At 40.4% G+C, this 144,179-nt stretch overlaps 3 protein-coding genes across 7 annotated transcripts in view; 1 reads left to right on the top strand and 2 right to left on the bottom strand.

The window, feature by feature from the left end:
* The first annotated feature begins 1,234 nt into the window (after positions 1-1,234).
* Positions 1,235-110,872, top strand: MAP3K3 (mitogen-activated protein kinase kinase kinase 3). Of its 3 annotated transcripts, none has more exons than XM_027872881.1 (17): positions 1,235-1,519; positions 25,732-25,853; positions 27,592-27,684; positions 36,996-37,036; positions 40,659-40,758; positions 44,625-44,738; positions 56,068-56,188; positions 71,030-71,163; positions 88,180-88,253; positions 95,332-95,399; positions 95,956-96,048; positions 96,826-97,017; positions 98,423-98,571; positions 100,214-100,345; positions 106,391-106,520; positions 106,708-106,885; positions 107,863-110,872. In XM_027872881.1, the coding sequence occupies exons 2-17, from the start codon at positions 25,758-25,760 to the stop codon at positions 108,089-108,091; spliced, it is 1,944 nt and encodes a 647-aa protein (XP_027728682.1). In that variant the 5' UTR covers positions 1,235-1,519; positions 25,732-25,757; the 3' UTR covers positions 108,092-110,872. The 3 variants fall into 3 exon arrangements, with proteins under 3 accessions (XP_027728682.1, XP_027728683.1, XP_027728681.1); XM_027872882.1 differs by lacking the exon at positions 1,235-1,519 and adding an exon at positions 2,034-2,110; XM_027872880.1 differs by lacking the exon at positions 1,235-1,519 and adding an exon at positions 2,034-2,110 and having other exon boundaries at positions 88,180-88,241.
* A 2,955-nt stretch (positions 110,873-113,827) lies between these two features.
* Positions 113,828-117,048, bottom strand: LIMD2 (LIM domain containing 2). Its single transcript, XM_027873417.1, has 5 exons — positions 116,965-117,048; positions 115,505-115,600; positions 115,186-115,230; positions 114,908-115,047; positions 113,828-114,756 (listed from the first exon to the last, which is right to left on the bottom strand). Exons 2-5 carry the CDS (start codon positions 115,544-115,546, stop codon positions 114,597-114,599), a joined length of 387 nt encoding a protein of 128 aa, XP_027729218.1. The 5' UTR covers positions 115,547-115,600; positions 116,965-117,048; the 3' UTR covers positions 113,828-114,596.
* Positions 117,049-134,010: 16,962 nt separating this feature from the next.
* STRADA (STE20 related adaptor alpha) overlaps positions 134,011-144,179 on the bottom strand; it is a 38,221-nt gene continuing 28,052 nt past the window's right edge. For all 3 annotated transcript variants that reach the window (XM_027873415.1, XM_027873414.1, XM_027873416.1), the window contains 9 exons: positions 142,032-142,134; positions 141,497-141,618; positions 139,198-139,306; positions 138,948-139,071; positions 137,511-137,682; positions 136,787-136,891; positions 135,982-136,223; positions 135,487-135,529; positions 134,011-135,008 (listed from right to left, as the gene is read on the bottom strand). In XM_027873415.1, coding sequence (XP_027729216.1) covers positions 134,856-135,008; positions 135,487-135,529; positions 135,982-136,223; positions 136,787-136,891; positions 137,511-137,682; positions 138,948-139,071; positions 139,198-139,306; positions 141,497-141,618; positions 142,032-142,083 — 1,122 coding nt within the window. In that variant the 5' untranslated portion in view covers positions 142,084-142,134 and the 3' untranslated portion in view covers positions 134,011-134,855. The remainder of the gene's footprint in view (positions 135,009-135,486; positions 135,530-135,981; positions 136,224-136,786; positions 136,892-137,510; positions 137,683-138,947; positions 139,072-139,197; positions 139,307-141,496; positions 141,619-142,031; positions 142,135-144,179) is intronic.

The raw sequence follows: 144,179 nt of genomic DNA on the forward strand, positions 1-144,179 counted from the left end.
AGGAAAGGGCCAGATCTCATCCAACATCCGGAAGTAAAACAATTGATAAACACTCCCCCAAAAAAGAAGTTTTTAATGATTTTTTTTAACATCACCATAATTTTCCCCAGTATTTCTCCTCCTCAGAGGTTGGTCATTGAAAGGGTGTGTGTGTATGTTTTAAGTAGCGAAGAGAAACAAAATGTGTGTATGTGAAGGAGGAAATAACAGAAGCTGTTACTGTTTTGAAGGAAGAAGCAACAGGTGAGAAGCTGGAGGATAAGAGTTCAAAACTCTGAAAGGAACGCGGAATAGTGATATATTGGGAGTCAGGACCTACAATCAAATCCCAGCTGTGCTATTACTTTTGTGACCTTGGGCAAGGTATTTTGCTTTATTTATTTATTTTTTCTATATGAAGAAACCGAGGGAATTGAGTCAAAGGGGCTATCAGATCTCTTGCTGCTGGAACTTGAAACTAACACATAAAATAGATAGGGCCGCTGCAGGTTCTTCAGCTGGGAGTGCAACATTGAAAATTGTATTCGTTAAGTGGAGCTCGGAAAGAAGGGATATGAGAAGATGCTCCCCAGCCCGCTAGGGGTTGCAGGCTCACAGTTTGTCGTACAATGCCAGATTATTTATTAATTTTTTTTGATGCAGTTATTAGTTATGTTGATTTTCCCTCTTTTCGACTTAAAAATACTATTTGTTACATGGAATGATTCTCTGGAAGGGGAAGGAAGAGAAATACTGGGGAAAACTATGGTGATGTAAAAAAAAAAACATTAAAAACTTTTTTTTTTAAATAGGGAACGGTGCTCACCGGCGATTATTCTGCCTCCAGATGTTGGGACAGGAAGAGGCAGCAGACGGACCATGTCAGATAAAGCCCTCGGATTGCCAAGGGTCTCTGGCACGAGAGGGGTGTGATGGGGCAGGGCAGGGAGTAGGTGACTGGGCGTCGGGAGAATGAGTATACGCTCCAGAAAGCCGAGCGAAGCCCTGGCAGGTCCGAGTTTGGAGGCCACGAGGCCAGAGTGGCCGGCCGAGATGCAGCATTGGCCGGGCGAGCGAGCCGGTCCACTTGCAGAGGTGGCACCCAAAGTGCGAGCAACTGGGGTAGCGGGACCCGCCCCCGTCCGTTACGCAGCCCGAGTGAGCTTCGGAGCAGGGGAAGGGGGAGGAGGGGCAGGGAGCCGCCCTCGGAAAACACTGGAACCTCCGAAGAAAGCGTTGGAAGACCCGGGAAACTGGAGTAAAAAGGCGGCCCCTGGCAACTACTTTTCTCCAAGATACGCCGAGACTGAACCCAGCGCCGAAAAGAGTCAGGAGCAGTGGCACCAACCAAAGCCAGTCAGACCTCTTCTGAGTGACAGGCTGCGGGAATGTGGGCGGAGCCTCAGAGACCGGGTCAGTGATTGGAACAGGCAACCATTCCCTGGATAGGTAGAGAGATGGGGCGGACGTCAGGCCCTTCTCTGAGATTGGCTCCTCGCGGAGGAATACTGGCGCTGTGCCGAAGATTGGCGGGCGGGAGGTGAGTTTATCCAGGAGTTTCCTCTTCTGCGATTGGCAAATGGGAGTAGGCGGGACGTAGTGTAGGGCTGCGGATTAGCTCGCTGTGGAGAATATGGGCACTGGATAGGGAAGGGAAGAGAAGAGAAGGGAGGGGGAGGATTTGCGCTCCTCGGTTGGTTATTGGAGGGATGGGGGTGGATGCGATGGCCAAGCGGAAGCCTGGGGTTGGCTGACCAGCCTGTGATTGACGGACAGCGGGGCGAGCTGCGCGACCTGAGGTTTGTTTTTTCGGAGCGTTCCTGAGGTGGAGAACTGCAACCGGACGGACGGACGGAGGAGAGACCCGGGGACTGACTGGCTGACGGAACGGGCCGGGCTGGACTGAGTCCGGTCTGGAATGTAGCGGGCCGACCCGCCCATGCCCCAGCGCCCGGCCGGAGCCGGAGCCGGAGCCGGAGCCGGGGGATGTGGCGGGGGCCTTGAGCGCCGCCCGCACCCCCTGCCCGGAACCAGGCCCGCAGCCCTCGGCATGCAGCCGCGGCTGTGGAGGTGACACCCCGGAGTCGAGGAGCTGACCCCGCGGCGGCGGCAGCCGCCTCCGCCACCATGGGTGAGTGTCGACTGTGCCCCGCCCCGCCGCGCGCCCAGGGCTGGATCCCGGGGGGCCGGGCCCGGGGTTCCGCGCCCCGCCCGTTGCAGCCTCCCGGGGCGGGGGCCCCCAGCTCCGCCCGCCCGTCCCGGGAGGGGAGGCCCCGGCCCCGGCCCCGCGGAGGAGCCTTCTTGGCGCCCCTCGCGGCAGCTCCTTCCGGGGGCCGTTCGGCGGGAAGGTCTCAGGAAAGGGGCGCCCGCAGCGGGGTCACAGGAGGGAAGCCGGGGCTCCCGGCACCGCCGGGGCGAGCGGAGCGGATGGGGGGGGGAGCCCCGAAGCCCGGGAGGGGGGGCGGGCTCGGCCCGGCCCCGATGCAGGCCCAGCTGCTGCGGTGTCTTTTCCTTGGTTTGTGCCTCTCCCCGCCCGCCCCGCCTGTGTCATTTCCTTCCCTTGGCTCGCTCAAGCTGGCTAGTTCCCGGGGCTCGATCTTTCTCTGTCTATGGTCCCTAGTGGGAAGGCAGCCTGGGAGGGAGGAGGAAGGGAGAGGGACAGGCTGAGGCTTCTCTCGCTCGTTACGATATATTTGAAATGGCTCAGTTTTTATTGCAAAAGCCCTTTTAATGAGTTCTGACTTAAAAAAACAACCACCAATAAATGTAAGATAAATGATTTAACGAAAGTTACATTCCAGAGATGCTTGGGGAAGCAGTGTTTTCAAACTAATTAGTGTTGCAGAAAGTACAGTGGAAGGAGGCATTGAAAACACGTTTTATTTTGTTTTTCCAAACAGTAGTTAAGGTTAGAAAATCCTTAATGGTCAGGATGTTTCATTTATAAATTGCATATCACTTCTTATCAAGTTGCAGCATTTTATATTAACCACTTTTGTCTTGCTTTTATATCCATTCCCTTAACTGAATGAAGATAATATGTGTGCAGCGCTTTGCAAACCCTAAAAGGATTTGTTATATAGATAACACATATTATCTAAGGAATATATATAAATATAAAAATTATATATGATGCTCTAAATAGCTGTATGTAAGTCTATCTCTATGTAATAGCGATCTATAATAGTACTATTATACTATTACGCAAAATAGCACTGTTGTGTACGTAATATGTTAATTTACATATAGCTATATAGAGAGCATTTATATAAATGCTAGTTATTACTATTACAATATTTTGTATAGTAATAAATATTCACCTCACAAAAGGATGATTTCTCTAATTTCTTTTATGGTATTTACAAATTATGCTGCAAAGCCTTATTCTAGGAAGTGTTTCCAACGTATTCCATACATAGCCATAAGCCTTATGATAATATTTTATATCCTCTCTGATAACCAGTAGAATATAAACTCCAGGAGGACAGGAACTATTTAGGGGTTTTTGTTTGTCTTTTTGGTCTTTGTATCCCCCAGGGCCTACCACGGTTTTGTACGTGGTAGTCATTTGATAAATGTTGATTTTAATTATATTGAACCAACTGTTTGAAATCAGGTGCAGTACTACTGACTATTTTTCAAACATACCTCACTTTTCTATTACTCTGTTATCTTGATACATAGTTTAATAAAGGAAGAAAATCTACATTGAAAGGGTCAAAGACAGTAGAGTTTTCCAAACAAAGAATAGGAGACTGTTGAGAAATGGAAGGGATATTAACATTCACCTAGTTCAGCCATGACATTTTACAAATGAGGGAACTGAGGACCCAGAGAGATTAAGTGACTTGTCCAAGATCACTCTCGGGATTAGTTGCAGAACCAGCCAAGACACACTGCATGTATTGGCTCTCAGACTGCACTATACTGCCTTCAGTTTGTTAATGAGGTCCTGTAGAACAAAATCATATTCGTGCTGGAGTTAAGATAGATTCCTTTTTATCTCCTGGACCTGTTTTTTGTTGTTGTCTTGTTGTTAGGGCACAAGATTAAATTAGATGCTGAGGAATAGTTCTTAATAAAAGTCATTTTTATTATTACCCATCATTACATGTGTCTTGGACACATTGCAGATGAGCATTGTATCGTGCACTGAATTGGATAGAAGAAAGAGAACAGGCTAGATTTCATTTAGGAAATTATACACTGCTTTTAATGACCCCACTCTTTTCTGTGACACCAAATCTCATCTTTTTAACACTGATATTCTTCCAGTGATGTTATATGGTTGTGAAGCATAGAATTCTATGATCTTTTAAGACTCAAAGGATTATAGATTTTAGAACTAAAAACAACCATCAAGTAGAACTACCTTGCTTTACAGGTGAGGAAACTGAGCTTGAAAGGAGTTAAGTGAATTGCCCTGGGTTACATAACTTGAAAGTGCCTGAGGCAGAATTTGAACTCAGGTCTTCTTGACTGCGTGGTGTCCATCATTATATCTGCCATACCACCTCAATGCTTTAAAATTGTAGTTCATTCAAAGGGCAGTGGATAGACTCATTGTGTGAATAAGCAGGCTGCAGCATACCACCAATGAAGAATTATGCTCAGGAAACAACATAAAAAATATTGAAGAGATACATAAGGAAAAGGAGGTGGGCTGGTCATGTAGTGAGAATGAGAGATAATAGATAGAGAGTCCATGTAATATCCCAGTGCTACCCATATAATATCAAGAGACCTTGAAGAAGACTCCTAGCATGTTGAGTTGACCATCTGTGAAATAATTTATGGGAACACATGCACCAGAGACACAAGATGAGGAGGCCTCAATGGCTCGTGATCTGAATCACTGGAGGGAGTGCCCATACCAGTAAGATCACAGGTCATCAAAATATTGAAATATCCTTTTGTTTTTCAGTTTTCCTTATAACTTGCAAATAGATACACTACTTAATATTTGTTATACTTGGTAACACAGTAAAAAATGGAAGACAGCAGATCCATTTCAAAAGTTAAAAAAAAATTCTTCCTTGTGTGAAACTGCCATTGGCTATTTAGGCTATTAAAGTTGAAAAGTCTGCTAAGATTTTTGGGACACTGTATTTTTTGTCAGTATAATCTGAAGCTAAATAACCTTAGTAGTCTGACTTTGAATTATGTCATTGCTTACTGTCCCCAAGTGATAGCATTTTAGGGGAAGGTCTTGTCCTTCTTTATCTTCAAGGTGACTGTAGCAATCTGGAGAAAGGTCTTCTGTGACAGTACCAGAAGGAAGGCCTCAGTGATTGATGCCTGATATTTAAATAAACAAAACTACTCTTGCTGTCAGTGTTTTCAAAAAAATCTCCCGTTTTATAGGAGCTATAGTGAAAACAAGGGAAAGTTCTTAATCTTTTGATTTACTTTGTGAACCAGTATTTTAATGTTCTAGAAAAGCTTTCTTCCTGTGGATAAAGTAATAAGCCAATAATATGAAATACTTGAGGTTTGTAGCTTTTTTTTCTAAAAAAAAAATTTTTTTTTTTAAGGCAGTTGGGGTTAAGTGACTTGCCCAGGGTCACACAGCTAGTAAGTTTCAAGTGTTTGGTCTGAGGCCAGAACTCAGGTCCCCCCTGACTTCAGGGCCCTCTATCCACTGCACCATCTAGCTGCCTGAGGTTTGTAGCTTCTTAACAGCTTGATCAGAGGCATGCTTTTGAAACTGACCACATTTTGGATATATTTTAAAAAATGTCTACTAAATAGATATGTCTTATTTTCAAGAAGTTAATATCTTAAATGTGTGTAATTCCACTATCCCTGCTATCACTTATCATCCCATATGTATCCTCTTCTTAGCCAAACTCCTTGGAAAAAGCTGTATACACTCAGTGTCCCACTTCCACTCCTCAACTTTTTTAAACCTCTGAATTCTGACTTCCAAAATTAATTAACTGAAACTGCTTTTTCCAAAATTATCAACCAGTCTCTTAATTACCACATTCAATGACCTCTTCTTAATCATTATCCTTGCTGAAATATCTGTAGCTTTTGACTATTGATTGCCTTTTCCTCCTGGATACTCTCCACACTTGGTTTTTATGACATAGTTCTCTTTTGGTTCTCCTACCTAAGGAACTACTACTCACTCTTCTTTGGTGGATTTTCATCTATGGTATGCTCCATCTGTAAGTGTACCCCAAGGCTCAGCCATTGGTGCTCTTCTTATTTCTTTCTACGTTCTCTCACTTGGTGACCTCAATTTCCATAGGTTTATTTATCATCACTATGAGGATGATTTTGTTAGCTATTTGTCATACTTAGTTTGAGTTCCAGTCATGTCACAAACTAGCTATTGGACATTTTTAACTGGATATCTCTTCATTTCAAGTAAAACATGTCCAAAATAGGACTTATTATTATCTTTTCCTGCAAACTCAAATCTCTTCCAAATTTCCTGATTTTTGTTGGAAGTGGAATCTTTCCATTTTCCTAGGATCCCAACCTCATTGTCATCCTCTACTCTTCATTCTGTCATCCCACATATAATAATAACAGCTAACATTATATGGTGTTTACAGTGTGTCAGGTACTGTGCTAAACGCTTCACAATTATTTCCTTTGGTTCTCACAGCAACCCTAGGACGTAGGTGCTATCCTCATTTTCAGGTGAGGAAACTGAGGCAAACTGATTAAGTGACTTGCTTGGGGTCACACAGCTAGTAAGTGTCTGAGGCCAGAATTGAACTCAGGTTTTTCTGACTCTAAGCCCAGCATTCTATCAAGTCACATATCTAATCAGTTTCCAGATCTTATCTTTTCTCCCTTTTTAACATCTTTCATATCATATTTTCCCTTTTCTGCACTCATACAGCTACCACTGTAGTTGAGGCTTTCATTACCACTCATGTGGACTATTGTAATAGCCTCCTGTTTGATGATGTCCCTGTCTCACATCTCTCCCCACTACAATCCATCCTCTGTAAAACCACACATCACTTTAATTGTGATTTTTATTAGAGTGCAAGTCTGACCATGTTACTATTCAATAAACTCCTCTTGCCTTTAGGGGATCAAACGTAAACATTTATCTGGCATTTAAAGCTCTTTACAACCTCCCTCCTTAATAGCTTTCCAATTTTCTTATACATTACTTCCCCTCCACGTACTTTGTGGTACAGCCATGTTGACCTGTTGGCTATTCCTCACACATTATAATCCAAATACTGTTTATGGTCTCCATACCTTTGCATTGGCTGTTTCCCATGCCTGGAATACTTTCCCTCTTCACCTTCACCTCTTGGAATCCCTTATGTCCTTCAATACTCAGCTCAAATTGTTTTGCAGGAAGTTTTTCCTAATTCCCGTCCTACCTCCTGATGGGTTAGTGCCTTCCCTTCTAAGGTTACCTTGAATCTTCTTTGTTTTGTATCTTGTACATACTCCACAGAGAGAAGTGGGTAATAAATGGATAATAATTTGTCCATTGATAGAAATTAATAGCAGAGTTCAATTAATAATCAATATTCAGAATTCTGACAATGCCAGTATTTTGTCCTTTCAAACCAACCTGACTTTCTTAGCCACCGCTTTGTTATTATAAAATAATAAGTGGAGATAATATTTGGCAACTAATTGTCTACATATATGTATATACACACATTTATATATATATATAATGTGTGTATACATACATATAAGCTAAAGGTGACTTCTAGAGGGCAGTGATTATTTAATTTGCTTTATATTTTTCCTAGTAAAGTGCCATGAATAGATGTGGATATTTAATAGATGATAGTAAAGATGATACATTTTCATTTCAGTGATATGAATAATGAAAGTTCCAATTTCTAGACTGAGGTCTGTTTTACTTGCCAATTTTATTTGTTTTTTATATGTTTGAGTTCTAGTAAACAGCAGTGTATGAACAGAGATCAGTAGTTCCAACTGTCATTGTTGCTATTCTTGCTTAGCTCTAGCCCAGTGGGGAAAAAGTAAAATTGATTCTTCTTTGAGAACTTGATGGTATGTTCCTGGTCTATACTTCTGTTTTGAGGTTGTCCTTTGTTTCCCAGAAATTCTTAGAGCTCTAAGTCTAAGTCAGTTTGAGGACTTGAGTTAGTAATGAAAATAAGTCAGATTTTATTTACTGCTATCAGCTCTAGCAAGTTCCTAATTTAATTATCATCTCTCTGTAGATGAGTCACAGATCTTTATATACAGCCCCTCTTTATATATGGCCTTTTTTCTATGTTTCAGACCTGCATTATTACCAATTGCCTATTGGACATTTCAAACTCAGTGTTCCATAGACATCTCCAATTCAACATGTTCAAAACAGAACTCATTTTTTTTCTCTGCCCTCCTTCTACTAAACTCATTCCTCTTTAGAATTTCTCTATTTCTGTTAAGTACAACACTATACTTTCAGTATCCCACGTTTGCAATTTTGTCATTATCATAGATTTCTCACTGTCATCCTACGTATAATAAATAGCTAACATTTATGTAGCACAGTGCCTGGCGCATAACAGGCTCCATATAAATACTAGTTATTATTATTGACCTGCTATGCTCCAGGTACTGTGTTAAGCACTTTACAAATATTATTTCATTTGATCCTCACAACAAGCTTGGGATGTACTATTATTATATTAATTTTATAGTTGAAAAAATGAGGCAAATAGAGGTTGTTACTTGCCCATGGTCACAGAGATAGTAAGTGTCTGAGGCTGGATTTCCTGATCAAGTTTTCCTGATCACAGATCCAGATCTTTGTTCACTGTGCCATCTACTTGCTTCATATCCATTCAATTGCCACATCATGCCATTTCTACCTCCATAACATTTCCCAAATCCAACCCCTTCTTTCTATTCTCTTGGCCACCATTTTAATTCAGACTCTCATCACCTCTCCTCTATTGAAATATTGTCCCATATGGTCTACCTGCCTCAGTTCTCTTACCTCTCCAATCTATCCATCACATAGTTGCCAAAGTGATATTCCTAAAAAAACAAAATAACCCTTCCTCAACCTACCTTTCTAGTTGCATTATACATCACTCCCCTTACAGCATCCTTCAGTCTAGCCAAATTGGCTTTCTCGGTTTTTCACACTTGGCACTTCTCCTGTTTCTGTGCCTTTGTAGTGGCTGTCCTCCTGCTTGGAATCTTCTCCCTCCTCACCTCTTCCTCATAGAATCTCTTACTTTCTTCAGCATTAAACTCAAGCACTTTTACATGAAGCCTTTTCCTACTTCCACCATCCACCTTCTCAACTGCTAGTGCTCTCCCTCCCTAAACTACTGTGTATTTATTTTGTGTTTTTTCTGTAGATATTTATATACGTATTATCTCTTCTGACAGCATACAAGTTCCTTAAGAACACGTACTGTTTTTTGTCTTTGTATCTCCAGCATCTGACACCATGCACATGGTAGGCATATAAAAATGTTTGTTGATTGTTGATAGTAGAAACTCCAACATTAGTTTGGGCATTGGAAAGTACATCCTTTTGGCTTTGCTATATTGTGATTCTAAAAAGCCTGGAATTGTATAGTTTTTCCCTTGGGTATACCAAAAGTTTCTTCTAATTTTAGCCTTCAAAGTGACAAGAACTGCTGTTAACATTTGAAATTAATTTAGGAATGCATGTTTAGAGCTAGAAATAATTACTCAGGGAAACGGAATCTCAGTACTGCTGAAGAATAATAACAGTCTGGAATTGTTCTGTCAATTAAGTGGACATTTAACTTTACTTGTCCCCAAGGGGTGTCTGTTCCTGGTCAAACAACTTGGGTTAAGATTAGAACCAATATGAACCATGAATAAGAGGTAGGACCTGTCTAAATCCTGCAAACTTAAGAATTTCACCATTTGGACTAGTCTCAACTTGATCCCCGGGAGTTTGGCTGAGATTTGAGCAGTCTCTATCAGTGGTAGTCATGAGAACTACCTCTGAATAACCTTTGAAAGAACTTTGGTAACTATCTTTTGTTATAGTGTTTAAGTACAGGGGTGGGGAACCTATTCCCTCGAGGCCACATGTGACCCTGTAGGTCCTCAGGTGAGGCCCTCTGACTGAATCCAAACTTCAAAAAAGTCAGATTCAGTCAGAGGGCCGCACTTGAGGACCTGCAGGGCCACATGTGGCCTCGAGGCTGCAAGTTCCCCACCCCTATGTGATTCACTCTTGATCTGCTGGTCTATGTCATGAAATTTCTGGCATTTTCATTTTTAGATTTCCTATTAAAAAAACAAGCAAACAAACAGGTGGCTATCTTAGGCATAGTTTTGGGATAGACAGTTGTAAAGTCTAATGTCAATATCTTGAAAAGCAATTAGAACCCACATGTGTGGATCATTGTAGAATCTATTGCATTTAGGTTAATTTTTTTTTAAGGCAATTGGGGTTAAGTGACTTGCCCAGGGTCACGCAGCTAGTAAGTGTCAAGTGTTTGGTCTAAAGCCAGATTTGAACTCAGGTCCTTCTGACTCCAAGGCCAGAGCTCTATCCAATGTGCCACCTAGCAGCCCCCTAGGTTAATTTTTAAAATAGTAGAATATTGTAGTAGTGCATGTTAGTCCATCTCCAAAAGTAATGACTTTGGTATATTATTTTATTTTTAGTTATTATTATTGAATGTTCATGAGTCTTGGATTCAGACCATTCTAACTTGGCTTAAAATGCTGACACTTAACCTCTATGTGCTTCAGAAAGTTCTCTAGAATTAGGAGTTACTAAGTAAGTGTTAGATAGCTGGTAGAAGGGAGGTATCACCCTGGGAATTCCCCACAGTGATGAAATCACAGATCTTTCATATATTCCCATCTACCTTAATTCTAGTGCCTATCTTCTTTTAATTATTTTTCTGTTTATCCTCTACATAGCTTACTTGTACATATTTGCTTGTTGTTTCCCCATAAGACTGCTGAGCCAATTGAGGTCAGGGACTGTCTTTTTGTATTCCCAGTGCTTGGTACAATGCTTGGCACATAATTGACCCTTAATAAATGTTTATTGATTGACTGACAAAATGTATGCCCTAACTTCTCTTCCTAACTTTCCTATTTCTGTTAAGGATATCACGATCTTTCTAGTCACCCAGGTTTGAAATTTCAAGTCATCCTAGACTCCTTCCACACCCTCAACCTCAGTCTGTTGCCAAGTCTTGTCTGAGCTACTAATACAGTATCTTAACATTCATCCCCATTTCTCTCCTTGCGTAGCTGCCAGTTTGGTTCAAGCCCTTGTCACTGTTCACCTCTACTGTGACTGTTGCCTCCTACTTGGTCTCCCAGCTTCCAGTCTCAGACTCCTAGAGGTCCATCCTCTACAGCTGCCAAAATGCTGTTTCTAAAGCACAAGTCTGATTGACCGTGTTATTCTCTGCTCAGTAAACTCCAGTGGCTCCTTATTACCTCTGGGATCAAATATAACCTCCTGTATTCAAATTTAAAACCTGTAGACCCCTGGAAGATAGGTGTTATTATTATCTTCATTTTATAGGTTAGGAAATTGAGGCAGACAGGTTAAGTGACTTGTCCAGGATCACACAGCTGATAAGTGTCTGAACTTAGAAATTAGATCTTTGAACTCAGATCTTCTTGACTTCAGGTTCACTGTGCCACCTTGCTGCCATGGTATCATTATCCCTATTGTACTTAATTTAAAGAGAATATTTATTCAGAAATGGAGAAGATAAAGGTAATAAAATTGTATGAAACATGATGAAGAGAAAGAGCATACAAAGTCTGGTGACCTTGACCAAGTTACTTTACCACTAGGGAATTGTATCTTCATCTGGAAAATGGAGTGGTTTGGTTAGATCAGTGGTTTCCAAACTTTATGGATATTCCCCCTCCCTTAATTTTTTAAAACCAAAACAAAACAAAAAACCAGTTGTGCTTCTCACTTTTCATAAAACAATCTGTGAAAATACTTTGTACTATTGTAGAGATAATAACAAATTCAAGACTATTAAATTTAAACATAATTACTAACAATTTCAGAAGGTTATTTGTAACTGTTGTTAGTTTTTAGAAAGTTCCATGGTTGGGGGAAAAGCCAACTTATTACCCTTACTAAAATGAATGACACTGAGACTTCTACACAGAGACTATTTAAATTCAAGTTTGTACACGTCACATTCAAGTGCAATAATGCACACAACATCTCTTTTAAGAAACTTTTTGTTTTGTTTTGTTTTGTTTTTTAGGCAGTTGGGGTAGGTGACTTGCCCAGGGTCACACAGCTAGTAAGTGTCAAGTGTTTGGTCTGAGGTCACATTTGAACTCAGGTCCCCCTGACTTAAGGACTGGTGCTCTATCCACTGCGCCACCTAGCTGCGCCTCTGTTATGAAACTCTGACTACTCTCCTGCTTTAAGATTATACATGGGCTAACTTAAATTTGACCTTGTTTATGCTTATATCATGGAATTACAGAATTTGGGAGTTGGTAAGGCACCTTAGTAGCCAAGTAGTCCAACCCATGTATGAAAGCAATCCCTGCTATAACATATCAAACAAATGTTTGGTCATATAGCCTCTGCTTGAGGACCTCCAGCAAGGAGAAACCACCACCTCTTGAAGCAGGCTATTCCATATTTGGCAGCTCTATTAGCAAGGTTTTCCTGGCATGTAGCCTAAATTAGCCTCTTTGCAACTTCTACCCATTGTTCCAGGTTCTGTCTTCTGGGGCCAAACAGAACAAGTCTATTCCACGTCTGAATGACAGCCTTTTAGACACTTGAAGATGGTTATTAGGTTCTCCTTGAATCTTTTTTTTCTCCAGGCTAAACATTCTTCAACTCATCGTCACATGTCATGGATTCAGAGTTCTTCACAATCTTGTATGACTTCTGGATTCATTAGAGCTTAGTAATATTCTTAAACTGTGGTGCCCAGAACTTTAGATGAAGCCTGACCAGAGTGAAGTATAATGGAACTATCAGCTCCCTCTTCCCAGAAACTATGCCTCTCAACACAGCCCAAGATTATATTTAATTTTTAAGATCCCATAACAGTGCTGACCCATGGTCTTTTCAGTCCACTAACATCTCCCTTCTCTCCAAAACATGTTTTGTTTTGTTTTGTTTTGTTTTTTGGTATGAGGCAGTGGGGGTTAAGTGACTTGCCCAGGGTCGGGTCACACAGCTAGGTAAGTGTCAAGCGTCTGAGGTCGTATTTGAACTCAGGTCCTCTTGACTCCGAGGCTGGAGCTTTATCCACTGCACCATCTATCTGCCCCCAAAACATGTTTTTTAACCATGCCTCCCCCAGCTTGTACTAGTGAAGTTGATTTTCTTTTGTACCGAAGTGTATTTGACTTGCATTTATCTCTTAAATGTCATTTTATTAGATTCAGCCAAAAATTGGATCCTTTCAAGATTCATTCAGATCCTATCATCCTTTCCCTCCCAATTTAGTGTCATTGTTAAATTGATTGAGCATGCCATCTATACCTTTATCCAAGTTATTGATAAAAATGTGAAATAGCATAGAGCCAAGTACAGATCTCTGGGGTTTTCCAATGGAGAATTTCTGCAACATTGATATTGAACAGTTAACAACTTCTTTTTGAGTCCAGCTATTCAAACCAGTTCTGACTTCATCTAATTGTACTGTTGTCTAGTTCAAATTTCTCCATTGGCTCCCCAAGATTAGTACAAGATAGTTATCAGAAGCTTTGCTAAAATTTATGTAAACCATATCCACAGCATTTCCCTCATTTACTAGTTTAGTAATCCTTTAAAAAAATGGAAATGAAGTTAATCTGGCATGACCAATTCTTAATGAAGCCATGCTTGCTTTGGCAGGACTGAGCCAAAAAATATTAAATGATAATAAAAATTAAAATGATATTTGATAGGTAAAAGGGATGCCTTCAGGATCATAAGCAAATTTGTTAGATAGGGTAGCAGTTTTTGTTGGAGGACATGGAGTTTCTGAAAATATTTCTGTATTTTCAGCCAAAGATTTTAGTAAGTGGGATGTGCCTTAATATATTTTGATGAGAAGGGATAGCTCCTTTTGACTGAATTAACCCTTCTACCCAAAGCTAGTAGGTTCCCTGGCAATTCCCAACCAGACAGGAAACAGAAAATAAGGAAACAAAAGAAGGATCTCCACCTGTGAGCAACCAGAGAGTTACGGGTTTTTCCTCACCATGCAAAAAATAAAGAAAGCATCCTCATTCCTAGGAAACTTGTTAGATGTCAAGAGGATTATAAACTCCTCTAGTAGATTATAAGTAGATGTGACTCACTTGAGGGCAGAGATCTAGTGTTTTGTTTATTGTTTGTTATTGGTTATTATTATTTCTTTGTATTTTCTCCATCAGCTAGTGCAGTGTTATTGAATGAATAGGTGCTTCATAACTAGTTGTTGAAAGAATGGATGGATGGTGAAGTATATAATGAACTCCTTATAAAAGTTTCTGCTGCTCTACTGGTTCTTCTTTAGGTGGTAGAAGCTATGGTATGAAATAACCTCTTTTTGATAATTGTGGATATCTTTTTGCGTCTAATTACCTAAGATAATTTACTAAATCTGAACTCTAGTCTTTCTTACCTGTTCCACTAACCCCTACTTTTCATCTTTCTGTTAGAATTAGCATCGTTGTCTCTTAAATGACTGATGAACTTTTTCCTTGCTTCTGCTTATTCTTGGCAACTTAGACTTTTTTTTTAATTGACAGTTCATCTACTAATTACTGCCCTATTAATGTCTTAAGATCTTGAATTCACTGTTTATTTTCACTGTTTAAAATTCAGCTTTTGGTACTCATTTCTAAATCCCTTTTACTCTGGCTTTTGCACCTGTCACTACCAAAATTGCCTTTAATGAGGTCTTTGACGACTTCTTGGAGGCCTTCACAACTCTGAACCATACTTAGCACTACTGGCCACCTTCTTGACTCCTCTCTCTTGGTTAATAGTTTCTATGTTAACTACTCTCTCTTAGCTTCTCTAGTTCTCTCAACTGCTCCTTTGCCAGCTTTTCCTCCCCCTAATGCTCTTTACTATAGGGTTGCCCTACAGAATTTAACCTTACACCTCAATTCTTCATGTCTATAATATACCTTGTTAGAGAAATCATCTCTTTGACTAACATTATTTTATAAACAACTACTAAATTTAACTCTTTCTCCCTCCTTCTGGTATGCTGACCTCCTGACTTCTTGGTTAGGAATAGAGACCATCTAGTCTGGATGTTCTTCATTTAGGGTCTTTGAACTTGGTTTAAAAAAATATTTTGGTAACAGTATACTTGGTTTCCTTTGTAATTCTATTTATTTTATTTTATGTTTAAACTTCCCTAGCCTATCGAAGGGGTCTATGATATAAAAAAAGGTTAAGAACCCTTTCTCTAGTCCAACTGCCTCATTTTACAGATGAAGAAAATTATCTTCAGGGAGGTTAAGTAATTTCTCAAGGTCATCCACATTGTAATCAATAGAAGTGAGTTTTGAACTCAGGTCCTCTAATTCCAGACCCAGTATTTTTTCACTATACCACTATTTCTCACTGTAGGACATAAACTGGGTACCCAACCACTTCTTAAAATATCTCACAGCATAAGAGAAGATAAACCTATTCTCGTCTTTCCATATTTAATTCAGAAAATATTGAACACCCACAATGTACAAGGTACTGAAGAATCTAATTTCTGCTTGGGGTGGATAAAATGAGTCTGTAGGTTTGGAATAGGGCAAATGCCTGAATTTTCAAAAAAAGGAAGAGAACAAAGTCTGAAAACTTGGCCAGTGCCCTTTGATTCCTGGGAAAATCCTAAAATGGATTATTAAGAAGATAGATATTAAGAAGAAGATAAATGAGTATCTAGGAAAGGAAGTGCTGATTATAGAGAGCCAGTGTAGCTTCATCAAGAACAGGTTTTACCAAAGTAATTTTCTTTTTTTGATATGGTTACCAAATTAGTAGGTCGAGGGAATACTGTACATACAATTACCTAGCCTTTAGCAAAGTGTTTGATTAAAATATCTAATTTTATCCTTTTGGAAAATATGGAAAAAATGCATACTTGATTTAGAACTGGTTAAATGGCAGGACTCAAAGACTAGTTAATGTCTTTTTGGCAGGAAGTCTCCAATGGAGTACCTTAGGAATCTGAAATTGGTTCTGTGATCTTTAACATTTTTATCAGTGATATACCAGTCACACTACCACAGAACTACTCTATAGAGCTTGAAAAAATAACAAAATTCATGTGGAAGGACCAAAGGTCATGAATCTCAAGTGAAATAATGAAAGGAAGGGTGCTTCACAGAACCAGGTCTCAGACCATACTACAAAGCAACAATGATCAGAACTATTTGGTAGTCGTTGAAAGATAGAAAAGTTGATCCGTGGAACAGATCAGGTACACAAGACCCAGAAGCAATCAAACTTTGTAACACGATGTTTGATGAACTCAGGTACTCTAAGTACTGGGGTAAAGACTCACTCCCTGTTCAACAAAAACTACTGGGAAAGCTGGAGCAATCTCATGAATATGAATGGGATGAAATACCCATAAAATGGAAGGGGAGAGCAGAATGGATTAGAAACTGAAATCCAACAGTGTTATTTATAAGAAACACACTTGAAACAGAAGATATACATAGAGTTAAAGTAAAGGGCTGGAGTAGAATCTGTTATGCTTCAGCAAAAGTAAAAAGGACAGAGATGGCAATCATGATCTCAGACAAAGGAAAAGCAAAAACAGACCTAATTGAAAAAGATAAACAGGGAAGCTACATTTTGCTAAAAAGTATATAGACAATTAATATCAGTGTTGTTTGTTGTTGTTATTTAAGTTGATTAGTTGTATCTGACTCTTTGTGACCTCATTTGGGGTTTTCTTGGCACAGACACTGGAATGGTTTGCTATTTCCTTCTCCAGCTCATTTTACAGATGAGGAAACTGAACTAAATAGTGTTAAGTGACTTGCCCAGGGTGACATAGCTAATAGGTGTCGGAGGCCAGATTTAAACTCAGATCTTCCTGGCTGGTATTCTATCCACTGTGATACCTAGCTGCCCCATGTACTGAACATAAACACACGTGTATGTGTGTGTGTGTGTGTGTGTGTGTGTGTGTGTGTGTGTACCAAATGGCATACCAGATAAATCAAAGAAAAAGTTAAATAAGTTACAGGAGGAAATAGATATAAAATTATATTACTGAGGGATCTCAATTTATGCCTGTCAGAGCTAGATAAATCTAACCACAAAGTAAACAAGAAAGAAGTTAAAGAAATAAATAGAATTTTAGAAAAGTTAGATATGATATCCCTCTGGAGAATATTAAATGGGATAGGAAGGAGTCTGCCTATTCTCAGCTGTGTATGGCACCTTTACAAAAATTGACCATGTATTAAGGCATAAAAGCAGAAATATTAAATGCATCTTTTTCTGACTGTAATGCAATAAAAATTAAGTTCAATAAAGGGCTTTGAAGCATAGATTAAAAATTAATGGTAAGGGGCAGCTAGGTGGCGCAGTGGATAGAGCACCAGCGTTGGAGTCAAGAGGACCTGAGTTCCAATCCGACCTCAGACACATAATACTCACTAGCTGTGTGACTCTGGGCAAGTCACTTAATCCCAATTGCCTCACCAAAAAACAAACAAACAAAAAAAAACTGTGTAAGAAAGGAATCCTTTTATGGCACAAATATGGTTGTGATACTTAAACCAGAGAGTCAAAATAGAGAAAGAAAACTATAATCCAGTTTCCTGAATGAATATTTGGTGCAAAAATATAAATAAAATACTAGCAAGAAGATTATAGCAATATATCATAAAGACTACACACTGTGACACACTGTACTTGGAATATAGGGTTGCTTCTGTAGTTGAAAACTATAGGTATAATTGACCATATTAATAACAAAAACCAAAAAACATGATTTATTTCAATAGATGCAGAAAATTTTTTTTAACAAAATACAACATGCATTCTTGTTTAAAAAAAAAAACAAACCAGAAAGCATAGGAATAAACAGAGCTTTCCTTAAATTATGTGTAGTGTCTATCTAAAACCAAGAACAAACACATACTTATAAAGGGGATAAGCTAGAACCGTTTCCATTAAGATCTAGGGTGGAGCAAGGGTGTCCATTATCACCATTACTATTTTGTATTGTATTAGAAATACTAGCTATAGCAATAGGACAAGAAAAAGAAATTGAAGAAATAAATATAGGCACTGATGAAACAAAACTGTTATGCTTTGCAGACAATATGATGGTTTACATAATGACCCCTAGAGAATCAACTGAAAAACTAATTGAAACAATTTCAGCAAAGTTGCAAGATATAAAATAAATTCACACAAATCATCTGCATCTCTGTATATTACCAGCAAAATCCAGCAGGAAGAGAGAAGAGAAATTCCATTTAAAATAAATATAGAGAATATAAAATACTTGGGAGTCTTATCTGACAAAATATACACACAAGAAATATATGAACACAGTTACAAAACATTCTTAACACAAATAAAGACAGATGTAAATAATTGGAGAAATATTAATTGCTTATTTGTAGGCCAAGCCAATATAATAAAAATGACAGTACTACCTAAATTTATTCAGTGCCATACCAGTCAAACTCTCAAAGAATTAATGTATAGAGCTTGAAAAAAATCACAAAATTCATCTGGAAAAACAAAGGGTCAAAAATACCAAGGGAACTGATGAAAAAAATGGGAAGGAAAGGGACCTAGTAGTACTAGATCTCAAACTATTTGATAAAAATTGTTGGGAAAACTGGAAAGTAGTTTGGCAGAAACTCGGCATAGACCAGCATCTCATACCTTCTACTAAAATAAGTTTAAAATAGGTACATGATTTAGATATAATGAGTGATATATAGTGGAACAGTGGAGAAATCACGTGTCAGATCTGTGGATAAGGGAAAGAGTTCATGACCAAATAGGAGATAGAGAAGTTTCTAGGAGGTAAAATGGATAATTTTGATTACATAAAATTAAAAAGTTTTTTTTTCCACAAACAAAAGCAAAGTAGCGAAAAATTAGAAGAAGACTAGGAAACTGGGAAAAAAGTCTTTGGAGCATGTTTCTTGGATAAAGGTCTCATTTCTCAAATATATAGAGAACTGAGCCAAATTAAGAGCAGTTCTCCAATTGATAAATGGTACAGGGATATGAATATTCAGAAGAAATCCAAGCTGTTAATAGTCATATGAAAAAATGCTCTAAATAACTAATAATTAGAGAAATACAAATTAAAACAGTTCTGAGGTGTTTTCTTACTCTTTTCAGATTAGCTAAGATGACAAATGCAGGAGGAGATGTGGGAAAACAGGTACACTAATATCAGTCTTTACTGTTGGTGGAGCTATGAATTAGTCCATCTATTCTGGAATGCAGTTTGGAAGTATGCCCCAAAAGCTATTAATCTGTGCATACCGTTTGTAGCAGCAATACTGCTAGTAGGGGCTGTACCCCAAAAATATCAAAGAAAGAGGAAAAGGACCCATATGTACAAAAATATTTATAGCAGCTCTTTTTGTGGTAGCAAAGAATTGGAAACTGAGGGGATGGATGCCCATCAATTGGGGAATGGCTGAGTAAGATATGGTGTTCTTCAGTCATGTCTGACTCATTGTGACCTCATTTCAGTTTTCTTGGCAAAGATACTGGAGTGGTTTGCCATTTCCTTCTCCAGTTCATTTTACAGATAAGGAAACTGAGGGAAACAGGGTTAAGTGACTTGCCCAGAGTCACACTACTAGTAAGCATCAGAGGTCAGATTTGAACTTGGGAAGATGAGTCTTCCTGACTCCAGGCCTGGTACTCTTATCCACTGCCTAGTTGCCCCAAGTTATCGTATGTGAAAGTAATAGAATACTATTGTGCTAAAAGAAATGATGGAGATCATTTCAGAAAAATCTGGCAAGACTTATATGAACTGATGAAAAGTAACTTGAGCAGAACCAGAAGAATTTCCACAATAACAGCAAAATTGTCAAAGATTTAGTAACTTATTAATACAATGATTCACCACAATTCCAAAGGACTCATGATAAAATATGCTGTCTACTTCCAGATAGAGAACTGATGGACTCAGAATACAGACTGAAGAATATTTTATAAGGGGCAGCTAGGTGGTGCAGTGGATAGAGCAACAGCCCTGAAGTCAGGAGGACCTGAGTTCAAATGTGGCCTCAGACACATGATATTCACTAGCTGTATGACCCTGGACAAGTCACTTAACCCTGATTGCCTCACCAAAAAAAAAAGAAAGAAAGAAAGAAAAGGAAAAAAAGAATATTTTGTTCTCTTTCTTTTTCAAACATGGCTAATGTGGGAATATGTTATACATGACTTCATATGTGTAATGAATATTGTATTTCTTGCCTTCTCGGTGGGTGGAGGAAGGATGGAAGGAGGGAGAGAACTTGGAACTGGGGGAAAAAAGAATAAAAATATCTCTGTGCTTTTTTTAAAAAAAGTAGGTTTATATCCCAAAGAGATAAAAGAGAGTGAGGATCCATATGTATGACAATATTCATTGCAGCAGTTCTTGTTGTGGCAAAGAACTGGAAACAAAACGGGTTTCCATTAATTCAGGAATGACTGAACAAATTAGTGTATATGAATGTAATGATTTTATTACATTCTAAGAGATGACAAAAGGGACAGCTTCAGAGAAACCTAGAATGACCTGTATGAACTCATGTAAAGTGAGCAAAACTAGGAGAACAAATTATAGTGACTACAACATTGTAAATAAAATGATTCTGAGAGGCTTAAGAACTCTGATCAGTGTAATGACCAGTTGAGGCTACAGAAAACTGATGAATGCTTTCCACTTTTTTTCTGAGAGTGTGGTACACAATGAGACATAACATTTTTAGACATGGCTAATATGTATATATGTATGTTATGTAACTGTGCTTTTTTTTGTTATAAGGGAGGGCTTTCATTCTTTTTGAAGGGGAGAGTTATGGAGAGAACTGGGGAGTTAAGGAACCTGGTAAAATGATACTAAAATAAAGATGTCAATGAATCATTATCCTATAAATGAGAGCACAAGAAAGCTCAGAAGGAGACAGATATTGTCAGTTTTGAAACTACCATGTTAAATTGAAATAAACAGGGGCAGGTAGGTGGTGCAGTGGATAGAGCACTGGCCCTGAAGTCAGGAGGACCTGAGTTCAAATTCGGCCTGAGACACTTGACATTTACTAGCTGTGTGACCCTGGGCAAGTCACTTAACCCCATTGCTTAGCCCTCCCCAAAAAAACCCCTAAAAAAACAACCAAACAAAACAAAAAAAAAATTTTTGAAATAAATAAAAACTCTAAAGCTATGCTTAATGGAGATTTATGGTTTTATGGCCTTATTTTTCTGTTCTCCCTTATATATAGAAATATTCATGTTTGTCAGATTCATAGTAATAAAAAGGTTTACAATATATCAACTATCAAGTTCATTGTGTTAAATCTAGTAAGATGAAATTCAAGCAAGATAAATGTAAAGTCTTACATTTAGATTAAATATTGACTTCCTAAATGCACGATGGGGGAGGATTCCTGGTTAGGCAACAGTTATCTGCAAAAGGATCTGGAGAATTGCAAAATCAGTATTAGTCAGGTGTGTGATGTGTTAGCCAATAAAAGCCTTGGGCTACAGTGAGAGAAACGTGGTTTCCAGGAAATGAGAAGTGTTTATCCCAAGAGCACTGGCTGTGGAGTCAGAGGATCTTGAGTGATGTGTGCCCTCTTATGTGACCTTGGGCAAAGCTGAGCTCCTGGAACTGGAATTTTCTCATCCGGTGAATGAGGTGGTTGGACTGGATGGCCTTGAGGCCCCGTCCAGCTATAGAAGTACGATCTTTAGATCTTCCCTGGTCAGATCCTATCTGGAATACTGTATTTATTTTTGGGCAGCGCAGCTGGAGGATGAGATGGGCAGAGAGTATCTGAAAGGGGGCAGCCAAGATAGTGAAGGGACTTGAGTCTATGTCTTTTGAGAAAAACTGAAGAGATTTGGGCTTTCCTATTGCAGATGAGAAGAATTGGAGGTGAATGATTATTTCCAAGTATTTGAAGGTCATGTCAAAGAGGGGTTAGACTCGTACTATTTGGCTCCACAGGACCAAAAAAAAAAAAAAAGGAGTAATGAGTGGAAGATACAGAAAGGCAAATTTGGGTTTCTCGTGAGGAAAATCTTCTACTGATTAAAGCTGGACAAAAATTGAGTGGCTGTCTTGGGAGGTAGGGAGTCTCTTCTTCTTGGAGTTATTCAAGCAGAGAGGCTATATGATGACTTCCCAAGCGTATTATAATAAGGATTCTTTTGATTTATGGGTTGGACTAGATGGCCGTCAAGGTGCCTTCCAACACTGAAATTCTGTGGGTCTGTGACTTTGCCTGCTCAGTTTCCGTATCACTGCCGGTAGCGTCACTTTCCATCCTGTGTCCTGAGTCCTGAAGTATTCTTTCTAAACTTCTCCTTTCCTCTGCTACTTCTAGTCTCTATGCTGTAACCCTTGCCTTACTTCTGTATCATTCATGAAGTGTCTTTAGTCAGAGTTGATTACCAAACATATCAACCAATCATATTACGTTCCTGAGATCTCACTAATGGTAACCAGTGACCAATGAATCAAGTAAAAATTTCTGAATATTTGAATATCATGATGTTATACCAAATTCCCTTTCCCAACTGCCCTCATCCCTGCTGGTATCCAACCCTTGCTAAGACACACCTGCTTTTCATCTTTATTCAATCTTACCTCCTCCTTTTCCTCAGATCCTAAAGCTACAGCAGACCAACCTACCTACTCAAAATCTACCTCTAATAGATCTATCATAAAATGGCTAATCCAGGACTCACTTACCACCTTGTATGTTCTTGTATCACCTAGACTTTAGTGCATTTGTATACTTCCTATTTTGTGTGTCATCCTATTCAGTTTAAATACATGGACTGTGTTTTTTTTTTCTGTTTTCTTACCATGAGATTATGAATTCCTTATGAGCCTGTTTCCCTATCTGTAAAATGGATGATAAGTGTTGTTCTTCCCTCATAGAGTTATGAGAATTGTGAGATATGTATATAAAGCACTTTTCAAGTCTAAAATGCTATATAGATGGTACTTACTACTATTATAAGGTATTCCTTAAGCCCTTTTTTCTTTTTAAAATGAAGTCTCTGTGAATCATGTTAGGATAACAAGGTAAGAAGAAATGTCCAAAATAGGCAGCTCTTTCACTTCTCTTCTTATCTATTTTCTCAATTAGCACAGGATCCTGACTCTGCAAGAGGTGAATGTGGCTTTGGCTTGAGACCAGTACCTATGACTCTACATTAGTGGTATCAATTGTTTCTGATTCAGGAGATAGTACCAAACCATTTCTAAAGGAAAGGATATGCTTTATACTAGAACTTCCAAAAAAATTCAATTATTAACTGATGCCAGGATCCAATTAACTGCCTGGAAATAAAATTTGGCAGCTTGTTAAACCATCTCCTATAACTATACCCTTTTCTACAAAGTGAAAGATGATTTCTTCATTTACATGTTTTCTTTTGTTTGTGAAGTTGAGAGTAAAAGACGCCTGTGTGGGGGAAATGTGTGTGTGTGTGTGTGTGTGTGTGTGTGTGTGTGTGTGTGTGTGTGTGTGTGTGTGTACATGTATAAATACATATATATGATCTAGTCTCTGAAAGCAATCTAGTCAGTTGCTGAAGACCTTTGAAATGAAACTGCTTTCCAAAATTACCATTGATCTTTTAATTGCCAAATCTTATGGTCTTTTCCCAGTCCTGCTTGACCTCTCAATTGCATTCTTACACTTATAATCACTGTCTCCTCTGGGAGTTTCTGATATTGTGCTTATTCTCCTACCAATATGACCATTCTTTGACCATGCCTCCTCAGTCTCCTTTGCTGGCTTATTTTGCATATCTTGACCCCTGTCTGTGTCCCTCAAGGCTCTGTCCTGGGCCCTCTTCTCTCTCTACACTCTTTTACTTGCTTTATCAGCTCCATGCATTTAATTTTTTTTCATGCATTTAATTTTCAGCTGTATGCAAGATGGCTCAGAGATAAATATCCAGCTCTGGTTTCTCCCTTAAATTTCAGTCTCACATCACCAGCCTCCTATTGAATGTTTCAAACTGGATATCCTGAAAACATCTCAAACACAATATGTCCAAAACAGAATTTAATATCCACCCACCCATCCCCCACTTCAACTAGTTTCTCAAGATTGTAACTTTGGCATCATCCTTGACTCACTCTCCCTCAATTCACATTATCCATTCAATTGCCTCCTCTTAGTGTTTTTATGTCCCCAGCATCTCTTTCATCCAACTCCTTCTTAACATTCACATAGCCACAATTTTAGTTCAGGCCCTTATCACTTCAATTATTGCAGTAGCCTTCTAATTGGTCTCCCTACCTCGTCTTTCCTCCAGTCTTTCTTCCACAAAGTTGTCAAAGTAATTCTTCTTTAGCTCAGATCTGATCGTGTTACTTCCTGCTCAGTAAACTCCAGTGGCTCCCTGTAGCCTCTAGTCTAGGATCAAATATAAACTCTTCTCTTTTAGCATGAATGATGCAGCATGTCAAAGCTGATAGAGAAATGGCCTCAGAACTAGGAAGACCTGGGTTAAGTCTCTCCTCTAATGCTTTTAGTTGTGCAATCCTGAGCCAGCTCATTTATCTTTCAGTGTTCTGGGTAATTTTCTAAAAATGTAAGTTGTAGAGAAGGTGATAACCTGCATTGTATAGGAGGAACTTCCTTTGATTTGGAATCTTGTCTGCTTGCTTAGTTTGGGTATGCCTTATGTGATTCACCTGTCACTATAGCAATGTGGAGTAACATTTCTTAACTAATCCTTTCTAGTGTTTCATCTGGCTGGGCTGCCATAGTTCAGGAGTCTTATTATCAATCCCAAATTTGGTAATCAAGTTGAGAGAGAGCATAGTAGGGTGGATAGAGAGTCGACTCAGTGTTCATGCTGTTTTAAAGAAAAGAGGCCAAAAGTAAAGTCAGGAAGACAGTGACAATGTATTTGTTGGTTAGCAGGAAAAAAAAAACAATAGAACTACCATCTTCTTATTGTAAGAGGAGCGGATATAATTGGCTAGCTTTATTGTAAAAATGGTTTAGTAACTACCTGATAATTTTGAAATGAACTCATTACACTTAGAGTATATTTTGTTTCTGGATATGTCCTAGAGCCAGAATGCTAATTTTCTCTGGGTACTACTGCTGTGATATCCTCTGTTCCTCTGCTCCAGATTTTGACTGGACTTTCCCTGTTTGAGTTTCCAAGGGACTCTGGGCCTGACCCTCTGCTTGTGAGCTTTTTTTTTTTTCCCAGGATGAAGTAGGGAAGCAGAAAGTCAGCAATTGAATTTGAGAGCCATCAGAATACAAACAAAATGAGTGACTTAAGTTCAGTTTCTCAGTTAATATCACTTGACTAGGGTGCACCATATAATGGCAAGCTGTATGTTTTCTTTTTTTTTTTTCTCTTTTTTCTTTTTTCTTTTTAGGCAGTTGGGGTTAAGTGACTTGCCCAGGGTCACACAGCTAGTAAGTGTCAAGTGTCAAGTGTCCGGTCTGAGGCCAGATTTGAACTCGGGGGCTCCTGACTTCAGGGCCGGTGCTCTATCTGCTGCGCCACTTAACTGCCCTCCACACTGGATGTTTTCTGCAAATGCCCTTGAGACCTGAAATTCAGTGCTCTATCCTATATTTATATTTTTATTACAGATGAACAGGAGGCATTGAATTCGATCATGAAAGATCTGGTGGCTCTCCAGATGGGTCGACGTCACAGGCTGCCTGGCTTTGAGACCACGAAGAACAAAGATACTGGCCACCCAAATAGACAGGTAGGTGTGGCCCCAGCTGGATTTGATGACCTCTCTAGAGCAAGTTTGCCCTTGAGGTGGGAAATGTGTAGTGAAGTCAAGAACTTCTCTTTACTTTGATCCTCTTGACTAGAGTGATAATTGTCCATTTCTCTTTCCTCTTGACTCTTTACTCCCCAGGCTATTAAATGGTAAGTGATAATATCTGCCAGAAAAGGTTAAGTGTCTAAGACTTTTGAACTTTCAACCTTCAGAGCCCCCAATCATGAACCCTAAACATTGTGTCTCTGACTCCCACAGCATCTTTCTTGTTCATCTGTAAAGAGATTAGAATGAGTGGATGAACCAAAAATGACTATATTTGACATTCCATTTTGCTTTGTGGGTTAACTTGCAAATTGTTTATTCTAAATTGACTTTCTTTCCAAATCAGAATGTATCCAGTCAAACTAGTTTATTTAAAATTTTATAATGACACATGTGAAACTTGGGAAGGTAAATTTCCTGCCTAAACGTATATTCCAAAATCTTATTTAATATAATTTTTCCATTATCCTTACCATTTTCTCCCTCTCCTCTATTAGGGTAATTGAAAGTTGACTTCTTCTTTAAAAAGAGCTCCTATTATTTCGAAACGTTTAAACCTCACCTCCAATGTCTTCTGGCTATTACCTAGACATTTTCTACCTTAGAAAAGGAGTAATGAGGCGGATTTCTTCCCCTACAGGGCAGGTCAGATGTATGCCAAATAATCACCTTTTCATTTAACAAATATGTGAATTCATTGAATGTTGAGTAGAGATTTATTTAACTTTCTATGATTCCCTCAGACCTTTTCAGGAGTGCTTTTGGCTCCTGGGTTGGGTAGGCACAGGGCTGTAGATCATCTTCTCTGAGGACTGCTGAATATAATGTCTGCACAGTATTTTCTAGCTTTAGGAATATTAGGGAGTCCAGAATCCCATTAGCCCAGTTAATTATATAACTTGATAGGGGTGATTAGTTAGAATGTAATTTTATTTCCTTTATTACTTTTGAGCTTCTTTGGGACTAGGACTCACTTTTGTACTCTTTTTCCAAACCATTATAGTCATAGCCCTCTGTACTGTCTAATTGTTTGGGAATCTCCCCTTTTATGACTGGTGGGTGTTCAGAGTACCATTTGGGAGGAATTTTTTTCCAGAATAAGGCCCCGCTCCCAGACTTGGGCTTGGTGACCTCACTCCTTTTCTGATGTCCAGTTGTTTGGCACAAGGCTATCCAGATACTGGCCTTCTAAATAGATGAAATCAAATGGGAAACAGCTATTTAATGAAAAATAAAATTTTTCTTGAGTTCAAATGGCCAGGAGTTATTTTAGCATTTGGGTATAAGAGGGCCTGGGTACACCAGGGAAGAAGGACACATTTTAAGAAATGCATGTGATTAGAGCTAAGAAATCATTATGAGGCAAGCCCTCATCTAGCTTTACTAGGTCAGAGAGACCTGCTAGGTGTTTTTTTCTTCTTCTTCTTCTTCTTCAAGCTGGGTGAAGTCATTGGTTGTTTTTTCAGCTGCTTGTGAAGGCAGAAGGTCAGTAAAAAGACTGACTGATCCTGGTGGTTCCTGATGAAAAGGCATAATTAGGAAATAACCCTACTTCATGGTCTTAGCTGAGAGGCACCGTAGTTTATCTATATTACACTTTGTCTTTCATTTAGTTTACTTCGTTTTATGGAAGATACAATTGCATTAACAATAGGCTTTTTGTTTTTTACAGAAAAAACATAACAGCAGCAGCTCAGCCCACTTGAATAGCCCCACAATAACAACGAGCCCGTGTGCAGGGGCCAGTGAAGAAAAGAAAATTTCGGTAAGAAACCGTATTATACTTTAAAGTGAAATGAGTTTTTACAGAATGTTTGTGATATGATATTAAGGTTGGAAGAGTGATGAATTGATTTCCTCGATTGAATACTTTTTAAGGGTGATGAAGTTAGATTACTTACATCCTGTTTTTGTAGATAACACATATCACTTTGATGTTATTTAGTTATGTTGTTGTTGTTGAGTCATTTCAGTAATGTCCAACTCTTCATGACCCTATTTGAGGTTTTCTTGGCAAAGGAATTGGAGCAGTTTGCCATTTCCTTTTCCAGTTCATTTTCAGATGAGGAACTGAGGCAGACAGGGTTAAGTGACTTGCCCCAGGGTCATACAGCCAGTAAGTTTCTGAGGCCAAATTTTAACTCAGTTCCTCTTGACTCCAGGGCCAGTCCTTCATCCACTCTGCCACCTGGGTGCCCTATTCAATTATACAATCTCTAAAATTTTTCCTGAATTTAAAGAAGCTTAACTGGCAGAGGGAGACTAGAAATTTTAACAGAGAGGTATATTTATTTTGTACATTTAATGTATTTTATCTTTCACAAACTCATATTCTGATGCCTCCTTGTGGTGTGGAGGTGACCTTGTGTTCTCCAAATTATGCTAGTGGAAGACAAGCTCTGGAAGGTTCAGTCATGCTGGAAAGGCTTCTAGTCTAGTTCCTGCAATAAAGGGAATCTGCTTTCCTAGAGCCAGCCTAGTTAATTTTGAAGCAACTTGTCATCAGTAGACTTAGCTTCTTGGCGATGAATTTCTTGACCACAGTAACCCATCAAACAAAGAAAAATACAGAGCCTTCAGTTAAAAAAAAAAAAGTAAAAAAATGGCCCTTTCATTTCTGAATTGACAATCAAAGTATCAAAAAGGGAGGCAAAAGATACCAAGAGTTACACAGCTTTTAGACAGTTTATAAACTTTAACTTAGCTATTAGTGTAATAAACATGAAATCATTGTCCAATAACCAATGAGTAGGCCTGCTACTGGAGGAAATGAAATTAATCTCAGCCTTCTTGCTATGAATGAAACTAGATAAATGGTGGTAGCTAAATGAATTGATGAATCACAAATTCTCCTTGGAGAGGGAAATAAGAGAATTGGTAAAGTGGATTTAATTGTAGTCCCATAGGCAACAAGTAATATCATTTCATGGAATTGATCATCTCTGCTCATAAGTGTTTGCAAAAAGACCACTATGAAAATTATTGTTATGTACCAACTTCTATTACATATGGTGAAGTAATAGAAAAATTCTACTAAGATCTCAGTAAGATCTTCCATATTAAATTATCACGTACTTTGATTCTTGGTGACTTCAGTATAAAGGTGGAAAACAGGTGAGAGTGGCAAGAAATACATTGGAAAATATGGATTAGGAAAATATCAGGAGAGAAAGGCCAAAGATCTGTACTGTTCAATAACTACTTTATTAAAGAAAAGGAATTGGTAGGTATTGGACATAGGGGACACTGAATAACACTACAAAAATGAAAGTGATTATATTTTAACAGACAAGAAATGACTTGTTAATAAGGTGGGCTTCAGCCATCTGTGTATGGACTAGTAACTTAGTGCAGAGATCAAAGTGAGTAGAAAGAAAAATAAAATGAGAAAAAAGATGTGGCAATTAAAACACTTCAGTCTCTTTTCATACAGAAGTTTACCTTATATAAATCAACTGCCATACCAAGGAACCAAAAGAGCCTACAAAGCATATTAGTCAACCAACTCTTGACTTAGTTGAGAAAAAGCCGTGTGGAGAGTGATGGCAGTCAAATACTGCATAGATTTAGTGTATCATCTTGTTTGTACAACTTTGTGGAGAAGGATAATGGAAGACTGAGCATAAAACAGAGAGAAGCAGTAGAAGATTAAAAAAAAAAATTTAAAGAAAGCTTAGTGAGAGGCTCAATTAAGCAAAGACATCCCAGGGACATTTAAAATTTTTAAAAAGGCGGAGTGGGGAAACAAACCAAAAAAAAATAGAAAAGATCTTCAAAAGATTTTGTTTAACAAACTTTTCACCATCAGAAACAGAAAAATCATCACATTTGACTGTAACATCATAGTATTAGATATGTTTATAGAGGAGATAGAAATGCACTAAAGAGAACAAAGATGGGGAAAAGAAGCTAGACTAGGCCAAATGGACATAAAGGAAATTGTTGAAGAGTCCCTCTTTTCCTTTGGCTTAAAGCACCATCTTTTGCATGACTCTCTTCCTGATCTCACCCAAACTGCTGTAATGTTTTCCCTCCCAAATTACTATATATATAAACTACTTTTTACAAATATATGTGTGTATTTATTTACTTGATATTTATGCAGCTTATATATAAGTATGTGCTTGTTGTCTCCCACATTAGAATGTTAGCTCATGGATAGGGATTGTTTCACTCTTTGTACTTGTATCCCCTGCTCCTTAACACAGTGCTTGGCATGTGAGATCTTAAATACTTGTTGATTGATTGATAAATCTTTGCTATAGGTGATAAAATTGTGAGTGCTTTGAAGGATGGATTCCCAAAGGAGAAAAAGAAACTGAAGAAAAATGTGAGGTTTTATTAATATTGGGGGGGGGAAGCAACCAAGAAAATACCATGAATTACTGAGCTATGTAGCTGCTTTCCTCTCTATTAGATTTTTCACAGGAGGATGTTGTATTTGATCCTACAAGTGTTAGGGAACAGCTGGAACTTATTGAGTAGGGGGAGCTGACGTGATCAGACCTACACTTTAGGAAGACCACTCTGACAGTTAAATGGAGGATAGACTGGAGTGAGGAGAGACTTGTCAGTAAGATCAACCACCAGGCATCAGTGAAAAGGAAGAGTCCAGATATGAGGTGATGAAAGCATGTACCAGGCTCATAACAGTGTCAGAGGACAGAAAGAGGCATATGGAAGAGACTTTACAAAGGCAAAATATACAGACCTTGGCAACAGATTGGATATGGGGAGTATGAGAGAATGAAGAGTTGAGGATGGTAGTTAGGTTGTGAGCCTGGGAGAATGGAAGGATGGTGGTGCCCTTAATTGTAATAGTTCGGAGGAGGGAAAAATGAGTTCCGTTTTCTACATGTTCAGTTTTGTGATGTCCGATAGGCACTTGGAGGGGCCGTACTGACAGTCAGCATAGAGGTTAGGGCTGGATAAGTCGATTTGAGAATCATCAGCATAGAGATGATAACGGGATGAGATCACCAAATGAAATAGTGTGGGAGGAAAAGAGAAGAGGACCCAGAACAGAGTCCTGTGGGAACCCCACTGTTAGTGGTGTGATATAGATGAAGATCCAACAAAGGAGACTAAGAAGGAGCAGTTAGGTAGGAAGGAAAGCAGGAGAGAATTTTCCTGAAAACCTGGAGAGAAGAAAGTATCAGGGAAAAGACAATGATCGCCAGAGTCAGAGGCTGCAGAGAGGTCAAGGACAAGGATTGAGAAAAGGTTATTAGGTTTGGCAATTAAGACATCATTAGCAGTGCCTTGCATATAATAATTGTTCAAATATTTTTGAATAATTTAATTTAACTGAAGCACAGATATAGAAAAAGAGGAATATCCTATCTCTATTATACAGATCTTGTCCCTTTCTTGGTGAGTGATTAGACATGTTCTGATGTGTTCTTTCCTATTTAGTTATTTAACCCATCATCCCCTACCTTAGTATATATAGGGGCAGTTACACATTAATATTTTTTAGTGTTGTTGAGTAGGACAGGGTACGAGTACGTATGATGCCTGAGAGCTGATCCAACATTCTAGGAGCCTTCCTACCAAGCCCAGTAGTAATGCGTGTAGGAAAGAGGGCTCCTTCCCTTTTCTTTGGCTAGAGGGAGCCACTCTATAACTCCTGCTGCAGGCGCATAGAGGAGTAAGCTGGACTAATGTCAGTCCTCACTGGGAGAAACTCAAGCTCCAGGTCTTCCCCCATTTATTTCTAATATGTGGTGAATTTACAAAGGCAGTCAAGTTACCTGAGTTTAGTTCCTAATAAAAGCATATGCAGGATAAAAAAAAAAGTGATGAAGGGGTTAAATATTCTTTGCCTACAGTAGAGTGCTATCCTATAGTCCTTTTAGTCTGACCTTTGAGGCTTCTGGAGATAATAACCTAACTGCTAGAAATTCCAGTAGGAGACAAATCTATCCTCACTTCTGCCAATTTGTCTCCTCTTCATTGCCTTGGATTTTACTGTATGGGTAAGGACTAAAGCAGAAGAGATTACCTCTTAAGTTATTTGCCAACAGGAGGACTTGTTAGCTATCTTTCAAAGATTTGAAAGTAAACTTGTTCTGCTTGGCTCCAGAGGTCAAAGCTAGAAGTAATGGGTAAACATCATAGAAGCAGACTGAGATTTGATATAAGGAAAAACTTCTGACCAATTAGAGCTGTCCAGAAGTGGAATGGGCTGCCTCATGAGGTAGTAAAGCAGTGACTGAATAATCACTCTTAAGGGATAATGTAGGGAAGATACTTGTTTAGATACTGGTTAGACTAAATGCCCTCCAAGATCCCTTCCAGGGGCAGCTGGGTGGTGCAGTGGATAGAGCACTGGCCCTGAAGTCAGGAGGACCTGAGTTCAAATCTGGCCTCAGACCAAACACTTGACACTAGCTGTGTGACCCTGGGCAAGTCACTTAACCCCAATTGCCTAAAAATAAAAAAATAAATAAATAAAAGATCCCTTCCAAGTTATAAAATTTGTGATTCATTGAAGGAGATAGTTACTTATGCATTTAATTGGTGTTTCTTTCAAATTAATGAGAACACAGTAAAATTAAATTTTTATTTTTGGTGTTCTTTTTAAAAAATTTCTTTTGCTTTTCAGAAGTTCATCCTTGATGTAAGGCCCCCAACTTTTGTGGGAGACTCAAAAATGCACACTAGAGATAGTAGGGAGATGCAGAACCAGAAGGAGGGTGAGAGTAGATGGTGGCTTCCTAGGAAGAAAAAAGAGGAGATTTAAGCTTTTTTAGATCAGAAATAGCCTATGTTTTCATTTTGGAATTTTGCAAATAAAGTGACTAAAATATCCATACTTTTTGATCCAGAGAGTCTACTCCTAGGCATAAACCCCCAGAAGATCATTGATAAAAGAAAAGGACCCCCATAAAATCTATGAATGGTAGACAGTGATCTATTCAGTATTTCTCAGATTCTTTCCCCACTCCCCCCAACTCTCATCATTTTCCCAACTTTATGCTGAAATTTGGGGAATTCAAATGGCGTTTCTACTATAGCAGCTTCATGGCATTAGTGGAAGGTAGTCCTACTGATCATTTTTTTAATTGAGACAGTCATATTGCACATTTATCCTGACATTATTCTCTATTGTCACCAAATTAATTGTGAGAGGATGGGTAAGGAGCCTAAATTGTTGTACTATGGTCTCTCAGACTGAGCACCTCCCAGTTACATTTTGTCTCCTCTGTTAGATTGTGAGTTCCTAAATGGTGGAAAACATCTTTTGACTTTCTTGGTATCCTCAGCGCTTAGCGCATTGCCTGGCACATCATAGGTTCATAATAATTGCTTATTGACTGACAGTTCAGTTTAGCCAGGTTCTTTTGTTTTCATATTTATAGTACATTAGCACTATGCTACATGCTATGAGGAATAGAAAAGAAATGTAAGACATCATCTCAATATCTATGAACTCTTATGGCAAAATGAGACTCACAGGAAGCATTTAAACAACAACATAAGTTTGTATGTGATTGTGCCAAAGTATATGGTACAGATAAATAATGTTATGGGAAATCAGATTAGGAAGTAGGAAACTCAGTGGACTGGAGTCACTGGAAAAGCTGACATTGAAAAATGTTGGACTTCAACAGTTCTTGAAGGATTGATGGGATTTATAGAAGAGTCAGTGGATATTCTGGATGGGAGAGCATCTGAATGGGAGAACAAGAGCAAAGGCATAGAGAGAGAAGCAAGCAAGTGAAAGGAGGAGGTCAGGGCTGTAGGATTTCTCAACGTGGGCTGCTAGAAGTAGACTTGATAAATCTCAGGTAGATGTGCATGTGTTTTGAGTTGCTAGACTCAATAAGCAGTAAAGAATTTCAACTTTTTCCTGCAAATGTAACATAGAATAATGCTTAGCTTGTGACCTCACCCAGAAATGCATTCATTTTCCTTAATTATTGGAGGGGAGCTTTTTGGAAAAGATTTGAAATATGCTGATCTGTTCCAAAAATGGGAGCCAAATGAAATTCTAGACTCCCTAGGTTATAGGTTGTAGCAGAATGAACAAAATGACCTAGGCCTCAGAAGATACACAGTCACATTGATGTCATTCAAAGTCATACCTCAAATATGGCAAATTGGGTTGCTTGCCTCAGACCCCATGTATTAGGGGAAAGAAGAGGCAGCAGCAAAAGAAGCTGGTATTTGCATACAATAAGAATCTTCATGTCACCCAGCCTTTCTCACTGAGGCAACATGGATAGCTGAGATTGACTTCCTAACAATAATACCTCATTTTCCCATTTCATACATAGTCTCTCACTGCTGGCTTCCTTCCTTTCCAGACTTCATAAAGTTCTCCAGCTTGCCTCATCAGTCTCTGCCTCTGCTTCTGTCACAATCTCACTTAAGAGCAATTTTCCATCAACTTTTCCACAAACTCTTCTAGAAAGAGTGGTGATTCTGAGATTTTTCCTTTTTCTCAGTTTCTTCCATTTAAGCTTTACATACATTGGTAGATGAGCTAAGCTTCTGCTGGCTGTTCTGCATCCCCACCTGGAAGACACTCCCTCCTTGCTTCTGCCTCATAGAATCCCTTTCTTCATTTAGGATTTAGCTTAAGCATCATCTTGTGCATGAAGCTTTTGCTGATCCTCTACCTGCTAATGCCATCCTTCCTGAGGAGTACCATGTATTTAACTGTTTTGTACATGTTTGTATTTATTTAATTTATATTATATGTGTGTATGTACTTGTCTTTTCCTTTAGACTATAAGCTCCTTGTGAGTAGACATTTCGTTCTTCATGCTTTATATCCCCAATGCTTAGCACAATACCTGGAACATGGTAGTTGCTTAATAAATAAGTATTTGTTGATTTAGTTGCTTGTTTGACTCTTGAATTGCTGCTACAGTACTTATATTTGTGCACTAAGGGAAAAAAGAGAGCTGCTTTAAGTTTGACATCCAGATTAAATATTATCATTACTATAAGGAGTGATACTGCAGGGATGACATAAAGAAGAAAACTTCTTTATTTAGGAGATCTGCTATCTTCTGTTAGCTCTTTTGGGAGTGTCAGTCTCTCTTGACATTGCTTCACAGTCAGCTAATCCCAAACTTCTCCTGTACTTTGAAGGTACAGTTCCTCTTAGTTCTGGGGAAGGAACCCTTAATATAACCACACTTTGCCTCTCCACTCCCTTTTTTACCACTCAACTGTACATTTTACTTCCTTCACATTTACTTAGATTTCTAGACCATCTTCTCTCTAAGCTTACCTCATTCCTCTTTTTCCCCACACATTTTCCATTCCAATGTTTACGTGGAATATAGTAGGTGCCTGATAAATGCTTGCTTGCTTGCTTGATCCTGTCTACTTACTCTCTTCATACCCTGATAATCTTCCTTTCCTCTTTGTTTTCCTATATATCTCATTTTGTTTTAATCACCTTAGAATTCCCTTAAGATGCTTGTTTCCCATTTATGATACTTCCTCCTTTGTTGTCTACTGCTGTTACTATTGTTTATGTTTTCTGTTCTGATAATGACAACTAGAATCATTTTAATGAATGTTTGTTAAGTATCTATTATGTGTAAGGTACTGTTCTTAGACACTTGAGTTAGAGATAAAAATGGAAGTCACAGGATACAGTTAAGTGTTAGAAAAGGGAGGAAATTCTACCTAAGCTAATTTACTTATTTAGTGCCATAGCAACCAAACTACCAAAAATTATTTTATGGAGCTAGAAAAAATAATAACAAGATTCATTTGGAAGAACAAAAGGTCCAGAATATCAAGGGAACTAATGAAAAGAAATGCTAGGGAAGGTGGTCTAGCCGTTCCAGATCTTAAATTGTATTATAAAACAGCAATCATCAAAACTACTTGGTACCAGCTGAGAAATTGAGTGGTGGATCAGTGAAATAGGTTAGGTACATAAGACAGTAATCTACTCTTTGATAAACCCAAAGACTCCAGCTTCTGGAATAAGAACTCTCTATTTAACAAAAACTGCTGAGAAAACTGGAAAATAGTAGGGCAGAAACTAGAATTCTAGGTATAGGGGACAAACATCATAAATGTGAATAGGTAGCAGATGACCTGTTGAATTCTGGAAATAGTTTAATTGGAAGGAAGAAAGGAAATAAGCATGTATTAAGTACTGCGCTAAGCACTTTACAAATACTGTCTTATTTGATCCTCACAATAACCCTGAGAGGTAGGTGCTATTATTATGTCCATGACTTGGCCAGGGTCGTCATATAGTAGGTGCCTGAGGATGGATTTGAACTCTGATGTTCCAGGACCATTGTTTCTTAACTCAAACAGAGACTATATAAAGAGGGAGCTGTGAGTGACCTAGCCCTGGGAAGTCAGAAGATAGAGTTTGACATTTGACCCTAGCAAGTCAGTTAACCTCTTTGGGCCTTAGTTTCTTCATCTCTAAAATGAGTTATTTAAGCTAGGTAATTCCTAAGGTCCCTTCCAACTCCGATAGTCTGTCATTTCACTATGAAGGCTATCTTTAATGTTAATTTTAACCATATCTCACCCATGTGAAGATGTTAGAAGGGGAAAAAGTGTGCAGCATGATCTGATCTCATGCCTTGTCCCTTTAAAGTCATGTCAGCTGTTCACCCCAGGTGAATACTGGAGGCTAGACTGCCATGGTTCCATAGGGAAGGGCATGGAAACTGCTATAAGAGAAATTATTCTTGCTGGGAGGTAATATGGCAGGGATAATATCTGTCATCACCTGGAGGAACAAAGGGTGCATGCCTATAGTACTGCCATGAATGCAGGAAGGGAGCATCATGGGCACAACAGTAGATAGGCACATCATTCCAAGTAGTCCTGCTTTTAAGGATCACAGCTTTTAGATTAGCTCAGAGCTGGTAGTCTAGAGTGTTGGAAAGAGAATGAAATATCTCTGTATGGACAGAAAAGCCAAAATACTTGTCGAAGTGGACTTGTCCAGCTATGCCAAAGATCTGATCAGGACTTTTCTTGTGAGTATGCCTGTATGTGTATTCCGGCAAATACATACTTTGAAAATCACCTGCCAAAGTGATCATCCCTAACCTGTCTTTCTCCTTTCCTTGGCAGAGTGACGTAAGGATCAAGTTTGAGCACAGTGGGGAAAGGCGGTAAGTGTCCCTCCTCCCTGGTAATGAGACACAGATTTGGTGAAGCTCTTAGAACGTGGACTGCTTAGGGAAGTGAGTCTTCCCGCAGTGGGTGGTCTCTGAGTCCAGGAAGGCAAGGCCCAGAAGAGTAATGGCTATACAACAGGCTTTCCAAGAGATCCTCCATTCCTGATCTGGGAACTAGAAAAGATTTTTACTGCTATATTTTTACTTATATTCTGCTATGGTGAAATCTGGACCCAAGATCGCACTGTTCTTTTGTTGGTAGTAATGATTGAGGAGAAAGTCAAGACAAAGGCTTTGCTCAGTCTTGTGTGCATCCTGCCTTCATCATCTTCTTAGGCCTCACTGCCTGAGAAGATAAGAGACAGCAAGAGTATGCCATGTGACAGGACCATTCCCACCACTGATTCAAAAGGTCAGGGTAGTTCACTCCACGGCATGGACCTGTAAGCACACAGAGTTCCCTAATACACCAATATTGTCAGTCATCGGAGGCTTCATAGATGTAACAAGGAGACAGAAAGATTTCCTCTCTTTTCTCTAGATGTGAGAACCTTTTAGTGACAGTAGAATAGAAAGCTGTCAGACTTCTTTGGGCAGATGGGAGAAAATGAACTTTTTTCACCTCCAGTAGGAAATACCTTTTCTCTACCACTTTTATTTCAGTTGCCTTTCATCATGAGATAAGGAAATGGTTTCTAGTGGTAAGAAACAGAAATGACCTTTTCTGAAATTAAATTTTTCTAATGCTGTTTTGTGGGTGCCAGAAAGTTCAGGTCCCAGTACTGTTAGGTATCTTTCTCTTTTCATATGTTTCTCCCTCTCGTTCCCTTTCTACCTCTCCCTATCCTTCTCCTTCTTTTTCTCTCTGCCCCTCCCCTTCTTATCTCACTCTTTCCCTTCCCCCTCTTTCTCTCTCTCCCTCCCTTCCTTCCCCCTCCTTCTGAGCTGTTCTTTTTTTCTGACTGACTTTTTTCCACCACCCACCGCTCCTCCCCAGCAAAGCTCTTTGTACCTTTGAAGAGGCTAGCTGAATCTCTGGGAATAGCATTTCTCTTGGTGTAAAAGACTTGTCAGAGCCACACAATCTACTCTTGACCTGTGTAATGTAGTCATTGGTGGTTCTTTGCCTACTAGCTATCTCCAGTGCACTTTGAAAACTGCCTTGTGCATTCTTGGTACAGTTTCACTTCTTTTCCTCCCAAAATTCAAGAGAAACAACTTTGAGTGCATGTGACTCCATAAGGATGGTGGACCAGTTAGTTCCTGTAAAAAACACATGGAACTGTAAGCTCTGGAAAAGGAGATGTATGACTTATTTTAAGAACAACTCAGTCACTAACCTGAAGCATGGTTGCTCTCTGATCTTAGTGTTGTAGCAGCTATTACAGAGTGAAAATATGGCAACCATTTAGCCTATGCTTGAGAAAGGCATGGTCATTGTTTCTTACCAGTCTGCTGTCTTAATGCCCCGATACCATGTTAGGGTTTCAGTGCTATTCTCAGATTTGTAAAGACAACAAACCCACTTAACTATGTTCTGAACTCAGCCCCAGTGTTTGATCTCAGTGCTGTTTGTTAATAGCTCAGAGGTTAATTTGTCACCCTAACATTATTGCTTTTTACACTTCTGTCCCAAAGTAGTGTTTGAGAGAGCTTGGAACAGAAAAGATTTTTCAGAAGAAAAGTTGAATAAAAAGCTCGGTTGTATGTGAGTCTAATTATGCAGTTAACGCTTGCGTGAATTCCTTATTCCCAAAGTGGTATGCAGTTACAGTGAGCAGACTTGAACTGAGAAAGTGAATGTGTGTTTTGGTATCAAAGAAACTGCCAGGTCTAACCACAGATATTTAAGGTGGTCAGGCAGGAATGGACTTCTGTCCTGAATGGCAGGTATTTAGTGTCATGTTTTTAAAAACTAACATACTCTTTGTATGGAGCTGTTTGTAGGAGCAATGGCATTTCAGTGCTTGTGTATAGTATATATGTTTGAAGCCTTTATACAGAGCTTAAGTACACCTTTGCCAAGTTCAAACTACCTTATGCCAAAAGACTTTAGTCTCATGTATTGATTTCTTTAAAAAACACATTTTTATTGATACTGTTTGTTTTTATATCACCTACACTGCTCCTCCTCCACCCCCCTGCCATCTTTGATAATGAAAAATTAAAAAAAAAAGAAAGAGCCATAGGGCAAAACTAACCAACCCATCCAAAAATCTGAAATTATATGTAATATTCCACACCCACAGAGCAGAGAGAGGCACCTTCCCATATTGCTTTGTTGGGACCAATCTTGGTCATTATAATTTCACATTGTTCAGTTTCATTAGTTTATATTGTTGTAGTCATTTTTCTGCTTTTTATTTCAGTTATAATTATAAGTTCTGCAGCTTTTTTTGATCTACCTCAGTCTAGATCTCAGATTGGCTGAGAGAAAGAGACAGGGAAGGGTGATTTTGTACCCCCTATCCCCAATTTGCCTAGGGGCTTTTTCTTTAATGTTAGAGGTACTCAGAATGTGAAAATGTACCTTCAAGTAAATTTTATTGGAAACTTAGTCTCTAATAGCAACAATAATACTTTAAGCTAACATGATAGGCTTTAAGGACAGTCCCCAAAGTTCTGACCTCCTAGTACCATCAGCCTTCCCAGGAAAGCTAAAGAAAATATTGCTGCTTAAGAGTATTGATCAGATGTCTAGCCTTTCTATTGATATTCCCAAGGCAGAAGGAATGTCTGTAGTGGTTAACAGGAAGCCTGAGAATAACATTCTTAATTGTAATAATCAAACTTAATGAAGAATTGAGAAAATATACCTGCCTTTCCTCTCTGCAGAAATGGAGGAGGGGGAACTATAAGTGTAGAATATTTTATATACTTTCAGGCACTACTGATGCATTGATTGGTGTTGCTGAACTGCTTTTTTCCTTTTCTCTTTCAATCTTTGTTATAGGGGATGGATCACTAGGTAGGGAATGGGAGAGGGATAAATTTTGAAATGAAAGTGATATAAGAACAAGGTTTAAAAAGACTTTTCAAAGACTAATGTAACTACTGCTCTTCTTGTAGTTGAATCATATTAGCAGTGTCAGCTACAGAAATGAAGGAAAGTTACTCTTGAAAGGGAAGTTTAAGGAAATTTGTATTGCTTAGAAGTCTAGCCTAGGATTCTCTTCTGAACATCAGATTACTCAAATGACCGTCACAGGCATCTATGGAAAGGACAGTGGAAAGGGCCTTTCAGGTCATAGAACTGACTCATTTAGTCAGTCTTTCCCATTCTTACCCACATCTTCCCCTTCTTGATTTCCTATGGTATTTGTGCCATTGTTTTTTAGGCTTCAAAGTGTGAATGGTGTGATTAGACTTGGTGTTGGCAAATTTGGGTCCGACCTTAGTGGCTGGTGTAGATAATCCAGAAACTGGAGTCTTACTACAGTTCAACAAGCTTTTCAGCTGTAACAGTGCCCATATATACCCACTGGTCAGCCTAAGGCATGGGTGAACACATCTGTGAGAAGTGGGAGGGAAAATTGAAAAAAAGGGAGAAAAAAATAATTATTTATCCTTCAGTCTCTCAAACATATAACTTATTGGTTCTTTTTCTGCTTTTCAGAATTATACCATTTAGCCGCCCTGTGAGATATGAAGATGTGGAACAGAAGGTGAAGACAGCATTTGGGCAACCTCTAGTTCTCCATTATATGAATAATGAGGTAAGAGAATAGAATGATATAGCACTGAGGCCAAGATGAGGACAGCTACCCATCTCCTTCTTCCTCCTTGTTCAGATGAGGACTTTTTTTTCTAGTTTTTCCCTTTCACATCTGTATTTTTCCTTCTTTGGAATCCATCTTCATAGCTCTCACAGCAACTTGATTTCTGCTCTTTCCTCTAGGGGAGAAAATACAAGCATCTCCATTTCTCTCCTTCCTGTTCACAGTGGGTAGCTCTGACTCCCATGGTGTGATCAAGGTCCTCTGAGTCTCCTTTAAGCTGTGTGAGGGGATCTCCATTCTTTCCAGCTTTGTGCACTGCTTCCAAGAGGAAAGGTGGGCTCAGTGTTGGGGACAGGGCAGCTTGTTGGGTAGAATCCTCATCTGAGAATCAGAAACTCAGGTTTCTTTGCCTGGTGGAACTTCAATTTTTGATTACCCACAAGTAAATTTTCTGTATTGTAGTTTGTTTCAAATCTTGGTTTCAAGATTTTGTTGAAAATTAGCACCTATTCAACTTTGTGACCTTAACCTTTCAAACTCTCCTTTATTTACTTTTACTTTAGGTTTAGGGGCTTGGGGGGGAGGTCCCTCTTGGGATTTATGCTACTTTTGACCTTTTAATTTCTTCCCTTCAGGGAAGATTTGAAAAATGGCAACTGGGTTTTGGTTGGTGCATTGTATAACTAAATAAGCTATTCATAACAGTTTTGGGGTTATCTGTGGTACAGAGTCTCTGAGTGCCTGCATGCTAAAAAGGTGAAACTGAGAAAAAAGGTATTTATTTCCAACATGGAGTGGAAACTTGCTGAATTCTTCTTTTCTATGGCTCTGACATATGCAAATATTGTGCTTGTGAAGTATAAGCTTTGGATGGCCCTCCCAAGGTGGAAAACTCTTATGTCTGTGTCTGGTGGCAGATTCTGCCTGCTGCCTAAGGGCCAACTAGCTAGTCTCCAAATGGAGAGGCTCCTCACCGAATTGGTCATGGGGAATAGGATTTTTCAGAATTTGCCAATCATAGCAACTCTCACTCTTCTAAGTCATAGAGCAGCTGCTATTTTAGTCAATGGAGGGAGAATCCACACCAGCAAAATCACAGATCTAGTTAGGTACTGAAATACAGAGCAGAGAGCTTATAAGAGTTGAGCAGGGAGTCAACTTTATAGTTCCTCTTGAAGAATCTTTTCACGTTATCAGTCAAGTATTTATTAAACAACTACTGGGGCAGCTAGGTGGCGCAGTGGATAGAGCATCAGCCCTGAAGTCAGGAGGACCTGAGTTCAAATGCGACCTCAGACCATTTGACACTTACTAGCTGTGTGACCCTGGGCAAGCCAGTCACTTAAACTCAGTTACCTAAAAATAAATTAATTAATTAAATAAACAACTACTATATCCCATTCAGGATACAAATTAAAAAATGAAATAGTCCCTGCCCTCAGGGAACATAAAAGTGTTTTGAATATACAGCAGCCTCATTATTTTGTTTGAAATATATTTTCACTTTCTATGGTAGTTTGGGCCTGTAACCTGGGGCAAGGGATAATATTTTAAGTTTGAAGCCTAAATATTTCCTTTTGGGTTTTTTTTTTTAATGTGAGGCAGTTGGGGTTAAGTGACTTGCCCAGGTAGTGAGTATCATGTGTCTGAGGCTGGATTTGAACTCAGGTCCTCCTGACCCCATGGGCCATTGCTCTATCCACTGTGCCACCTAGCTGCCCCGAAGCCTAAATATTTCTTGTTCATATTATAACATCAGAAATTGGATATATTGCCTTGTAATTCATGAAAATTAGGAATGTCGAACTTTCCATTTTCTGGTTGGACTTAAGAAGTATAGAAAATATGAAAAACATAATGAAATCTATTTTGTTTTATTTATTTGTTTGTTTGTTTGTTTTGTTTGTTTATAGTGAGGCAATCGGGGTTAAGTGACTTGCCCAAGGTCACACAGCTAATACATGTCAAATGTTTGGTTTGAGGCCGGATTTGAACTCAGGTCCTCCTAACTTCAGGGCCGGTGCTCTATCCACTCTGCCACCTAGCTGCCCACTGTGCCACCTGTGCCCCTATGAAATCTATTTTGGAATAGACTCCTTCTAGATGGTGAAATTAGTAAGAGAATGAATATTTAATTTAAACAAACAGAATTTGAGTCAAGATGGGAAAAATCCAGACTTCAGATTAAATATTTAAAGTATCAAAATATATACTGAGGTCTTTTTTTTTTTCAGCTGAATATGCCACATATACAGTTTTTGGGTAACCCATGGTATACGGTGGCTGATTATGTGTATACATGTAAAAAAAAAGATGAAACTAGAGAGGAACAGTCAAGGAAGGGAGGGATAATGTGGTAATAAGGGTGCATCAGGAGAAAAAATACAGAGAGTTCACAGAAAGTGAATGTTCTACATCAGACCTCTAAGGAAAGAAGAGGAGACTTCTCCCCAATCAGTCCTCACTGACTCCAGAGAAGAAAGAACCCTGTGATCCTTGTTAATCTCTCTTACTTAAAGTCAGCTAATATGCTATTAATGAAGACTAGTTTTAGATAATAAAGGCATTCCAAAAAGTGATATATTATTTTCTTTTTCAATCCACATTGACTAAAATACTCTGTATTTCCAAAATTTCTATTTGGAATTGCATTTCTTGGTAATGTTTTTCAGATAACAAAGTGAATTTTTAGAATAATAACCATACCTATATTCAGATTTGTGTATAGAAAGACATTTTGAAGCCAAACATAAACTATGTTTAGATGAACAATTCAGATTGTCCATCATTTGGATGAGATTCCTCTCACTCCATTTATGTGAATGAGTGAAAGTTGACCATGGTTTTCACTTTCATTTTTTAGATCCCTTCACCCTCTTATTTCTTTTCCTTCAGAGCTGTTTTTAAGCCCCCTAGTATAGCCCTAAGTATAAAAATCTCCAATTTGGTGCCCATGCAGCAAGTTTTTGTTTTGTTTTGCAGCATAGATTCTCTTATTCCTGAGTGTATCCTTTCTCATCTTTTCTTGATATATTGGGAACTAAAGAATTTGCTGTGGATATGCAAGATCTTACCTCTACAGATCCTACCAAAGCGTTTATAAGAATCATTTAATACTTGGTCTATGATTTTTTGTTGTTGTATGATTTTTTTTCAAGGAAATCGAAAGAAGGGATTGAAAACCTAAAGTCCATTGCTCATATTACATAAGACTTCTTCCCTAAGCCTTGGGATATTAATCTTGCTGTGCTGTATGACTTTACATTCCAGGTTGAATAGCAATTTCTACTTTCTTAGATCCCTTCCTGATTTTAATAATAACTGATACTTATATGATGCCTTATGTTTATAAAGCTCTTTTCTCACAATAACCCCTTGAGTAGATATTACAAATATAATTATCCGTGTTTTATATCTGAAGGCCACAGAGGTTAAGTGTCTTGCCCCTGCTCCTGTTCATAGAGTTAACAATGTGTTGGAGCTCAGTTTTGAAATCAGATCTTCTGACTCCAAGTCTAGTACTTTTCCAAGTCTAGTACAATGGTACCACATTGCCTCTCTAATGCTTCTAGTATTGTTAGCAAAACTGTTGAACCATTTAAGTAGTTTCCAAGTTCTATCTTAGTAGTAGTACAAATAGTCCTGTTTGTTTTGGATTAAACAGTGCATTTGGAAAGAAAACATCCTTGATAAATACCTTTGGGACTCCCTTTTAGATATTTTAGGATCTAGGGGTGTCCAGAGACATGGTCAGTCCCTAAAATTGAATTGAATTTGTATTTATTTTTGCAAGATTTAAATATGAAACATCTTTATGGACTTATATATTCTATTATTTTATTTTTGCATATCTTATGTTACAGCTCTCCATCCTGCTGAAAAATCAAGATGATCTTGATAAAGCAATTGACCTTTTGGATAGAAGCTCCAGTATGAAAAGCCTTAGAATATTGCTGCTGTCCCAGGATAGAAACCATGTAAGTAACTGCTAATCTGTCCTATTCTAGCAAGTAAGAAGAGGAACTGATTCCTGTATGAAGGCTTGCTATACTTTCTTAAAAGAATTATGCATAGTTTAGCCACTTTTTTATTTTTTTGTGAGGCAGTCGGGGTTAAGTGACTTGCCCAAGGTCACACAGCTAGTACGTGTCAAGTGTTTGGTCTGAGGCCGGATTTGAACTCAGGTCCTCCTGACTTCAGGGCTGGTGCTCTATCCACTGCGCCACCTAGCTGCCCCATAGCCACTTTTTTAAAGAAAGAACATGAAAGAAACCCAGCCCATCATCTGTTGTGTCAGTCCCCACTGTTGTGGGAACTATCTGGGTAGAATTATGAATTTTTATTCCTAAATGGGGAACTCATCTTGTTTGCAGGATTTGCTTGGAAATCTTTTGATTTCATTGAGAAGCCAGAATGTAACTACCTGACTTTTGACTGGTAGGGTCAGGGAAGAGACCTAACCTCCTTGGCTCTTGGCTACAGGTAGCTCTTAAAGTTTTTCATTCATTGATCAATTGTTTGTTAAGCATCTATTTTTGTAGCACTTTAGTAAGTGCTGTATTTTCCTTTTCTGAGAATAGCAGTCTTCAATGTGCTCTGCAACTTTTTCTAAAATGCAAATATAAGCTATAGTGGCATCTGGGTGAGTTTCCTAATCAGTACAGGAAAAGAAGAGAAAGGAAGCTATTTACTCTTAGTGACTTTACTATTAAACTCATGCCTCCCCACCATCCTCCATATTTCTCTTGTCTCCTTTCTATTCATGATAGCATGAAATGACAAATGTAGATTGTCTTCCCCTTCAAAGTGGAAGAATCAAAGGGCACTTTTTTCCAGGAAATTTTTGGATGTTTTTCTTTTGTTGCAATGGCAAGTGGGACAGAAGGGATTATATAGCATGTGTGAGGAAGGAACAGACTTTACATTAAAGGAAAAAATGTCCTCTCTCTCTTGTTGGTCAGGTTTGAAAGATCCTGAGCAATATGAAAAATGTAGCACTATTTGCATCTAGCACAGGTTGTCTACAATTTGAATTTGGAAGGTTCTCTACCTTCAACTCCCATAGCTCTTCAGCAGCTCTGCCCTTCCCTTGGGGCATGTGCAGGAAAGAAACTCTCCCTTCTGTTCAATGGAAAAAAGCCCGAAAACCTGTCTGACCTCTTGCGAATAGCCCAGCTGCTGCCTCCCTAAATGGCAGACAGTTTTTATTAGCGGTCAGAAGCCAGGGAATGTGCCTTTCCTTAAAGGTCTGTATTGTGGCACACGTTTTGTTGGACTGCATCCTGTCTAAGACCTGTTCTTTAATCACTGGTTGCTCTGCCAGATTTTTTTTTTTTGAAGCCCAGTTAGAGAGGACTTATTGGCATTATTTCTTTTACTTGTAAGGGGCAGAAAGTAGTAGACAGCTGATGTTGGATAGCATCATTTGTAGACTTTCCTACCCACCTTAACTTTGGGGCAAGGTTTAGGTAATAGGAAGCTTACCCTAAGTATTTATTACAAACACGAATGGTGGGGTTGAATTGCTGTGCCTCATTGCATTGAGGCAGAGGGTACTACAGGTAAAAGTATGTCCTTTTCTGTTTAACTCCTTTATTCAAGTGATTCACCTGCTAAAATAACAAATAGTGGTTTCTTTTTTACTTATCACATCAAATCTAAACTCAGCCCAGCATCCAAGGCCCTCCAGCTATTGTTGTTCTGGGCTCTCTAAAACCTCATCTTTCAGTATACTCCAACATGGCTCTTTTGATGTAACCAGACTGGTTTCTTTACAAATCCCTGCTTGTCCTCCCCTCTGCACTGCTGTTTATGCCTTTCGTCTCCTGAAATGCCCTCTCTTCTCCTGTCTACCCACGTTACTTTCTTCAAGTGCCAGCACTTAAAATTCCACTCTCTCAAGATGCTATTTCTGGTTGGAGAATGGATGATCACTTGTCATTAATATTGTAGATGGAATTCTGCGTCAAGTACTAGATGGTTTCTGAGGTTCCTTCCAACTTTGAGATTCTGTGATTCTGACTAACTCTTAACTCTTCTCTGATTATTCCCTTATTCTGTGCCTTCTCAGTCTTTGTGTACTTAGGGGTTCCTTAATAATTGTTCTCAAATTGTTTTGCCAAATGTACGTTTTGCCTCATCAATGAACTGCAAGCTCTGTGAAGGCAGAAATTATATCTTTGTATTCCCTCATCCTCTCCTTCCTCCTTTTCCTTTGCCCAGTACATTGGACATACCCAAGAAATGTTTGATGAATTGTGAGGAAAGTCTAGATATCTCATCCAAAATACCTTTTCCTTGTGAGAGAAGATGAAGTGCAAGGGTAGTCTAATGATCAGAGGCCTAAACTGTGAATAAGCCCATTTAGTTATTTTCAACCCTACCACTGATGGAAATGCATGTGTCATTTTATCATTCTGTGTCAGTTTTCTCGTTCGTCAATCGTAAAAGTATTTTCTACTTAATTATTATTGAATCTTAATGTTACAATAAATTTAAAACAGGTTTTTTTTGGGGGGGGGGGGGGAGGCAGTAGGGGTTAAGTGACTTGCCCAGGGTTACACAGCTAGTAAGTGTCAAGTGTCTGAGATAAGATTTGAACTCAGATCCTCCTGCTTCCAAGGCCGGACCTCTATACACTGTGCCACCTAGCTGACCCAAAAGAGGATTTCTATATAAGATACCACCCTATGTAAGATACATACGAAGTAGACACTGTTTCTTTCCTTTGCAAATTTGCCTGTAAGATCAACCTTAATAATGAGATTTTGCTTTTGGAATTTCATCAGCTGGGCCTACAAATAAGTCTGTCATTACACAGCAGTGACTTTATCCAAAGTTTGGAATATTGTAGCAGCCTTCTCAGTATCCTTTATTTACTTGCTGTCTTAATGTTCCTCTACCTACTGATAATCCTTGCATCATCTCTTCCATTCCTACAGTGTGCCCCCAACCTTAAAAAGTTATTACTGGATCTGTCAGTTATTACTCTGTGATTCTTCTCCTATTCATATTGTTATTCTGATGTGCTGTGTCTTCCCTCTGCCCCAAATTCTTTTCTTATTCTCTCTTTAGTTTTCTTCAATCTGGCTTCTGGCTTTACCATTGTATTTAAATTGCCTCCTCAGAGGTAAATAGCAGCTCACTTATGGACAGGTCCCAGGGCCTCTATTTCTCTCCTGTGCTTTCTGGGATTAAACATCCTTTTGGTATTGGAGTCCCTCTCTGTCTCCAGCATCTACTGCCCTGCCAAATCATGGTTATTATGTTACCTTTCTAATTGAACTTTAGGAATTTCCTTCACTTGTTCCCTTCTCCTCCTCCCCTCAACTTTGTTGTTCGTCTGCTTCTTTCTTAGGTCTTTTCCTCTTCTACTGGCTTCCTCACCTATTGGCTCCATTCAAATGGCTACTTCTATTTCCTGTATCCATAAGACTCTCAAATTTATCTTTATGTCTCTTTCTTTTTCCTTTTTCCCTTTTCCCAGATCTCTTAACTATCTTCAAGATTTCCATTGCCTGATAGTTTGGTGCTATTATAAACTCAATTTGATCAAAGCTAATCTACTCTTTATAGCTAAGCCTTTACTACTTTACTACTTCCCCATCATTATAGATGCCAACACAATCATACCTATTCCCCAAGTCTAAAAACTTGGACTTACCCATTGTGGCATTTCTTTATGTTCTTAAGTCCCCACATGCAAATAATCTTAAATCCAACCCTTTCTTTGCTGCATAAATTGAATTTGATTTTCCTCTAAAGAATGAGGTGATAGAACCACAGAAGCTAGTGGGTAAGAGATTATTCAGTAAGGTTCAGAGAAATAGGAAAAGAGTAATAGGAGCAGGTGATTCCTTGCTCAGTGTACTGAGGCAGCCATTTGTTGACTTGAGAACAATACCAGAAAGCTCTGTTGTTTTCTTGAGAGATGTATCCAAAAATCTAACAAAGAACCTTTCAAGATTTATGAAAACAGCTGACAACTACCCACTTCTGGTTATTCATGTTGGTACAAATGACATAGAAGGAACCCCAAAATTATTGCTAATAATTATCAAACCTTGGGCGATAAACTTAAAGATCATATGGGCATGGGTTGTTTTTCCTCACTGTTGCCTACCAAAGGAAAGGGATGCAGGAGAGACAAATTAATTTGGGAAGTGAAGTATTGGCAAAAAAAGTGGTACCTGAGAATAGGATTTGGATTTCTGTATCACATCTTACAATGTAGGGATGACAGGTTCCCCACCAGATATGGAGTATGCCTGGCGTAGGCTAGTAAGAGTGTTTTTGCTAGGTATTTTGCAAATCTGATCAAAAAGGAATTAAACTAGAAAGGATGAGGAAATAAGAAAACTGCTTATATATATTTCCCAAATTAAATATTGTAGAGATTAAAAGAAAGAAGAATAACAGCTGAAGTACCCAGAAATTCATGAAAGACAGTATCCAAAAAAAAATTATGATACTGACCATGGCCTCCAGTGTATATACACAAATGCCCAATGTTTTGTCAACAGACAAGAAACTAGATATTCTAATGCAAGGAAGCAAATTTGACCTCACAGGTTATCCATGAGACTTGATGGGGTAAAATCCACGCCTAAACCATGACTTTGGATGGATATGCCTTATATAAAAGAAATTTATATAGGGGCAAATTCCCTAAGAATCTCACCTGCTCCTATTGGTGTTAGAATAAACCTTGCCACCTTGACTAAAAGAAAGCTTGAGTGCTTGAATTCTTTCCGGGCAGACTCACCTGTACCCTGACATTTTGGTGTTCCCAGCAACCCCAAACCACATCATATTTTGGTGACCCTGTTAGAGGGAATTGCCTGACCCCCTCAAGCCCTCCTGCAGTCAAGACTGGAAGATTTTTGTCTTCCAGACTACAGGCCATTCTCCTACAGTTGATAGCAAACAGTGGGTACCAGCCCATGTCTACCCATTGTCCTCTGGATGCAGCCTCTGTTCAGTTCCAGTCAGCCTTCTCCCTGGAACCTCCTCCAAGGACAGTTCTACGCACCTTGCCAGCAGGAAGCAGTTTCAGAAGCCGAGACCTTAGCTCGTTACCCTAAAAGATTTTGAGTACCATTTGTTTGAAGGGGAAATGATGGAGTGATGGGACCTGGACCCTAAAAGGAAAAGACCACGTCTTTGAAAGCAGCCCAGTTCCTGAATTTTCCCATATACTTCTGTAGTCTGGATTATTGGTGCCACCCAAGGCATCTGGCCCACCCCAGCCCACCTAGATCATTTAATTAACTTGCTTGACAGTCCTTTCACTGTGCTCTTGGCCCACCCCAGACTACTTACCACTCCTTTTTTTTTTTTTTTTTTTTTTTTTTTTTTTTTTTTTTGCTAGGCAGCAGGGTTAAGTGACTTGTCCAGGGTCACACCACTATTAAGTGTTATATGTGTCTGAGGTCGGATTTGAACTCAGGTCCTCCTGAATCCAGGACCAGTGCTTTATCCACTGTGCCACCTAGCTGCCTGTACTTACCTTAATCCCATCCAGATGTTTTTACTGTCTTTTTTTTTTTTTTTTGTAAGTATCAATCTCACCTCCATGAAGTTGCAAATTCCCTAAGAATCTTGTCTGCTTCTATTGGTGTTATAATAAACCTTGCCACCTTGACAAAAAAAAATTAAAAATAAAAAGAAATTAAAAAAAAAGAAATAGGGTACTTAAAAGTGTGTGTGTGTTTGGGGCAGTGGGGGGTGGTGGGAGGGGTGGCATTGTAAATTAGGAAGATATATGCAAATGAGAGAAATCCAGCAAATGGAAGGGGTGAGGGGTGGGGAAGGAAACATGGCAGAATATTTGAGTAAAGGTTAAAGGAGGTAGAAACAGAAGTGGTTTTTCCCCCCTTTGGAATATTCTACAGACCATCGATACAGAAAGAGGAAATAGATGACGAGTTTGGGAAATCTGGCACAAAGGCATGGTATAGTCATAATGGGGGATCTTCAAGTATCTAGTCATCTGCTGGTGTTCTCTCATTCTGCCAAAAATGGAGCAACTAATAACTTCTTGACTTGCCTTAGTATTGATAATTTCATCCTTCAAAAAATAGAACAGGGCAGCTGGGTGGTGCAGTGGATAGAGCACCGGCCCTGAAGTCAGGAGGACCTGAGTTCAAATCCGGCCTCAGACCAAACACTTGACACTTACTAGCTGTGTGACCCTGGGCAAGTCATTTAACCCCAATTGCCTAAAAAACAAACAAACAAAAAGTAGAACAAGCAGTAAGAAATTCTATTCTAAATCTGGTTTCTTGTTTACTTTAATCTGCATAATTTCATACAAATCTTCCCAGTTTTCTCTGAATCCATCCCTTTCATCCTTTCTTACAACACAGTAATATTCCATAATATTTATATACCATAACTTGTTCAGCCATTCTTCAGTTGAGAGCACTTCATCATATTCCCATTCTTTGTCACCTCAAAAAGGGTTATAAATATTTTTGTACATTCTTAAAGTTTGTTTAGCCTATAGGACTAATCCCTCCCCTTAACCTGCCCTTTTTATGATTCCCCCCTTTTCCCTTCTCCCCTTTCCCTCCTGTTTCCCTGTTGATTGAAATGTATTTCTAGACTCAACTGCTTCTGTGTGCACATATGTATGTGTATGTATTCTTCTGTCTTTTGACCAGTTCAGATGAGAGTAAGGTTCAAGTGTCAGCCATGTCTTACTGACTTCCTCCTTATTTGTATATATGTCTGCTTTTGCATCCTGCTTATATGAGATAATTTTCCCTAACTTTCCTTTCCTTTCCCCCCTTATGTATTCCCCTTTCCCTCTCTTTCTATTCTTCTCTTAAGATTATCAAGACATAAGAGAACCATTCCCAGTCCTTCTCAAATTAGAGTCATTGTATGATGATGATAGGGTTCAGAGGAGTCACATGTATCATCTCTTTCATATTAGGATGTAAGCAGTTTATCCTTGTTTAGTTCTTTATCATTGTTCATTCATGTTTACCTTTTTGTTTTTCTTAACTCCTGTGTTTGATCTTCAAAGTTTCTACACAGCTCTGGTCTTTTCATCCAAAATGCTTGGAAGTTTTCTATTCTATTAAAATCTGTTTTTCCCCTGTAGGATTATATTGTTTTCCTAGATATATTCCTGGCTATAAGCCTACACACAGCTTTCTGGAATATCATATTGAAAGCTCTCCATTCCTTTTTTTAGCAGTGGCTGCAAATCGTGTGTGATCTGACTGTGGTTCTCAGTACTTGAATTCTTTGTTTTTGGCTGCTTACAGCATTTTTTCTTTGACCTGAAAATTCTAGATTTTGGCTGTAATATTCCTGGAAGTTTTCATTTTGGACTTCCTTTCAGGAGGTGACCCGTGGATTCTTTCAGTTTCTACTTTGCCTTCTGGTTCTAAGAGATCTGGGCAGTTTTCTTTTAAGATTTCTTGAAATATGATGTATAGGCCTTTTTTTTGGTCATAGTGTTTAAGTAGTCAAGTAATTTTTAAATTTTTTCTTCTCTAGATGTTTTCCAGATCAGTTGTTTTTGCTCTGAGATACCTTACGTTTTCTTCTATTTTTTTTTAGTCTTCTGACTTTGTTTTCATATTTCTTGTTGTTTCATGTAGTCAGTGGATTCTGTTCAGCCCATACTAATTTTCAAAGAGTTTGTTGCCTGGGCAAGGTTATATACTTCTTGTGCCAAACTATTAATTCCCTTTCCAATTCTTTCTTCCATAGCTCTCACTTCTTTTCCATTTTTTCCCCAATAACGCTCTTATTTCATTGATAAAAAACATTTTTAACTTAAAAAAAAGTCTTAATCTCTTCTAGAAATTCTAGTTAAATTTGTGCCAATGTTGTATTTTTTTTTTTTTTGAGGCTTTAATTGTAGATGTTTTGTAGTCATTCTCTTCTGGTTTTGCAGCTTTAGCATCTGTTACCATAATAGCTTTTTATGGTAGAATTCTTGTTCTGCTTGCTTATTCTTCCAGCCTCCTTCCTGACTTTGAAATAGATATTAGGGCTGGGCTCTGCTGCATTTCTGGAAGGAAGATGTAAGCTGGTTCTGTTGCTGCTTTCTTGAGGTGTTGAGTGTTAACATTACCCCAAGATCTCAGGGACAGTTCAGGCTGGGAACTTACAAGATTTCAGTGCTCCCAAAGTAGTCTGATCCTGTGCAGTCTGATTGTTGCCCCCCTGGTTTGAGCTCTGCAAATTTCTGACCTGGATTGGGTCTGACCAAGAGTAGACTGTTACTGGACTCAACCTCTATCAGCCATCTGGGAAGCTTTGCTGGATCTGAAGCACAAAACTTTGGTCTGGGAACCCTAGTTATTGCTCTGCAGATTTTAGATTGGGCTAGATTCTGGAAGTGAGACCCTGCTCTGTTTCTGGGGTTGAAGTCACACTACTGTTGTTTGCCTCTGAACTTAATTGGTTCTCCTATCCTATGGCCTAGCCTGCTCCCTGGGGACAGGTTCCCTTCTGCAATCTGTCCTAGATCTGTGACCAGGAACTGGGTAGTGAGTGACAACACTTCCAGTTAGCACCAGTTCCTGACCCCTTCAGTACCTTGGTCTGGCAATTTCTTTTGACCTGGTGCAATGGGCACTGAACCTGAGGTTAAGATTGGATAGATTTTAGGGCGTCTGGGAACTTGGTGGGAAAAAATTGCATTTTTATTTTCATTATACACTAACTGAAATTTACTATTTCCTTAATTTATTGATATAGACAACAATTATTATTCTGAGAAGGGGTTCATGGACTTCACCAGACTGCTAAAAGAGTCTATTACATAATTATGGTTAAGAACTACTTCTTTAAGGCTTTTGTTCATTATTTCCTGAATGCTTGGAATAACTTCATTCCTCCTATTTGTCATATAGCATCTTTTTTTCTTTTTAAATTTTTAAATCATAGCTCAAGCCTTACCTCCAGGAAGCTTTCCCTGATCGATTCATATACTCTAATTTGATAATACAATCCCTGATCTTCCTAATTATGAATCTTTTCTTATAGTCTTATATCTCTTTTTGTTTATGTTAGCTAAAAACATTTTGCTTTCCTTCCTTCCCTATTAGAGCGTAAGTCCTTGAAGGTAGAGAATGTATTTAATCTCCACTGCTTTTCCTACGTACTTAATACAGTGTTGAGGCCTCTCTGAGTGCTTACTACAATACTATTCTATTTCTGATCAGAGACTGCATGCCTTCCCTCCCCCATTACTTGCCTGCTTCCTCAGTGTAGCACATCGACTGTTTTTTCCTCTCTGGCTCTTGGCAAAGCTGAGTTGTTGTACCATGAAGGCTTTAGCAAGAGTACTTACTTCCTCCTGGCATTGACTTCCTGTTAGAGCAGTACAGTTTGTCAAGACAGCCCTGCACGTGATAAGGTCCAGCTTGGGGATACTAGAGCAGGTTGCTTGGCAGCTAAGCTCAACCCCGAGTTGAATCATTTTTCAGAAGTAAAGGATACAAAGTTTGTTTTGGTCAGGTAATGATTTTTTTCCTTTATTCTTGTGGAGGTAGAAGAGGAAAGAAATACAAAAGCTTTAATTTAGATAATTTATTAATCTCTAATTCTCACTCTCATCATTCTTGTGGCTGTTTCTTATTTACAATTTAAAATAGCTTGTCCTTTTCCTGTACCATATTTGCCCTAATCTTCTTGGAATAGAATGGAAAAGCATTTGTTAGGCGCTTATTATGTTCCAGGCACTGAAGCACTGTAAATACAAAAAGTGAGTCTCCTCTCTCAAAGTGTTCATATTCTGATTTGGGCAGACATACGTTTAGGAGAATTTAATGGCAGGGCAAATGGAAAGGCTTAGTGGTCCTTAGGATACATCAGCACTGCAAATGACAAAGCCAAGGAATCCAAACGAATTAACGAATGAAGCTTTTATGACTCAGTAGCAGAGCAGATGACAGTGCCAGAAGTCTGAAGGACAGAGAGACAGGGAAGATGATCATGCTCAATGATAAGACTTGGTAGTCTTTCCAGAAAAATTATAGTTGGAGATTCTTCTGTTAATTTAAGTAGTATGAGTGGTCATTGATTGCTTGTAGAACTTAGCTGTCAGACATGCAGTAATCCTTCCCTTTTCCTCAAAGATCTGAGGAAAGGCAGAATCCTCAGAAGTCATAACCCAAGGATGGCTCCAGAGTAGAGCCTTCTCACTTTTCTTTCTCAGACACCAGAAGACCCAGAGAGCGGCTCTGCAGGTGGCCCAAGACGGGCAGCTCAAGTTTGACTTGTGTTTGCTGGAATAAGAGTGAACTCTTCTCCCAGTGGCTGGTCAGCTTCCAGACACAGAGCTGTCCCTGCCTCTGCTTGGGTTACCCTTTCCCCACAGTTTGGTCCCAGGCCCAACGTGGACCTTAGTGGATTTGAGCCAGAAGGACTTCCTGGGTCTCAGGAAAACAGAGAATTACAAGGCAAGGCCAGAGCTGGATTGCCTTTCTGGGACTGTAGAATATGCAGGCAGTAGGATAAGAATATGAGGACCACAGGCCTCGGCTAAGGGAGGCACAGTTAGCCAGAATTCATAAAAAGAAATTGAGGACAGCAACAGTACAAACATAATCTTTTTAAACTCATGACCAGTGATTTCTTCTTGGGAGTGCAGGGTTAGGATAGGGCTCAGTGGGTGAAGGACCACTTGCCAAAAAGAGAGTGGGCAGGATGGAGTAAATGTTCCAGAATTATATCACTGTAGTTCAGGAGCTTTGCTATTGCCATCTTTTGGGGTTTGGTAACCTGAGACTCTTAGACAGCTACCTATCTTTCTGGAAGACTTCTTCTATCTAGGTTAGTAGTCTTATTAATCAAAGCAACTGTAATTGAATTTTAGTTTTTTTTTTTTCCTTGAAAATGTACAGTTGTGTAAAGGCAAGAATTGTGTATTAGGTGTTTATAGGACCCTACACCCCAGGAAAGTAGCCTATTCAGTGAGATAGGCCTAGTCTATATGAGTCCAGTTCTTCTGCCTTATTGTGGTTGGTTGATGGTATAACTGGTTCTCTTCAAGTCATTATTGTTTTCTGCCTCTTTTCCCAGTTCATCTGTGGGTAGCTAATAGGGAAGCTTGGGTTGCTGTAGGTAATTAGACCACATTGAGCAGCAAATGATTTGCCAACACTGAGGAACAAGTTTTTTGGAGGAAAGTAAGGTTAACTCATGGGTTGAGAACCCACTAAAATCATTGTGAATATAGGCTTCCACGGTCTGGGAAAAATGATTTCAAGGTAGAGGAATCTTTGCATTCCTTATTCCTTAAAATCCTGTTTCAATCGTTCCCTTGTATCTTTTCAGACCAGTTCTTCCCCCCATCTTGGAGTGCCCAAGCAGGTCCGGATCAAAGCTTCCCAGTCTATGGGAGATGTAAATACCATCTATCAGCCACCGGAGCCCAGAAACAGGCATCTCTCTGTCAGTAAGTAACTCCTCTTCCTTACCTTCTCTATATTCTCTTTATCCTCTCCCTTTGCTCTCTTTTCTCTTTTTCTCTGTTCCTCTTGCCAGTTTTCTGACACTTGCTCCCACCATCCCTCTTACCTGCTTTTCTTGCCCCTCCTTCTCTTCATTTCTCTTGATCTCTTCTGCCTTCTCTTCTCCCCGATTATCACCTCTTTTTTTTCTTCTCTCAGCAATTTCATTGCTTGCTTATTTTTCCAGTCTATTTCTTGACTTTGAACTTTACGGGAGAATTGGGCTCTACTCACCTTTGGTGGGGATTGAAAATGGGGCGCTGTCCCAAATTTCAGTCTTTTTCATGCTGCTGTTTTCAGAGCTAGTTCTGGGGGTCTGCAAGTTTTTGGTGCTTCCAAGGTGGCATTATCCTGGGAGAGGTATGGTCACTCCTCCCTTGCTCTGCATTCTGGTTTTTACCCAGGAAGGGCCTCTGATCCCCTGTAGGCATAGTACTAGTGCTCTCTTTGCCTTGGAACTGTGACCAGGACCCCTGCTCCCTTTTGACTGACCCCCATCCCTTTTCTCCGCCTTAGAACTGCAACCCAGAACTACATATGGGCAATAGAGTTGCCAATCAATGCTAACTACACCCAGTGCCAGCAAAGAGTCTTCTGTAATCTCTTTCTAACCAGTTGTCAGACCTCTTTACTGTCTCTGGGTTGAGAGCTCCTGAAGCTGCTGCTATAGCCACTGTTGCCACTATGTGTGGGGGTTCCAGACAGGCTTCTACAAAGCTGCTGCCCACCTCCCAAGTTTTCTTATACTGGAAAAAATATCTCACCGTGATTTGCCAACACTGAGGAACACCGTGACCTTTTGTTGTCTCTGCCATTCCAAAATTTGATTTGAGGCATTATTTTAAAGTTGTTTAAAGCAGAATGTTGAGAGAATTCATCTGGTAGCCTCTGATCTCCCATTTTGGCTCTGCCCCTCCCCTCCTCAACAATTTCACTGACTATACTTCCTAACAGTCCTTACCTTAAAGGATTTAGGTACTTGTCGTGAAAGAGATGGACTGTGGTCGTTGGGGTTCCAATCCCAAATATCTTAGAAATTTTGAATGTCTTTCCTAAGTAATTATAGATTAAGTTTTTAGAGATCTTCGTGTCAGAGTGCTTAGGGAAGGAGCTCTGTTGATTTTGGTGTTCTGGTTTTTTTTGTTGTTGTTTTTTTTGTTGTCGTTGTTTTGTAACTGTCGTTCAATAACAGTAGCCAAAAAGGGAGCTAGGTTTCAACAGGGAAAGAAGCTTCTAACATAGATCTCTGTGGAAAAGATAACATACTGAAACTTATCACTCAGTAGAATTCACTGTCTCTGGGACTAGACTCCAGGAGTCTAAGTAAGCAGACCTCATCCTTCTTTCTGTTGTTTACTGGCCAACCTGTACCTATAGGTGTTTCAGTTCTCTCCACGACAGTTTTTCTTCTAAGCATCTTATGAAAAAGTAATGAAGCAGTGTCTACGATCAATACAGATTTGTTTTATTTAATTATATTCATTTATTACAAAGGAGGGTAATGTTGTGAGAATTAGGAAAATTGATATGAAAGAAAAGAATGTCAATGGAATATGTAAAAAATACACAGAAGAAAACAGAAGGAAGCTTCAGAGAGACAGACAAGAAGGACAGTTGTGGTACTACCATGTTAAAGTACTTTTAATGTGTACTTTTTAAAAAAAAGCTGTGCATGATAGATTCATGGTTTTATATGCAGTCTTCTTTTTCTTTCCTTTGCATGTTGAAATATTTATGTTTGTTGATATTTGCCAAGTCCATAACAAACAATAGTTTATTTTTAAAAATTTTAATAAAAATTTAAAAAATAGTGTGTGGCATTACTTATACAAAACAAAACTTATAACCAGTACTACTCATAGAGCTAGACTCAGGTACTAGCCTGCTGTATAGCTTAGGCTGAAGAAGAAACCCTCCAGCTCTTCCAAAGCACCAGGGGAACCTGACTCTTTTCTCCAAAGCAGTATTGAGTTGAGTTTTGAGGGTTTCTCACTGGGTCTGTTGCTGACCTTGTCTAGAAGTGGCTTACTTCCTGAGGGAGTTGCAGAATAAACGTGTCACTAAACTTTTGCTTATCTAGCAGTTTCTTGACTTTAGGCAATTACTCATAGCATTGCTGGACTGAAAGCATGTAGGTGAGCATTGGTTTTCTCTAAGGTTCGTAAGTAATTAGTGATTATGTTCTCAGTAAGTCAATTTAGGAGAGGGTACCACCATCCTAGTCCCTTTTCAAGTCATCTCAGGCTCTAGAAGGGATGCCCTTGCTTTAGGGTTAAGGCTTTTGTTACTAGCACCTTCTTACTCTCTTCTTGAAATATTTGTCATCTGTATTGGTATAAGCCTTCTGAGTAGTCTACAAACCTTTGACATCTTTCATTTCTTATACCTGAACTATATTTTCTAACATACTTTTAACTATCTTTACCATATCCACCTTTGCATTGAAGTCACTGAGTATCAGAACATATATTGACTTAGTTTGGAGGCACTTGTCAAGTTCTTAAAATATTCCTTACCTTTTTATCCTCTGAATCGAATGTTAATTCATAAGATGTACTTATGTTCATAGTGATCTTTTTGCCTTTGTTCATCATGAATACCACAAAGCAGGGTAATAAGCAAAGTATGATAGGGATTGGGACTGGTCTGGTGTTTTCGTTATTGTAAGAAATAACATGGTGAGAAAATTTGCTCTACCAATTCAGGGTGGCACCTTTTCTGCAATGTGTAGTGTTAGAAAATTGCCAAGGACACTGAGAGGTTCAGTGATTTGTCCAGAGTCACACAGGTAGTCTATGTCAGAGGTAGCACCAAAGTATCTCATAAAATGATGTTTCTTACTGCCTCTGAAAGGTGCAGTGAAACCAAATCTTCTAATTCCTTTATTTGCTTTAGGACGGGGGCAGGGATCCTGTAGCCTTGAAGGCTTGAAGGCCACATGTGGCCTTCTGGGTCCTCAAGTGAGGCCCTTTGATTAAATCTAAACTTCACAGAACAAATCCCCTTAATAAAAGGATTTGTTTTGTAAAACTTAGACTCAGTCAAAAGGCCGTACCCAAGGACCTAGAAGGCCACACGTAGCCTCAAGGCCACAGGTTCCCCATCCCAGGCTTAGGAAAACCTATGAGCCATCCTTCAGTGTAACTGCAATTTCTTTGTGTTCTGGTTTCATTTATCATGAGAATGTCAGTATTGATGTAGTTCACTTCTTCCAGTGATAATTCAGTTTGCTGGTACTTAGACAAAACCTTCATATTTAGAGCATCAAAAGTTAAATTAATGTTATGTATAAACTACTGTTATTCTTAGAACTCTTTGCCCTGTTTTTACCACTCAACTGTCACTGTGGAGGCTGAAGGAGTCATACAGAGTTATGGGCCATTGAAAATTTTTCCTTTGTTTTATGAGTTGCCGTGGTCAAAAAACAGTTACTAAATGGCCATCATATTGATGATGATTCTCTTTATACCTAATTAGGTGGTTCCTCAGTCAGCAGACTCATCCTGATGCTAGAAATGTGTCCAAAGAGTTTCTTTCTTTCTTTCTTTCTTTCTTTCTTTCTTTGTAGAATCAGTTTATTTTCATTGAGTTTTTTTTTTTAATTTTTTTTTTTCATTGAGTTTTCAAAATGGCAGTTTCCAACCTTTTTTTCAGTAAAGCAGGTAGGAAAGCTAGCTCAGGCATTACAAACCATTAGTGCTAGAGGAAATATGAAATAGTGATCAAACTGAGCTGTGGCTCTGTCTACACATCCTGTCAATCAATAGGTCAAGTATTTTCTAACTGCCTCCCATGTGCCAGGTACCATGCAAAGCTCTGGATACGCAAAACCAAAAAGGAATTGGTCCCTCCCCTCAGGAGCTTCTGCTACACTGCAGAGGCCATGTGCACATATATAAATGTATATAAGATAGATACAAGAAGAATATAATATACTGATCTCCACTGGGAATGGAAATTCCTCATGGGAGCCCTCAAACCAATGAAATTACAGATCTGACAAAAAAAGATGTGGTAATTGTTGGGGGAAAGATGCTTAAGCCAATAAAGGGATCAGGAGAAGTCCTCACATTCAGCAGGGCACTTAAGCTGAGATTTGAAGGAAACCAGAAATTCTAACAGCTTTAGAAAGTGGTTCTTTAATTTTCCAGTTTTCATACACTTTATTCTCCTTTCTGCATTCTGTGATTCAGCTTCCCTGGCCTACCATCTGTTCTTGGCCCAAGATCTCCTTTCCCTGTGCCATTATCCTTGCTGTCCCCCACACCAAGTTACTCTCCTTCCCCAATTCCACTTCTTAGTTTCACAGTCTGTAGTGATGAGCCAGGTGATGTTGGAACTTGGAATAGACCTAGTCATCATGGTTCTATGATTTCCTCCACCTCCATTCAGCAGTGAATAGAAGAGAGGATGTTGATGGTGTGAATCATCCACGGTTAGTTTTTGGCAAAGCATGAGTCTTGATAACACAAGGAAGCAAGAGACTTCCAAATAGAGGTTTATGTAGTATTAACGGCTTAGTGGTAAGCATATGATTGCAAAGGGAGGAAAGTGAAGCTAGAGCAAGAGCAAAAGAGGGGCTTGGACATCATGGTAAGAAGGAATAAAAGTTTTAGGAGGAAGGCTTTCTAACTTGGTAGGATCGAGGGTTAAGTGACTTGCCCAGAGTCACACAGCTAGTAAGTGTCAAGTGTCTGAGGATGGATTTGAACTCGGGTCCTCCTGCCCTTCACTCTTGCCACATGACCATACAGTCTCAGAGATGGAAGAAACCTCAGAAGCTGCCTGACCTCACCATACCTGAGCAAGAGTCTCCTATGAACATCTACAACAAATGAAATCCAGCCTTTCCTTGAAGAGCAATGGTCCTCGAGTGTGGTTCTTTGACTGAATCCAAACTTCACAGAACACATCCTTTTATTAAGGGGATTTGTTCTGTGAAGTTTGGATTCAGTCAAAGGGCCATACTTGAGGACCTAGAGGGTCACATGTGGCCTCGAGGCCGCAGGTTTCCCACTCCTGGCCTGGCACATAGTAGGCACTTAATAAATGTTTACTGAGTTGGATTGAACTTTTGAACTCAAGTGTAAGGTTTGCATGTGTCCTTATTAGATTTAATTGTATTCTGGATTGCTCTTCGAGGATCCTGATTCTACCATTTCACATTTTAGTTCTCTTTATAAACTTCATTATCTGCAAATTTGATAAGCATCTCATGTATGCTTTTATCTAAGTCACTGACAAAAATGTCAAGCTGCACAGGGCCAATGATAGAATCCTGGGGCCTCTTTTCAAGTTCACCTTAAACTTCATTGAATCCAGTCATTTAAGTTCCAAATCCACTAAATGGTAATGCCTTCTCGCATACACCTCTCCATTTTAATATTGACTTTGTCACTGTTTCCTATAGAAATTTAATGATTGTCATAGTTTTAAAGTTAAAAGGAACCTCAGAGACCTTTTAATCCAACCTGTATGAGACCACCAAGTCCATCTCCAATATTTCTGATTATCCAGAGATGTCATCTTGGGAGAAAGTCGTGTTGAAACGAGGCCCTTGAAAGAAGTAATAGATAAAGCCGTTACATCCCTCAAGAAACCAAAAAATAGGGGGGCAGCTAGGTGGTGCCAGTGGATAGAGCCCCTGCCTTGGAGTCAGGAGGACCCGAGTTCAAATCCATCCTGAGACACTTGACACTTACTAGCTGTGTGACTCTGGGCAAGTCACTTAACCCTCGATCGCCTCACCAAAGAAAAAAAAAAAGAAACCAAAAAAATTCCAAAGACTAACTCAGCCAGCAAATAGTTGATCTTGTCAAATAGAAAGAAGAGGCCATCAAGGGTATGCCAGTTTAAGGTATAAATTCATTTGCAAAACACTGTGGAAGAGGAGAATGGAAGATCATGAACATAATCGTAAAATAGTGAAAAATGGAGGTTAAATACAAGGTTGCAGAAACATGCTGTCAGGTCATCTAAGGAGCATTCAGAGTGGAAACTGGCAGAAAGATAATAAATAACTGGAAAACAAAGCAACTTTTTTATACTGATTTTTTTTTAATGGTAGTGGAACCAATACATTTGAAGTCTTAACATCTACCTCAGTGCTCAGTGTTTCACTTGAAGAAATAAAAATTTTACTTAAGACTAATTCAGGAAGAGCTTAGATCAAGCCAAGTACATATAGACAGAGGAAATCTGGCTGGATACAATCCTGAACCATTGAAGGGTCATTTTGCAAGATGTCTTAATGAGGGGGAGATATTAAAAGACTAGAAAAAAAGCAAAGATGACACTACTTCTAAAAAGAGTAAATTGAGAGGACAACTACTTCTCTCATTTCATAAGATAATGAATTATGGATGGTTTGTGGGTAGCCTTGGTGAAAATATGAGAAAGTAACAAGGAAACATTTGCAGGAAATATTCTATATCTTTACATTCACACAGTTGTCTGAAAAGTGTAAAAAAAAAAGTTTATACTATTGTTTATTAATTTTTTAAAAACTGCTTTTTACCTTGGTACAGCAAAATACAGTTTCAAAGGCTCTTCTCCAACAAGATGTCTGCATATATTACAATCATAAAGGATTCTTTGATAAATGCAACCATAGGGGGAACTCTGTTCAGTGAATTTCCAGTTATTAATACCAAGCAAGATATACAACAAGAAGATGTGCATTTGCCAAAGATATTTTCTTTAAGAGGTATCTGATATAGAGTCAAAGATTTCTTAGAGATGTTAAGGTCTCTAGATGCTCTTGTTTGCAGATGATGTTGCACTTATTGCATCAAACTCCAGAATGTTACAGAAGTCCTAAGTAAGATTGTAACTAATCAAAAGTTGGGCCTTAAAAGCTACTCCACAAAAAAAAAAAAAAAAAACCAAATGGATAAAGAATTCATGTTGTTCATTCTGATAGGCAGTTGGATGAACAGTCCTTCAAGTTAGTCTATCTAAGAAAGCCACTGCAGATGGAGATGGTGGGCCAGAATTTGAGGGAAAGTGGGCTAGATTACATTTAGGAAATTGTGTAATGCTTTTAATGATCCCAGGCTGCAACCTGACTCATAAATCCATCTTTTTAACACCATGGTTCTGATGATACTATATGACCAGAAGTCTGGAAACCATGATCCCTTAAGGGTACAAACTATTGGTGACCGAAAAGGCATAAATGGGATACACCATGTTTCTAGGAGTGATCTACACAGAAGAATTAGTTTGTTTTGCTTAGATGTACTTCTTTGTATTAAAGGAAGGTACTTTTGGAGTAAGGAAGAGAAGTCATTGGAAAATAACAGTAATGTAAGAAAGAAAAGAATCAATAAAATATTTGTTAAAATTTAAGGTAACTGATGGACAGCTCAAACGTTACACTTATACTCATAAAATGTAAAATGACCAAGCAGAAAACTTCTAGCATGCTGTTAAATCCTCAGTAGAGAATCTGTGAGAAAACATGGATCAGGATTACATAGAATGAGAACTTAGATATGGTTTGCAGTCTGTGCCATTGAGAGGAAGTACTCACGTCGGTGAAATCACAGATCCATTACAGTAGTGAAGGCATTCTGCTAATCACTGCAGGATACAAACTTGTATAAGACATTATCCTTGTCATCAAGGCAAGGTCAGGTAGATGGTTTAGTAGAGAAGGGAAGATAAGTATATAAATATTTACAATATAAGGCAGTAGGTGATAAAATTGTCATTTAATTGATTATAAAATACCATAGGCATTCAGACAGAGAGTCATTCTGCCTGGGATGATCATAGAAAGTTTCATATAAGAAGTAGTATCAGAGTTAGACCTTGAGAAAGGAATAGATTATCTACAGGTAATGAGATAGGGTTGGCTTATGTGAGGCTCACACTTCAACCCCAGGAGAGCTTGGGAGAAAATGGCAAAAGGTTTTTTGAGCTTTTATTTCCAGGCAGGGACTTTCACTTTTTCCAATACATGCTGTGGCTTTCAGAGAGCTAGCTACTATCTGATAGGCATCGAGCCAGGGGTTATTGTACACAGGCCAACATCTGTGGACAGGAAAAGGAAGTCTCCCTAAACCAATGTCTATCAGAGGAAGTTAATGGAAAAACTAAGAGCTGGCAAGATTACTCCAGAGTGTTTTCAACTTCGTGTTTATCTTCACTTCAGAAACTGTAGGAGCTGTGTAAGTAGTGTAAGAAGTGTGTAAGCTGTCAAGAGCTAGTGAGGAAGAGGATGGAAATAGGGCAGAGTGAATAGTGTAGTTTAGAGGGCTGTTCTGATGCTCAACTAATATTCATTAATCATAATGGTGAGCCTCAGGTGGATACTACAAACCAAAAAAGAAGTCTTAACAGAAATCTCTCTGTAGCTCTTAGAAAGCAAAACCAGCCAGGCAGTTGTAGGCTCTCCAGGCTCCTTCAAGCTTGTATTTTCCATAGCACTACCACCTAGGTGTTAGTGCCGGAGGTCCTGTTTTGTCACTACCAAAAATTAAGAGACAAGGCTTTCTCGAAAGGCAGGACATGCCTTGAAATTTCTCAGTGGACCCTAGATCATCCAGCTGACAATGAAGAAGCCTAGTTGTCAAGTTGTCATCTACCTGTAATCCAGAGAGGTTCTTGTCAGGTATCTGTAGTCCACTTCAGTCCATCACAGCACATATCCTGCTCCAAATCACCCTGTTGTTAAACCTCTCAGGAGAATCCTCCCTAACTGAGTCAGTGTTACTCTGCCAGCAACAACTACAAAGTGAATCTGGAGAGGAAAGGACAATGGCCCTAGTGCACCCAGAGAAGACAGTACCATAGGTAGAGTGCTGTGCTTGATGTCACAGGAACTGAGCTCAGATCCCCACTTGACTACTCACTGCCTGGGCAGCCACAGGCCAGTCACATTTAACTTTGTGGAGTTACATTTTCTTAAGCTGTAAAAAGAAGGGATTGGGCTAGATGAGGTTCCTTCCAGCTCTAAATGTATTATCCTTATCAGTAGTCATTTTGCCATTAGCTATCAATCAACAAGCACTCATTAAGAGCTCAGAATATTACATACTCGGTCTTGTGCTGGGTACAAGGGCTAACAGTACAGTGAAAGAAACTATTGCTGCACTCAGGGAGCTTACATTCTAACTGGGGAGACAACAAGTACATCTATAAGTAGATACAGAATAAATATAAAGATAACATTTGCAAACAAAGTAGTTTGGAGGCAGGAGGGCTCTTCCAGAACAGTTAAAGGGGATCAAGAAAGGCTTTATGTAGATTGATAGTGCTTGAGCTACATTATAAAGGAAAAGAGGGATTCTGTGAGGCAGAGGGAGTGCATTGTAGGCATAGAGAATGGCTGGTGGAAAGGCATAGAGATGAGAGGTGGAATGTCATGTGAAGAACAGAGAAAGCCAGCTTGGCTGGATCATAGAATTTTAGTGGAGGAGTTAATGTACATAGAGGCTGTAAAAACAGATTGGGGCCAAATTATATAGGGCTTTAAAAGCTAAACAAAGGAGTTTACATTTTATCCTAGAGACAATAAAAAGCTACTGGAGTTGATTGAGTAGGGAAGAAATGTGGTCAGATCTGAGCTTAAGGAAAATTTCCCCTTTGGTAGTAGTGTGAAAAACACATTGGAGTGAAGGGAAATTTGAGGCCAGGAGACCAATTAGGATTCTCTTGCAATAGTCTAAGCAAGAAATGGTAAGAGACTGGATCAAGTTGTGACTGCGTGAATAGAAGCAGGAGATGTGAGGCATCACAGGGGCAAGAGATATGAAGGTAGAAACAAGTCAAATCAAATCAGCAAGCATTTATTAAGAGCTTACTGTGTCTCAGGCACTGTGCTAAATGCTGGAGATACAAAGGAAAACAACTATGTACAACCTCCATATGGGTGTTACTAATATGTAATAAATTGGAGGTAGTCTCCAATGGAAGGCACTAGTATTAAGAGGGATCAGGAAAGGCTTCTTGTAGAGTATTGGATTTTAGCTAAGATTTTGAAGTCAGCCAGGAGGCAGAGATGAGGAAAGAAAGCATTCCAGGCATGAAAATGTATGGAGTCAGGAGATAAAAGTGTCTTGGGCAAGGAAGGTGGTGGAAGGGAAGGGAATAATCATTTATATAGCATTTACTATGTGTCAGGCAATGTGCTAAATGACTTTTACAAATATTAACACATTTGATCTTCACAATAATAGGTGCTATTATTATCCCAATTTTTACAGTTGAGGAAACTCAGGCAAACAAAGGCAAAGTGATTTGCACGGGATCACACATATAGTAAGTGCCTGAGGCCGGATTTGAACTCAAGTCTTCCTGACTGCAGGCCAGTGTCATTGGATCAAAGAGCATGTGAAAGGAAATAAGTCATAAGAAGACTGAAAAAGGTAGAAAACAGTCAGGTCATTAAGGGTTTAAAAGCCAGTCAAAAGATGCTATTGCATTAGTTCAGCTGTGCAGCAAGGAGGGCCTGCACCAGAGTGGTGGCAACATCAGAGGTGAGAAGAGGGTGCACGTGGGAGATGATATGAAGGAAAAATCAACAGGATTTGAAAACAGAGAGAGTAAGGAGTCAAGAATAATACTGAGATTGAAGGCCTGGGTGACGGAGGATTGTGATTTACTCAACAGTAGTAGGAAACTTAGGAAAAGGGGGGCATTTGGGAGGAAAGAAAATCAGTTTTGGACATGTTGAGTTTAAGATGTTTAATAGGCACTTGGAGATGTGAGACTGTAGGTCAGGAAAGAGTTAAGGGCTAGACATATAGATCTGAGAATCATATGTATAGAGATGATAGTTGAATCCATGGGAGCCAATGAAATCAACAAGAGAAATAGTATAGAGAGAGAAGAGAAAAGGGTCCAGGATAGAGCCTTGGGGGACCCCAACTATTAGCGGGTATGACGTGGATAAAGAGACAGAAGAAATTGTCAGATAGGTAGGATGAGAACCAGGAGAGAACAGTGTCAAAAAACCATAAAGAAGAGAGAATCCAGGAATAGAGTGTGATCACTGGTGTCAGAGACCACAAAGAGGTCAAGATGGATGAGGCTTGAGAAAGGCCATTAGATTTGGCAATTAAGAGATCATTACTAACTTGAATATGGTTTTGGTTGAATAATGAGTTTGGTAGCCAGATTTCAGAGAGTTAAAAAAGAGAGTAGAAGGAGTAGAGGTGAAGATATCTATAGATAGCCTTTTCAAGGACTTTAGCCTCAAAAGGGAGGAGAGAGATAGAATGATAGCTAACGGACTGTCAAATGATATAATGGTTTTTTGAGAATGAGGTATTAGTAAGGATATGTTTGTAAACAGTATACAAACACCCAGTAGTGAAAGAGAGATAGAAAATTAGAAATTAGGAATGATAAAGGTGGGGGGTGTAAGAGAGAGTGAACAGTCAAGGCACAGGGGTGGGGAACCTGCAGCCTCGAGGTCCTGAAGTGTGGCCCTTTGACTGAGTCCAAGTTTTACAGAACAAATCCTTTTAACCCCTGGTCCAGGGTAGCCCTGTGATTATAAATCTAGGAAACAGGAAGAATGGGGGTGACTTTGACAGAACTATGGAAGTTTAGAACAGGTGATTGAGTTGGGGTAAAGGTAATAGGTTCAGATTTGGAAATACTGAGTTTCAGTTGTCTCTGGATTATTTAGTTTGAAAAGTCCAATAGATAGCTGGCCAAGAGAGCAGATTAGATATATAGATCTGGGAGTCCTCTGTATAGAGATAATCATTAAACCCATGGAAGCTGATTATCATCAAGAGAGAGGAGAGCCCAGGACAGAACCATGGGAAGCTTACAGTTAGGGAGCATGTGATGATCCAAAGCAAAACCAAACTGAAGTAAGAGAAACTTGAGAAGGAGTAGTTAGAGACAGGAGGAGATAGAGGAGAGATCAGTGTCATAAAAATTCAAAGAGGAAAAAGTATCCTGGAGGAAAGGAGAGGGTGGTCAACAGTGTCACATGCAGCAGATAGGTTGAGAAGGATGAGAAAAGACCACCAGATTTGGCAATTAATAGATCACTGGAAGAAAAGAAGCTTTGGAATAGAATCTATGGGGACTGAGATAGGGGATCAATTAGCACAGAATAAAAGGACTTCTTTGCTGAAGCGAGTGCGTAGTTGAAACTGATTAACATGCCATACCACTCAAACTACCAAAAAATTGTTTTATGGAGCTAGAAAAAACAATAACAAAATCTGAAAGAACAAAATGTCCAGAATATCAAGGGAACTAACAAAAAGAAATGCAAGGGAAAGTGGCCTAGCTGTACCAGATCTTAAATTGTATTATGAAGCAGCAGTCATCAAAACTACTTGGTACTGGCTAAGAAATAGAGTGTTGGATCAGTGGAATAGGTTAGGTATGCAAGACACAACAGTTAATGACTATAGTAATCTACTATTTAATAAATCCAAAGACTACAGCTTTTGGAATAAAAAATCACTATTTAACAAAAACTGCTGGGAAAACTGGAGAATAGTATGGCAGAAACTGGGCATAGACCAACATCTTACACCCTATACTAAGATAAAGTCAAAGTGGGTACGTGATTTAGATATAAAGACGGATACTTAGGAACACCTAGGTGGCACAGTTGATAAAGCTCTAGCCTTGGAGTCAAGAGGACCTGAGTTCAAATCCAGCCTCAGACACTTGACACTAGCTGTGTGACCCTGGGCAAGTCACTTAACCCCGATTGCCTCACCAAAAAAAAGGGAATAGTTTACTTATCAGATCTGTGGAGAAGGAAAGAATTTATGACCAAACAAGAGATAGAGAACATTGTGAAATGCAAAATGGATGGTTTTGATTACATTAAATTGAAAAGTTTTTGCACAGACAAAGCTAGTGCAACCAAGATTAGGAGGGAAACAGAAAACTGGAAAAGAATTTTTACAACCAATGTCTCTGATAAAGGCCTCATTTCTAAAATATAGAGAGAACTGAGTTAAATTTATAAGAATACAAGTCATTCCCCAATTGAGAAATGGTCAAAGGATATGAACAGGCAATTTTCAGAGGAAGAAATTAAAGCCATCTATAATCATATGAAAAAATGCTCTAAATCACTATTGATTAGAGAAATGCAAATCAAAATTATTCTGAGGTACCACATCACACCTGTCAAATTGGCTAACATGACAAAGCAGGAAAATGATAAACGTTGGAGAAGATGTGGGAAAATTGGAACACTAATGCATTGTTGGTGGAGTTGTGAACTGATCCAACCATTTTGGAGAGCAATTTGGAACTATGCCCAAAGGGCTATAAAATTGTGTGTACCCTTTGACCCAGCAATACCACTTCCAAAGAGATCATAAAATGGGAAAAGGATCCACATGTACAAAAGTATTTATAGCAGCTCTTTTTGTGGTGGCCAAAAATTGGAAATTGAGGGGATGCCCATCAATTGGGGAATGGCTGAACAAGTTGTAGCATATCAATGTAATGGAATACTATTGTTCCGTAAGAAATGATGAACAGGGGGATTTCAGAAAAACCTGGAAAGACTCATATGAACTGATGCTGAGTGAAATGAGCAGAACACAGTAACAGCCACATTGTGCAATGACTTACTTGGATAGACTTGACTTTTCTCAGCAGTGCAAGGATCTAAGACAACTCCAAAAGACTCATGATGGAAAATGCTGTTCTCATCCAGAGAAAGACCTATGGAGTCTGAATGCATATGGAAGCATACTATTTGCTCTCCTTTTCTTTTGTTGTTTTGTTTTATTGCTTCATTCTCGTGGTTCCTCCCATCAGTTCTAAGTCTTCTTTACATCATGACTAGTGGGAAAATATGCTTAATATGAATGTATATGTAGAGCCTATATCAGATTGCACGCCCTCCTTGGGGAGGGAGGAAGACAGGGAAGGGGAGAAAATTTACAACTCAAAATCTTACAGAAATGAATGTGGAACACTTAAAATAAATTCACTATTAGAAGAAGAAAAAAAGAAACTGGTTAACATAACTCTCTTCTTCTATTAATGAAAATTGTAACAAAATTTCTACTATTACTTTCGAAGTCCTGAACTGGGCATTTTTTCTAGGCTCTTCCTAAGGGATAAGAGAGTATTGTTAGTTTCCCAAATGGTGCTGTTTGGGAATTATGTTGTGCTCAAAAGATTTGAATGATTGAAGTCACAAGGAATGGATAGAGAATTCTGGATCTTTTTTCAAATCCCACCTTCTCATCTGAGTGACCTTGGTTGGGTCACTTCCCCTCTTTGGGCCTCAATTTCCTTATCTGTGATTGGATTTGATGATTTTTTTTTTATTTGATGATTTATAAGGTTCTTTCAGGCTATTTTATTTTCTTATATCAGTTTGAGTTTAGTTTGGATGCTATTTTAATGTTTTTATTCTAGTTTGGGAATTTTAGAAAATATCATCTAGGTTTGATCAATTAGAATTTGTTCACTAGAATTTATTTTGGCATATGCCTCAGTCTAAGCTTTTATTTATTCCCTTTTTATTGACCGATTCATATTCTTGCTAGGATAGGACTTTTGATTCGCTTCTGAGAGCTGAGGTCCCAAAGGTTATATTGGGGGAAGCCACAGCAATATGAGGAAAACCTGGGACTAGTTTAGAGATTTGTGCTAAAGGTTTTTTTAGTCTATGTAGCCATTGTAGTACTTGTAACTTCTGTTATATATAAACCTTCTTCAGAGGTTGGAAACTCTGCACTTGCCCCACTACATACTTGTTCTTTTCCTGCTGCTCATTTTTCTGAACTTTTATCAAAAGTTATCAAAAATACTTATTGTCTTTTGTGCTACAGGCTCCCAGAACCCTGGCCGAAGCTCACCTCCCCCAGGGTATGTGCCAGAACGTCAACAACGCATCGCACGACAGGGATCTTATACCAGTATTAACAGTGAAGGGGAATTTATTCCAGAGACCAGTGAACAGTGTGTGAGTATGAAGGTGTAGGAAGCAAATAAGTGGGTAAAAACCTCAGAGGTTGACCCAAGAGTAGAGCCTGAATTAAAACTGGAATGATTCCTGGGGGGATGTCATCTGAAATCAGGGTGGCTGATATAAAACAGAAATGATTTAAGATCTAATAAAGGCAGGTAAGACTTATAGCCTGTTTCAGGTTGTCCTGTTGGGAGTTACTCAATGTTGATAGTATCACCATCATCCGAGGTCTGGTTCTCAACTTTTCAGGTTCAGAATCTTGATTTTATCACCTTACTAAGCAATAATAAGGCTTCAGGGGACTGAGTCACAAATTCACAATATACTGATTTGTAAATCATAAATTCAACTTCTTAATTTATAGAATGATGTGCCCTTCCAGTAAAGGTTTTCCAAGATACTATCTTCTTGGTTTCTAGCTATAAATAAAAAAACAAATTAATAGTCATAAGGTTGCTTATTGAATGTAGAATCAGGAGGAGGGAATTTTAATCAAGCATTTAAGGGCCTACTGTGTGCCAGGTACTGTGCACTCTAGGTTACAAAGACAAAAATGAAAGTTTCTGTTTTTAAGGAGTTTACATTCTATCAGAAGAGACTTACAGTCTAGCAGGGGAAATAAAAGGACACATAAATACATATAGAAGATATACAAAAGAAATACAAGATAAATTTTTAAAGTGAGGCCCAAACAACTAGGGACTTCATTTAGGTGTCCCTTAAACAGAGTTTTGAGGAAAACAAATGATTCTAAAAGGTAGTCACAAAGTAGAATTGTTCCAGGCGTGGGGATGACCAGTGCAAAGGTATAGAGATGAAAGATGGAGTGTCATGTGTGAGGAAAAACAAAAAGGCTAGTTTGGCTGAACCTGTGTGGGAAGGAGGATAATGAGTTTGGGGCTAGATTGTACAGGGCTTTAAAAGATAAAGAAAGGAGCTTATATTTGATCTTAGAGACAATAGGGAGCCACTAAAATTTGCTAAGGAAGGGAGTGACATGGTCAGATTTGCACTTTAGGTAAATCACTTTGACAACTCTGTGGAGGATAGATTGGAGTAAGTTGGACAATCAATTAAGAAACTGCTGTAGCAAATCTAGGCAAGAGGTGGTGAGGCTCTGAACAGGGATAGTAGCTTTGAGTAGAGCAAAAGGGACATATGTGAGAAAAGTTACTGAGAATGTCAAGATTTATCAGCTGATTAGATGTGTGAGATGAGTAGGAGTGAGGGTTTGGAGAATAACAATGAGGTTGTGCATCTAGGTGACTAGAAGGATGGTGGGACCGTTGTCAAAAAAAGAAGTTTGGAAGTGAAGTGGGTTTTGGGAGAGAGATAATGAGTTCAGTTTTGGACTTGTTAAGTTTGAGATGCTTACTGAATATCCAGTTTAAAATGTCCAGGCTATCAGTGGAACTGAAGAGAGAACCTCAGGCTAGATATATTGATCCAAGAATTATATGCATAGGGATAATAAATGAACAAATAGAAGCTGATTAAATCACCAAGTGAGAAAGTGATGAGTAAAAAGTATTCAGCGAAGATATAGCATTGATACAGTTTGACACAGTTTCTCTTCATTTACCATGGAGATGTGCTGATGTCAAGAGAGGATGTCTTGACTACTCACGTGTTGGCTTTTGTACTTAGGCTACTAGGAATCTCTTTCAGTGGTACAAGCAAGTCTCTAGGATGATTTCAATAGCTTTTAAGGAAAAACTAGTCAAGCATTTATAGGGTAGGGACTTAGGAAAGGAAGCTGTGAAGTGGGAGCAAATCGCCTCAGTTACAGATAACTAGCATTGATCATATTCCTTCTCTTTCTCCATCCTTCTTCTTGGTAAAGAAAAGTTTGGGTGAGGGGAAAAGAGAGGAAAAATGTAAGAGAATATGATGGAGAGAAAGACACAGTTAACAATCATAACAGTGAACTTAGGAACTAAGGAATGAACTTAGAAAAAAACAGAAGAGGGTAGTAGAATGGATTAGGAAGCAGAATTAAACAATCTCAGACACTTCAAACAAAAAGATTCACACAATTAAAATGAGGGGCTGGAGCAGAATATTATCTTTTAGATGTCATACAAAGCAAAACTAAAAACACATAATTAAAAGAGCGGACAAATTACACTGTGTTTAAAGGCATGATAAATAACAAAATGCTATCAGTATTTAATATATATTCATAACATCTGAGTACAATTTATCAAACTATAAGAAGATATAGATAATAAAATTATAGTAGTGGGAGACTTCTAAATCTAGCTAGATCTAACAAAAAGATAAGTAAGAAAAAATGTAAGGACCTGAATAGAATTCCAGAAAACTTGAATATGGTGGATCTCTCTGGTGATTATTAAATGGAAATAGGAAGGAACATCCATATCTTTCAGCTGTGTGTGGCACCTTTACAAAAATTGACTGTTTCTTAACACAAAAAAAAATCTCATAAATACAGAAAAGCACAAATATTAAACACATCCTTTGTTGACCAAAACACAACAAAAACTATAAGCAATAAAGGAAATTTGAAGAAAAGATTCAAATGTTATTTTACATAAAATAATTTCATTCTTTAGAATCGGTGGATAAAAGGAAAAAATCATAGAAATGATACATGATTTCATCAAAGAAAATGAAAACAAAATGACATTAAATCTTAGGGTGCAGCCAAAGAAATCCTTAGGAAAAAAGTTAATTTTTAGACACTTTCATCAATAAAAGAAAAAGAACCCATCATTGAATTGATCTATAAAATAAAATACTAGAAAAGCAACAAATAAAAAACCCATCCAAACAAAAAGTAGAAATTCAGAAGATCAAAGAAAGGATGAATAAAATTGAAAACAACAGAACTATTGAATTGACAAAACTAAGAGCTGCTTTTTGGGGAGGGGGACTAATTAAATAAACTGTTCACAAATCTGTTTTTTTTTTTTAAAAAAGGAAATTAAAATTATCAATATAAATAATTAAAAAGAATTCATAAAAAATGAAGAGGAAGTAAAGGAAATTTTTAGAAACCATTTTGTCCAGTTATATACCCCTAAAAATCTGTTGACTTGAATGAATGTGAATATTTACAAAAACATAAAATTCCCAGGTTAACTGAACAAGAAATAGAGAATCCAAGTAACCCAGTCTCAGAAAAAACAAATAGAATAGGCCATAACAGAAATTCCAAAGGGGAAAAAAACCTAGGACTAGATAGATTTACAGGCTCCTTAAAGGCAGGGGCAATTTTTTGTCTTTCTTTATATCTCTCCCTAGCTCTTAGCATAGTTCCTGACACATAGTAATGGCTTAATAAATGCTTATTGACTATCATTCTGTCTCTGTCTCTCCATTTCTTTCCCAATTACAATTTACTCTGAAAGCCAAATACCCAGTCCTGCTCTGCTGTATGAGGTTTGCATTACATTGACCCTGCCTTCAGCATCTGTCCCACAACTGTTTCCAGTTTCTAACTGCATTAAATCTAAACTTCTCTTCCTGATTTAAGGCCCTTTTTGATACAGGTCCATAATAACTATCCAGCCATACTTCATACTCCCTCATAATGTGCAGCTTTCATTCTAAAGAGTTTTGCTTTCTCTCAATTCCACAAACATATTATGTTGACTGTTTGCAAAAAGTTGAAGAGAAGGCATCCTAATAAATTCCATCTATGATACAAATGTGATCTTGATACCCAAATCAGGGAAAGCCAAAGCAGATTTGGGGAAACTATAGACTAGTATCCCTAATGAATAGTGAAAGAAAAATATTTAATAAAATATTAACAAAAGGGCATGGTATCTGTTAAGAAATCATACATTGTGACCAGGTTGGAATTATTTCAGAAATGCAGGGTTGTTTCAATATTAGAAAAACTATAAACAGTAATCTATAAACTATAATCAAATAAAAATCATGATTATGTCAATAGATGCCCCAAAAAGGCTTTTTACAAAACAAAATGCATTTCTATTAAAACATTTTAAATTACAAGAATAATAGCTAGCATGCATACAGTGCTATAAAGTTTGCAAAGCACTTTACATGTTATCCCATTTGAAATTTTCTATCTATGATAAGGAGTATCTATCTGAATTCAAGAGCCAGCATCATATGTAATTAACAAACACTAGAGGACTTTTCCAGTAAGAATAGGATTAAAGCAAGGCTATCCATTATTACCACCACTGTTATTTGATATAGTTCTAGAAATGCTAGCTATAGTAATAAGACAAGAAAAAGAAATTGTGGGAATAAGCATAAATAAAAAGGAAATAAAATTATCACTTTTTGTGGAAGCTCTTGGGAGTCCATTTACCAAGACACACACACACACAGACACAGAGGAATTATATGAATAAAACTACAAAACACTCTTTACCTAAAGAAAGCCTTAAATGATTAGAGAAGAATTCATTCCTCATGATTGAGCTGTCCTAAAATAATAAAAATTATAATCATTCTTAAATTACTTTATTCAACGCTGTATTAGTTAAAGTACTAAAAGGTTAAGTTTTAGAGCTAGAAAAAAATAATTAAATTCTCCTTGAATAAAACACAAAGAATTTTGAGGGAAATAATGAAAAAACTGATAAAGATGGTACATAGCAATAATGGCTCTTAATATTTACTGCTTGTTAAATAATAATTAAATAGTTAACTAGTTAAAAAATAGAGAAGTTGAAAAGTAAGATAGATTAAGAACACCAGATTCAGAGGCAAACAAACATTGCAGCATAGTGTTCAGTGAACCCAAAGTGAATTCCAACAACTAGGATAAGGACTCAGTATTTGACAAAAATTTCTGGGAAAACCAGACAACAGTATGGCAGAAACTAGGGTTAGTCCATCATCTCTCATCATATAAGGCACAATAAGATCCAAAGGGATATAAAGGTTGTATGAGCAACTTAAGAGGAGCAGGAAAAGAGATTCCTTTTACAACTATTAATAGCAGAAGACTTCTTAATGAAATAAGGGATAACAGGCAATCATAGGAGGAGAAAATGAATATTTTTATTATGAAAAATTTTAAAGTTTTTACACAAAATCAGCGCAGTTAAAATTAGAAGGGAAATAACTAGGTAGGAAAAATAATTGCCGCAAACTCTAGACATAGAGGCATTTGATTCTATCTTATAAGAACAAAAACCATTCCTTATTAGATAAATGGTCAAAAAAGTGAGAGGCATTTTTTAATTAATTTTTTTCAGTCAATGAAAATTTACCTTCTCTCTCTTCCACCTTCTCCATGCCCCCAATTGAGAAAGAAAGAAAAACAAAACAGTTGTAACAAATATACATAGTCAGATTGGCCATATACAAAAATTTATGTTTTATTCTGCATCTTGACACCTCTCAGTAGGTAGATAGCATGCTTCATTATCAGTTCTTGGAATCATGGTTTGTCATTGCATTGACTTAGTTTTTAAGCCTTTCAAAATTGTTTTTCTTTATGTTCTTGAACAATCATTCTCTTGGTTTTGCTATTTTACTCTGCATCAGTTTATACCTGTCTTCCCTAGTTTCTCTAAAATTGTCTTTTTCATCATTTCATATAGCAAAATAACATTCTGTTACATTTATATGCCATAATTGTGCAACTATTCTGCAATTGATGGACACTCCCTTAATTTTTAGTTTTTTAGCCACAACAGAAAGAACTACTGTAAATATTTTTGGATCTGTGGGTTCTTCCCCTTTTTCTTTTATGCTTTTGGAGTACTGGCCTAGTAGAGATAACTTCCTGGGACAAAGGGTGTGAACAGTGTAGTAACTTTATGTATAGTTCTAAATTATTTTCCAGAATGGTTAGACCAATTCACAGCTCCACAAACATTGAATTAGGGTATCTCTTTTCCCACGGTCTCTTCAACAACTGTCATTTTCTTTTTCATTGTCTTTGCTTGAATTTGTATTCCTCTAATTAGTAATTTGGAGAATTTTTTCACACACAAAATAATCAAAGAATGAGAGAAAGGACCCATATGTACAAAAAATATTCATAGCAGCACTTTTTGTTGTAGATCTGGAAACAAAGTGGATGTCCATCAGTTGGGGAATGGCTAAACAAATTTTGGTGTATTAATATATTGGAATATTATTGTGCTGTAAGAAATTACAAAAGGGATGGTTTCACAGAAATGAGGGAAGACTCATGTAAACAGATGCAAAACAGAATGATCAGAATCAGAAGAACAATTTACACAATAACAACACCATAAAAAAGAAAAACAACTTTGAAAGAATTAAGCTGTTCACAATTTGGAATTATGCCCAAAAGGCCATAAAACTATGCATACACTTTGATCCAGCAATACCACTATTAGATGTGTATCCCAAAGAGATCATAAAAAAATGGAAAAGAACCCACATGTCCAAAAATATTTATAGCCGCTCTTTTTGTGGTGGCCAGGAATTGGAAATTGAGGGGGTGCCCATTAATTGGGGAATGGTTGAATATGTTGTGGTATATGAATGTAATAGAATATTATTATTCCATAAGAAATGATGGGCAGGTGGATTTCAGAAAAACCTGGAAAGACTTACATGAACTGATACTGAGTGAAGTGAGCAGAACCAGGAGAACACTGTACATAGTAGCAACAACATTGTTCAATGACTAACTTTGATAGACTTAGACTCAGCAATACAATGATCTAAGACAATTCCAAAAGACTCATGATGGAAAATCCAGGGAAAGAACTGTGGAGTCTGAATGCAGATCGAAGCATGTTATTTTCTTTAGTTTTTGTTTTTTCTTTCTCATGATTTTTCCCTTTTGTTGATTCTTATTTCACAATATGACTAAAGTGGAAATAAGTTGAATATGATTTTACAGGTATAACCTGTATCAGATTGCATGCCATCTTGAGGAGGGGGGAAGGGAGAAAAGGAAAAGGGGGCAGGGGGGAGAGAGGGGGAAAATTTAGAACTCAAAATCTTATAAAAGTGAATGTTGAAAACTAAAACTAATTAATTTTTTAAAAAGAGTTGCATTCAAAGCAAACAAGCAACAAATATGTATTGAGTGCTATTATGGTATTTTAAAAAAATGATACCAAGCACTTTTATTAAAAATTATTTACTTTTCTGCTTGGAAAAAAAAAAAAGAGTTAAGCTGTCTGATGAATGTAACGAATAACCAGGACTCCAGAAGACCAATAATCAACCATACTTCCCTGTCTCCACCCCATCTTTACCATCTCTCTCCATCAGCAAAGGAGTGATGCACAGAATGAGATATGTGGTTTAAGACATGGCTTATTTATCAGTTTATTTTGTTTGACTATACTTATTTATTATAAGGAGGGCTTTTTTTTTTCCTTAAAGAGTGGTAGATTTATGGTAGGGAGAAGAGAGGTTGTGATAGAGATGCCAAAAAAAGAAGTGTTGCATTGTCTGTAGTATCACTTTCCCAACTCCGATTAGCACTGGCAGATTGGGTCTCCAGAGTATAACTATTTCTCCCTTCAGGTTTCTAGAGATAACTCAAAGGAGCTGAAGGGTTTTCTAGTACTATATTGTTCATGAGCCTCCATCTAATGTCTCTAATGTCAGTTGCCAGTTAATGTTGTTTTAATATCATTTAATCAATTAAAATAAATTAGCTTTTCCAAAGGAGTGCTTACTGAGAAGTTATATCAGGGAATGAAGTATAACATCCCAAAGTAGGAGCATACTCTCCTCTAGAAAGGTAACTCAAATTTAAAGTGATTGATACAAAACATTCCACTCCTTCCCAAGTTCACTGCCAGGTATGACATAGCAATGAAACGTTTGCTCCCTTGCTTTCAGGACATGGTGTCTTGATTGCTGGAGTTGATTTACTGCTGACCTGAGTCACACATTCCCTCCTCAGGCCTGTCTGCTCAGTGTTCATGGAAATTGCTGCTCCCAGCTCCATGTGCCAAGATCTTTGATGGTTCTTCTAAGCTGGTCTATTCTGTCTTTAAATCACCTAAAATCTTGGGAAGAATAAACTTAATAGAAACAGAAGAAGCAGAGACACGTTGCAGTCATGGCTAAGTCTCCTCTTCTTAGAGCATTTTAGGGACGAGAAAGCAAGTTCATCTGCCTGAGCCTTTTGTATGTATGCTCAGTTCCTGCTCAGCAGCCATATAAATGGCTTTTTGTCACCATGTAATTAGCCAGCAGGAAACATACAGGCTACCTGGGCATACAGTTAAGCAGAGAAGGAAAGAGCCTCTCAATCATGAATTTTCCAAAGCAGGATATTATGCACATTCTAATCCAGATCCTTACTGTTCAGTCTCCTCATTACTGAAGAAAAGAAAGAAAATAACATCAATGAAAGATTATAAAAATAAGTAGAAGAAAGCAACGGAAGTTTAGAAAAAGAAAGAGCATATTTTTTTAAAAAAACAAGCTGTAATAGAGATTTTCAATTCCATATAAAAATCTTTTTGTTCTTTGTATATGTAAATAGTTATTTTTGTTGATACTTGTCAAGTTAATAAAGAATTTTTTTTTAAAAAAAGAGGCAATGGGCATATGGAAAAAAATCACTGGGTTTGCAACCCAGGAGACCTGATCCACCATGTGCTAACTGTGTGACGTTGGGCAAGTCACTTGAACATTGAGCCTCAGTTTCCTTATCAATAAAATAGTAAGAATAATTGTATACTACCTGTTTATATGGTTGTGAAGAATGAACATTGTAAACAAACCATAAAGCACTTTTTTATAAACAAGGAAATTAATGCATATCCATATTAGCTACAGCAAGGTAGCAAGATACAAAATAAATCCTCCTCAAAAATCAGCATTTCTTGGGAGCAGAGCCGAGATGGCAGAGTAAAAGCAGTGACTTGCTTGAGTTCTCCCCCAAACCACTCCAAATACCTGTTTAAAAAAATGGCTCTAAACAAATTCTAAAACAGCAGAATAGAGTGAAACAAATTTCCAGCCCAAGACAACCTGAATGGTTGATTGAAAAAGTCTGTTGTGCCAGGCGGGGAGAGGAACACAGTTCAGCATGGGCGTGCAGGCATAACGGGCCTCAGCAAACTTAGAGCAGGCCTCAGAGGACTAAATCATGAGCAACTGTTTCCAGCTGGCAGTTTCCAGACTTCTCAACCCACTAACACCAGAGAGAACTTTGAAGGTCAGTAGGAAAAGTCTGACTACGGTGAGAGAGAAACTTGGTTCCAGCCCCAGTCCTGGTGCAGCCCCAGGGCAGCGGCTGCTTCCAGAGCTTCAGGCCCACAGACTGAGGAGGAATCGAGTGGCTGATCAGAGGGAGATTGCAGGGATCTCTTTGCTGGTGCTGAGGCAGGATTGGCCTGCTTTGCCTGTGCTTAGGTCACAGTTCTAGGTGGCAGTCCTGGGGCAAGGAGGAGTGCTGGCATGGTGGAGCTTGTAGTGGTGGTGGAGAGGGAATCCTCCTCACAGTTCCAAGGTAGATAAGAGTGCTTATGGTCACTCATAGACCAGAGCACAGGCCAAGAAAGGAGTAAACACCTGGCCTTTGATCATACCACCTTGGAAGAACTGCAAATTTACAGGTCCCTAGAAGTATCTCTGAAAAAGTATCTGCACAAAACCCCCCGAAGCTTGTGACAGTACATTCTCCACACTGGAAGCAGACCTGTACCTTAACAAAGAGTTTATAACTCAAGTAATTGACTGGAATCATGAGCAAACTGCACAAAAAAAGTCAGACCGTAGAATCTTACTTTGGAGACAAAGATCAAAACATCCAACTAGAAGAAGAAAACAAAATCAAAGCCCCTACATCCAAAGCCTCCAAGAAAAATATGAATTGGTCCCAGGCCATGGAAAAGCTCAAAAAGGATTTTGAGAAGCAAGTAAGAGAAGTAGAGGAAAAACTGGGAAGAGAAATGCGAGTGATGCAAGAAAATTACGAAAAATAAGTCAACAGCTTGCTAAAGGAGACCCAAAAAAATACTCAAGAAAATAACACCTTAAAAAATAGCCTAATCCAAATGGCAAAAGAGATCCAAAAAGCCAATGAGGAGAAGAATGCCTTCAAAAGCAGAACTGGCCAAATGGAAAAGGAAGTCCAAAAGTTCACTGAAGAAAATACTTCCTTAGGGGCAACTAGGTGGCGCAGTGGATAGAGAACCAGCCCTGGATTCAGGAGGACCTGAGTTCCAATGCGGCCTCAGACACAACGCTTACTAGCTGTGTGACCCTGGGCAAGTCACTTAACCCCATTGCCTACCCAAAAAAAAAAAATTAGAATGGAGCAATTGGAAGCTAGTGACTTTATGAGAAATCAAGACGTCGTAAATCAAAACCAAAAAAAAAAAAAATGAAAAAATAGACAACAAAGTGAAAATTCTCATTAGAAAGACAACTGATCTGGAAAATAGATCCAGGAGAGATCATTTAAAAATTATTGCACTATCTGAAAGCCATGATCAGAAAAAGAGCTTAGACATCATCTTTCAAGAAATTATCAAGGAAAACTGCCCTGATATTTTAGAACCAGAGGGCAAAATAGAAATTGAAAGAATCCCACTGATCACCTCCTGAAAGAGTTCCCCAAAGGAAAACTCCTAGGAATATTGTAGCCAAATTCCAGAGTTCCCAGGTCAAGGAGAAAATATTGCAATCAGCCAGAAAGAAACAGTTCGAGTATTGTGGAAACACAATTAGGATAACACAAGATTTAGCAGCTTCTACATTAATGGACCAGAGGGCTTGGAATATAATATTTCAGAGGGCAGAGGAGATGAGCTTACAACCAAGAATCACCTACCCATCAAAACTGAGTATAATCCTTCAGGGGAAAAAATGGATATTCAGTGAAATAGAGGACTTTCAAACATTCTTGATGAAAAGACCAGAGCTGAATAGAAAATTTGACTTTCAAGTACAAGACTCAAGAGAAACATGAAGAGGTCAACAGGAAAGAGAAATCATGAGGGACATATTAAGGTTGAGCTGTTTACATTCCTACATGGAAAGATGGTATTTGTAACTCATGAGACTTTTGTCAGTATTAGGGTAGTTGGAGGGAAAAAATTTATGTATGTATGTATGGATAGACAGATAGATAAATAGAAGGCACAGGGTAAATTGAAGTTGAAGGGGTGATATCTGGAGAATAAAAGTAAGGGTTGAGAGAGGATTATACTGGGAGAAGGTGAAAGGAAGAGGTAGAATGAGGTAAATTATCTCACATAAAACAGACAAGAAAAGGCTTTTACAGTAGAGGGGAAATGGGGGAAGGTGAGAGGGAATGAGTGAATCTTATTCTCATCAGATTTGGCCTAAGGAGGGAATAACATACATACTCAGTTGGGTATGGAAATCTATCTTACCCTACAGGAAAATAGGGAGGGAAGGGGACAAGAGAGCAGGGGGATGATAGAGGGGTAGGCAGATTGGGGGGAGGGGGTAATCAGAAGCAAACACTTCTGAGAAGACACAGGGTCCTTCCCAAGAGAGAATAGAATAAACAGGGTGGGATAGGATTAAGGGAAATATACTTAGTTTTTCACAACATGACTACTGTGGAAGTGTTTTGCATGACTACACATGTATAACCTGTATTGAGTTGCTGGCCTTCTCAATGAGGGTGGGAGGGGAGGGAGGAAGGGAGAAAATTTAGAACCCAAAGTTTTAAAAACAAATGTTTTTGTTTGTTTTGTTTGTTTTTGTTTTTTTTTAGGCAATTGGGGTTAAGTGACTTGCCCAGGGTCACACAGCTAGTAAGTGTCAAGTGTTTGGTCTGAGGCCGGATTTGAACTCAGATCCTCCTGACTTCAGGGCCAGTACTCTATTCACTGTGCCACCTAGCTGCCCCTTAAAAACAAATGTTAAAAAATTGTTTTCACATGCAACTGGGAAATAAGATATACAGACAATGGGATATAGAAAACTCTCCTGCCCTACAGGAAAATTGAAGGAGAAGAGGATAAGAGAAGGCGGGGAGGAGATAGAAAGGAGGGCAGATTAGGGGAAGGGGTATTCAGAATGCATGCCATCTTGGGGTGGGGGGAGGGATGAGATGGGGAGAAAATTTGGAACTCACAATCTCATGGAAGTGAATGTTGAAAACTAAAAATAAATAAATTAATGAAAAAAAATCAGCATTTCTATAAAGCACAAAAAAGATAGGAAGAAATAAAAGAAATTTTGTTCAAAATAACTATTAAGCATAAGATATATGGGAGTTAATCTATCAAGGCATTCATAATATTTATATAAATCCAACTCTTTAAAGCACTCTTTACAGAAATAAAGTGAGATATATTGGAAAGAGAATCACTGCTTGAGTTTGGGCCATGCCAATATAATTAAAATAATAATAATTAAATGCATAGATTTATATAGATAACACTTAATGCTAAGGAGATACTTTTATTTATTTTGAGCAGGATTATTTATTTTGTTATAAAGTAACAAAACTTATTTGGAAGAAAAATATCTAGAATCTCAACAGGAAACAGTAAGGGTATGAATGAAAGAAGTGTTGCATTATGAAATATTAAACTATATTCTAAACTCATTAAAAATCATTTAGTGTTGGATACAACAACAGCTGAAAATTGGATCACTTGAACAGGCTAAATAAGATACAGAGAAGTCACTGAAAATAGTAACCTGGTATTTCATAAATCCAAGAATGTAAATTACTGGAGTAAAGATTTTCTTTTTTAATTTAGCAAGAACTGCTAGGAAAACTGGAAAGCATTTTAGCAGAAATTTGATTTGGCCCACCATATTACTGCGTTAAGCACAAAATGGATATGTGCCCTGAATATAAAATGTCATACCATAAAAAAAGAAGATAATGGAATCAGATTTTACAGGTGTGACTAGGGGGAGAATTATTTTTCCTTATTTCTTTAAAAAATTATTAATGTCTTTTGTTTTATATTATTTTCACTTCTGAATACATCTTTACTCCTTCCCTACCCAGGAAGCCATGCTTTATAATGAAAAAAAAAAATTTAATAAGGAAAAAAGCAATCATGCAAAATCAACCATCCATCATCCAAATCTTACATGATATTCAGTATTTCAAACCCATAATCCCATACCTTTGCAAAGAAGGGATGGAGAGGCATTTTCTCTCCAAAGAAAATTCTCCAAATTTTCTTCTCCAGATTCAGTTGAAAAATTTAAGTTTTTGACCTTTTGTTCTTCCATTTACATTGTCATATTGTCCTTTTTTCCCTCCCTAATTGATTTCCTATTTCAGTCTCTACAGAAGTTTTTCCAAACCTTCTCTTCCCTACTCAAGCCCACATTTCTCATTCCCCAACTCCCATTCTCTCAGTTGAGGAAGATCTTCTTTACTGAAAAAAATGGAGGCTATTCAACATGAGTTCCCTGTTTTTCATCTCAAAACTCCTTGAGATTAATTCCTACTCACTTGTCCTTTCTTTCAGTCCCTGACAAAGTGGTAGCCCTTGTCTTCACCAAAGTTAGCCCATGTATGCTTCTCTTTCCATCTTCAACAGATCAAATGCTCAGTCATTCCCTTCCCCCATTTCTTGAATCCTCTACTTCTCTCCATCATGAGATTCCTTCCCTACTGTCTTCAAACATGTCCAAGTCTCCCACATCCTTAAAAAAAAAAAATCCTTCACTAGACCCTACCACCCTCTCAAACAATTTCCTCCCTTTACTAGCCAAACTACTTTTAACAGTTGTCTGTATTTGCTACCTCTACTTTCGGTCCTTTCGATTTAACTTTGCATTCTGGCTTCTAACCTCATTACTCAACTGAAATACTCTCTCCAAAGTTACCAGTGATCTCTTTTTGTTGTTGTTGTTGTTGTTGTTGTTGTTGTTGTTGTTGTTGTTGTTGTTGTTGTTGTTTTTGTTTTTTGGGGGGTTTTTTTTAGGCAATTGGGGTTAAGTGACTTGCCCAGGGTCACACAGCTAGTAAGTGTCAAGTGTTTGGTCTGAGGCCGGATTTGAACTCAAGTCCTCCTGACTTCAGGGCCGGTGCTCTATCCACTGTGCCACCTGGCTGCCCCTCCAATGATCTCTTAATTGCCAAATCTGATGGTCTTTTCTCAGTCTTAATCCTTCTCAACATGCATCTGCTACATTTCACACTATTGACCACTATCTCCAAGGTAGTCTTTTCTTTGGGTTTTCATGACATTCCTGTTTGCTGGTTTGCCTCCTATCTCTCTGACCCTCAATCTCCTTTGCTGGCTCATTATCCACATCATGCCCCTTGACTGTGGGTGTTACCCAACCTTCTGCCCTGCATCCTCTTCTCTTTTCCATGTATATATATATATACACATATATATATTTTTTTTTCCCCTCTCATGGTAACCTCATCAACTTCCATGGTTAAACTATCATTTCTATACAAATTACTCCAGATCTTTCTATCTAGCCCTAGCCTCTCTAGTCTCTCTCCCCTAAGTTTTAGTCCTAAATCACCAGTTGCCTTTTGGACATTTCAAATTGGATAACCTGAAGACATCTTAAACTCAGTGTGTCTGAAACACTTTAATATCTTTCTTCCTAAACTTTCATCTCTTTTAGACTTCCCTATTTATGTAGGTAAAGGCACCACCATCTATCTAGTATTTCAGATTCTCATCCTCTTAGTGTTTAGGTCTCGGCATTATCTTGAACTCCTCACTCTCTTACTTCACGTGATCAGTTCTCCCCAAATCTTGCCATTTCTACCATCCCACCATTTCAGATCCAAGCCCTTTTGCCCATCCACACAACAACTGCTTTAGTTCAGGTCCTCAGCACTTCTCACCTAGATTATTGTAACAGCTTCCTAATTAGTCCCCTTACAGCAAATGTTTCTCCATTCCAGTCTGTAAAACACGCAGTGATAGCAACGTCATTTTCCTTTAGTACAGATCTGATCATGTGACACTTCCCCTCCTCCATTCAGCCAATTCCAGTGACTTCCTGTTGCCAGTAAAATATAAACTCCTCTGTTTACCTTTCAAAGCCTTTCACAACCTGGCCCCAACCTATCTTTCCAGTCTCCAGCCAAACTGGTCTCTGTTTCTCACATATGACATTCCATCTCCCATCTCCTTGCCTTGCACTGGCTGCCCCTCATGCCTGGAATAGACTCCCTCTTTACCTCTACTTCATGGAATCTCTCTCTTCCTGCAAGATCTACTTCAGCTACAATCTTCTACATAAAGACTTTCCTGGTTCTCCCAACTGATAGCGTACTCCCAAACTACATTCTATTGAACTAGTTTGTATATATTTGTGCCATATACATGCGTTGTCTCCTTCATTAGAATATTAGCTCAAAATAAATATTATTTTATTCTTTGTACTTATATCCCTAGTACCTAGCACAGTGTCTGTCACATAATCAATACTTATTAATTGTTTATGTTTTTCTACTTATGCTTACTTTGATCTGCATCATTTATTATGTCTTCCCATGCCTTTTCTTATTTCTTTATATTTGTTTTATTTTTCAGTAATTACATTCAAGTACACAGTTTGTTTATCCATTCTCCAGTTGATGGTCTACTTTGTTTTCAGTTCTCTGCTTACACAAAGTGCTGACAGGAATATTTAGGGCCTTTCTTTCTGCTTTTTATCTTCTTGGTAAGGGGAGAATTCTTAACTAGACAAGGAATAGAGGTATTTAAAGATAAAATCAACGTTTTTCATACATAAAATTAAAATTTTTACACATAAAATCAATGAACATAGAATTAGAAGAAAAATAGTAGAGTGGGAAAAGAAATTTACATCAAATATCATTGACAAAAGTCTGATATTCAAATTATATAAAGAATTGACACAAATAACACCAACCGTCATTTACCTATAGATAAGTCAAAGGATATGAGCAAATAATTTTCAAAAGGAGAATTATAAATTTATAAATGCCTACATAAAAATAGAATCCATGTGACTAACAATAAGAGAAATGCAAAAAAAAAAACCCAAAACCAATCCAAAGCTGATGTTTCGCCTCGTTAACCATGCAACATGGCAAAGCTGGGACTAGTCATTGTTAGAGGGGCTTTGGGAAGATAGGCAGATTGATGTAGTATTGGTAGAACTGTGACGTGGCCTAACCTTTCTTGATTTTAGTTTGAAATTATTTAAGAAAAGTGACTAAACTATCCATACCCTTTGATTCAACAATCCCACTATTGAGCATGTACTCCAAGGAAGTCAAAACATCAAAAGTCCAATATATTTCAAAATATTAACTATCAGTATTCTTTGTGATGGTGAAGACATGGAAAAAAGTGGGTGTTCATTGATTGAGAAATGACTGAAAAACCTATTGTATGTGAATATATTTGAATATATGTATAGTAATATGACAACTGTGTGAAAGTAAAAGAAACTGAAGATTTATTTGAACTGATGGAATGACATAAGCAAAACTAAGAGAGCAGTATTCATAGGGACTTCAATATTGTAAATAAAAAGATCACTAAGAGGAAATTGAACTCCAAATAATTGAAAAACCAATGAAGACCTGGAGAAGAAATGATTAAACCTATCACCTCTTTCACCCCAAGAAAAGCAGAGAGGGCCACTAAGACTGAACATTGTATACATAGTCAACAGACATTTATTAAGTGCCTACAGTGTGCCAAATACTGTGCTAAGCACTGAGGATAGAAAGAAAGGGGCATTCTCAAGAAGCCCCCAGTCTAACAAGGGAGACAACATGAAAATCAACTATATACAAATAAGACACACTCAGGAAAAATTAGCAATAATCAACAGAGGTAAGGCATTAGCGTCAAGGGAATTAGGATTCTTAAAGAAGGTAGGATTTTATCTGGAACATGAAAGAAGCCAGGAAAACTGGGAAGCAAAAATGAGAAGGGAGAGCATTCCAGGCAAGGGGCACAGCCAGTAAAAATGCTTGGAGTGAGGAGATGGAGAGTGCAAGGAGCAGCAAGGAGACTGGTGTCACCACATCAAAGTGTGTAGAGTGGGGTAAGGTATAAGAAGAATGGAAAAGATAGGAAGGGACCAATTTATGAAGGGCTTTCATCCACTGCCATGCTACTAACGTATGACATTGCCTTACAGATGCTGGATCCCCTGAGCAGTGCCGAGAACTCTGTGTCAGGAAGTTGCCAGTCCTTGGACAGGTCAGCAGACAGGTGCGACTAGCCACATTGCAGTTTTGCTTTGTTTGTTTTTTTTTTTTTTAATACAAGTAAGTTGAGGATGGGTTAGCTGTGCTTTTTTTCCTCCCTCAGCTCTGTTTGCTTTAGCCAAGATTCTCCCACCAAACTCCAAAACAAACTACCTGTGTGGAGGAAACTTCACTTTCCTGGAGAAGAAACTTGTCACTAAAAATATCGTGTTTTTTCCTAATTAGCCACTGACAACAGTAACCTCTATTACCACCCCTTGACTTCTTGGCTGGGATCCTGGGCAGAGCCTGCTCTATGAACAACAAAGGACTAAGCCAGATATAGTTCTGGGCCACACTGATGGTCTTCACAGTAAAAAGTTATATTTTAATCCAAGGATTTCTGATGAGGGAAAAAATTCTAGCTTACCAATACTACTAACCTACTCATCAGCAAAACACAAGTCTTTTTAAAACTAATTATTCATTTGGAATTTAGACTTGTGATCTGGTCCTAGAAGTATGTAGGCTCATTTTCCCATTTTCCTTAGCTTAAAGTATACTCACTTCCCCAGGTTCTGTTTTGATGTCTAAATCCTTCAGGTGCCATCCCTGTATATCCATTTTCCCTTCACTCAGCTGTCTATTCTATCTCTCCCTTTTCCTCTACCTCCAGGGGAGTTAATTTTCTAGGGTCTTATAATAGCAGATTTATTATAGTATTTCAAAAGAATTCTGCTTTAAAATATTAAATATTATCCAGTATTAAAATATTCTTCATGAATTCCTGTGGCCAAAAAAAATTATTACTTGGTGGCCAACTTTCTGGTGATGAACTTCCCTGTACTTTGCTGGGTTAGTTTTGGGTTAACAATCCATAGCCAGAGAAATTGAGAAAATAGGCATAGATAAAGAGAAAACAAAGTTAATTGGGTTTTACAGATGCAGCAGATTTCAGTGTCATATGCTTTACTTAGAGAACCTTGAAAATTCATCTAAAATTAATTCAAACAATAACTTCATCAGAGTAATAGTATATTCAATAAAGCCACCCCCCCAAAAAAAATCAGCTTTTCTGTATATCACCAACAAAACCCACCATAAAAAAATTTTTTTTAATCCAACTATAAAAAAAATAAAATAAATCCATCTATAAGATTCACCAATACAAAGGAATTTTATGAATACAGTCTATACAGAGATAAAAACTTAAATAATTAGAGAAAAGTTAATTGTTTCTGGTTGAGCTGTGCTAATATAACAAAAATTATAATGTTACCTAAACTAATTTACACATTCAGTACTATGCTAATTAAAATGCCAAAGAATTATTTTGTCAAACTAGGCAATATAACAATATTTATCTGAAAGAACAAAAGGTCGAGAATATAAAGGGAAATAATGGGAAAAAAGTGGAAAGAAGGCAAGAGCTAGCAATAGTATAAAACAGTACTCATCAAATTATTTGGTACTGGTTGAAAAATAGAAAAGGTGATCATTGGAACTGATTATGTACATAAGATCCAGAAGCAATTATACATAGTATCAGAGTGATTGATAAACCGAAGGATACCAACTATTGGGGTAAAAGCTTATAATTTGACAAAAACTGCTAGGAAGACTTAGAAAGCAATCTGAGAAAATGATTAGATCAACATCTTACAAAATGTGCTACAATAAGCTCCAAAAATCATGTAAATATAGAAGATCGTGCCATTTTGAAAACAGAAAGCTACCTTTTACAGCTATAGATTATGGGAATGTACTTGACCAAATGAGGGATAGAGAGTATCACAGGAAATAAAATTATTTTTATTATAAAAATTGAAGAATTTGTGCATGTATAAAAGCAATGCAGTTAGAATTATAAAAGAAACTGTTAACTGAGGAAAAAAATCTTAATAGCAGATTTATCTTGAAGATGCACAGTATCTAAGATGTAGAAACAATTAGAACAAATATATTAAAAACAAAAATATCCCAAAATATAATATCTCAATAGGTACAGAAAAAGCTTTTGACCAAGTACAGCACTCATTTATGCTTTTTTAAAAATACTTACAAATCATAGGCATAGAGGGATCCTTTTCTAATATAATAAAAAGTATCTATCTAAAACCAAAAGAAAGTAGCATGTGCAGTGGGATGTACTAGAAGACTTCCTAGAAATTACAAGAAAGATGCTACCTCTTCCATTACATAGTTTTACAAATACTAGTAATAACAGTAGGACACGAGAAAGAAATTAATGGCATAAAGTTAGGGGAAGAGGAGACAAAACTATCCTATTTACTGTTCACATGGTGATTTACTTAGAAAATCATTGACAATCTGCAAAGAAACTAATTGAGACAATAGCTTCAGCAAAGTTGTAGCCTATAAAATAAGCTAACCAAAGTCAGCAGCATTTCTATGTAATAACAGAGTCCAAGAGGCAATAATAAAAAGGTAAATCCCATTCAGATAAACTACAAAATGTGTTAACTATTTGGGAGTCAGTCTACCCAACTGAAGCCAATACTTGTATAGATTTAATTATAAAATGGTTGTTAAAGAAATAATAAACAATTTATATAGCTGAAGTAATATTCAGCTTCATGGCTAGGTTGTATCAATATAATAAAAATGATAATGCTACCAGAGTTAATTTATAGTTTTAATGCTATACCAAACCACCAAATGGGTACTTTACTGAGTAAAAATAATAACGGTCAGTCATCAACATTCACGTGTTTAACTTTAGTGACTTCAAGCATTCATATGATTTTATTAGTAACTTCATTTTCACTTTTGTGTTAGCACCCGTGCAGATTTGCACATAGGCATAGTAGAGAAAAAAAAAATGAGAGGCATGATACATGCCAAGTTTGTGGAGTGACTGGTATCCTATTAGGGGCTTCACTGGTCTTGTTCACCCTACTATTGTAAAGTAAAGAGCTACCCAGGCCTTTATTGCGTATTTTAATTTTTTATCTTCAAAATTCGAGTTTTGTGTTGCAATTATGGCTCCAAAGCATAGTTCAAGTCCTTTGGGCTCTAAGCCCAACCAGGCAAAGTCAGTGATGAGACTTAGTGAGAAAATAAATGTATTAGATAAACTTCCTGTCAAAATGCCTAAAACCACTGTTGGCTGCAAGTTTGATGTTAATTAATTGATAATTCATTATATATAGTACAACACTCTCACACTGCTATCTGGCATAGTGGAAGGTATGATTCAGGTTAAAAAATGTTTTAGTTTTAAGAATTTTATTTGATGTACAGTAGTTATGGTACTGTACATTTCATATGTTAGAAAAAGTGAATATTGTCTGAAATCAGTGTCTTTTTAATTGAGATGTTAGCAAAAAAGGTCACAGAATTATAGAGAATTACTAGTGAGAAAAAATGTTTTGCATGTTGCCAGGTTTATTTTGTGTGCTGCATTTTATGTGTTATTTCATGGTTACTGTGTTAGGAAAAGTGCATATTATCAGAATTAATGTTTTGTTATGAAATTATATGCAGAAAAGTATGTTTTCAGCAATCTCTGGCAAAAGATTACAATTTTTGGTGGTTGTGGTAATCTAACCTCACATTTCCTGTAGGTTCAATGTATCAACGTACTTGTTTTTTACTTTTGTGCTGTTTTCTAGGAACGTTACTCCCATGAAAGTTGAGGATTGATTGTAATTCATTTGGAAGAACAAAAGATCTAGAATATCAAGGGAAATAATGAAAACAGGACTGAAGCACTTCCATACCTCAAACTATATTATAAAGCAACCATCATCAAAATCATTTAGTATTGGTTTAAAAATACTAAAGTAGATCAGTGGAATAGACTACATAAGGGGGAATCAGATATAATGGAATTCAATAACCTACTGTTTGATAAACCTAAAAACATAACTCTCTATTTGATGGGAAAACTAGAAATCAGTCTGACAGAAATTAAGCTTAGAAAAACATCTTACACTAATAGATTCCATTACATCCAGAATAGATACACGATCTGAAAACTAAGGATCATGTCATTAAAAAATTAGAAGAGAAGCAAATCATATATCTTTCTCATCTATAAGTAGGAGATTAGTTCTTAATGAAAGGAGAGAGCCAATTACAAAAAGTGAAATAGATAATTTTTATTACATTAAAAACTCCCGCATCATCAAAATTAATAAAGGAAGCAATCAGCTGGAGAAAAAAAAAATCTTTGCATCATGTTTCTCAGATAAGGGCTTGGTATCTAAGATATATAGGCAACTAAGAGAAAAATGTAAAACCAAAAGCCATTCCCCCAACAGATAAATAGTTAAAGGATATTTAAAAAAAAAAACCAAACAGTTCTCAAAAGAAAGATTGCATTATGTTATATGCCATATGAAAGAATGCTTCAAATCATTAATAATAAGAGAAATGCACATCAAAATTACCCTGAGATTTTGCCTTGTACCCAACAAATTGGCAAAAGTGACAAAAGAAGGACATAGTCAACATTGGAGAAATTGTGGAAAGACAGGCCCCATTAATCATTGTTGGTGAAGTTGTAAATTAGTACAGACATTTTGGAAAGCAAGTTGGGGTTATGCAAATAAATTCACCAAGATATTCATATCTTTTGACCCAGAGATTCCACTACTAGATATCTACCCCAAGTAGGTCACTGACAAAAAGAAAAGCTCTGTATATACCAAAATATTTTTAGCAGCACTTTTTTGTGGTAGCAAAGAACTGGAAACTAAGTGGATAGATGCCTATTGATTGGGGAATGTCAAAACAAATTTTGGTCCTTGAATATTATTATTCATAATATTATCAATATGTAGAATATTATTATGCTTTAAAAATAACAAATTTGATTACAGAAAAGCATGGAAAAACTTAGATGATGTGCAAAGTGGTGCAAAGTAAAGTAGAAGCCAATATATATACATATATATATATGTATGTATGTATATATATGTGTATATATATATATATACACACGATGACTACAGTAGTTTAAATTGAAAGAACAGCAACCATGAAACAATCAAAAATAAATGTTGCAAAACTGTAAGGAATAAGATTAGCCCCCAAAAAAAGATATGAGAAAATACTTCCTCCAACTCCTTTGCAGAGTTGGGGGAAGGGGAACAAGATTCATGGTTGTGAAACTTAGTTTTTTTAGAGGTTAGATTTTCAATATTTTGATCATTTTACAGAATTTTTTTCTCTTTTTAAATTTTTTATTATAAGGAATGACTGGGGGAGGAGGGTGAGACATTGTGGGATAGCTCAGTGATGTACAAACAAAAATATCAGTAAAAATAATTTTTTTCTTTAAAAAGAGTCATTTCCCAGTAGATGAATGGTCAACAGATATGAACAATTCTCAAAACAAGAAATCTAAGCTGTCTACAACCATATGAAAAAAATGCTCCAAATCTCTCTTTTCATCTCTTGGAAATACTTTACTTTTGTCTTCAGAATTTAATGAATGGCAACTTTACATCCCACCTGGGCTGACTTCTCCTTTAAAATTTTAGGCTATGGGATCTTACCTATCCTTTCTCTGAACTCTTTGAAATCTACTCTTCTGAAGTACAGAGTACAAGCCAGACTATGCTCTAGTTTCCTCTCCTCTAAAACAAATCAAAAATGAAGTGGTCACTTCCTCTCCAAGGGCCCATCATTTCTACCCCAGGGACCAGTTCTTCCTTTTTGGTAAGAATGAGATTTGGAATTGAATTTTCCTTCTTTGGTTCCTCCGCTTTTTGAAGAATGAAACTATTTTGAAGGCAAGTAAAAAAAAAATTATTACTTCTGCTTTTGTTAGAGAATGAGTTCCAAAAATGTTTGAATAATTTAAGTCCCCTATCATTTCTATATCATACTTTCCTATTGTAGGCTTGTGATCTGTTTCCCAGAAATGGATGAGGGTCCATTTCACCTTTCTGACTAGGTATGTTCTAATATACTCCATTGAGAATATCACTAATGTTTCTGGTTCTCTTGACCTTCACCCAAATGCTTTCCATCATCCTTTCCTCTTCTTTAGCTCCTGTTCCCTGGATTTCTTCACATGAAGAAAATCCAGGTAAACATTAAAATCTGAAGAAACACATGATCTCCTTTATATAGAATACACTTCTTCCCCCACACTCCAACACACCCTTTAATCTATCTTTTTCCTCTTGAATAAAGTAAGTCTTTCCACAGCCACATCACAATCATGAGCTTTATCCCACCAAGTTTCAGTGATACTCATAAAGTCAAATTTCATTCCTTATATTAAGACCTCTAGTTTACCTTGCATGAATTTTTTTAATGTATTGACACATTTTGTTTAAACACGACAAACTCCTTTAAACAAACATATCCAGTAACCCTTCCTAAAGTGTATTTCCTCAAAACAGCCAAGAAAAACTCCCAAAGAGTGTGATCATGTACTGATAAATACATACAGCCCTGTGTCCTATCAATTATAGCAAAAAACAGTTGGCCTAAATTTTGTTGCTTCCTGTAGTTGACTTCATTTCCATTATAGTCTTTATGTTCATCATCATCATCTTGTTACATATACTGTATCCATTTGTGTGTACACATGATTTTTGAGGCCATGATTTTTATTGCTGGCTTTTCTCTTAGATTTGGTCTCATGACTTTCTTTCTAGGCATTTCCATCACTATTTTCATTCTTACCTTTCCTTTTATTCAAGGCAAGGTATTTGTCTACAACTCTTAGATTCTTTCTTTGTTGTCTAATAAGCAGAAGCTTAGAAGAGAGGTCCCAGAGAAGTATTGTCTGGGAATCCCTGGGATTGTCTCCTTTTCTGAAGCTTGAAGTGCTAGGCTGTACAGTTCTCATCCAGGCTAGTGTTTTGGACTGGGGTAGTTTCTTATAAATGGATTGTTGGATTTAGGCATCAGACTTAGGGACAGAAAGATTTGGATATAGGAGAATACCAAGCCTTTACTGCCTCAGATTGCTTGAAAAATAGTCAGAGGATCATCTTGATCAGATCCAGGGCAGAAGAGGGCTTTACTGCCAAGTAGTCATCCTCTGCTTTTTTGGACTCCTTAAGAAATTTTCTGAAAGTTGTGGTTTTTTTTAAAAGTTTGTTTGCTTGTTTCACTAGCCCATCCTTTCGGAAATCTCGGATGTCTAGAGCCCAGAGTTTCCCAGATAACAGACAAGAATATTCAGGTATGTTGCTTCAGATCACAGGTGACCACTCTCGTCAGAGATGTGGTGCTCATTGGGAAGAGAGAGTAGCAGCTTTGCCCCTTGCATCTTTCAGCTAGATGAACTAGACCAATTCAATTCAACAAGCATTTATTAAATAACCAACTGTGACAAAAATGAAACTGTCCTTACCTCAAGGAGCTTACTGCATTTCACTGGAAGAAACAGTATGTACACAGATATAAGTAAATGCAAAATAAGTGGGAATAACAACTGGGGGAATGGAAGGCCCCATGTAGGAGATAGTACTTGAGCTAAGGCTTGAAGGGAGATTGGGATTCTGAGAAGCAGAGAGTGAAGAAGGAGCATTTCGGACACGGAGGGCAACCTATACAAAGGTAGGAGACAGAAGATAGAATGTCATGTGGGTAATAGCAAGTGGCCAGTTTGACTAAATCATGATGAAGGAATAAGATGAAATCAATTTGAAGAGATAGGTTAAAGCCAGATTGTGAAAATGTGGCTGTTGGCCACTTATCCAGCAGCCAGTGCTCATTCCTGTGTGTATCTCTTTCAGATCGTGACACTCAGCTCTATGACAAAGGGGTAAAGGGTGGAACATATCCCCGTCGTTATCATGTTTCTGTTCATCACAAGGACTACAATGATGGTGAGCACAACCCTTCCCCCTGCTGGTTATCCTGTGCCTCTTCCTGCATGAGTAACTAGGAAGAGCAAGAGAAGCCTATGATCCAATTTCTTGTAGAGTTATCAGCTCCCATCGTGGTTTTGCCTAAATGACCTAAACTGAGCTGTCCCTATGTAGCTTCACCCAGGGTCCTATGTGTTTACTTTTCACTAAAGAGGTATGTTGCAGACTCTATAAACTGGGAACAGAAAAAAAAATAGCTTCCTTATCCTATTTTTTTAGAGAGAGTAGAGATCATCTTCAAGGTAGCTGCTCCTCAACTTCATGTTGATCTTATCCATCCTTATAACTGTTCCAGGGTCTCCAACTCTACCAAAAACAAAACAAAACAAAACAAACAAACAAACAGGGTCTCCACCTCTTTAATGTCTACCCTAGTCCTTTAGGAGCACAGGGAGTGTGACTACTGTTGAGAATGCTGAGAAGTGTGCACAGGGAAGCCAAGGGCTGTTTTGGTGTTGTCCCCTGGAGCTACTCTTTCCCAGGTCAAGCTGTGGCTCTCATGTCCCCTAAATAATCTCCTGCTTCATTTTTTTCTGCTTTTAGTTTATATATTCCAGATAAATTAGGCAGCAGCTACTCTAGGATGAGCTAGGTGGTGAAGGGAACTGAATATAGGTGGTTTTATTGTTCCATTTCATCCCACCCAAAGTCTTGGATGCTTGCCATTGTTTGAACAGCAAACCTTATGGCGAGTAATCTCATTTTCTCTGTCCTCTTTTTCCCAAATCATTGTAGGCCGGAGAACATTTCCCCGGATAAGGCGTCATCAAGGGAATCTGTTCACTTTGGTCCCCTCCAGTCGTTCCCTGAGCACCAATGGAGAGAACCTGGGCTTGGCAGTGCAATACCTGGACCCCCGAGGGCGTCTATGGAGTGCGGACAGCGAAAATGCCCTCACTGTGCAGGAAAGGAGTGTGCCAACCAAGTGTAAGGCTCTGTGTTTGGTAGAAGAGGCTCTGCTAGGGGGGAGAAAGGAAGGAAGCCAAGGAGGGCCACCAGCAAGAGTTCAGGGCAACTGAGCAGCTGAGCAGCGGTGTCACGCCTCGGAGGCTCTGGCCTTTATTTTATAGAGAAGGTTCATAAAGGAAAAGCAGTTTGCTCAGGCCCTTTTGCTCACAGTTAATAAATATTAGATCAGAATTCAAATTCTCTAGTGAACTTGACTGGATAATTTCCCAAATCTTCTCTAATACTAAATATGTGACCCTTTATATGAACTCCCTGGTTTGAAGTAAGACCCAGAGAAGGGAAGTGAATCAGTCCCACAGCCAGTGAGCAACAGAACTTGTACTCGCAATTAGATCGCCTCGATTAGGAAGGGGTAGGAGAGCAGCACATCCCCACCACCATCCAGCTTCTCACACACCGTGATAGAAGAACGCTTCTTTCTCCTACACCTTCCTCTCCCTGCCTGTCCTCCCCCGCCATCACCATGCCCCAGTCTACATAAACATCAACTTTTCTTGGCTTTTGGCTTTTCTTGGGATGCTCTTAGGCTCAGCATTAAACTGCTCTGGCCTGATCTACGCTAGTGGAAAGCTGAGGATTGTAAGGCATCAGAGAACCCAATTTTTGGACCTGCCTCCATCATTCATTTCAATTCAGTAAACATTACTAAGCACCTGTGCTATTCGACACTATGCTAGGCACTAAGGAATACAAAAAGAAAAATGAAACTTTATCCTCAAGGAACTTACATTCTATTGGGAAGGAGGTACTATGTCCATGCACAAACACAGTACAAGAAAAATGGAAGTAGGAGAGGGCACTCACAATTGTCAGGATTGGGGAAGTACTTCACAAAGGAGGTCATAGAGGAGCTGAGCCTTGAAGGACAGACAAGGATTCTGAGAGGTGAAGATGAAGAAAGTGTGCATTCTCAACACGGGGAATGGTTTGTGCCACTGCACCGAGGCTAGAGATGGAGAATGAGGTGTTAAATAGGGGAATGTTTACTGTGTATGGAAACCTCCAATAAGTTACCTGACCGTACTGGACCTTAGATTTTTCATTTGTGAAACTTTTTACTGCTGCCATAGATATATTTAAATGAAAATTAACACTATTGAAATGTGAAATAGCTTTCTAAATAAAAATAGTTGATTGTTGCAAGAGAATACTTTTACTTTGACCTTAGTCGTCAACACTTTGGCTCAACAAACTAAAGCAAAAACAGGGCATGGGCTTCTTGTTGACTAGCTAGACCTATGTTCCATTGATGAATTAGGCTGTAGTGAGAAGCCAAAGTCCAAGAAATCCCCCAGGACTTAGACTTTCAGCTGTTCAACATGTGGCATTTAATAACAGCTTCTCTGTTTTCTCTCTCCAATAGCTCCAAGTGCTCCCATAAACTGGCGTAGGGGGAAGCTCCTGGGTCAAGGTGCCTTTGGCCGAGTCTATCTGTGCTACGATGTGGACACTGGACGGGAGCTAGCTTCTAAGCAGGTCCAGTTTGACCCAGACAGCCCTGAAACAAGCAAGGTAAATAGAACTCCCCATCCTTTCCTCACAGACTGTGAAGGTCTTACCTGTCTCCATTACTTTTCTCATGATAAACCAACCAGATCTCTCTCTGCTAATAGCTGCTGCTCTGGGATGAGAACAAAAGTGGAAAAGCTTAAAGAATGCTTCCAGTACACAGAATAGAAGGAACCTGTCCATTGATAATGAACCCAGGAAACCCAGAGGGGAAAGTAACTAATAGTGCCAGATAGAGGATCCTATAGAGCCCTTATTCAGCAGAGAAGTCAGGTGTGGATTCCATGGATCATGCACCCCAGTTCCAAAGGGGAATTCAATTTGAAATTTGGTTATAACATAGAAGAGAGCAGAAGGGAATTCAGATGGAAGCACAGAGGAGCAGGACAGTTTTGAAAGTAATGTGTGGAATTTACTCTCTATTAAAAAACAAACAAACAAGCACCATGAAGTAGAGATTCATGGTTTCTTATGTTGGTGTTCTCAAGTCTGGAAATGCTCCCCTTTCTAGGTGTTAAAGTTCAAAATATACCAAAAAAAACAGATATAGTCCTAGATATAGTAGCTAGACGTAGTAGCTCCATGACCACTCCCCACATTCTGGACCAGAATTCGCACAAGCATTGTTGTCAAGGGCCAAAGTGAGCTGAGCTCTAGGACATATGAGGGTTCCTGTGAGGAAAGGACACTCTTCTAAAACCTTCTTTTACCAGGCAAAAAATTCTAATCCTGCTGCAGTCTGTAACTAACCTAGAGGCTCACCTCGTTATAGACTGTCCCCAGGTTGTCAAGAAATCCAGAAATCTCTATCTTTCTCTCCCTTAAGAAACATACTTGTCATTAACAAGAATAGGGGGTAGAAAAAGATAACGGATTTTTTTTGGGGGGGAGAAAGATTTCATGTAAAAAAAATAGCCATTTTGGGGGCAGCTGGGTGGTGCAGTGGATAGAGCATCGGCCCTCAAGTCAGGAGGACCTGAGCTCAAATCCGGCCTCAGACCAAACACTTGACACTAGCTGTGTGACCTTGGGCAAGTCACTTAACCCCAGTTGCCCAAAAAAATAAATAAATAAATAGACATTTTAGAGAAATTGAGATCTAAGAAGAGGAGAGATTTAGTTTGACTCCCAGTGGATGTTGCTTAATTAAAGGAGAAAGACACAGGAAAAGAAAATCCAGGGAAACTAGAGGCTATGGTTCTAGGCAGTGCCCAGTCCACATTGCAATTAGTTCCTTTTCTACCCCTGTAGAGAGCCCCAGGCCAGAGATAAGGTTTTTTTCACTTTTCCTAAAAATGTGGTTAAAATTAAGTATGTAATTAGAGCCCTAGGCAGGTATGGAGTTCCATTGGCAGGGCAATAGACAGATCTTAGGGGCAGCTAGGTGGCACCATGGATAGAGCACTGGCCCTGAAGTTAGGACCTGAGTTCAAATGCGGCCCCAGACCAAACACTTGATACTTACTAGCTGTGTGACCTTGGGCAAGTCACTTAACCCCAATTGCCTACAAAAAAACAAACAAAAAAAAAAATACACATCTTACAAGTAAGGCTTCCCACAGTCTGATAGGCAAACGGTGATGACTGGAAGACTAGACAGTTAGGATATGTGGGGACAACAAGGTTTCCTTCTCTCCTCCCCCAGGAGGTCAGCGCCCTCGAGTGTGAAATCCAGCTGCTGAAGAACTTGCAGCATGATCGCATCGTGCAGTACTATGGCTGTCTCCGTGATCGCTCTGAGAAGACCCTGACCATCTTCATGGAGTACATGCCAGGGGTATGCTAGGTGGGGCACAGCTGGGCACAGAGCTTAAAGGGGAAGAAAGAGTGGGTCGTCATGGGAAGTGGGAACCAAGATCCTGGCCATGGGGTTGGTAGGAGGCAAGGAAGTAGATCATTAGCATGCATTTGTTTAGTGCCTCCAGTGAACCAGGCACTATGCTAAGCCCTGGGAATACAAAGACAAGGCCTTCAATGTGCTTACCTTAGGCTGGAGAAAACTGCATGTTCACAGATAAGTAAATAAGAGATATATATTCAGTAGTTTCTTGGGGGCATTAGCAACTGGGAGGATCAAGGAAAAGCCTCTTGTAGGAGGTGCCACTGAAGCTGAGAGTCTTGAAGGGAACAAAGGCTCCAAGAGATAGAGGTGAGGGAGAAGAACTCCTATTGTGGGATAGAGAACAGCTTGTGTAAAGGTGTGGAGGTGGGAGATGGAATTTTATGTAAGAGGAATAGTGAATAGGTCAATCTGTGTGGGTTGTACCGTGCATGAAATCAGTCTGGAAAAAAACAGGTGAGATCCAGGTCAGGAAGACTTTTAAGTACCACACAGAGGAATTTGTCTTTTATCCTAGAGGCAATGGGAGCCACTAAGCTTCTTCAGCCAGGCAGTGAGTGGTCAGACTTGCATGTTGGGAGTATCAGCTTGGTAGCTTTGTGAACAATGAATTGGAGAAGGGAAGGGCTAGATTCAGGGAGACCATTCAGGAGGCCTTTGCAGTAGAACAGCCAAACCATGACAAGGGCTTGAGCCAGGGCGGTAGTGATGGGAGTAGAGAATGAGGTATGGATACAAAAAATGTTGAGGTGGAATCAAAAAGATGTCATTGAAGGAACTGGGTATAGTCAGTCTGGAGAAGAAAAGATTTGAAGGGCATATTGGCTGTCTTCAAATATTTGCATGGAAGAAGGATTAGACTTTTTTTTTGTTTGGCTCCAGAAGTCAGAACTGGAAATAGTGCAAAGACTTAAACTTAGACTTGAGGCCAGAGAAAACAATGCAGGAAAGAAGTATGCTGCCTCAGCAGTTGATGGGATCCCTCTGATTGGAGTTCTTCAAGCAACAGCTGAATAACCACTGTTAGGCATGAGTAGTAGACATTCTTTCCTGGATAAACTGGACTGAATAGTTGCTGAGGTCCCTTACAACTCTTCAAATTCTGAGATTCTTTGAAAACTTGGCAATTGATTTGACAGTTAGTGTCACAAATGTCTTGTAGGTTATGAAGCTATGTGACTGATAAAATGGTGGTGTCTGATAGATACATAGAAATTTTAAGGATGGGTGATTTTAGGAGGAAGTATACATAATGAAGTTTGTTTTAATCTTATTGAGTTTGAAATGTTTATAGGTCATGTAAGTTGAGGTGTCCAGCTGGCAACTGGAAATGAGGCTAAAGCTCAAAAAGAGATATAAAAGCTGGATATGTAGCCACCTGTATCGCAATGACAGTTTAAATCAGGCATTGACAGTTTAAATCATTCAGTGGGAACTAATGTGGTTGCCAGGAAAGAGTATGGAAATTAAAGAAAGAACCCAGGAGAGAAGTGTGGGATATATATACAATTAGGGATCAGGACATGGAAGATGATCCTACAAAAAAGACAGAAAAGGATTCATCAGGTGAGTAGGAATCTGAACTTTATTGTCCCTTGAGTTTAGTTAAACAGTGTCAGAAGCTACGAAATTCACAGAGAAGGAGATCTAAGAAAAGGCCGTTGGATTTAGTGATAAAGACATCATTTGTGACCTTGGAGAAAGCAGTTACAGTTGAGTGGTGGGGATTTAAACCAACTTGTCTGAGGAAGAGAGATGAGAAAGTGGAAACATGTAGACAGCTTTTTCTAGAAGTTTGTCTGTGAAAGGGATGAGAGGAGAGGCTTAATATTAGGAGGAGAGAGGATGATAATCCAAGGAGCAACTGTGGAAGATAATTAGCATAAGATCAAAGGCACAAGTAGAAGGGTTGGCATTGGTAAAGAAAAAGGTCTGAAACTAGGGCAAAAGAGGAGAAGGGAAGGGAATAAACATTTATTAAGCACCTACTATATACTAGACAATGTGCTCAGCTTTTTTACAAATATTATCTCATTTGAGGACATAATGGAGGAGAAAATGAGCAGTGATGGTAATGTGATTTGAAAGTTAAGCATAGGGGGCATCTAAGTGGCACAGTGGATAGAACACCGTCCTGGAGTCAGGAGGACCTGAGTTCAAAACCAGCCTCAGACACATAACACTTACTACCTGTGTGACCCTGGGCAAGTCACTTAACCCCATTGCCTAGCCAAAAAAGAAAAAAAGAAAGTTAAGTGTGGAATTGGGGAAAAGAAAGTTCCTGATAAGTGGCCTCAAATTTTTTTGTGAAATATGAAAATGAGGTTCTCTCTCAAAAGTAATGGTAGGGGGAGGGGACAGTATAAATACTTTGAGAAAAGAAGATTTGAAACAGGACTTGTAATCAGTGAATAGTAAAAGGACTGGCATGCAACAATGAAGGCCCAGTTTTGAGACTGAATAATATGAATTTGTAGTGATCCCAGCCTGCATGATTGTGACTTCTCTAGCATGTTAGCATGAGTGAAGGAAATAGATGATAGGGGTAATCCAGGGGTGGGGTTTGGAAAGAGGCAAATGGCAATAGAACATCGGGGCAAGAGATTCAAGGGTTGAGGGACAGTGCCAAGTAAAACTGATCACTAAAGGGTCAAAATTTTGAAGGGAGAAGAATAAGGCTAGAGCAGAGCTGATGGCTTGGAAAATCAGGGAGAGGTGGAATGACTAGGAACATAGCTTACAATGAGTATAGGGTTAGGAGAAGGAAAACAGAAGGGAAAGCTTCGAAGACAGGAGGTAATGGGACCAATAAAGGCATTTCAGAATTGTGGCTTATGGAGGTGGAACAACAAGAGTGATGATGAGATCAAGGGTACGCCTTCTCTGTGTGTGTGTCATTGCAATATAGGTGACTACATATCTAGCCTTTATATCTCTTTTGAGCTTTAGCCTCATTTCTAGTTGCCAGATGGACACCTCAATTTAGATTACCTACAGACATTCAGACTTAATAAGACTAAAACAAGTGGAGAGGAGGATATGTAGATCAGTCCTTTGGTAGACAAGCATTTATTGAGTACTAGTATGTGCTCGACATTGTGCTAAGCTATGAGGATACAAAAAAATGGCCAAAAAAAAAAAGAAAGAAATATATATATATGTATATATGTGTGTGTGTGTGTGTATGTGTGTGTGTGTATATATATATATTATATATATATAGGGTCCTTGCTCCCAAAGAACTCACATTCTAATAGAGGACAACATGAAGATAACTAAGTACATGGAAGATATATACAGTGCAAATGGAAAGGGACTAGTAGAAGGAGGATTGGGAAAGGCCTTTCTTAAGAAGAAAGTAGGATTTGAATTGAGTCTTGAAGGAAGCCAAGGAAGCTGGGAATCCCTGGTAGAGAGGGAGGGCATTTCTGAACAGCCAGTGAAAATCCATGGAGGTGAGAGATTGAGTGCCCTATGTGAGGAATAGCAGGTGAGCCATTTAGCCAGATCATAAAGTGCAAGGATAGGAGCAAAGTATAAAAAGACTGGAAAAGTAGGAGGTGAACAGGTTATGAAGAGCTTTAAATGTCAAGTTGAAGGCTTTATACTTGATCTTAGCGGTAGTAGGGAGCCATGGTAAATCAGTGACCAGGGGTGGGGGGGGCGTGGCAGGAGGGAGGTTTGTGTGAGAAGGAGAAGTGTGACATGATCAGACCTATGTTTTAGGAAAACAGTGGGGAGAGACCTGAGGCAGGGAGACTAATTAGAAGCCTATTGCAGTAGTCCAGGTGAGAGGTGATGAAGGCTGAACTAGGGTGGTAGTTGTGTGAGACAAGATTAGACAATAGATTGAATATATGGGATGAGTAGGAGTGAAAAGTCAGGATAACACCAGAGGTTGTAAGCCTAGGTAACTGGAAGGATGGTGGTACCCTCAACAGTAACAGGAAAGTAGGAAAGAAGGGAGGGTTTGGAAGAAAAGATGAGTCCCATGAGCATGTCGAGTTTGAGGTGCCTATGGACAATCCAGTTGGAGATGTCCAAAATGTAGTTGATGGTGCAGGATAGCAATCAGGGAGAGAGGTTAGGGCTAGATATACAGATCTGGGAATCATCTGCATAGAGTTAAACTTAAGATCACCAACATAACATAAAAGGAAAAGAGAACAGAGTCCTCGACAGAGCTGGGGGGTGGGGGAGGGAGGAACACCCATATTTAGTGAGCATGACATGGATAAAGATCCAGTAAAGGAGACTGAGAAGTTGTCAGATGATTGTCAGATATAGAGGAGAGGCAGGAAAGAGAAGTATTCTGAAAACCTAGATATGAGAGAGTATCTAGGAGGAGAGGGTGACCAGTGATGTCAAAGGTTGTAGAGAGCACAAGAAGGATGTGGAATGAAAGGTTATATGGGATGTGGTGATTAAAAGATCATTGGTAACTCTAGAGAGAATATTTTCAGTTAAGTGATAAAGTGAAGCCAGATGGCATAGAATTGGGGAATGAGAGGGGAAGAAGTGGAGGCAGCTAATGGAGATGGCTTTCTCAAGGAGTTTTGCCAAGTAGGGGAGGAGGGATACATGATGATAGATAGCTGTAGAGGATGGTTGTATCAAGTAAGAGTTTTTTAAGGACCATCAGAGTTGAGAAGGTTGGTAAACTGAGACGCAAGGCTATTGGAGGGGGGGTTTGGGGGGAAAGACAGTGATCATGTAAATTGAGGTCCCAAAGACCAAAGGAAGAGGATGTTGTGGAAAGAGTGATTGTGAGCTATACACGAATTCCTTAAGAAAGGGAAGAGAAGTGACCAACAGTCACCAGGATCTACACAGGGTGATATATCCAGATGGAGTAAATTTCAAAAGAGGCGAGGTTACTGTGTAAAGGTAGTTATGAGGAATGTCTGGAAGTGGCAGTGGGGTACAGCGAGTATAACTACTCCTTCCCTGGGCTTGATGTGTTGAGGGACATGAGAGATGGAGCACTCAATACTGGGGAAGTTAAATGAGGTTTGTGTGCGCCAAGGAGATGGAAGGTTCATGAGAGCAACTGGTTTAATGCAAAAGGTCATTTGTTAACAGTAGGAAAAGGGTTCCAGATTCCACAGTAGAAAGGGAGAATAAAGTGGGATAGAGACCTAGGAGGAATAACTGAACGTGTTTGGGAACAGGAGAGTGGTGGTCAGGTAGGAATGCTTTGGCTTAGGCAGTTTACCTCTCTGAATCTGGGGTTCTGAGTGGAACCATGGGGCTGTGTTTGTCCTGCTCATCCCAGGAGCACTGTTAATACTGATTTGATTATGCTCTTATTAAGAGGTAAAAATGAGGTACATGAGTAACAGCAGAAGGACAGATAGTCACCTGTTGGGATGGCTGTATGGAAAAGGCTCTAATTGCTAGACAGAGTTGAGGTGTGGTTGATTAACTCACTGCCCAATCTATAGCCAAGGCCAGTCCCAAAGCTTAGTTGATTAACTTTGGAGTAGGGAAAGGAGCAGGAAAGGGCCTCTTGAGGGTGGGAAGATCACTGCTTCTGGTCTTGAGGGGTGACCTACTGTCTTGGTGGATGACTGGATTTGATACAATCCCAGGACCATCACTGTAATGGTATGTCAGCTAAGTCAGTATGGTCTTCTGGGTTCTATATTTGGAAACCAGAATGTTTGTTTTGTTTTGGTGCCTCAGAAATAGCAATAGGTGTAAAGTTTTGGGCTGACTTCACTTAGCTATCCTTAAGCTCCCTGAGGCTAAATGGCCGTAGCCTTAGTGTGTGGGGGACAGGGAGCATTACTGGGCGCAAATTTCCCTCCCCTCTCCTCCCACCCAAGGGTCTTTTTCCACAAGGATGGGTGTCTTTGCCTATTGGCTGGACCATGGCAGGTTTGCCTTCATCCCTGACTCCCCTTCTTCATAATTGGAGGCCTAGGAAGGAAGTGATGCTCTGACTCCACTTTCTCTGATCTTCTGCTTGGTGGCTGGCAGGGCTCAGTGAAAGACCAGCTGAAGGCATATGGCGCTTTAACCGAGAGTGTGACCCGTAAATACACACGGCAGATCCTGGAAGGCGTCTCCTACCTGCACAGCAACATGATTGTGCATCGAGACATCAAAGGTGAGAGAGTGGTGGGCCGGAGCTGGCTACCTTCTTTGGGCAACTGACATCCCAGGTCTGGGCTCTCCCTTCCCATAATAGGAAATCCTGGGCTTGTGCCATTGTTTGGGGGAGAACAATAGCTTTGGATGAAGGGGAAGGGCACCTCCAGCTCTAGGACTGCAGTGACTGCCCTTTTGTATCCTAGGAGCCAACATCCTCCGTGACTCTGCTGGGAATGTGAAGCTTGGGGATTTTGGGGCCAGCAAACGACTGCAGACCATCTGTATGTCAGGGACAGGGATTCGTTCCGTCACAGGCACACCATACTGGATGAGCCCAGAGGTGATAAGTGGAGAAGGCTACGGAAGGAAAGCAGACGTGTGGTAAGTTTTGGGAATGGGTTCTTTCGATTCTACAAAGTCTCCTCTGGAAGCAGCAGGTTGGCCTGAGATGAGGCCGACACCCATTGTCCCCATCTTATCTCTGGTGAGTCCAGCACAGAGGCACAGATGACAAGGTTATCGAAGTTTTGAAATAAGAGAGCAGGAGGGCATTAGGCCATCTCTCTCCCACAAACTCCCACTCTATGAGAGGTCACAGTGGTTAATGACCTCGTGGTACTGGACTCAATTTGGTTCTTTTGGGTCAGGCAGCTTCTTGTGCATCTTCCTGGCTCCCGTAGGACTGTAGCAGGGGAGAGACGCCCATCTCTGGTAGAAAGGAGGAGTCTGGACCCAAGCCAGGGCAGCAGGACTCGGGCCAAATGGGTTATATGTTTCTTTCCCTCAAAAAAAAGTGAACTCTTTGTTATTGGGAAGAACCCAGGCCATGGAAAACATGCCTGATGTTCAGCCGAATTTCTTAAAGAAATAGGGTCTACTCTGATAAGCTGAATCAGTCTAAACAATAATAAGCTTCTAGCTCCTAGCCCTGAGATTTTCCCAGGTGGTTTCCATTTGCTTTGCTTGGTCTTAATGTTTATTCTCTGAAGAGACTAGCAAAGTGCAAGAAGTTACTCTGCAACTGGAAAGTTTTTGACTTCTCTTTAGAAACTCACTGATTTGATATCCTTTCTCCTTTTTCCTCTAAGATCAACTGTAGGGAATATATGTGGTGCTTGTGTCTAGGAAGCCTGTCTGTATCAGTAGGGGGTTGTAGTTAGCACCACTTCCTGCTCTCAGGACCCTCATATTAGCTTCCCCTCTCCCAGGCCTCCTTGGAGGCTGCCCTCACCCTTTTTCTGGGCTTGGCTGCCTCTGGGCCTGCTATGGTATGCCCTGAGAAAGGCGTGATGGTATCTCTTCTTTCTGTAGCAGGGTTGGGGGCAGCAGAGGGCTGACATGATGCTTCTTTCCCCCAGGAGCTTAGGCTGCACCGTGGTAGAGATGCTGACAGAGAAGCCTCCATGGGCAGAGTATGAAGCAATGGCAGCCATTTTCAAAATTGCCACCCAACCCACCAACCCCCAGCTCCCGTCACATATCTCTGAGCATGGCCGGGACTTTCTGCGACGAATCTTTGTGGAGGCCCGACAGAGACCTTCGGCTGAGGAGCTGCTTACACACCACTTTGCACAGCTCGTGTACTGAACTCTTACATCCACGCTGATGTTGGACCTTGGCTCCCTGGGGGAGGGTCATAAGAGGGACTTGGTGAAGTTGCTGCTTCTCCCTTCCAAGTCTACATGCCCCAGAGCTACAGTCCATCCTTCCTTCTGTCCGTCTGTTACTCCCTTCTTCCTGGGTAGCTGCAGAGTCAGAAGAGGGTGCCTGTGACCCCAGGACTGGGGAATCCCCCCATGCCTGTCAGACTGGAGGGATCCAGGTGTCCCTGTGCTCAGAGAGTGGTGTGAATATCTGTATTGCTCTGGCCTTAGGAGCTCCTTGGGTCTCTTCTCCCTTCCCTCCACCTTCCCTCTGAGCTGCATTCACTTGCTCTGTGTTTGGCATCAGAGTTCACGTTGGTGCTGAGGACACACTGGCTTAGAAGGATGTGAATAGTGTTATTTTTATTCAGAGTGTTATTTTGTTTCCTCTCCCAATGTCTGGAGACACCAGAGGACAAATCCCCTGGCCCACTTGGGCTCTGGCAAAGAACAGTGCCAGGACCCTGGGGTGAAGTCCACTGTTCCTCCAGCCAGTGGGTGGTGGAGGCTGGTGCTGCCCCTGTCCCTAGGAGGGCTCTGTACCAGGTTTGCCAATCCCACCTCTTTACCAAAGATGGACACAATGCTCTGCTGCCTTATTCAGGGAGAGGGGATACCTGCCCTGCCCTGCCTTGCCCTGTGACTCGCACCTTTCCACCTCCTTCCCACAGGATTCAAGAGAAGGAGCTGCTGTAGGGGAGGAGGGGGGGGATGTGTAGGAGAGATGGCACAATTTTTGTCAATGCAATTGTTTCTGTTTTACAAGGTGGGGTGGGGTTCTTTCTCAAGTGTTATACCATATCTCTAAATTTGTGCCCACTCCTGCTTCTTCCCACGTTCACCCAGGGCTGCCATGAAGCAAAGATCCAGAGTCTAGGTTGGAAACAGGCGGGAACTAGAAGTTTTGTGCTGCCAGTCTCCACCCCTTCTCAGAGAGTGCATTTCCTTTTCTGCTTAGGGGCAAGGGGTAGCTCAGTAGGATCATGATAACTTGTTTTCTGAGGTCCCTGAGGGGAGCTTTTTAGCAAATCTAGGAAGAATTTAGTTCCAGGATAAAAATGGATAGTGGCCCTGCTGGGATAGTGCCATCTCAGCCTGGTGTACAATAGGGCCCAGGTGCTGCTGCCATCTGTGCTCAGAACCATTGGCACCAACAACATGCCCTACCCGTTTCTATGAAGTGACCCTTGGCCCTCCTGCTTCTTCCCTGGCCTTGAGGGAGAAGAGTGGGAATGGAAAGGGAGGAGTAACATCTCTGAGCGGCTTAAAGCAGCTGTAAATACCTCAGCCTGGGCCTTGTCCTTTCTTCCCCCCAAAATGTGCCTAATGCTAAAGCCCCTCCCTTGACACCCATGTTCCTTAGAATTTATCATTGAATGGAAAGGGAAAAAATGCCAGGTGACAGGGGCTTATCTCCAGAGATAGATGGGGTATTAGCAGTAGGCGGCTCAGTGCCCAGCCATGCCTGTCTCCCCCCAGGCACCATAACAATCCAAAGCCTTCGTTGTATGTTGACGATGCACTTTTATGAATGTAGTTTCTATCGCTCTTTTTAGCCTTTTCACATCATGTAATGTGAGGCCTTGTACTTGTTAATTTATATCTCAGATCATATTTGATGGTTTTTATATATAGCGATTCTAGACTGTTACAGGTGACTGTTGCCTCAAGGGAGAGAAGAGAAAACGAAAGCAGCTGGTTTTGCAGAGAAATTTGCTGGTGGTTTGTGCCAAATGGTGCCTATGGGGCCTGGGCCTCTCTCTCTGTTTCCTTCCCTTTCTGCCCACTGGGACTCCTGTCCTGACCTCTGGGGCTAGTAAGATATATGATGCCTCCCTCCTGTTACCAACATTGCCACCACTACCACCGCTCCCCCTTGGCTCTGTCCTCACCAAGGCATGGACTGGGGACCTTCATCCTGACCAAAGCTACTTTATGGTAGCTTGGCTTTTCCCTCTCAGCCTTCATTCCATAAAGAGCCTCTCACTTGAGGTGAATTCACTGCAGTGAATCCTTTGTGTTCCCCTCTCCCTCAAAAAAAAATCCTTCCTATCACATCTCTAGACCTTCATTCAAACAGTCCTTGGGAGGAAACAGAACTCAGGCACTGGCATTGGTGAGACGATTCTGCATATTCCAGGTTCAGACTCTCTCTGGGGTTACATACCAACCCCACAGTACCTACCTGATAGAAAACTTCAAAAAAATTTTTAAACAAACCCTGAAACCCTCCTCCCCGCCCCCCCCAAAAAGACCCCAACACAACACTTGATTTTTGTGCCAAAAACTGTGGATATGCTAGCCCAACAGCCTCAGGATTGAGCTATTGCTTAATTTATTATTTTTTATTAAATTATCCAGATCAAAAACTGTGGGGGCATAGGACTGTTCTGAGCCCTAGGAGTATCAGGTGCCCTCTGCCCCTTAGCCCTGGCCACTCTGGGCTCTGCCAAAGGGCTGGGCAGCTTCATTGCAGGGTGCCATCATTTTCTCATCATTCAATAAAGCCTTCCTGCTCTGGGCTGCCAGCAGAGGCCCAGGACTGAGGCTGGTTCTTGGTCACCCTCTTGTGCACACATTAGAGGAGGAGCCAAGTGTCTGAATGTGGATTGTGCAGAAGAACTTGCAGCCATAGTTTATTTTGACTATATCCCGACTGAGGGCTTGCAGTGCAAAGCCAGGCCAGTGTAGCGCGTTACTTACAATAAAAGGATCATTTATACAAGCTGACTCTGGTTCCTCTGCTTTATGGGTAGGATAGCAGGTGGTGCAAACTCAGATGAGAACCTCAATATGGCCCCTCAACCAAGGGAAATAGGGATAGTTCTTGGAATAGGGGGTGGTGGTTGTGTATGATGATGTAAAATGTTCGTTACAGGGGTGGCTAGGTGGTGCAGTGGATAGAGCACCAGCCCTGGAGTCAGGAGGACCTGAGTTCAAATGTGGCCCCAGATACTTGACACTTGCTAGCTGTGTGACCCTGGGCAAGTCACTCAACCCCATTGCCTAGCCAAAAAAAAGATGTTCATCACAGCTAGCTATTGTCGTGGGTTCCCATGCTTCTGCGCCTCCCCTCAACAGAACCGTGGGAAAGCACAAAGTTTGTCACACAGAATATGGGCAGGAGCTGGGGTGCTTCTGGAAGAAAGTTTACCTGGCTGTAGCATAAGCTGGGGCGGGGTGAGGGGGAGGAAGGGGGAAAAGGAGAGGCGTGGTGATTGTTCTGCCCTCCCTCTAATCACATTTGGCGATTATTATGAAGTTATATATTAAGTATTTATTATATGTTATGAAGTTAACCTCTCACTCCTGACAGTAGCATCTGCTTACCACGGTGTCCTTTTTCAGGTGGGCGGGGGCTCAGTTTTCAAGGGGAGAGCGCCAACCTGGTGTTTGGGGGCCATTTCTTTCCTAGGCTGATTTTGGCTAATTCTCACATTGTCTTTCTGAGCACAGAGTGGGCAGCTCTGGGCAGCTAGTCTATCCTGGTTCCCTGCTGAAAATGTCACTAATATGTAACCAGGGATCACGTGGGCATGGGGTATGACTTCTTCCATTTCCCAGGGACCTCAGGTGTTCCCTGGGTCACCATTCGTTATGGTTCAGTACAGAGGCTGTACTTCAATGTGAGCTCCTTCTCGGTCTCCCTCACACTGATGCATCTCCCACAAACTGCCTGATGGTTCTTTGCTTTCAGGGTGGGTTTGGAGTCTTGCCTGTTCCATGGCTATGAAACCAATTGTATAAAGTAATGATGACAACATCCCTCTCTCCCCCTAGGCCTTCCCCCCTTTTGTCTACCCTGTGGTGACCAAGAGTTCCTCAAGCTTAGTTGTTCCACAGTCAAGTTTGGGCAACAGGGTCCAAGACAGGAAAAACCCCAGACTTCCTGCCTGTATTCCCCCTGGGAGTCCAGCTGCCCTTCTCCCCTCACCCCACCCCCCCTTCCTTATTTACTTTTGCTGTAACCCAAGCTGTCCCTCTGTACTTCCTGCCTCGGACCCCTTGTTAGAGGAACCATGCATCCCTGAACTGCTGGGCTAGCTTCTAGAGCCATTGCTCTGATGGAGCACAGAGGTGGCCTTTCATCTTTACTCCCTACAGTCTACGGGGGGAGGGAAGTACGTGACTTGAGGGATCAGACTAGGATCGCAGGTCTGGAGAGAAAAGCAGCACTTTGACTTTTCCTTTGGGGACTGAAGCTGGGAGCCCTGAGGACAGTAAGTAAAAGTGATTAAGAGCTTTGTGTTCTTGCTCTCTCAGTACCTGTAACACCAACCTTGAAGAAGACAGTAAAAGGGGGAGATGGGAGCAAAAGGAAACAGTAGGGGCTAGCATTGAGGCATGGTGTCCAGAATGTGGAGATGAAAGTCTGTCCCCTGGGACTCAGCCCTACTCATCAGGTCACATCTGGCGTAGTGTGTTCTCTTCTGGGCACATTTTCAGGAGGACCACAGTCAGGATGCTTAAAGTCCTGGAGATGGCGACTGTAGGGATGTGATCACTTCCTTTAAAGAGTTGCCATATGGAAGGCTTTCTGTTTAAGGAAAAAACTAAGGCTACTTGAGGGCAAGGGATAGTTTTGACTTCTGTCTTTGTATCTCCAGTGCCTAGTACAGTGTGGCACAGGGTTGGCTTCAGTTGAATTCTGTTGAATTCAAGTTGTCCACAAGTAGGTTGGGTGACCTTGAAGGGGAAAGGGGGTGTGCACTCCATCATTGGTCTTAAAGCTAAAGGTGGATGACTATTTGGCAGAGATGCTGTGTAGATAGATGGGATTCCCACTCAGGTACAAGTTGGACTAGTGGACCTCTGGGGGCATATAGTAGATGCTTAATGTGTCTTCTCATCTTTCCCTTCTGAGGGGGAAGTTGAGTCAATGGAACTTTGATGAACACATAACTCTTTGTAGTGTCTGCTCATTTGCTTGATTGGAAGTGGCAGGTAGGAAGGGGAATGACAATCAGTTTTCACATTGATCTCAAACCCTTCTATCCAGTGTGGTGACAGGCAAGCATGCATACACACACACACACACACACACACACACACACACACACCCCCTACATGGCATGGGGTGGAGGGGGCGGAGGTGGGAAAAGAGGGAGAGGTGCTAGGAAATATTCCTTGGGGAGAAAGGATTTCAAGAGTGGCTTCAATAACTGAAACCATCTAAAATAGGGTTTGGTTTTGTTTTGTTTTTACCAGGGGGTCCACACGACCGTCAAAGGGATCCAAACATAAATTTCAAGGGAAATGTGAACTTGGGATGGGAAAAAAGTTACATCTTTCTTTTCACTAATCTCTAACTGAAATTTAGCATTTCCTTCACTTATTTAAAAAACATTATTTTGAGAAAGGGATCTACAGGCTTTACCAGACTACCAAAGGGGTCCGTGACACAAAAAAGATTAAGAATGTCTGATTTAAAAGATTAATTTGGATTTGATGGTCCATGGGAGGAAAGGGTAGGGCCTGGAGTGGTGTGGGGGTGGGGAAAAAGTCCCTATTTGCCTTTACCTTCCTGGTCATCCCTTAAAAGGGGTCAGGGGTGTGCTAAGTCAGAAACCTGCACCCTGGATCTGCCAGACACCTCTCCCAGCTGTCATCAATCCAATCCCAGGCCTTTGATCAACTTCTTATCTCCCACACCTCAGGGCCAATCACACAGACACAAAGATAGACTCTTGGGTACATGTTTAAAATAGGTTCACAACAGTCAAGATGGGCACAGTGGGGGGAGGGAGGGCAGAAGGGGCAAAGGGGACTGGCTACTTTGGTCCCACAACCAGTCTTTATAGTTCACAACCTGGCAAGGGTTGTTTTAGTTCCTCTTCCCTGATTCCAGAATGGCAAGTAATATTTCCAAGCTCTCCCTGGGTTTACAGCAAGGGTCTACATTTAGAGATACATCTCTGCCTTCCCCCCACCCTACGCAGGCATCATCGCTGTGCTTTATTAGTCAACAGGGGGCACCTTAGCCTCTCCTTTCTCCCAGATGTCTTAGGTGTAACTCAGAACCAGAATGTGGACAGAGGTAGATGGGAGGGAGAGGGGGCACAGGGCCCTCATTGGCAGTGGGGAGCCCTGGACCCTGGAGGAGGTGGTGGGCAGGCTGACTCCCAGCTGGAGAGAAGGCACCAAGATAGGGGGAAGTCCTTCCCTGGGGCCTGCTTCTCTGAGGCCTACTGAGGGAAGGGGGTATGAAATCAAACTGGAGGGCCCAAGTGGGAATGAGGTGCCCCCTGGGACAAAGCGGGCTAGCACTGAACCCCCACCCCCTCTGCAGACAAAAGACAGCAAGTTAGCCCCTGTCATTGCTGAACCAGCCCGAGCAGCCCCAAATATGTCTTTCCCCCCTCCCCCCAATTCAATCTTTCCCAAGCTCCTCCCCATCCCACCCCGAAGGCCCCTCGGATCCGGGGTAGGAAGAGGGCATCCGTACGGCCTCAGGCTGTTTTGGTACCACCAGCCACCTCCTTGTGGGCCCAGAGCTCCTTGTGCTGCTTTCGTCCAAAGCCTTCATCATAGTTGCCTTTACTCTTAAACAGCTGCTGGAAGTGGGGTTTGCAGTAAAACTCTCCATGAAGTGCTGCATAGCTGCCCAGACTGCAAAGGAGAAATGCCCAGCCAGGGAGTGAGGGGGGGCGGCAGAAGGCACCTGTCCCTACCTCCAGCTAGCCCATCACCATGCAGAAAGGGGAAGGGAGCCTTGTGCAGTGCCCATGCCTGAGGGTGGGGCTCTGGACCTCACCCTCACCTAAGCTTGGTGTGGCAGTGCTTGCAGCAGAAGCAGGAGTTGTGAAAGATGAGCTTGTCAGCCACCAGACGCTCCATGGGGTAGACAGTTTTTTGACACGCTGCACAAGTTTCCTTCACCTGTGCCCGAAGGCTGAATGACTGGTGGGGGGAAGTGGGCACAGTATTAGCCACAGGGAAAGGACTACTCCCCACACAATATAACATAATTCCCATCCTCACTGTTCCCCCCACCCCATCTTGATCCCATGGTGAAAACACAATACCCCCGGTCTTTACCTTGGAGCGCTGCACTGTGTTGCCGCTAGGGCCGCTCTTGGCTTCCTGGGGACACAAGGGAAATTAGAACATGGCTGGGCCCACTGGTCCTGACATCCAAGCCTATGTCAAGTCTAAGGTAGCATGCCCTCTGCCTTCCCCATCTTTATCCACCCAGTTCGGACTATCTACTTTATGTTTCAAGGGGCAAACCAACTCCTCAATCCCACCATCCCTTGGGCTGGACACAATAGCCTCTACAAACTGCCCCAAACCCCTCCCCTCCACCCTGAGGGGAAAAGGGTGGTTAAGGTGGTGGTGGCGTGATGCTGTTACCTACATGAGAGGTGGTGGCCTGGGCCGCTCCAGCATCCTGAAACATGGTGAAGGCAAGGATGGGGAGCACAGGGGATGGGGGAGTGCAACCCTCAGCACTCTGCAAGGGGAAGTTAGTCAAGAGGGTGTCTAAGCCTGCATACCCAGCACCCTTCCCCCTCTCCACCTCCCTTTTTACCCCAGCTTGCACTTAAAGAGGTGGTTCGGAAGGGGGGAGGGTGTTGTTTACAAGAGAAACATAATCAGGGAGGTGGGGGGCTGTGGTTGGGACTTTCCCTAAGTCATTTCCTGTTGCTTTAGGTCCAACCACTTCCGCCTCCCACCCTCACCACCCTCTTCATTCAGCCCACCCATCAGTGAAATACGTTTGGGGAGGGGAGTTTGGCGGGGAGGGTGGATAGAGAAAAGCTGGTTGGGAAAGGAGAGTCAGAGAAGAGATGGGATGCAGTGACCGGAGGCTGAGGCAGAGCAGTGCTGACGGGTAGGAGGAAGGGCCCCTGAGGTGCCACAGTAACGAGTGACCCTAGAAGAGGGACGTGGAGTGGTTTTAAGCAGGCGTGGGCCTGGGGCTGGGAGTGGAGAAGGGATGCTCAACCACAGTGAGAAGCCAGTGTCCTGGGGTTGACCCCGCGGCGCTGTCAATCTAACAAGAATATGAGAGAGGCATGGGGACTACGGTCCGTCCCCTCCCCGAGTGCTCAGGCTTCCTTCCTCAGGGCCCCAGCTCCTGGACAGCTCAGTCACCCTCGTCCCCCATCCCCCTCACCACGCGCACCCCATAGGGGAAGCACTGCTAGAGTACATTCTCACGCCTCCACGCTCGGCCAGGACTCTAGCCTTGCAGCCGGCTGCATTCCCAGCCCTGGGAAGTGTCCAGCCAACTAGCCCACCCAGGGGCTCCCCAGCCTGAGTGCTCTCTCTCCCGAGGCTCCGAGGCCTCTTCCTCACCTCCAGCCCGTTCCCTCCCGCCAGGGGCGGCCAGACCTATCCATACGCCCCAGTCTAGACCAGCGGGAATCAGCTGACCCCCGGTGCGCCCTCCTCCTGTTCCCGAGGAGGGACCCCTGCCCCTAAAGAGGACCCCGACGCCCCCCCAGGGGTCCCTAATTGAGCCCCCTACGACCCCCCGAGGGGTCCCCAGCTGAGTCTCCCACTCTAAACCCTGCGGGACCCCAAGAGGTCCTGCACTCAGCTTTCTCCTCTGCCATCCTGCTGCCACCCCCACCCCCAGACTCCTTCGATGAACCCCTACCCCTCAACCCCGCGGCCCCCGAGGGGTGGCAGACCTGTACCCTCCCACCCCATCGCGCCGCTCCCGGGGTCCCCAGATGAAGCCTCTACCTTGCTCCGCGGCCCTCGAGGGGTCCTGGACCCAGCCTCCCCCAGCCCTATCCTGTGGCCCCTTCAGGGTCAGACTCCCTCAGCCCCCTCCCAGCCCCATCCTGCCCATCCCGCGGGTCTCACCCAGGCCCAGGCTGGGCCGCCACCGGGGCGAGGTGCAGCGGGTCCGCTTCTGGGGGGCTGGAGGTGGCCGCAGCCGCCGACGCCTCTGGAGCCCGAGCCGCCTCCGCCTCCGCCGCCGCTGCCTTATCCTGGCGCTGCCCCCCGCCGGGCCCCCGCCCCCCGCCCGCCCATTGGCTCCGCGCGGCCCCGGAGCCGCCTCTGGGTCCCCCAACCCGGCTCCCCGCCCCGCTTTGTCTCCTCGCCCGCTTTCCCTCCCTCAGACCCCCGCCTTTGTCTGCCCCCAAGCCCGGGAGGTTGGCGCCAAAGCCTCGGACCAAGCCGGCCGCCCCCCACCCTAGCCCCGAGCCCCGCGCCTGCCCTTATGGTTGCCTCTCCTCCGACCAAGCCTGGCTTCCCCGGTCCCAAGACGTTCCGCTCCGCGCCCCAGCCTCTAACGGCTGCTTGAGGTCCCCCTAGACCTCGCGCTCGCCTTCAGCTCCGGGTCCCGCTCTCCTCTCCCATCTTAGCCGGCCTCGGGGCGCCTTAGCGCCAGCCCAGAATCTCCCCTCCCGCCCCGGCCCTGCGGGCTCCACCTCCATCCACAGCCCAGTTCAGGAGTCGGGGGGGGGCGGTGCGGCGGGACAGGACCCAGGAGTGCAAGGGAAGAAGGGGTCCTGCCCCCCCCAGAGTTCCCGAGGAGGGGGCCGCCTGTGTGTGTTGGGGGATCCCCTGGCAGGGTGTGTCTCGGGGACAGCATCCAGGACATTTGTCCCTCTTCCTCCCCGCCACATCGGACTTCCTGGATCATTTCTCGGCCTCAGTTTCCTCTGGATTCCCCAATGGCCCCCGTGGGCGCGGTGCCCCACGGCCCGCTGCACGGTTCCCACTCGGCTCTTGGGGCCCCGAGGCCGGGCGCAGGGCTGGGACACTCGGACCCCAGTCCTCCCAGGCTGCTCAGCCAAAGTCCTCTCCTTCACCGCACTCGAAGCAAGATGCCGGGGTTGGATCGTTGCCTTTCTCCAGGCGCCGAATTTCCTTACCAAGATCTAAGGCGACCTGGACACCTCCTTCGACCACCCGAAACTGACCCAGCCAATCGATTTCCTCCACCAGCCTCGGGTTTCTGCGCTTACTTGATTTTTTTGGGGGGGGGGGGGGGGGGGGGGGGGGGGGGAGGGCAGGCTAATTCAATTAGGTAAGATAACCAGGACGCGTTTGTTTGTTTTAAATTATTGAAAACTATTTACATCACCCTAACTCTAATCCCTTCCCCCTCTCAGAAAACCATCCCTTATTATAACACGTAAGACAAAAAAAAAAAATCAAGAAAACGCAACAAAATACTAAACAAAGTGACATTACATGCAGTGTTCTGTACCCATAGTCCTCCACCTCTGCAGAAAAGGAAGGGAGGTGCATTCTCAACTTTGATTTGGAGCCAAGCTAGGTCATTATAATTGACACAGGTCCACAGATGCCCCTGAAGCCAGGATGTTAAGATCTATGTGGGTGATGAAGGATAATACTCCATGCACTTGTAAACAGCAAAACATTCACCAGAGAAGAAGGGACACTAATGCGTTGTCAACCATTCTGGAAAACGGCTTGGAACTTTGCCCACAGGGCTGTAAAACTGTGCATACCCTTTGACCCAGTAATATCACTACTGGGTCTGTACCCCAAAGAGATCCCTCCTTGAAAGGAATAGGACTTATATGTCCAGAAAATATTAAAGCAGCTCCTTTCTGTGGTGGCAAAGATTTGGAAACTGAGGTACTCATCAATTGGGGAATGGTTGAACAAGTTGTGGTATATGATGGTGAAGGAATAGTATTGTGCTTTAAGAAAAGGGGGTGGTTTTAGAAAAAACTGGGAAGACCTATATGAGTTGATGCAGAGTGAAGTGAGCAGAACCAAGATACAACAATATTGTAATGATGATCAGCTATGAAAGATTTAGCTACTCTGATCAATATGATGATCCAAGACAATTCCAAAAATGCTATCCATCTCCAGAGAGAGAACTGATGAAAATTAATGTATAGTTTTTTTCATTTTTCTTATATATTTTTTGCAATATGGCTAATACAGAAATATATTTTGCATAATTTCACATATATAATTGATATACTGCTTGTCTACTAAGTGGGTGGGGGAGGGGTGGGAGGAAGGGAGAAAATTCCAAAAAAAAAAAAATAATGTTAAAAATAAATAATAAATTGAGGAAGGAAAAAGACGTTCTCCAAAAACTGGATTCATGCCACCAGCTCTGCTAGCCTCCATCTTGGTCCTAAGTTTCTCACTATCAGAGTGACCAGTGTCAATCCTGTAAAAGTCTTCGATGTTCAGCTGAATTCTTCAGAATGTGGCAAGCTGAGCTGCTTCCTACCGTTACCTGTAATGACATTCATTTCGTATGCCAGCAGACCTCTCTCAGTTGTTTCCGGCAATATTTACATCCTTGGTGGAGATCAACTGACCTTATTCCATTTCTAGCAACCAGTTGCTACTCCAGACTTTTTCTTCATCCTCCCACACCACCGCTGCTCAACAGAGCTGGAGAAAATCAGGCAAATTTTTGTGTACACCAAAAATTTATGTTATCTAACCTAAACTGGGCCTTCACTGCAGCAAAGGGACTTAATTACTCCTTCCTAATTCATTATCTATCCCACTCACCACAATGGTTGGTTCAGCCTTCTCCCTTTCTGTGTTTCACTTGAGACAATGGAGGCCACCGCAGTGAACTCCCACTTCTCTCCTTCTATACATCTCCAAACCCCTTGACAAAATAACCCGACTCTCTTGTTCTTCCCTCTAGTCTCTGCTAACGAAGTTGCGCTTCATACCAAAGCTAACCCCTCTAACATGTGGCTTAATTCCGAACCCTCCGGTCTTCTCTAGCAGCTGGTCTCCTGAAACAGTCTCTATTATCTCTTCAGTCTTCAATATCTATTGATTCATTCCCTGTCGCCCACAAACATGCCCAAGTCTCCCCACATCCTTAAAAAAACCTTCACTAGACCCTACCATACTCTCAAACAAATGTCCTATATCTCTCCTCTCCTTCATATAAAAATTCCTAGGGAAAAAAAAATTTAGACTTTGTGCCTCCACTTCCTTGCTCTCATTCGTTCTCTTTTCAGCTCTGCAATCTGACTTCCAAACCTCATCATTCAACTGAAATTAAGTTGTGATGGAATGCTACTGTGTTACAACAAAGTATAAGCTCACTATAGTAATTGGACTGAAAGGGCTCTGATCTTCATGTAAATTATTTCTCTAAACACTATCAGATATATCATATAGAAAGCACAACGCATAGTGGAATTGAATTTGCAATTGAAGCTTTGAAAGACCTTGATTCTATCTCTTCTTTTTACTACAATAAATGTTATTCCTTGTTTGTAAGGCAGTTAAATTTTCATTGTAAGAGAAGGAAATGTATTTTTCTTTCAGAATGATGCAATGATTTTATTTGCCAACATACCAATGAAAACAATCGAGGGGCAGCTAGGTGGCGCAGTGGATAGAGCACCAGCCCTGAAGTCAGGAGGACCTGAGTTCAAATCCGGCCTCAAACCAAATACTTGACACTTACTAGCTGTGTGACCCTGGGCAAGTCACTTAACCCCAATTACCTTAAAAAAAAAATCGAGCTCTCGGACCACAAATGTTTAAAATGATGGCTTATAGCAACTTTACAATAAATAACTTTCTCTAATAAAAAAAAAAAGAAATTATGAGCTCAGTGATCTTAGAAAGGCATAGAAAGACTTGCGTGAAATGATGAAAAGCAAAGTCAGCAGAACCAAGAGAACATTGTATACAGTAACAGCAATATTGTTTTAAGAATGACTTTGAGCGACTAAGTCACTTTGACTATTAAAAATGCAAAAATTAAGAATAAAAGACACATGAAGATGCTATCTGCATCTAGAGAAAGAACTGATAAATAGAAATACATATAGAATAATTATATATGTATGTACATATACACACACACACACACACACACCCCTATTTGTGTCTAATGGTAGCTGTCTCTAGAGTGGGGAGAGAAGAAAAAAAGGAAAAAAAGAAATTTACATGACAACTTTGTTGTATATTTGGAAGGAACAGCAAGTTGTATGTGGTAGATTTGCAGTTTCATGTGCAATCGTCTTTTTCGTTGTATTGTGTTATGAAAATGCTTGTTTTGTTCCATGAATTGAAAATAATTTTTTAAAAAATTATTTATTTTTAGTTTCCAACATTCACTTCCATAAGATTTTGAGTTCTAAATTTTCTCCCTATCTCTCCCCAAGATGGCGTACAATCTGATATAGGCTATACGTACATATTCATATTAACCTTATTTTTATATTAGTCATGTTATAAAGAAGAATTAGAACCAATGGGAGAAACCATGAGAAAGAAGAAACAAACAAAAAAAAAAGAGACAAAGACAGAGAGCAAATAGTATGTTTTGATCTGCATTCAGACTCCATAGTTCTTTTTCTGGATGTGGATAGCATTTTCTACCACAAGTCTTTTGGAGTTGTCTTAGACCCTTGCATTTCTGAGAAGAGCTAAGTCTATCAAAGTTAGTCATTGTATAATGTTGCTTTTACTATGTATAATGTTCTTCTAGTTCTGCTCATTTCACTTAGCATTAGTTCATGTAATCATTTTTAGGTTCTTCTGAAATCTGCCTGCTCATCATTTCTTACGGAACAATAGAATTCCATTACATTCATATACCACTTGTTCAGCCATTCCCCAATTGATGGGTATCATCTCAATTTCCAATTCTTGGCCACCATAAAAAGAACTGCTATAATTATTTTTGTATGTGTGGGTCCTTTTCCCATTTTTATGATCTCTTTGGGATGCAGACCGAGAAGTGGTATTGCTGGGTCAAAAGGTATGCACAATTTCATAGCCCTTTGAGTATAGTTCCAAATTGTTCTCCAGAATGGTTGGATCAGTTCACAACTCCACCAACAATGCATTAGTGTTCCAATTTTCCCACATCTCCAACATTTATCATTTTCCTGTTATGTCATGTTAGCCAATCTGATAGGTGTGACATGGTACCTCAGAGTTGTTTTGATTAGCATTTCTCTAATCAATAGTGATTTAGAGCAATAAAATAATTTTTCTTTTTTTAGGCAATTGGGATTAAGTGACTTGCCCAGGGTCACATGGCTAGTAAGTGTCAAGTGTTTGGTCTGAGGCCAGATTTGAACTCAGGTCCTCCTGACTTCGAGGCCAGTGCTTTATACACTGTGCCACGTAGCTGCCCCTATAAAATAAATTTTTCAAAAAATTTTAATGACTTGCAAAACCTGGGCTCTTCTTAACCTTTTTTGGATACTGCTGACTACTCTTTTTTCCTGTCCATTCCTCTTGGTTTTTGTGTGACCTGTCTCCTTTTTGGATTCATCACCTGCCCTCTAATTGTGGCTGTACTAGAAGACTCTGTCATAGGCCTTCTCGCCTCTCTCTCTCTCTCTCTCTCTCCCCTCTTTCACTTGGTGGCTTCATCAGCACCTAAAGATTTAATTAACTTATATATGCAAATGACTCCCAAACCTCTATATCCAGCCCAGGTCTCTCTCCTGAGCTTCTAATTGCCTATCTCCAACTGCTTGTTGAATGTTTAAGTTGAATGTCCCATAGGCATCTTAAGGGTCAAGTAGCCAAAACAGAACTCATTATCTTTTCTCCAAAAACCCATCTTGCTTTTGGACTTCCCTTTTTCTGTTGAGGGCACCATCATTTTTTTTAGTCTCCCAGGTTTGCAACCTTTGTGCTACACTGGACTCCTCTCCTCTCCCACCCCCATCCAATCAGTCACCCAGTCTTGCCATTTCTATCGATACATCTTTCAACTGCTTCCTTTCTATTCACACAGCCACCACATCATCAGGCCTTCATTATCTCTCCCTTGGCTTATTACAATACCCTGCCTCATCTTCCGTCTCTAAGTCATCCTCCACACAGTGGCCTAAATGACATTCCTGAAACACAAGTATGACCATATCATTCCCCTGATCAATAAACTCCAATCACTCTTTCTATCTTTAGGATCAGATATAAACTCATGTTTGACTTTTCAAAGTCCTTCCCAACCTCACCCCTGACCTACCTTTCCAGCCTTGTTATGAGATGCAAATGTCTAGAAACTTAATTCCACCACATTACACCATACACCTGCTTAGGGCATTTGATATGCTCCTTAAAGGAAACTGTGGGAGGGCCTTTTCTAGCAACTAGGCCTGAATACTAGTTTCCATGGCAGTATTGGTTCAGAAGTTAGAAAAAGAATATCTGATGGGAGTGTATTTTGACCTGAGAAGGTGAGCTGATCTTTATACTAAGATGGTAATGAGTTTACCTCTGCCTGAGGCCATGGAGGAAGAATTGTTGCAGTGGGAGAGAGCATCCTGTGGTCCAGTTAGACTGGCCCTTTTGCTCAAGATCGTAGGGCTAATAAGTGGAAGAAACAGGGCTTGAAAGCATGTTTGACAACACCAAGTCCAGTATGGCTATGGAGTTAGGTTTTTACACCTGCACCTTTAGAAGTGACATAACTGATCTTAGAACCATACCTGCTTCCTATCTCTCAGTAGAGAGTTCAGGTAGTAGATTTCTTGGGTTGCTAGTTGATAAAATGGATAGCATGCCAGGCCTGGAGTCAGGAAGACTCATCTTTGTGAGTTCAAATCCAGCCTCAGATGCTTACCAGTTATGTGACCCTGAGCAAGTCACTTGACTCTGTTTGCCTCAGTTTCCTCATCTGTAAAATGAGCTGGAGAAGGAAATGGCAAACTACTCCAGTGCCAAGAAAACTCCTAATGGGGTCACAAAGAGTTGGACCTTACTGAGATGACCTAACAACAGCAAAAAAGTTTATTTCTCACTCCCAAGAGACACTTAGTTCTGGACCCTTAACACTTGCCACTGTCGTTCAACAGCCTCTCCTGCTTTTGCCAATATGATTGTCTCTGTCATTTATCTCCCAGTCATGATTTGAATTTCTATTTGAATGGCAGAATTCACATCCATAACCCTTTTAATGTTTATTTTGAATTTTCTGGCAGATGACACAAATCTGTGTGGGAAGGCTAACATATTTAACAACAGAATTGCAATCCAAAAGATTCATTTCTAAGAAAGAGGAAATTTAAGAGTGGTGAATGTACTGAACTTCAAAATGTAAACTGCATAGATACTAGAAACAGGAGGCATGCCTAGGCAAAAACACGTGTGAAAAAGACTTGGGGGTTTTAATAGCCTGAAAAAGCAATGGGTCACAAATGTGACTTGGAAGGCAAGCTTTAGTTACATTAATAGAAAAACCATTCAGGTGATAGTTTCACTGTACAGTATGCCCTGTGTCTGTTATAACAGCCCAAGTATTTGAAAGGCTGTCTTAGGGAAGAAAGATTAGATTTGTTTTTCTTGAACTCTGAAGGTAGAAATTAAAAGCAATGAGCAGAAGTTAGAGAGACAAATTTTGGCTTCATCGTAAGGAAAATATAACAGTTTAGTGCAGGGGTGGGGAACCTGCAGCCTGGAGGCCACCTGTGGAGCCCTGGCGAAGAAGCAGGTTCCTTATCACTCACTGAAAGTCTTCAAGTGGAAGCTGAATGACTACTTGGGAATGTTGGTAAAAGAGATTCCTGTTCAGATATGAGTTGTACTAGATGACTTCCTTTGTCCCTTTCTGTCTTTGAAATTCTGTGACAATCCCCATCTCTGCAAATTCTTGCACTCCAACTCTTATGACCTTCTTTTAAAAAGCAGCTAGGTGTTGTGGCAAAACTTTAGTCAAGATCTGAATTTGGATCCTGCCTTAGATGTTTGCTGTATGATTTATATTATCTTATTTTTTTTTCAGCCAAAGACAAGATTTATTAGAACATACATCATATTGGGCAGCCTCTTAAGGAGTCTGAACCTTAGTAAGCTATTGGCTAGATTATAAGAATCTGACCAGTTGCTAGATTTTAATAATCTGAGCAGTGGCTAGATTATAAGAATCCCAGCCTATATTATAACATATGTTAAAGGCAGCTAGGTGGTGCAGTGGATAGAGTGCATGAGCCAGGAAGACTTGAGTTCAAATCCAGCCTCAGATAGTTACTAGCTATGTAACCCTGAGCAAGTCATTTCACCCTGTTTGCCTCAGTTTCCTCATCTGTAAAATGAGCTAGAGAAGAAAATGCAAATCACTCCAGTTTCTTTAGCAAGAAAACCCCAAATGGGGTCACACAGAGTCAGATATGACTGAAAAATGACTAAAACAATAACATCTTATATTAGCTGTATGACCCTGGCCAAGTCATCTTAACCTCTCTCAGCCTGTTTCCTTACCTCCTTTATAAGGTTGTTGTGAGGATCAAATGAAATCATATATGTCATATGCTTTCCACATGTTAAAGCACTATGTAAATGTTGGTGATCATGATCATTTTATGCATTGTTCTCATTCCAAAATCCTGAAAACTGAGGTTCTCTTCCTGGACCCCAGGCTCTTCTATTTCTCTCTCTCTTATTCCCATTCTTTTACTTGGGACCCTCATCTTTCCCCATTTATCCAACTCCGTCTTGGCCTTAGTTTTTTGTGTATCCACTAGACCTTATGGTTGGTTATTTCAATATTATTTATTTTTCTTCCATCCTTGGGTCCCTTGTTTACTTGGACCTTCCAAATTTGGGTAACTCCTATTATCTGCCCTGCTGCTGAATTGCCAGATGCTATTAAAGGAAATGATAACATGGTACCTATCCTCAATTGGGCCCTCACCAATGCATGGTAATTGTTTTATTTATTTCTCTTTTGTGGACTCTCTATGCTTTTCTCTACAACAGTTGCTTCACATTTTCTTTTTCCTCCTTAAAGGCCCCAATTCCATCCCATTCCTCTTACTTTTGACAGATTTTCTGAGAAAACTGAGGCCAACTGATGTCATCTACCTCAACTTCCCTTGACTCTTTTAAAACTCTTAATAGTCACCTGTATTCTTCCCTGCTAGGAAAGGATTGGTCATCCTCCTCCTCCTCTTAGATGAAGCTTCCACCTGTATGGTTCATCCTAATTCTTTCCTGTTGTTTCTATGACCTTGCTTACTGAATTATCTTATTTCTTATGCATCTTCAATCTCTCCTTCATTATTTTTTATAGTAAAGGGGTTCTTGATTTGGGGTCCACAGATACATTTTAGAGGGTCCATGAACTCAGATTAGGAAAAAAATATTTATTTTCACTAACCTATAACTAAAATTTAGCTTTTCTTTTTTTGAACAATATCTTATTTTCCTCATTATGCATAAAAACAGTTTTTAACATTCATTTTTTAAAATTTTGAGTTCCAAACTCTCTCCCACCCTCTTTCCCCTCCCCTGAGATGGTAAGCAATCTGATATAGGTTATACATGTGTAATCATATAAAACATTAAAAATTTAGCTTTTCTTTCAATTATATAAAAACATTATTCTAAGAAGAGGTCCATAGGCTTCATCAGACTATCGAAGGGGGTCCATGAAACAAAAAAGATTAAGAACCACTGCTTTAGTAGAGATACGTTTAGGTTTCTTCCATCTTAAAACAAGAGGCAAACTTTTCCTTAATCTTGTCATCAACTTGGGAAATTTTCTTCCTCTTCAATGCCAAACTCCTGGAGTGAATCTTTTAAACTTTCTGCCTCTTTCCCCACATCATTCCACTCAATCAATTATAAAGAACTTATTAGACCTTGGCCAAGTCACAACTTCTGTTTGCCTCAGTTTCTCCATCTGTAAAGCCAGAGGGTTGAAACAGATGACACTTAACATCCGTTCAAGCTCTAAAGCTATGCAAATAAAGAAACAACAAACTACAAAAGAAAAAAGAAAAAGAATTTATTAAGCACCCAGAGTGTACCAGGTTCTGTGCTAGGCTCTGTGAATACAAATATAAAAAGTGGGACAGTCCCAACTTTAAGGGGCTTACATTTAAATAAGGCATAATCTCATACAATCTAGCTTCCTTCCCTACCATCTACCCAGGTGAGATGATTCTCTTCCTTGACCAAATGAAAGGGCCTCATTGGATCAATCCAATGGTCTTTTCTCAGTCCTCTTCCTCCTCCTCCTGGACTGCTCTGTAGCATATGACACTGGTGACTACCCCATCTTTCTTGAAACCTTCCTTTCTAGAGGAGGAACTCTCATTGTTCTCCCCTTGCCTCTGATTCCTGTTTTCACCCTTTAAATATTCATTTCCCACAAGGTTCTGTCTTCAGACTTTCCCCCTTCTCATGTCTCTACTCTCACTTCCTTGGAGTTTAAATACGGTCTATATTCAGACAACTTCCAGCTCTCTTTTTTACACCCTAATATCTCTCTAGAGTTCCAGTCTTCTATTTCTAACTGCTTATTGGACATTTCTAACTGGATATCATGACCCCAAACTCATGTTGTCCAAAACTAAATTCACTATCTTTCTGAACTCTTCTCTAATGTCTCTATTTCTGTTGATAATGAAAGCACAGAAGTGCTTTAGAGTTTGCAAAGCACTCTACATGTATTTTTTTTCATTTGATTCTCGTAACAGCTCCATGACAGCTATTGTTAACCCCATTGTACAGGTGAGGAGCTGTTAAGTGACTTGCCCAGGGTCACATAGTGTCTGAGACAGAATTTGAACTTGGATCTTCCTGGCTCCAAATCCATTATACCACTTCATTCTTTTTTTTTTTTTTTTTTTTTGGTTATGTTTTGTTTTGTTTTTGGGCTAGGCAATGGGGTTAAGTGACTTGCCCAGGGTCACACAGCTAGTAAGTGTTATGTGTCTGAGGCCGGATTTGAACTCAGGTCCTCCTGACTCCAGGGCCGGTGCTCTATCCACTGCGCCACCTAGTTGCCCTGTGCCACTTTATTCTTCCCAGATATTCAGATTCATAAGCTTTGAGTTAACTTTGTGCTTTATTCCTCACCTTTCATCAGTGACAAAATCCTTTAGTCTACTATCCCTCTTGAATCTGTTTCTTTCTCTCAACTCCCCCACCAACCACCACGTTCAGTCTTCCATTTCTTCCCCCCTAGACTATTAATAGCTTCCTGACTGGTTTCTTGCCTTTTATTTATTCTCTCCTAGATCTTTAATCTATTTATTCTTCTCAACACTTCCTGAGTCATTTTGCTATCACATCACTTTTCTATTAAAAACTCTTCATTGACTCTCCATTGGTCATCTAATAAAGTATAAATTCTTTATTCTGGCATTTAAAACCTACAAAATTCTACTCCAATACTTTTCCAGTCTTATCAAACTATTTCCACTCACATTTTACATCCCAGTGAAACTGGACCCCTCCCCATCTCCTTTCATCCTGCTATGCTGTCCTTCATATGTGGAACTGATTCTTCCCCAATCTCCAGCTCTTAAAGGCCTTTCCTTCATTCAAGGCCTAACTCAGGTGCCATTTTCTCCATGAAGCTTAACCTTATCCTGCAACCCCCACTGAATGTCATCCTTTCCTACTCACATTTCTCCTAGAGCTTAACGAGGGCATCTCCTTTACTTTCATTTCAGTATTCCATGTTTTCATATCTTGATCTCTCTCTTCCCCTTACCTTTATATCATGAGATCATGGTTTTTGAACTGCGAGGGACCTTCGTAACCATCTAACACAACTACCTCATTTTACAGATGAGGAAACTCAGGCCTAGGGAGGGGAAATGATTTGCCCAGGGTCACACAGCTAGTAAGTGTACAGAGCTGGATATTGCAAGCTCCTTGATAGGAGGGTCTGTGTCATATCCATTTTTGTACTTCTAACTTTTCTCACGATGAAAATCTGTTTTCTTTGTTACCTCTTCCAGATATCTCACTCCTCCCCAGCTCTGGCCAATCCCTCCCCAAGTCCTATCCCCACTGTACAGGGTTTCTTAAACTTTTTCCACTTGCAACCCCATTTTGATCCACAGTTTAAGAAGTGACCCCTGCTCTTTCTTTAACAGATTCTCCTTCTTCCTTCCTGTCTTCCTCTCCCACTTGGGTATCTTGGGAAGACGTTTTGACTCCTGTTCCCCTCTGCAGCAATGGCCACTAATGGTGGCTCCTCTCATGCTTCTCCAACATACTGATTCAGTCCTTATTGTCTGCTGTCCTTTCCAGAAGCCTTCCTCTGTTACTATCATTCAGTAATTGCCTGTGAAGGTCATACCATTCATTTGTCTCACCTTGTTCAGACCCTCTTGCTCCAGTCTCGAGTTCAATAGCCAGCTCAGACTTCTTCTCTATCCCAACCCCTCCCCTTAATAACCTTGGGAACTTCAATATTCACCATCATGTCTCAGAAAATACCAGTATACATCAGCCTCAATTTGTAGGACCTCTATACCCACTCTCAACCACTCCATGGATAGTAGACCTCAGCATCATTTCGAAACGGGTCTGCCTTTGTGATCTTGATCTCCTTCTGCCTCACTCCTGTTTTTTTCATCTTCATCATGACTTCTAGCCTTCCTCCAGCTTTCCCAGTTTTCCCTGTCCATCTTCTGTTCAGGCCATACTCTCCCCTCTTTATGATTTTTGACCTCATAATTAAACATTTTGGCAATATGCTTCCCTCCTCCCTTAAATCCTTCCAATGTTCACACTCTACCAATATTCAACCTTGGGTCACCATACTTCTCTGACTGACTCTAAAACTGAATATTGTTAGAGGAAAACATTACATGGTCCAGTTTAGGTCCATTACAAATCCATGTTTTCTATTGTATGACAAGCCTTTTATTCTCCCAACTTACTGTAATTCTTCCTGCAGCAATTCATTCAATGCCCTCCACAAATCCTACAAGCCACCTCTAATCTGCTCTCTCTCAGCAGCTGACCCTCTTACTTTACTAGGAAAATCAGGCTGTTGGGATCTCCCTCCACTCCCCTAGTCCAAACTCAAAACACCTTTATGCAGTTCTTTCCTCATTTTTTGCAGGATGAAGTAGATGGTCTCTTTGCCAAGAGGATGCAGTAGATGTTCTCATTAGGCAAGGCTAATGTGTAACCTGAGCAGACTGGCACTAGGAATAACCAGTGCTCTTCTGGGAGCTTGCCCCGTTGCTCATCCCCTCCCTTCACGTCCCCCCCTTGCAGTCTCTATAGTCATCTTCCCTGCTGCCTATAAACAAACTCAGGTGTCCATTTCCTCCCCACTAAAGAAGCTTCACTGAATCTTGTCATTTCTCAAGCTATTACCTTAAGTCTCTCATCCTTTTCAAGGCCAAACCCTTACGAAGAATTATTGGTATGTGCTGTTTCCACTTCCTCCCCGCCAACGTTCACTTCTCAACTGTCATCTGGCTCTGACCCTACTAGTCTTTAAACTTTTTTCTTAAAGGTTACCACATACTTTCAAACTGCTAACACAGATAACTTTTTTTTTTTCTTGGTAACGTTTCTTCACCGTTCGATGCTCCTCAATACTCTCTTCCCTTGGCTTTCGGAATATTGCTCTCCACTGAATCTACTACATGTCTGACCACTCCCCGGTCTCCTGTCCCCCAAGGCTCTCGTATCTTTTCCTTTTGGTGATTCCAACAGTTCTCATTGGTTCAGTTGTTAATTCCCAGATCCATAAATGAAGCCTAAATCTCTTTCCTACATCCCGGTCCCACGTCTCCAGTTTCCTCCTGGATGTCCCATAAACATTTCAAATTCAACAAGTCCACAAGTGCCTATGAGTTCCCTTCCAGCTCTAACACTATTAATCTGTGGCCAACTAATCCTGTTCCCCCAATTCACATTTCTCTATTCCTGTCGAGGCCACCCCCATCCTTGCTGAATTCACATTTCAGAATCTGGGGCCAGGGACAACCTCAAGTTAAATGCCTTTACTTAAAAGGTAAAAATGGCTTACCTAGGGACAGCTAGGTGGCGCAGTGGATAGAGCACTGGCCCTGAAGTCAGGAAGACCGAGTTCAAATCTGGCCTCAGACCAAACACTTGACACGTACTAGCTGTGTGACCCTGGGCAAGTCACTTAACCCCAATTGTCTAAAAATAAAATTAAAAAAAAAAGGCTTGCCCAAGTTTATCTAGCTCGTTAGTGGCAGTACTGAGACTGGAACTCGGGTCTCCTGACTTCTGGGTACAGTATTCTTTCTTTGCTCTCCGTCCATTTTAATTATGCTTCCTGTCCCTGGTTTAATCAGCTCTGATGTTACCGGCTCTTACACAATGACACCTGAAAATTTCTTTATCCATTTAATTATATATAAGGACATTTAAATAAGCAAGATAGGGGCTTGCACTCCAATGGGGGCGTCTCCATTGTAGTTTCATTTCATAGTTCAGATTTACAGAAACCAGACAACCACCTTGGGTGGTAGTGCAAATATTATTTCTTCTTATAGATGAGAATGAGTCTGACTTGCCTAGGGTCACACAGCAAATAAGCTTTAGACCTGTGATCTGAAGCCAGGTCTTCTGTATCTCAAGTCCAATGCTCCTTCTACTACACGAACAGGAGGCTGACCTCCTAAGCTGCAAATCTCTATCCTTTGGGGAAGGCGATATCCATGGGAGCCAAAGAATCTCGCTTTGCTTGAATTGGGCTCGAGGCTGGCTCATGAAACATAGGCTTAAACATAGCTTGTTCCCACACAATGCAACAAGAATAGAACTAGGAGCTACAAAGCTCAACCCACACACTACCAAGAAACAATGTGGGTCAGCCCCTCCTCTTGGCTAGGCAGGAGGGTCTGGTGAATAGCAGTTCTTCACCCCCAACCCTATATACATCCTGCTCGGACTCCATGAATCCTACTATTAAGCTTTTCTCTGTCAAAGTTCCCTTTTAACAAAGAGAGCAGCGAAGAGGACTTTTTATGCTGGTGGTGAGCTCTGTCAGAATTCTGTCTTTTGGAGGCAGCATGCTCTGCTAAGACACAGTGTGGAATGGAAGGTAAAGACAAAGCTGATTATGATGGTAGAAGATTGGGCCCCATTTGCTGACAGTTCTAGAAACAGTCTATTGTATATAAGTGCCTTACAAAAGCATAATGTGTCTCAGCACATCAATATGGCCTAAATACAACACAATTTAAAGTACCAGCGCTAAGAAAAAGATGGATATTGAATGCTGAGAAAGGCAGAGGGGAAGAAAGAAAGGGAACTAGGGCTGAGATGGGGTTAATAAAAGGGAACTTGCCCCAAAAGGAGGAACTGGACTGGGGGATGGGCCTCAGACAGAGAATAGAGTACTTAAGTGTGACCAGGCATCCTTAATTTCAGTGTAATTTTAAACCTTGAAATATACCAAGATGGAAAACAACTAGCTCCCTTAATCATTACCAGCTTCTCTTCCTCACTCCATAGATAGTCCTGACATCCAAGTCTCAGGTCCTTACCTTCAAACTTTTGTAGATATCCACGTTGCATCTTGGAAAAAAAAAAATACTGGAAACAAGGGAAAATGCATGTGGGTGGCAGGTAGGGTCTTTATACAAAATCAAATATTTACTAAATGCATAATGGAAGGGGAGGTTCTATGTATGTGGGGCATATGATTACAGAGAATTAAAGGTGACCACATAGTCTCTTATCTCCAAAAGAATACATTTTAAAAAGTGATGCTACCTCATGGAAAAAAAAATGAGAAGGGAAAGTCTGTATTTAGGACTTTCAGCTTTCCCTTTTACCTAAACTCCTGGTGGGATCTGCTTCTCTTTTCAGGTGCCCATTGCTCTAATATTCCCTACATATGTCCTACTAGCAGAACCAGCTTTTGTAGTTAGGGTCTCAAATGATGCCTCAAAGAAATCTCCAAAATGGGCATGGTCTTAAGCTATGACACTTTAGGTGACTGATTAAAGGAGGGTCAGAAGCAGAGCTAGCTGATTGCTGTATAACTCATGGGAAGGGAAGGTGATCTGCCAGCGCTGGCATAACTGTGGCCTAATGAACCGTGCATTACAGAGAAAGGTAAGAGAAATGCAAAGTTAGATGCTGTTTCTTTTTTTTTGGCGAGGCTATCGGCATTAAGCCACTTGCCTAGGGTCACACAGCTAGTTAGTGTCTGAGGCCGGATTTGAACTCAGGTCCTCCTGACTCCAGCACCGGTGCCCTATTCACTGCATCACCTAGCTACCCCACGTTTTTTCTTGTCTCGAAGAATAAATGAACATAGTGAGCCTGGCTTGACAAGGGGGGCGAACAAGAAGGCAGTGAAGACAAAAGATGTTGCTCCAAACCCCCTCCTTTGAAAGGAAACATGGTATGATGGAAAGAGACTTAGAGTCAAGGGAGACCTGGGTTCAAAATCCCTAGTCCGATACAGAAGCAAGTCATTTATTTATTTTTTGAGTCATGATTCAAAATAGGGCAAATAAAATTAAAGTAGGGATAATAAATGAGTATATTAGCAGTACTTGTCTCATAAATGGTCTGAGGAAAGGGCTTAAATCACTTGCTCGGTCATTTTTCAGCGTTCGACTCTTCATGACCCCATTTGGGGTTCTCCGGGCAAAGACACTAGAGTGGTTTGCCATTTCCTTCTCCAGCTCATTTTACAGCTGAGGAAACTGAGGCAAACAGGGTGAAGTGACTTACAGGACCACCCAGCTAATGTCTGAGGCCAGATTTGAACTCAGGAAGATGAGTCTTCCTGACTCCAGGCCACCTAACTGCCCCGTTACAACCCTAGAGAAATATAAACTACTGTCAATTCCTCATACAAATGGGAAATTATTCTACAGACCTAGTCTTTGGCACCTAAGTCTCCCCAGCCTGGGGGTGAGAATGGTCGATCCTACAGGTTCAAAGTACATCCTCCAAAATGGTTCAGTTAAATTAATGGATGACAAGTCTATAATGGGTTATTAGACAAGGCTATATTCACAATCCCTGGGGGTTTATCAAAGAAGACAATGCCCTTCCTTCCACAACGTATTTCTGAATGTCACTCAGAAAATACTAGACTAGATTGGAAATGGTTTTAACCAATATGTCAAAGGTTGTAAGAATAAAAGAAAGCATCGCCATAATCCCCGAGTTGGTAGAAAAAAAGGAAAGGATGCCACACACACCTCATGGATTCATTGAAAATTTTAATTTATGTTGGCAACAAAACTAACAAGTAGCTGGAGAGGTCAAGTCCTAGGTTAAACCCAGAAACCATGCATGGCCTTTGGGGAAAGCACCAAGGCAGGTGGCCAGTGGCTCTGAGAAGGCTTACTATTGGCAGGGAAAGGTTGGGAACCCAGGTGACCTGTAGGAAGACAACATAGGCTCTAAGGTTGAAGTGCCAGGACCCTGAGCCTTATTAGGTGTTTGTACCAGGCCTAGATGCCCCTGCTGTGGCAGGATGGCAGAAAGGGGATGGGTTAAAAAATAAGGATTAAAAAACAAACCAACCCTCTGTTCAGTTCGAAGAGAGGGTTTGAGAGGGAGAGACTGGGTTCCTCAATTTTTCCCTTTCTAGGGAAGATGCTGTCCCAAGGGAAAGAAAGGTAGGGGAAGGGGCTGGAAAGGGAGGGAATACAGCTCCCTTGATTAGCCCTTTGCCTGGGCACCAAAAACCTAGGAATCAGGCTTCAGCCTTCAAGGCCCAAAACATCCTTCCCCTCCAAACTCTTTCCCACTCACTCTCAGACTCGGGCAGATGGGAACTGAGCCTCAGACACTGTCAGAAGCTTGGCTGCTTTTGACCCCTAGATACTGGCATCCACTTGTACCCTCTGGCCCCGGAGCAGGAAAGGGCAGGGTGCCCAGCCACAACCACCTCTCCTAACAGAAAGCAGTCAGCTCTCTCATCAGAACTGTCCTTCCTTTCCACACAATCTGTATTCAGGAGGGCATGAAAGCCCTAACCCTTAGGAATGGCCCCACCCCTCAAGTCTTCAGGGATCTGGGGAACAAACACAGGCTCCAGAGGATCAGAATTCCCAATCATCCATCTCCAGCTCATCCAAGCTTGATACTAGGCCAAAGATGCCACTGGGGTCCTGGGGTTGGCTGCCTTCAAAGTTGGTGATGGGGGTGACGGGGCGGAGTAATTCAGGCAGGGCCTCTGAGGCACGTCGCTTGATCTGGAGAAAGAAAAACATTTGGGTACTGTCTTCTGTTCCTATATTTCCAAAATGCCTTAGAGCAGGAAGCAAGGAAGAAACTCAAGAAAACAGTAGTTTTTATGTGGGAGCTATGGAAAATGAAAACTCTTTTAAATTTAAAGATTTAAATGCTTATTGTTGAATTAATGAGGCAACTTCTCCTACCCCCAAGGAAGATGGAGATAATACCTGAGGATGCTTCAATTAAAAGGGTGGTAGGTGATGTCAAAACTCTGGTCAAGAGAAAATAAGGGGGGCAGCTAGGTAATGCAGTGGACAGAGCGCTGGCCCTGAAGTCAGGAGGACCTGAGTTCAAATCCGGCCTCAGACCAAACAACTGACACTTACTAGCTGTGTGACTCTGGGCAAGTCACTTAACCCCAACTGCCTAAAAAGAAAAAAAAACTGCAAAAAAAAAAAAAAAAAAAGAAGGAACTAAGGAAAGAGGCTACAGTACCTGCTTGAAAAAAGAATGGTTCAGTAGGGTGCTGGCACTTGGCCTATAGAGAGAAGAAAAAAGCTAGTTACCTTGGCTGTCCCGGATACTGAACCATCCAGAACTTTATCCAGACATCTTCAAGAGTAGTCATCCTGAGAGACTGGGGGGAAACAGGCTGCTCACACAGCCCTGCCACTCACACCTCTTCCCCCTCCCCCCCATACCTCAAGCACAATACAAATCACTAGCCTTCTCAGGTCCACAGCGGCAAGGAGAGATGGCAACTAAAGCTTTCATATTTTTGCTTTTCAGCATGCCCACTGTCCTTCTCTCAATCCCCACTGACTCCTGATCTTTTTTTTTTTTTTTAGGAATAAAGCACTTTAACAGAGAACGTATAAACTTCCAACTTACCACAACTCCCAAACTGGGAGTTGAAGTCCAGGGTCTCCTGTTCTTTAAAGAGCAATCCCCCTAAACTCCCTACTTAGCTCCAAGCTTAACAGGCACTACCTGAGGTCAGGACTTCGTTGTAGACATTGCTCCACAAAGTGGTGGAAGTGTGGCGAGAAAGTTCGATGGTAAGGGTGTGGAGGGGAGTCCCCATTGGAGTTCCGGGTCGTGCTGGCAGCCAGACTCTCATTCAGGCCAGAGTTGGCACCTGAACGTGAGGTATTCATGGTCAGCTCCTCAGCAGGGATGGTGGTAGTATCCAGCAGGCAGGGTACTGTCCCATTTAGCTTTTCCAGAAGCATCTGTGAAAGGCCTGTTTGATTAGTTAATTGACAATGTGTTACGTGATTTTCTGCCCCACCAACATTAAAACTAGGACTCTTCAGCAGCTCCTGGAAATTGAGCTTCAGGGTCTCCCCCCCCCCTCAAAATGCCTTAATGCACAAATAGGAACCCTTAGGAGTAAGGGAAGGGATGGGGAAGGTGCAACAAGTTTAACTTGTTTAAAACAATGCTGCCCACTGGGGCTAGGTGAATGGGTTACCTTAAGGAACAGCTGGAAAGGAGGATTATATCTTCTGTTTTCCACAGCAAGAAAGAGCTAGACCTTTATCCCATATATAAAGGATAAAGAACCTCTAGCAACAGAACTCTCCCCCCATAGCTGGGACAGCAACAATTTCATTTCTACCCATAATAGAATTCTTTCCTCCCCAGCTCCCAAAGTTCTCTAGGCAATTTCCAAAAGGTCCTGTTCACAGCTTCTTGTAGTGCTCCTTCTTGAGCCACTTCTGAGGCAGGGGCAGTAGAGAAAGCAAGGTCAGGGGCAGGCCAGGGATGGAGTAGCCAAGCAATCTAGGCTCACCTGGGTAGCAGGCATGTCCTTAAAGGGGACGTGGCCATTGGCCAGCTCACAGGCTGTGATTCCCACACTGTAGATGTCAGATTTGGCATCATAACCCTGAAGATTCTAAGTCAGGAGAGAACAGCCACAGGTCACTCCATCTGGAGCCTTGGTCTCTGCTCTTAGGGATGGGGATAAGGACCAGGGAAAGGAAAAGAATGCTAATCTCAAAAACAGCACCAGCTACTGAAGCACTGCTTGCCCACATTATCGGAGAGAGGGTTAACTGTTGATGAGCTGCTGCATTATTTTAAAAGGAGTAGATGCTTGCTAATGGCTAAATGTAGAAAGAAGTACAGGGCTTCTAAACTCCTGCTTGATCCAAATGGCAGCAAACAATTCCCATCTCATGAGAATTACCAAATGCTAACTCTTCCCCTAAAGCAGATCATGCATTTTTGCTAACCTCATCGAGCAGACCTGTGTAACCACAGGACAATGGAGACAAAGGCCAGTAAGGAAAGAAGTCATTACGTCTAACTTTAGGACTACCAGAAAAGAAAAGCCTAAGTCTCCCTGTAACATGTGGAAAATAGCCAATTAGTCATTGAGATTTTTTCCCTAATATGAAAGTTAGTTTGTCCAAGGATGTTCTTTCCTTTTTTCCAATCTCAATCCAGGCTGAAAGCTTTACAGGCTCCCTTGGGAATCTAAAGGTAGAATCCCCAGAGCCCAGTGTCCATACCTGCTGCAGAACCTCAGGACTGAGCCACGGCAGGACCTTGACGCTGTACTTGGGGAAGTCATGGACAACTCGCTGCCGCTGACCGTGATTGATCATGCTGAGGCTGCTTCGAAGGCCTGACAGGTAGACCTTGCCATCGGCTGAGATCAGGATGTGGCTGGCTTTAACACTCCTACAGGAGGTGTCATGTGGTCACATAGACAGTGGAATTGCCGGGACACTTTCCTTACAAACCCATTAGCCTGGATGTTGGTGCAATTTAGCTCCCTCCCCCAGGAAGAAAGGAAGGCAGGCCTCACACAGCACCAGACTCAGTGCACACACAAGTCCTAGAATCCATTTACCAAGAAGTATAACAGATAGTAGGGAGCCCAACCAAATGATCACCACAAATAATGCACAGAACTAAGCTGTCTGGAAAAGGAAAAGTATTTCTTTTGTCAACCTGAAGTCATAATCCCTCAGACAAGAAGGTTATCATTTCTTTACAGATGGGAAAACTAGATTGTATAGAGGGACGGTGATTTGCCTACTGACTTTTACACGATTTTCAGATGACACAAAGCTAGGAGGGATGACCAGATGGAAGAGCTGGGATTCAAAAATATGCCGACAGTCCACAACACCAGGATCAATCTAATAATATGAAACTTAACAGGAATAAAGTATATTTGAGCTCAACAGACACACTTCACAAGATGCCATCTCTAATAATTAACTACCTGTGACTTTGGTTAAGTCATTTAACCTTCAGGCGCTTCTCCATCTATAAAGTGAGATTAGGCAAAAAGTCCTCTCAGGTTCCTTTGAGCTCAGGATTTCAAGTACAAGACCAGGGAAATATGCCCGGCCAAACAGAAATTTGTCCGAAAAAGATCTGGGGGTTTGAATGGCCTTCGTGTTCAATACAATAGCCAAGGAAGTGAATGTGACCTTGGGCCGCATTAAGGAAGGTATCATGGCCAGAAGGAAGGTGTTTAGTTCCACATTTAGTACCTCATTTAGTCATACCACATCAGGAATATTGTGTTTGGTGTTAGAGGCTACATTTTAGGGAAGATATTGATAAGCTAGAGAATGTCTAGAGAAGGGAAAATGAGTTGGGGATGGGGCCTAAATTCCTGTCATGTAAGGAATGGCTGAAGGAACTATAGCTGGAAAAGAAAAGTCTTAGGGTAACATGGCAGCTGTCATGTGTATGAAGGTCATCACATAAAGAAGAAGGATGTTGCCAAAAGGCAAATGTAGGCATGGTATAAGGGATTTCCTAACCTATCAAGTCAGAGGCAAGGTCAGAGGCTAGGCATTCAGGAGTTCTGATTCCTAGTTCCACTGACTCTAGTTTCTAGCTAATCCCAAGACCTTATGGCTTTTATCCTAGGAACAGAGACATCCTTATGAAAGCAGAAAACTCCCCAGGCCTAGCTCTCTCTGTACCTGTGTACATAGCCCATATGATGGATGTAGTCTAGTGCCTTTAGCACCCCTTGCAAGATGTACGCAATGGCCAACTCATTCATGCCATCCATGAACTGTGTACAAATGAGATCCTTTGCTGAACCTGAAGAAAGAAATAGATATAGGAGGTGGGCAATAGGTAAATGAGTGAATATCGATTTATAGACAAAAGGATTCTTAAGGATTACTAGCAACCATAATCCCATATAAGAGATTTCTTTCCACTGACCATATGCCATGAAGGAAGTGACAACCCACAGCTCATTGTCAGCAATGAAGGTAGCTCGATATGGCACGATGTTGGGGTGGTTGAAGAGCTTAGAGACATGAAGTTCTCCCTGAAAAGAACGGTAGAGTTAGAATGAGGGCCAAGAAAAACCAAGAAAGTAGTTCTCAACATAAGAGGAAGTCTTGATGGGCGCTAGCTCTAAAAGGAACTTGGAGAGTTCCCTTCAAAACATTAGGGAATCCCTGCTCCACTCCTACAAGTGACTTCCTTGACACTTTAGAAATGCAGCATTACCTTGTTTTAGTCCTAGGTACATATCAGGTGATTCAAAAGTCTGCTCAAGTGTGACTCAGCTGGTAAAATGGAGGGACCTCAGCAAACTAACCCCGAGTGTACTAACAAAAAGGAAACTGTTTTAACAAAGAAAAGAGGCTCTGCAAGTTAACCAGCTTTTTAGTTCGGAAGCTTAAAGTCTGGAGCAGCCTCATGGTCGTTCTATCCAAGGTCCAATGCAGCCACGATGGCAAGCTCTAATTTGTAACTCCAAACAGTGGGGCACAGAAACTTGTTTAGAGCAGGAGCTCTTAACCTGGGGTTTCACAGACCCCCTAAAAGATTTGTTGATAAATTTCAGGGGGTGCCATAAACTTGAGAAAAAAAATTAAACCATTATTTTCCACTAACTTCTGGTTTCTTTTGTTACAGGCATTTTATTTTTTGCATTTAAAAGCATTATTCTGGGGAGTCCATGGCACAAAAAAAAATGTTAAGAGCCCCTGCACTAAAGTAATAAAATATATGTACTTTCTTTTAAAAATAGATTAAGCATGTGGAGGTATGGTAGGGAGGAATTAAAGAAGGAAAAACAGAGATTGGACATTAGAAAAAAAATTTCCTCAGCAAACTTTCTCAAACTGTGAGGTCCCTTCCTCAAAAGCATCATGTAAGTCTTATCACCGTGACATTCAAAATCAGACTGAATTAAGTGCTAAAAAGACTCCAGGGATCTGTCATGGTCTATGGAATAGGGGCTACCAGAAACCAGAGCCCGTACCTGCCGTGCTATCTAGAACAAAGAACCATACTGGGTCCTGCTTCTGCTTCCTCTTCCATTCTAAGACACACCAATTGGTGATGAGTTAGTAATCTAGGGAGCTACCAAAGGCCCCCTCTGGTGGATGCTAACTTAGATAGAATACAGGAAAGGGATGAACTGAACTTTAAAAATGAGTATATTTAAGCCAGATTATGTTCCCACTACGATCCACTAAAACAGTGGGGAGTCAAACTCAAATAGAAACAGAGGCCATTAAGCCATATATAAATATCCCTACAGAATGCATAATGACTTAGTTTTTAAATGAAATATTATCTATGTTTTATTCATTTTTTTCTTATTTTGTTAAATATTTTCCAATTACATTTTAATCTGGTTTGGGCCATATTCCAGAATTTGTGGACTGCATTTCTGAAATTTCTGCATCACAACAAAGCAACTGAACAGAAGGAGAGTTCATTCAGCTGGTTTCATGCTAATTTGCTATGTAAATACCACTTTCCCTCTTAGGGTCTTTATCAGGTTAATGAGAAGGTAAACACTTGCTTAAATCATTTGGTTAATTTATTATAAACAGGAAAGAACACAAAGAACTACCTCCAACATAAAATAGACTAATATATTTGGGACAAAAGGAACTCCTAGCACTTCGCACCTTCCGTACTGATCAGACTCAGAAGAGAGCAGAAGTCATAGGAGGTGCCTAGGGAGTCTTAGCTGCACAAAATCAACAGCAGTTGGGAAGCTTTCCCAGGGCACAAAATGTCCCAGATTTACGGGTGATGGCTACTGTAGCCACCCAATAGTCTAGTGCTTTTCCAGTCTACCTTAATTTCTGTCACCCCTTCTCAGAGGGCTATTTTCTGGAGGCTTACTGGGACTAAGAGAATGTTCTCAAAGTGCTCTAGCTTTAAGGAACCTTAAAGAGCATCTCCCTTGTTCTTAAGCAAGGTTCTATTACATCATCTCTCCCTCTTAGAATCGCTGGTTGCCTTTGAGATTCAGTTCTAGAATCAAATTCTGCATGAAGCCTCTCTCCTGATCTCCAAAGCTGCTAGTCTTCCTACCCTTCTCCGCACCCATGTTATGCATTTCTGGGGTATGCAGCTGTATGTCTACATTTTCACTGATAGAAGTAAGTTCTTTGAGAGCAAGAACTGTTTCACTTTTGTCTTTCTATCCCTAGCTTGTAGTAAAGTGTCTGACACACAGTAGGTATCTAATAAATGCCTGCTTGATTACCTGTAAGAATGTCACCATCTCATTGGTACAGGCCTCTAGGTTAATCCTCCGTATTGTGACATGCTCTCCTGTTGGTTTGTACCTGGCTAAGTTCACTGTCATCAACTCCTCAAACCCTTTGCCTACAGGAAAAGCAGAAATCCCATGAACAGAGTCAAGAGTAACAGAAGTTTCCATCATTTTTATAGAAAGACAAAGGCACCTAAGACACTAAACAATATGCTTCATGGAAGGGTACAGGACAAGATAAAAATTTCACTTTCCTAAAGGTCTCATGATGCATATAAAGTAGTTTGAAGGGGGAGGCCACAAGAATACTTGTATATAGTGGTACATAATTTCAGTGCATACTCATTAAACATTTGATTAGCCATCAATAACCAACTCTGCACCATGGACTCTGACAGCTGGCCAACTGTCCCTGGAGCATACTCCAAACTGCAGGTGCTAAAATAGGTACAACAGTTGCTTGAAACATGACGCCTCTTTGTCCTGGAAAAAAGGGAGACACCTTTGGACTCTTAAGTACCATTACCTATGATTGTGAGCAGTTCATAACACCTGCCCTCTGGCAGAAAACTGCTCATGGTGTCCTGTTTAGGGGAGGATGCTATCGACTCTGAGCTTGATTCATTGGTCTAGAGAAGAAAGAGAAAAAAAAAGTCAAAACAGAGAATAGGGAAAGGTATGTAGTGGGGATGTGGTAATTAAAACCAATGATGAGAAAGTGGTATGTAAGCCAATGTGGTAAACCTGACACAAGGATGAAGGAAGAATGTTCTACTGTTGGGGTCATATGAAAGGAGAGAGCAACTGCTGACTTGATAACATATAAATTATCATATTAACTTAACATATTAACTGGCACTGATATCAGAGCAAATGACTCAGAGATAATTACTCCTCCCTCTGACCCCAAGGAGCTTCCAGTGATGGCTGATGAGAACCAGTTTCATGAGATATTTAATTTGGTTTATTTGACCTTCGAAAAAACTCATCATCCCTTCATGACTCTGTCAATCCTATCTATAGGAGGGGTCTCCCAAGAAGGACACATTTATATGGGAAGCTGAGCCTTCTTCCTGCATAGTAATCTTGTTTTTCAGGTCCTTCACTAGTCCCTACACAATCCCAAATGGTAGACTGTCTCTCTCAACCCAGAGGGTATATATTTAGAATTCTCTGAACATTTCCAAGTAAGAGAGCAACTGCAGCAGCAACTCAAGTAAGGGGAAGAAAGCAATAATTTGTTCTGCCACAATTCCCTGCAGCAGAAGCGATCTGTTCCCTGCTCATGCTCAAACTCAGCTGATTAGAATGTGAGAATCACACATAAAGTAGCAAGGACCTTAAGATCCTAAAATAAAGTTGCCCAGGAATGCCTGCATGTGGAAAACGTAGGCAGGTGGGAAGAAGTGTAAACAGGTGGGAGGAATCCAGCACACTGGGTCTGATTTTCTTCTCCAAAGCCTTTATCTGTTAATATGGCTTGCATAATTGCTTAAACTCTGAAAATCTGGAGGATAAAAGGGTTGCCTTCATCCCTTCCTCAGGGATGTCACTTAATTAAAACAGAAAGCACTACAAGCAGGGATAATTTCAACTCTTCTACTTCACATTCTCCCTCACATATACTATCAATCATCACCACCACCACCACCACCTACTACTACTACTGCTACTACCAGTAAATACTACTACTACTCTCCCCCTCCCAGGATCATAGAAGTAGGGCTAGAAGGGACCTTAGAGGTCATCTAGCCCAATCATTTCATTTTACACATGAGGAAACTGAGGCCCAGGGAGGTTAAGTGACTTGCCCAAGGTAGTAAGAGGCAGAATGGGAATTTGAAATCTGAACTCCAAGTTCAGTGCTTTTCCCACTGCACCTCTGATGAATTTATCATCTCAATGGGGGTACTCTCTCCAGCCACCAAGATTGCAACTGGGGGCAGCTAGGTGGCGCAATGGATAGAGCACTGGCCCTGGAGTCAGGAGGACCCGAGTTCAAATCCGGCCTTAGACACATAACACTCACTAGCTGTGTGACTCTGGGCAAGTCACTTAACCCCAACTGCCTCACCAAAAAGAAAAAAAAAAAAAGAAAAAAAAAGACTGCAACTGATCCTGTTTGATTCTTGTCTACATCCTCCCATAGATGTTTCATAGTGGGTCCACCCAACGTGCTGGGGGTGGAGAGGTTGACTTCTTTTGGATCTCATGACATTATATGGGAACCAATGAAGACCATGGGTTGTCCATTGGTTAACCTCTGCTCTTCCTACATAACTAGTCCATTTCCCTTTATAGTCACACATTTCTGATTATATTTTATTTTATTTTTTTTGGTTAGGCAATGGGGTTAAGTGACTTGTCCAGGGTCACACAGCTAATAAGTGTTATGTGTCTGAGGCTTGAACTCAGGTCCTCCTGAATCCAGAGCCGGTGCTCTATCCACCGTGCCACCTAGCTGCCCCCCTCTGATTATATTTTAAATGCCGCCATCCTGCACAATTCTTTGATGGTAAAATACTAATACCTAATTATGCCTATGTCATATCTTTCCATTATCCTTTGTGATCCCTAACTTTAATTTTACAAATTGTGGTATTCCATGATTTGGAGTCATATAGTATCATCAGGAGAAGAGATGGACCCTTATTTCAAAGAGAAGATTGGGGTC

The sequence above is a fragment of the Vombatus ursinus genome, unplaced genomic scaffold, assembly GCF_900497805.2.
Source record: "Vombatus ursinus unplaced genomic scaffold, bare-nosed wombat genome assembly UNPS02014801.1, whole genome shotgun sequence".
Lineage (NCBI taxonomy): Eukaryota > Metazoa > Chordata > Mammalia > Diprotodontia > Vombatidae > Vombatus > Vombatus ursinus.

Bases quoted from the DNA above. Each gene is read 5' to 3' on its own strand.
- MAP3K3 (XM_027872882.1), top strand. The intron at 40,759-44,624 runs GTAAGAGAATAG...CTTATGTTACAG, and splicing joins TCCATTATATGAATAATGAG to CTCTCCATCCTGCTGAAAAA. The intron at 97,018-98,422 runs GTAAGGCTCTGT...TCTCTCCAATAG, and splicing joins AAGGAGTGTGCCAACCAAGT to CTCCAAGTGCTCCCATAAAC.
- LIMD2 (XM_027873417.1), bottom strand. From the start codon at position 115,546: ATGTTTCAGGATGCTGGAGCGGCCCAGGCCACCACCTCTCAT. The intron at 115,048-115,185 runs GTAAAGACCGGG...TCCCCCCACCAG, and splicing joins ACACAGTGCAGCGCTCCAAG to TCATTCAGCCTTCGGGCACA. The intron at 114,757-114,907 runs GTGAGGGTGAGG...TCTCCTTTGCAG, and splicing joins CACTGCCACACCAAGCTTAG to TCTGGGCAGCTATGCAGCAC.